The 144,179-nt window shown below is 38.4% G+C and overlaps 7 protein-coding genes across 12 annotated transcripts; 4 read left to right on the top strand and 3 right to left on the bottom strand.

Moving 5' to 3' along the window:
* Positions 1 to 33,233: 33,233 nt before the first annotated feature.
* LOC134792344 (uncharacterized) lies at positions 33,234 to 34,151 on the top strand. Its single transcript, XM_063763614.1, has one exon. It carries the CDS (start codon positions 33,234 to 33,236, stop codon positions 34,149 to 34,151), a length of 918 nt encoding a protein of 305 aa, XP_063619684.1.
* A 3-nt stretch (positions 34,152 to 34,154) lies between these two features.
* LOC134792343 (uncharacterized) lies at positions 34,155 to 35,070 on the top strand. Its single transcript, XM_063763613.1, has 3 exons — positions 34,155 to 34,194; positions 34,330 to 34,472; positions 34,552 to 35,070. The coding sequence occupies exons 1-3, from the start codon at positions 34,155 to 34,157 to the stop codon at positions 35,068 to 35,070; spliced, it is 702 nt and encodes a 233-aa protein (XP_063619683.1).
* A 5,230-nt stretch (positions 35,071 to 40,300) lies between these two features.
* Positions 40,301 to 49,407, top strand: LOC134792262 (2-oxoisovalerate dehydrogenase subunit beta, mitochondrial). 2 transcript variants are annotated; one of them, XM_063763527.1, is made up of 8 exons: positions 40,429 to 40,729; positions 41,056 to 41,192; positions 41,490 to 41,633; positions 42,165 to 42,320; positions 42,811 to 42,982; positions 44,824 to 44,969; positions 48,222 to 48,308; positions 49,004 to 49,407. In XM_063763527.1, exons 1-8 carry the CDS (start codon positions 40,606 to 40,608, stop codon positions 49,142 to 49,144), a joined length of 1,107 nt encoding a protein of 368 aa, XP_063619597.1. In that variant the 5' UTR covers positions 40,429 to 40,605; the 3' UTR covers positions 49,145 to 49,407. The 2 variants fall into 2 exon arrangements, with proteins under 2 accessions (XP_063619596.1, XP_063619597.1); XM_063763526.1 differs by lacking the exons at positions 48,222 to 48,308; positions 49,004 to 49,407 and adding an exon at positions 40,301 to 40,394 and having other exon boundaries at positions 40,604 to 40,729; positions 44,824 to 45,017.
* A 901-nt stretch (positions 49,408 to 50,308) lies between these two features.
* Positions 50,309 to 54,305, bottom strand: LOC134792261 (inner nuclear membrane protein Man1-like). The gene is made up of 2 exons (XM_063763525.1): positions 54,178 to 54,305; positions 50,309 to 54,100 (listed from the first exon to the last, which is right to left on the bottom strand). Exon 2 carries the CDS (start codon positions 54,090 to 54,092, stop codon positions 51,786 to 51,788), a length of 2,307 nt encoding a protein of 768 aa, XP_063619595.1. The 5' UTR covers positions 54,093 to 54,100; positions 54,178 to 54,305; the 3' UTR covers positions 50,309 to 51,785.
* Positions 54,306 to 60,154: 5,849 nt separating this feature from the next.
* On the bottom strand, positions 60,155 to 94,555 carry LOC134792374 (fatty-acid amide hydrolase 2-A-like). 3 transcript variants are annotated; one of them, XM_063763656.1, is made up of 12 exons: positions 94,322 to 94,555; positions 94,080 to 94,137; positions 72,257 to 72,428; positions 71,506 to 71,731; positions 70,971 to 71,188; positions 67,988 to 68,099; positions 67,162 to 67,340; positions 65,948 to 66,067; positions 62,832 to 62,933; positions 62,224 to 62,391; positions 61,169 to 61,348; positions 60,155 to 60,773 (listed from the first exon to the last, which is right to left on the bottom strand). In XM_063763656.1, exons 3-12 carry the CDS (start codon positions 72,425 to 72,427, stop codon positions 60,681 to 60,683), a joined length of 1,569 nt encoding a protein of 522 aa, XP_063619726.1. In that variant the 5' UTR covers position 72,428; positions 94,080 to 94,137; positions 94,322 to 94,555; the 3' UTR covers positions 60,155 to 60,680. The 3 variants fall into 3 exon arrangements, with proteins under 3 accessions (XP_063619726.1, XP_063619727.1, XP_063619725.1); XM_063763657.1 differs by lacking the exon at positions 94,080 to 94,137; XM_063763655.1 differs by lacking the exons at positions 94,080 to 94,137; positions 94,322 to 94,555 and adding an exon at positions 83,750 to 83,984 and having other exon boundaries at positions 60,397 to 60,773.
* Positions 94,556 to 95,101: 546 nt separating this feature from the next.
* LOC134792397 (glycerol-3-phosphate dehydrogenase [NAD(+)], cytoplasmic) lies at positions 95,102 to 129,359 on the top strand. 3 transcript variants are annotated; one of them, XM_063763691.1, is made up of 9 exons: positions 95,102 to 95,298; positions 95,602 to 95,779; positions 101,161 to 101,301; positions 101,852 to 101,959; positions 104,641 to 104,787; positions 108,248 to 108,431; positions 114,779 to 114,932; positions 117,398 to 117,490; positions 129,206 to 129,359. In XM_063763691.1, the coding sequence occupies exons 1-9, from the start codon at positions 95,246 to 95,248 to the stop codon at positions 129,219 to 129,221; spliced, it is 1,074 nt and encodes a 357-aa protein (XP_063619761.1). In that variant the 5' UTR covers positions 95,102 to 95,245; the 3' UTR covers positions 129,222 to 129,359. The 3 variants fall into 3 exon arrangements, with proteins under 3 accessions (XP_063619761.1, XP_063619759.1, XP_063619760.1); XM_063763689.1 differs by lacking the exon at positions 129,206 to 129,359 and adding an exon at positions 122,625 to 122,720; XM_063763690.1 differs by lacking the exon at positions 129,206 to 129,359 and adding an exon at positions 121,723 to 121,873.
* Positions 129,360 to 129,550: 191 nt separating this feature from the next.
* On the bottom strand, positions 129,551 to 134,786 carry LOC134792400 (methionyl-tRNA formyltransferase, mitochondrial). The gene is made up of 5 exons (XM_063763693.1): positions 134,615 to 134,786; positions 133,987 to 134,193; positions 131,185 to 131,318; positions 130,607 to 130,774; positions 129,551 to 129,931 (listed from the first exon to the last, which is right to left on the bottom strand). Exons 1-5 carry the CDS (start codon positions 134,773 to 134,775, stop codon positions 129,564 to 129,566), a joined length of 1,038 nt encoding a protein of 345 aa, XP_063619763.1. The 5' UTR covers positions 134,776 to 134,786; the 3' UTR covers positions 129,551 to 129,563.
* Positions 134,787 to 144,179: the final 9,393 nt, after the last annotated feature.

Here is a 144,179-nt window from a genome sequence, read left to right as displayed (position 1 = left end):
CTAACGGAAGCGGCACCTAAAGGTAGTGCGATAAGGACAAGGCGAAAAATCCTGCGTAAAAATCTCAAAAATCGAGGTTTCGTACTCCTCTGTTTCCTCCTCCAAAACTTAACCAATCGTAACCAAATTTGGAAATCTAAATGATTATGAAATTATCTGTGTCGGACCGTTTTGCTTTTTCGGCTAATTGATATCAGTTTTGAATGCCACGCGTCTCATTGCGGCATAGTCAATTAGGCCATTTTGGCCATTTTTGAAGGGCTCTAGCGCCTTAAAAAACAAAAATATCAAAAAAAGCAAAACGGTCCGACACAGATATTGACAATATTAATCTGTGTTGAAAAAATCATTGCTCTAGCTTCAAAAACCACGGAGGAAAACGAAGAGTACGTTTGTATGGAGATATGACCACTCCCGTTGGCTCTTAAGGGTGCATGTACTCGAGAAATTTCAACCTATACCGCTGTGACTCGGATGGCCGAGCGGTTGAGGGATCTGCCACGAATACAGAAGACGCTCGCTCGATTTCAGCCGTCTTTTATATGACATCTAATTTTAGTTTATTTAAAATAGTTTTTGAGAAGCATATTCAACGTAACACGATCTGAACCGTCTATTAGGGCAGGCAGGATGCACAAACCGGAAACTGACTGTTTAGTCGTATCAGATGAGCGATCAGAAGCAATACCCATAGACACTTAGACAGTTCGGCTGATAAGTTCGGTTTAACCGGACATTAAGCCAAGAGCGTAATTAAAAAAAACCTAAATGGCCTTACACACCAAAATATAGATGGTCAAGCAAATCTTGTCAGTAGAAAAAGGCGCGAAATTCAAAATTTCTATGAGACGATATCCCTTCGCGCCTACATTTTTCAAATTTGCCGCCTTTTTCTACTGACAAGATCTGCTTGACCAACTTTAGTACAAAAGCTAATCCCTTTCTAATAATAGGTACACACGTTAGCCAAACAACCGCTTGTTCATCAATTCTCTATTACGTCCGCTGTCTCTCGAGTTTGTAAAGGTTAGGTACCGAATTTCACAAAAGTTTTTTATCTGTGGTCACCCCAAAACTAACCATGATCCTCACATTGTCGCCACTGTCGCATGGAAGCTGTCACAGTGTATGAAGTAACTTTAGTTCCAAATTTCACCACGTGCCTTTGTAAGTTTGTTAAGCTATTGAAGCGTTCAATCGTAGTGGCATTGTGGAGAGTTAATGATTTTCACAATAAAGGGCGACCTGAAAATGTGATTGAATTTTGGTGATTTTAATGTTGGGTTATTATTTTCTTTAATTTACTTCTTTCGGGGTTTATTCTTGTCTTTATGAACGGAAAATACCTTTGTGGTGAAACTGGTAAATAATATTGAAATAAAAGAATCCTCTTTTATTTCAATATTATTTATTTAAAGCTATAATTCTTTCAACAATCGATTTAGTTGCAAAACGAGGAATATTTAGTATATACATATTTTTGTTACAAACAGACAAGACTTCTAAGAATAATTCGCTGATATCTTGTTATAATACTAGGCGTTAATTTTAACTTAAAATAATACCATCCAGGAAATGTTAGGATTTTTAGGGTCTGGACTTTCAAGATATTCCAATTTTTCATATGGCAACCTTAACTGCAAATGAGTTAAATTGGTAATGAACTAACCAAACCTTACTTTTTTTATTAGAAACCTAGATCAATCTTATTAAGAACATAAGAAGGTATACTTAAAGGTTTTCTCTATTTAAACTCAGTTGTAATGTAACTTATAACGCCGCTCCATAATCTCAACACATAATGGAAATTTCCATCTAACCTTTTAGCGAAGAGCAAAAAATCTCCACGACTTATTCTCGAATGAATATTTGATGTATCAAAATGATATCGAAAACCTTTATGGTATTGTGCGATCGTCAACTGTACTCTAATGCCTAGTTATTTATGAACATCTGTCAAACTAATTTTAATGATAATAGATACCGTTTTTGTTTTTGCTTAGGCCTATTACTTTAATGGTTGTATTTGTTAAAAGAAACAATAGCCTATCAGAAACATGAAGGTTGTTAGTTGTCAATAAAATTTATATCAATTTTACACGCGATAAAATGTATTTCCTTAATTTAATTAAACGTATATTTTTAATGAACTGTCTAGATTAATTAGGTACTTAACTAACCCAAATATTTAATCACAACTAATTATGTAACCCAATGGTTGACTGGTAGAGAATGCAATGGGATTTATAAAGTTTAAATAAATAAAATATTTCCATGTAAGTTGTTACTTATCTATGGTAAATATGGTCACCTATGGACATGGTAGATATTATATTTATATTACATTTTCGTTTCTAAATACGCGCCCAGTACTTTCGTCACATTATAGATATTCTGGATTTCTGAGAGGATTCTGGAGCCTCATTTTCAAGATTACGAATCTCTTAAGGTACTTACTGAAGATGATGTTAATACAAAGAAACATCCAGTTTGTGAAACGGCTGGAAGTCTGTAATTTTGCCATATATGTAAATTAAAAACGTTGACAATCTTTTCATAAATTTTAATTCTTAAACCTCTTCAATTGCTTTTTTATTGGAGGCAAACGAGCACACGAATCTCCGAATAATGGTAAACAATTACCGTCGCCCATGGATACCTGAAACTCCACAAGTGCGTTGCCGATTAAGATGGGAGTACGCTCTTTTCTTGAACGTTTAAATTAAAGCAGGGGTGCGAAACTCCTGACTTCGGCCAAACTCGGCTCCGCTCGGCTCAGCATTGCTCCGAGCAATTCTTAAGGTTGGCACCACTTGACTTCCTTTTGCGTGCACGACCACAGATAAGATAATCACTTGATTTTTGACAACCCTAAATAGCCGAAAGGGATAGTGCCATATATTAGAAAGGGACAGCATGATTCGACCCTAATTGACCCTGAACCGCTGTCAAACTTCGTTTTTGTAGGAAGTTTACTTTCTGTACGGTAGTACTATTATTTAACCTGTGATTAAAGGTCGTATCGGTCCGGAAATATGGTGGACGACAGTTCTTCACAGTTTACCTATACGAGACAGGAAGTTTGCATTGAACCATCTTGTTCAATGCAAACCAATAAAGAAAAAAAGTTCACTGTCTCGGGTGAAATCTGAATTTGTAACTCCGGGATACCAATTGTATGTAGGTATAACAATTTTAGCAACGAAAATTAATAACAGGCATAGATATACATTTGTTACGTAAATGTGCATGCCAAGTATCATGTAATTTATGCATATCTTTTTAAAATGAGAGCGTAACTTCAATTGTATGGGAGCGGGTTTTTGGCAGCAGGTTCGTGTGACTCTTAAATCTTAATCCTAAATGAACAAATTGATGCAAAGCAATTTGACCCATATTGATCTGTAATAACTAGTAACACATGACTGATACTGAGTCGCTACGACCTTAATTGAGTTAGTATCACCCGTGTGATACTAGGGCGCTCCACGGGTTAACTACAAACTCGGGTACCTAAATCCATTCGACCCTCTCGGCAATTATCTACTCTACTATTACCTTTTCTTAATACCAAAATCGCATTATCTGACAGATGGATTTACCCGAGTTTGAAGTTAAGCGACTCTATTGGCAATCCACTATTCTAAATTGACGACTGACATTGTAACCTGCACTAACGATTGGTCAGAAGTGTCACATAGGGTTAGTTATAGTTATTAATACAAAGTTACAAACCGAGCGGGTATCGTAATAGACCGGTTCCACAACTATCCTAGTTGCCAGGTTGCCACCCGTCGGGTCGGTTGCTATTTTACTCTCGTAGCTTCGGGAACCTTCGGGCACATTCGGGATCATAGGAGCAGGAGAGAATTGTTTGTGCGTTTAAACTTCATATTTTGAGCATACGAGAGTTTTATCAATTTATCACTGACTGCACTTATATTTGGAAATAAGTTTGCACCCTCCATTCCCGCTTTCCCCTTTAAGGTGACATTCGGATTTCAACTGCAGCTGTATTGCTGTTGCGACATTACTGCTGCGGCGTTGATGTTGCCACTGTATTTGTCAAAATCTTACTTCATAAAATGAGTGATGAAACCACGAGCAAGCTATACAAGTATACACAACAACTAAAAGAAAAAGCAGGTGTCGTGTCACTCGTGTCTTACAGGGACCTAAAGAACCTGGCCGAGGACCGCGTATGGCGCATACCTACTCCACCGACAAGAGCCATGCCCTTAAAATAATGGTGAAAATGAGTGACGGATTGAACGAAAATCGCGGCAGTAATGCGGTGGCGAACATCACTCATTTTATCAAGGAAATTGACAGTTACAGCGGTGATATCAACGCCGCTACAGTAATATCACAACAGAAATGGAACTGCAGTTGAAATCCGATTGTCAGCTTTACCCTTTACTGGAGGTGCTCGGAAATTCAATACGGCAATAAGTTCAAAAGCAATTGTCTACAAATTAAACAACTAAGCACAGAGTTAACTCAGTCGGCGCAAGCTGAATTTGATTGTGTTTAAACTGCCCAAGTTCTAACCGTGGTATTATCTCAACCGCTTACAGAATATGGGCAAGTCGATACCAGTAATAAGGTAACATATGGTGGATGGTAATTGGTAAATACCTATATTACTGTTTCACTTTAGCAGATAGCGACCTCCCGCTCTATATCCGAATTGCCGCGAAAAATAGACCAGCAAAAACAAAAGCCGGGTGATAAAAAGTATGACCACTTTTTATCACCGGCCAGTGCGTGAGGTGGTTGCACCATGCAGGTTTTCCATGTTACATCTCATCATCATCTCATTCATGGCTCGCTGTTATTTGTTAAGTTTTTTTGTTTGTATGTTTGCTCGCACTCATGGCTAGTTGTTGGCTACCCCCGTCGGCCCCGTCATGCAGTCTGTTTGTTTAAAGTTGGTCCATTACAAGTTAAAATTCTCATGGATCTCAAGTTATTACTACACCGGTTTGCAAAATACCTATCTCAATTTCCCGCGTTCGTTAAAGTTTAATAATACTTGGCCCCTTACTTATTACTTGATAATTTGCCGGCTACAAATTGAAATAGATAAGGTCCGAATAATTGGAAAACTTATCACTATGGCGTATGCGACTGTTGTTACAGTGAGATGATAACACCGTGTCTTTCTATGACACAAACCGATTGTCGAAGTCATAGGTTCCCAAAATATAGACGTTATTCATAATAATCATAATGTAGATTTAGACAGTACAATAATAATCACTGGAAGAGGTACCTAAACTTAAAAATCAAAAATAAATTTCGCAACAGAGGAAGCAATATTTATAATATTACCTACTGAACGCAGACATCGCAATCTAAAAAAACACTCATCTTAATATTGTTGTAGTGGCAAATGAAGGTTTACTCATTTGACATTTAGGATGTCTAACTAAATGTCAATGGCATTTGTTTAATTGCTACTGGCAGGTTCATAGCGCAAATCCCTGAATTTAAAAAGAAAACACATAAACGGTTGCCATTAATGGAATTTACATAATGTCCAACTTGAATGGATGGTGGGCGTTAGCTCTCTGAAAATCTCTAAAAAAACGGATAAGTGTAAGAGCGTTTTCACATTGTCCGTCCTATATCTGACGCCAGATGACCTTTAAGGGGCCCACAGATTACCAGTCCGCCGGACGATATCGGCCTGTCAGTTAAACGCAAACTTTGACAGCTCGGAACAACTGACAGGCTGATACTTATCGTCCGGCGAACTGGTAATCTGTGGGCCCCTTTACGAGTAGAGAAAAATAGCTGCTAGAAAAAAAACCTATGGCCTCATGACCTTTTATTTTTGCTTAACGCTTTCTTTCGAACAACAAATGATAATGAAATGAGTTAAAAAATATATAAAAATACACTTTTTACTCTTTGCTTCTTTGCATCTTCTATCCCGGTATCGGATCGGAAACTGTAAAAAACGCTCGTAAGTCGGATTTACGCACGGAGGGTTTCATACAATCACACAATTTGCGACTCTATTAAAAGTCGAAACCGACGCGTACTTGGCCGGTTTTTCACTAATCGATATTAAATTTTCGTGAGACATATTTTAAAATGTTTATACGACAAATAATTCACGAATTATTTTCACAGAGTGGCAAAGTAATTAAGCGCAAATTTTGTGTTGTTTTCTCCTGTTTACTGGTAGAATATATTGACTAATTAAGTCTGCCATTTATACATTGTTGTGTATATTGTGTGCAATAAGGAATAACAATAAAGTAAAAAAAACCGGACAAGTGCGAGTCGAACTCGCCCACCGAGGGTTCCGTACTTTTTAGTATTTGTTACAGCGGCAACAGAAATACATCATCTGTAAAAATTTCAATTGTCTAGCTCGGCACGGTTCATGAGATACAGCCTGGTGACAGACAGACAGACGGACGGACAGACAGACGGACAGTGGAGTCTTAGTAATAGGGTCCCGTTTTTACCCTTTGGGTACGGAACCCTAAAAATCTGCGAACAACCGTACCTACGCAATTCCTACCGACGTGAAAATGAAAATCATGGAATAAAAGCCCGCAGCGCTCAAATGACAAGAGCTATTGTGGGGCGGAGGACGTTGTTGTGATAAAACATTGAGGTAAAGTCCCGCGGCCTAATTGTATACCTACCTATTACAATAACTGACAGTCAGTCTCAAATTAGACACAGTACATCATTAAACCAACTTGACATTTGACACCTGATACTCACAATTTCCTGTGCATTTCTGGGCAAATGTATTATTAAGAAAACAAGTTGCAGGGACTGGTGTAAAATGGCTTATTACGCGAGTATCGTAATTAAAGTGTTATTGGATATGTAACATATTTAGGTAAATATAGAATTAGAGTTACCTGTTAAAAAAAACTGTTACATATCCAATAACACTTACACTTACATACTAGGTAGGTAGTTATGGGCAAAAATTAAAATATTTCAATATAGTAGCCGAAACCCCTAACTAAAATTTTCTAACTTTTTACATAATTCTTATTTAACATGCCTCCAATAACATATCAAAAAAGAAAAAGACTTTAATGTTATCAAAACAAAATTTTGTTCAACCGCTGGTCTATTAAGCGGGTTCCGCTATACCTACCAGTTCCGTAAATTGTTAGAGATATTTAGATTTAACACGTTTTTGATTCACAAGGACGACGCTTTTTGTTCCACGATCAATTAAGCACATCGTTAAGGTAATATTACACGTTCACGAGATCAGTGAGACATCACGTTTTTGCGTATTTGATCTAAAGCGAATATGACAGGCTAAGGTCGGGCGGCATTAACAAGTGTTTTCCTCGTGCGTTCGTGGAAAACTACGTGTTTCCATGTACCACTTCGTACGGGTTTGCGTATGCACTTACTTGTGTCAGGCGTGGCTCACTCCGCGATTTCGTCGCTTTGCTACAGGTAGCTAAGAGTACATCCGTTCCACACCAATTTTGGGGAAAGCCATAAGCCGCGCGTGGCGCTGTCGCCACCTAGCGGCCATATCTGTGCTGTGTCTGTGACGCGTTTTGTCAGAGAGTGAGTCTCCTGTACCCAGTACTATTATTTATTCTGTGCTTGTGTGTTTCCAAACTCTACCAGACTAGTTGGGGCATCTGTAATTCGTTTTTCTAGCCCAGTGACAATCGTTGGTAGAAAATGGCAAACGAAAGTGAAATAATGTATGGAAACGATCACGGGACTTTTCGTTTCATCTGTCATCCTACATAATAGCACAGAATAAATAATAGTACTAGGTACAGAAGACTCACTCTCTAACAAAACGCGTCTGTTACGACCAGGACAGATTGTATGTAATGTACATTTAACCTAAGATACTTATTGTACCCTTTCTCTGCAAATAAATTATTTTTATTTCTATGGCCGCTAGGTGGCGACAGCGCCACGCGCGGCGCGGCGGCGCGGCTTATGGCTAGCCACCAAAATTGGTGTGGAACGGATGTACTTTTAGCTACCTGTCGCAAAGCGACGAAATCGTGGAGTGAGCCATGCCTGATAATAGCTAGGTAGGGCATTGCAAGAAAACCTTACATACTTACCTACATTTATTTATTGGAACAATTTAGGACTACTGTCTGTAATGTTTTTCTTTTCGATCGGCGTTTGTAATGGAGGATTGTAGTCTTGGCTAAACTTGGGTGCGTGTAAGTTGTGTGCAATTTCCATTAATTTTCCTGTCCATAAGCCAACCCTCGATAACTACTCTTTATTGCTCCCGTTATCCAATATCCAATGGATACTTAGTGTTGTTGACACCTGTTAGGTATGTTGAATTTGTGTTTGCGCAAAGTTACATACTTAACTTGAACGCTAAGTTAACGCGGCTTTGGACAAACACAGATAAATAGATCCAGGTACGAAACATCTGCCTACTGTCTGCAATAAATTTCATTAAGTTCAACTTATGGTTACCATTTAAAATCTAAGATGTTATTATGTTCCTTGAGTTAGGTATCTCTAAAATATACATTGTTATTAGACCAGTCAACGGGTCAATCAATCAAGACTAAATCACATCCAAAACCCTACGGCTGTTGATTGAAACGCTCAGGCATTTATGGTTTTAATGCGATAGAATAAGATTGATAAGAAAATTATCAAATAGAAAGAATGTTAGTTTTTTAACTGCTGTTCGCAATGTTCTTCGGTAAGTATGCGAGCTCGATCAAGCCGAGATCGAATGAAAACATCGCGGAGCCGCGCATGATAATGAACTCACGAGAGCGTTCCATTCGAAAGCCCAACCACGAAACAGTTTACTTTTAATTATTTCGTGAAATCTATGTACGTTACGTGGATCCTCGAGAGGGTAGTTGCGCAAATTCGCTAAGGCTCCGCCGGATCGCCGGTCCCAATTACAGTTCGGGCCGCGCAACAAGTGCAACGGCGGTAAACAAAGCAAAGCAAAGCGGAATACTCAAGACGGAGGCAGCGATCGTGAAAACTGGGCCGAACATGTGTGCCGCGGCCGTGGCCGGCTTCCACTCACTTTTCAATTAATAAACAACCAAACTGCAGAACTGACACAGCACGGGGTCGTCGCTCTGGCAGCACTTAGCAGGTACACTTGTTTCGTTTCGAGCGACGAGCGGACCGCGCGGCTCTCGGCGCGAGACTGCCGCCTCTCCTCACCGCGGCGAACGGCAAATTCGCAACCACAGATACACAGATAGGCACGTAACGTAACTTAACTCCATATTTTATAGTTTCGTAACCGTGTTACTCGATTACTGTGCCCGTTCGAGTCTAATCGATGTGGTGGTGTCACGACTTAGGGAGCCTCGGAAAGCTTGACAGCAGCTGAGCCGGCCGTATCGCAGGTTATGAATATTCAGTTCTGGCGAAACGAAAAGTCGATACTTTGGCGCGGACCCTTGGTTTTGAAACGCGTTATCACTCCGCCTATCACATAGTTGTTAGGTAAGGTATTTAAGTGATTTGATGGACGGCTCGACTTGCCGTAATGGTGGAAACTGCATCGGTACAGTCGATGGCCTATAATATCGCAGCATTCACGGCTAATGTACGTGAAGCTATGGAATACGAAGCGATAACACGAGCTGAAAAAGTGGAATGCACACCTAGTTATCTATAGATATTTCCGAAAAAACAAGATCTATCGACCTACTTACATTCTAAGTCTCTGGCCCTCCCTCTCGTCAATTTAATACTTACTTGTCAATCGTTAAGGGGCCCACTGATTAACAGTCCGCCGGCCGGTATCGGCCTGTCGGTTAGAACAAAATTTTGTTCCGAACAACTGACAGGCCGATACCGTGCGGCGGACTGTTAATCAGTGGGCCCCATTAGTCTGTCAGTGCTAAAACAAAGAAGAGTAAGACTCACGCGATTCCCTGCCTATTAAAACACATTTTTAGGGTAAGTACCTACGCAATACGGTTCAATTTATTGCACACATCAAAACTAAAACAAAGAATTTAAATGACACATGTAGCAATATCTTCCAGACAATCTTCGGACAGGGGAAAATGATAAGTTAATTTATACATAATTACATTAATTACATATACCTACTTAACCACCTATCGGCTTCATCATCAGATATGATACAGTCAGCATCTTCCTCGCGTTATCCCGGCTTTTTGCCACGGCTCATGGGAGCCTGGGGTCCGCTTGGCAACTAATCCCGAGAATTGGCGTAGAAACTAGTTTTTACGAAAACGACTGCCATCTGACCTTCCAACCCAGAGGGGAAATTATATAGGCCTTGTTTGGGATTAGATATGATACAGTAATTTGCAAAATTTCAGCTCATTCAAACATTGTGCTTGTAACATCACCTCATCCAAATACAAACGACTAAAAACAACCAAGCAGAGACCAGAGACAACAGGATAGTCAATGAAACTGACTGTAGGTATTGCTATTACTAAGGTTAATCCGTACGAGGAAAACATGACATTCAGAAGGTCCTATTTGCCACTTGATTTTGTAACGTAGGTCATGAGATATGATTAAAACCAGTCGAATCGGCCCCTCAGCCTTACAATTACAAAACAACCATAAAATATGTAAGTTACAGTCTCCTGGTTATTACTTTGCTTTAACATGTATTACCTCATCTTTCTCGCGTTGTCCCGGCTTTTGCCACGGCTCATGGGAGCCTGGGGTCCGCAACTAATCCCAAGAATTGGCGTAGGTAAGCACTAGTTTTTACGAAAGCGACTGCCATCTGACCTTCCAACCCAGAGGGGGAAACTAGGCCTTATTGGGATTAGTCCGGTTTCCTCACGATGTTTTCCTTCACCGAAAAGCGATTGGTAAATATCAAATGATATTTCGTACATAAGTTCCGAAAAACTCATTGGTACGGGCCGGGGTTCGAACCCGCGACCTCCAGATTGAAAGTCACACGCTCTTACCGTTAGGCCACCAGCGCTTGCTTGTGGCCTAGCGGTAACATTGTATTACCTAACATGTATTAACATGTATTACCTAATCGTATTAAAACAATTTACATTGGGTAAAAACTTCCCACGTAAAGTTATTAGTACCTAATTTAGTATAAATTTTTTTTCTCATTGTATATGTATAAAACTTCAACGGGCTCAATGCGCTAAAACATTTAAAACACCTAATTCGTTTGAAAATCTTCACCGACTGAGATCTTTTTGTATAGAACCACATTATTTTTGGAAATCTTTTAAAATATAGTCCAGTCACCCGGGCTACAATAACGAATGGTTTTACACCTCATCAACGACTAAAATAAGTACCTATAGAAGCCTGACTAGGTATGTAGAGCTCAAAATAGACCCCACGTGTATTGTCTTACGAGCAACTCAACTGTATACCGGGTGTGGCCTGTAACATGAGCAAAAAATTTAACTGTAGGCTGTACTCCTCATACTGACCAACATTTGTTCAGCGACTTTTAAAAATAACTTGTGGTTTGATTTTTAATACACTTTAAAGTTTATTCTAAGACGCAATGTATTGCGAATTTTGTTATGTTTAAGGCGTGACAAGCAACGTCAATCACAATGATATGGCGTGGCGATGGCGTCCATTGAAGATAATATTTATTTTGTATGAAAAATAGGGAGTCTAAGTACTTCATAATTTTGAAAAGTTGTTGAACAAAAGGGTCACCGTTTGAGGAGTAGAATCTATGTTTTAATTCTTTGCTCGTGTTACAGGCCACACCCGGTATACTGCGTGCAGCTTGACAACATAAATATTGTAATGTCACGCAAGACGTTTGATCTATCTATTTATCTATCTAATACCTTTAAACCAGCAATTCTTGTTTATTTTAGTTTTGACGACCGGTCTGGCCTAGTGGGTATGAAGCCGAATGGTCCCGGGTTCGAATCCCGGTAAGGGCATTTATTTGTGTGATGACACAGATATTTGTTCCTGGGTCATGGTTGTTTTTCTATGTATTTAAGTATTTATATATTATATATATCGTTGTCCGAGTACCCACAACACAAGCCTTCTTGAGCTTACCGTCTGGCTTAGTCAATCTGTGTAAAAAATGTCCCATAATATATTTTATATATTTCGGGGATCTCGGAAACGGCTCTAACGATTTTGATGAAATTTGCTACGGGGGCTAGTGTGTTAGATAGGTGTCAGTCATGTACTAAGAGCATCGTCTATACCTAGCTATTCCGGCGTTGCACCTCATTCATCAAAATGGACTTTTAGTAATTAAGTTTTACCGCTATCGTAGTGGAACAAAATACACTAATATATATGTCCACCATATAGTATAGAGTAATAAAAAAACCGGGCAAGTGCGAGTCGGACTCGCGCACGAAGGGTTCCGTACCATAATGAAAAAAAAACGGAAAAAAAAACGCAAAAAAAAAAAAAACGGTCACCCATCCAAGTACTGACTACTGACCACGCCCGACGTTGCTTAACTTTGGTCAAAAATCACGTTTGTTGTATGGGAGCCCCATTTAAATCTTTATTTTATTCTGTTTTTAGTATTTGTTGTTATAGCGGCAACAAAAATACATCATCTGTGAAAATTTCAACTGTCTAGCTATCACGGTTCGTGAGATACAGCCTGGTGACAGACAGACGGACGGACGGACGGACGGACAGCGAAGTCTTAGTAATAGGGTCCCGTTTTACCTTTTGGGTACGGAAGCCTAAAAACTGGTCTCTATATAGAAAATTGCATACAAAGAAATCCGTTCGCATTGCTTTTTATATACCTACATATACAGGTATGTAATTCTAATTTAAAGGTAACTTTTAATAACATTACAATTTACTTGGAATTTTCGTACCTATTATACTTACTTAAGAAACTACCGCGAATATCGAAAATCGAAATGTCGTTATCTTCCTCTATCACTCAAATGTGCAAGAGTAAGAGAGTAATAGAGACAAAAAACGAAGTTTCGATGTACGATGTTCAAGTTGGCCCTTCTGTACTAAGTCAACTTTTCCGCACGAAGTGTTTCCAGGGAAAACTCTTTATTTTCCTCATTCAACGGAAGAAGGGGACACGTGTAGAACTGTATCACGCACAACCCTATGTTAGGTACCTACCTATATCAGGAAACACATTTAAATTTGTATCTTATACTCATGCCAGAAAGTACATTTTCGCACTAGTTTTCTAATTGAAGGAGAAAGATGTCAGTAATTAAATTACGCAATATTGGACTCCAGCTCCACCATTTTTTCTAACAAACCATTCATAATCGTCTGTCCCTATTCGTCATTTTGACATTTCTTTTTTGTTAGACAAAGACAAAATTTTATAGAGATATGTAAGAGGTTGCTAAGTTTTATGACTAATTTCTCTCTATCACTCATCCAATTAACTATATAGTGAAAATTGCGTTCGCTACGGAGCGTAAACAATAGGCACCCTGGCTAGGCCCTCTGTATAGAACCTGGAGGCATTTTTAGATTAAAAAATATGATTTTAATTATTTGTGATTTAATGTCGACTCTGATTGCATTTTGCGTGATTTTCAACGTCGTATCAAAACAAGTTTAATACATTAACTAAATTTTTTTCACAATCGGTCTCTTAAATATATGTTTTCAAATTTCAAATGTTTCATATATTTGCGTCAGTCCGTATCCGTATCATATATATCCAATCTGTATGTGCGTCCAGCACCACGTGTATGTTGCAATTGCTGCAAATTTGTCTAGCCACTCACATGCTTGGGGGCTATTCATAAATTACGTCATTTCAAATTAGGGGGGGGGGGGTCTGGACATCGGATGATGGTAGCATGACGTAGGAGGAAACGGGGTCATTCGAAGCATGATTTTTGGATGATGTTAGGGGGGGGGGGTCGAAAATCGTCAAAAATCGATGACGTAATTTATGGACAGCCCCTTGGTAACTGTAGCTACCAGCTGTCACCTTTATTTTATTATAATAATAGAGGTCACTGAAAAATATCAATCATGTGAGTGGCTAGAATAAGCGTGTGATTTCTCCATAGAAGGTAGGATCCTATATTAGAAGTGGCATACTATACGCGTGCCTCCTTGAGGGACAAAACATAGCAATGCGACACTATGATTGGTCGAATTAATTTGTTGCCCACTATAATCCATACTAAATTTACGGTGGGGAACAAATAAAATGTGAGACTGTGCTGACAAGGACAAACAATAATAGCTCTTTCGCTGCTACTCCTACTGAAAGATACATAAGACTATCCTGTTGGGTCACTTCCCCCCACCTTTCATGCCAGATCCAGTTATGAACTAGACTAGATTCATGGATTTTTCTATAAATAGGGCCGTTATTGGGGCTATTGGGAATGTGTGGGGTTATTTCAAACTGTGTCTCGGAAGCCATGAGCTTAGGGCTGGACATTTTGTACTATTTCAATAAATTTAAATAATTCATTTATAAACACATTCGACATCTGTAACATTAACAGTTCTTACCCTATCAAACGTCATGTAACTAAACAAAAAAAACCCCTAAGCACATCACTGTTAGTACTCGAGTTATATTAGTACCAGTTAGAGGGAAACTCACTAGATGGCATTTAAATCAATAAAGAAAAACTCAATGACATTGTAACAGTTTTTCGATCAGGTCACGTGTCCGTCTTACGTCTTACGAATCTTACCTGTCGCGAGTTTAACATTTTTTCCCCATCACAAAAAGTGCACAGCGCCGCTAAAGAAGCGACTGGGTAAACCTTGAAAAACCTATTTGTAAATGCTTATAATTCTTATCCTTATCACCACATTACCCACGTCCTTGGCCCTTGGCCTTTTATCGCTCAAGCCTCATTTCCCATTTCACAGCCTGTATTACAGACTATAACTGAAGGGCTTACGGCTCATCGCAACGTCTATAAAACGGCGCCATTTTAGCACACCAAGCCATGCTTGCAAAAGGGAATTTCCTCTAAACGTATTGCTGGAAAACTGGACTTTGGGTTTGAAAAAAGTACCTTATCACGTTGCATTAAGATTACTTTTTGCACGAGATATAATCGTTTTTGTACAAAGTTATTTGCTTTATCAAAAGGGCTTACAACTCGTAGTGACCTCTATAAAATAGCGCCATTTTAACTTAACAGACCAATCTTTCCTATCGTAACGGCCATTTGGAAAATTCATTCAATTGTGAACCATATTCTTACGTAATAAAATTTAAATTCAAATTCTAGTTATTAATTTCGTTTAGTCGTACCACTGTATATATATTGTATGTAAATAAATGATTTTTCCACAATTCAAACTGTTCTTTTTAGTGCGGCAGAGTCATGTTCGAAAAAGGTAATAAGTTCAGCATTTTTCCTCTAAACATAATACCATTTTCTGCAAAACCGGACTCTACAGCTAACGATAATATTCGAATAAATACCTTATCGCAATGCGTTACGGTTGCTTTTTGAACCGCATTGCTCGGTGCACTTAGACCGTTTTCGTACAAGTTACATACGTTGTTTTATCTGTGGAATATAGGAAATACGTTCAGGGGTCGTTAACCTTGCCAGCGTTAACGTTAAGTGAATGAAACACATTACAGGGCTTAAGGATTGTACTGAACTGGATAACTGCTGTTACACAGTATAACAAGCTAAACAGTATCTTAATCCTTACTTATAGTGAAGCTAGTATCAACACGCAAGACAACCCCCAACCCGTTATCTCATCGCGCGCCCAGCTCTACATCGAGTGTCAATTAGGACACCTATTCGGATTCAATATGTTTGATCGCGCGTACGCACCAGTAAAATTTGCGGGAACTTGCGATAATCGCGTAGTCGCGTCGTATTATGACGACCCCTTAAACCCAAGTCAGGATAATGTTAAAACGATTAGAATCATAAGCCCCCTCCAGACTATGCGCGTGAATCGCGGGCGAAGCCGCGAACGCGAGTGTGGAGTCGATTTCGCTATCTGAGAAAATCGACACCACACTCGCGTTCGCGGCTTCGCGCCGCGATTCGCGCACGAGTGTGGAGGGGGCTATAAACTCAGTGGCTCTTAGGATGATGTTCTAGTTACCATCTATGTGCGTCTGTTTTTTGACACGCTTTGGTATACTTAGCAATGTACAAATTGCAGAACATTCCCAAAAAGCGGAAACGTTCTCGAGAATGTTCTCAGAACATTCTGCAACATGGAAATTTATTGTTCCGCCATCATGGATTTTTTCCAAAAAAAATTTTTTGTCATAGGAATCTAGAGGCCTCTATCTCCCGCCATGCTAGATCTCAGCGCGCTCGGACCAACTTGAAAAAATTAAAAAAAGAAGTGGCCATTTTGTTTTTTTTTAATGCAGTTTGTTTTGTCTCGCGGCTCTCTATGATATTTGGTCGAGCACCCCCCACCTATCACGCAACGTTTAAAAGTTGCCATACAAAATAGAAGTGGCCAGTATTCCCGCAATTGTAGCATTTTTCCAAAAAAAATTTTTCATAGGTATCTAGGAGACCCCGAGATTCCGTGACCAAAATTTCAGCGCGCTAGGACAAACTTGAATAAATTAAAAAAAAAGTCGGCCATATTGAAAAAAACATGGCCGCGTCAAAAACTGCCACGGTCCCTCTATGACATTTGGTCGAGCACCCCCCACCTAGATCTGACCGTTTGGCCGGGCCGTCATACATTTTTCTGACCGGATGCGGTAGACCAAAAGTCGGAATTTTCTGGGGGTAAGGATACTACACCTAAACTATCGTGAATATTCATGGTATAAACTACGATAAATAAATAAATTATCGTTCTCGAGAACATTTTCAGAAGTTACCGAGAAATTCTCATGTGGAAAGTTTCGCAACTTTGGAAAGTTCTCATGCGTGCATTGCTAGATATACATATGTATTTTGAGATTTCTAGGCTTAATCGTCGGAGAAGCTTCAAATGTTCGATAATTCCAAATATTTAAGTCGTTTTATTTATCAGAATAAATAAATAGGGTACCATCAAGTTTGGTAACAGGGACAGAGAGGGAACTTAGATATTTTTTATTTTTTCCTATAAAATAATCTAGCTAGTTGAAAATTTTACCCTAAACACTGGTAAATCCTGATTCAAAAATTGTAAAAAGCATACTGAGTGATACTGCTGTCAGCCAGGTTCATATAATTGGGGAAAATTTACTTTGTCTAATCTCCAGTCCCCAGTTTAGCCCACTTGACTGTAGTTTTGCAATGTTATTGTACTGCACGAGTTAACTTATACTGTAACTTACACGTGTCGAGTAACTTCAGTAGTGAAATTCAGTTTTCAGTCACTACGTACCTACCTATAGCGAGATATACGACACTTATTCGACTTGTTTTAGCTGTATGTGATTGAAGTCTTTGAACCAACACGGCATCATTTTGAATTATTAACCAACACGTCCAAATAGGTCCAAAGCTGTTATAACTAGGCGCTGAAAAATTTAAGCGCTTAAATTGTAAAGTTGCTCTTTAGTCGCCCCTATTAGGCAAGCTATACCTAGCTAATTAGTAATTAGCTATGCACACCGAAAGAGAAATAAGAGACAAGCTTATGTTCAACAACGAGTGCAACAAAGATTAATGGTGTACGAAAATTAATCAACAATTTTTTGTACTCCTTAATGTACCTATGAGTATAACCCATCTACAGTTACCTAAGCCTATCTATAGATGCCAAGCGTGATAGAATAAAAGCCAGACCACCTGCGGCAATACCTTATAAGTATGTTAATGGTGTGCTCACAATGCTCACATGCCCGAAATGTTCGCGAACTTTTACCAACAAGATCGGCTACATCGGCCACTTGCGAGCACACAGCGACAGCAACGGAGTTGATAGCAGTCGCACGTGGCCGAAGTCGGCCGTGGAGTTATTTAGGGTTCCGTACCTCAAAAGGAAAAAACGGAACCCTTATAGGATCACTCGTGCGTCTGTCTGTCTGTCTGTCTGTCTGTCCGTCTGTCACAGCCCATTTTCTCCAAAAGTACTGGACCAATTAAGTTGAAATTTGGTACACACATGTAAATTCGTGACCCAAAGACGGACATCTTACGTAAACAAATGAATTTTAAACACGGAGGCCACTTTTGGGGGGTAAATGAGAAAATTAAAAAATAATGTTTTTTAAACTATATCGTGTTACATATCAAATGAAAGAGCTCATTTTGAGAAGCTCAAATATATATTTTTTGTAATTTTAAAATAAATAGTTTAGAAATTATTTAAGAAAATAACCAAAAAATGACCATTCCCCCCTCTTTATCTCCGAATCTACTGGGTCTACAATTTTGAAAAAAATATACAAAATACTTCTTTACCTATAGATGACAGGAAAACCTATTAGAAATATGCAGTCAAGCGTGAGTCAGACTAATTACTTAGTTTTTGATCCGACCCCTACGGGTTTATTAAAGGCAATTCAATCGCGTTTCACATACAAGGTGGTCCAAACCTTGACGTACAAAATTTTTTTTAGATTCGTCACGTCGTGGGCTATCAGAATATACCCCATGTATGTTAGCCGATATTTAGCAGTTTTCGAGTTATGAATTTTTTAACTTTTGTTAAGAAATTCCGGGGTGAAGCTTTGCTTTGCTTTTATGCCTACTAGGTAATTATTGTTGGTGGTATTTGCACTGATAACACGAAATAGCGATGGGGAAGTGACCCCATAAAATAACAGTAGGTATTGGAGCAGGTAAAAATTAACCCTTTGTAGATAACAACCCGTCGCGACGCGGGTCCAGTTAAGATAATGAAAAAGTTAAGCAAAATGATGCTTGGTCAATCACATGGCACAATATTAATTTCTCGTGGTAATTTCTGTTTGATTAACATTAGGAATAACAAGAGGATTTTATTTTATGAATTACTAATTTGCAAACTTTCCACCTCAGTTCCTTTGACCGGCGACTCTGTCAAATTAGACTATTAAGTATCACTATTTTACCTTTTTAAAAACTTAGGGTCGCAGTTTCTACAATTACCATAAGTCCTTGAAATTGCTTGTATTTTTTATTTATTTAGGTAAGCGCAAAGTCTAAGCTTGACATGCTTGAACGTAAAATTTTGTCGTTTCCTTTTTTTTCCAACTCACAACAGCCAAGTGAAGTTGCTGATTTTTTTAGCAACTGCGCCGTTTGTCAAGGATTATGTTACAAAAAGAAACATTCAAAAAACTTCAAGTTTTTTTTTAATAAATTAATTGCTTCATCCCGGAATTTCTTAACAAAAGTTAAAACTTTAAAAAATCATAACTCGAAAACTATGAAAAATCGGCTGACGTACATGGGGTATATTCTGATATCCCAACAAAAACATAGATGTGAAATGAGAGCCAAGTTCAATATTAAGAATATGTGTCGTTGTTGACTCGCCGACAAAATAATTGAGATCTATATGGGTGCCAAGTTCTGTGTTGTGTAGAAAATCCTGAAATTATAAAGGATTTGTCTTGGCTAATTTTTACGTATAGGCTACTTTTCTAAAATTTGGTTTGTTGGTAAAAACTAGCCAAGTCAAATCCTTTATAATTTCAGGATTTTCTACACAACACAGAAATTGGCACCCATATAGATCTCAATTATTTTGTCGGCGAGTCAACAACGACACATATTTGAACTTGGCTCTCATTTCACATCTATGTTTTTGTTGGGATATCATTACTTTTTGTACAGAAATTACTATAGTAGGTATTCATCATGAAAGCAGTTTGCCTAAGCTGAAAAGGAGACCCTCACTAACGCGCGGTCAATTGTGAAAAAAAATCAGTTTTCATATTTTTCTTTTGTATACGCCTAATAGTCTACCGTCATGCTAAATATCAAGTTTCTAAGTGATCTAGAAGTGTGTTAGGTTTTTGGTCTATAAGTATTAATTAATTTTTTCCCATCGAAATATCAATAATTTCCAGTTTTCAGATTTTTCTCTCTATATACACCTAATAGTCTACCTTGATGCCAAATATCAAGTTTTAAGTGATCTAGAAGTGGGTTAGGTTTTTGGTCTATAAGTATTAATTATTTTTTTTCCATCGAAATATCAATAATTTCCAGTTTTCAGATTTTATCCTCTATATACACCTAATAGTCTACCTTGATGCCAAATATCAAGTTTCTAAGTGATCTAGAAGTGGGTTAGGTTTTTGGTCTACAAGTATTCATTATTATTTTTTCCATCGAAATATCAATAATTTCCAGTTTTCAGATTTTTCCCTCTATAAACACCTAATAGTCTACCTTGATGCCAAATATCAAGTTTCTAAGTGATCTAGAAGTGGGTTAGGTTTTTGGTCTATAAGTATTAATAATTTTTTTTACATCGAAATATCAATAATTTCCAGTTTTCAGATTTTTCCCTCTATAAACACCTAATAGTCTATCTTGTTGCCAAATATCAAGTTTCTAAGTGATCTAGAAGTGGGTTAGGTTTTTGGTCTATAAATATTAATAATTTTTTTCCATCGAAATATCAATAATTTCCAGTTTTTCCCTCTATATACCTAACAGTCTACCTTGATGCCAAATATCAAGTTTCTACGTCATCTGGAAGTGGGTTAGGTTTGTGATCTATATGTCAGTCAGTCACAAAAATGCCGGTTTTTAAACGTTAATTTATCTTATTGATAAGATTATCTTATTGTTTGAGCTACGTTTATGAAATTTTGTATTTTGGACAAGCTAAGGGGCTTGAATACATGTGCCAAATTTCATGTGTGTAGGTTAAATAGGTTTCAAGTTGTGAAGGGGTCAAAAGTGGTTCGAAATGGTTCGTGTAATATAACACACGGTTGCTGCGTCGCCAGTTCCTTTTTCTTTGAACTTGGCTGGACACGCTACCGCGTGTCTAGATAGCCCACGACGTGAGGAATCTAAAAAAATTTGGACGTCAATAAAAAACAATGTTAAATGTTGGGTAATGTACGGAACCCTTGGAACGCGAGTCCGACTCGCACTTGGCCGGTTTTTATTATTAGTTACCTATATAATATCATTTGGCTTCCCCAAATATTGATGATTTTTTTATACTAATTATCAACATTTAAAAATATATTTGTAAACTTAAGACACAAAAATACTAACCACGGTCGTCACATTAATTTTCATTTGTCGCCATTTTGATGCGGAATCGCCATTCAATAGCAAATCCAGTGAATGAGACCTGAGCGGTAACTCCCGGTCTCCCATTCATTCAAAGGCTTGACTTGATAGTTTGAAATAGCCAATTTATATTTGAGCTTTAAGCTTTAACGAGCCTGATTTCAGGCAGGTGTACACATTTAGTTATGTAATTTTTAGCTAGTTTCAAGAGATTTTGTTTTATATTTTTCAATCATAATCAGAGGGCCTACCGCGAACCACGTTCAACCTGTTGCCTCTCTATCACACTTGTAAATTCGTACGTAAGTGTGACAGGGAGGCAGCACGTCGAACGTGGTTCGCGGTAGGCCCTCAGACAACCACCACACTAACTTAATACTTTGATTTTAAAGCCAGGCCATCATTTTGTTAGCAACGCTACATTCGCTACCCCATATAATAGTTAGGGAGTAGGAAGCATTAGGAGGCATAGGTAAGGATGACTCACGTTCCGAGAGACCGGGCCGAGTCCGCACCGGAGCTTCTGGCGCTTACTTTTTTATGACACCGGTGATCACATGATACTTTTCATAGAAAATGAAGCGCTGGAAACTCCGACCCGGACCCGGCGAGGTCTGACGTGAGTCATTCTTTACTTAACATTTAAACCTTTTTTGACGATATAAACAAAATTTTTCAACATTTTTTGAAGAGAGTACATAATATATATAGGAATAGGTAGGTAGGTATCTCATTTACTGTCTACTGTGATAAAAACGCAGTTAAGATTGGAAAGTCTACCTAAAATTAGAATGTAAGTATCTGCCCGATTCTAACTTTAAGATACGTCAATTAATAGATCTAGAAACGATAAGTATGGATTAGATGTGTCAGTGTCAAAAGTGACGTTTTGGTTTAAAGAAACGTCACATTTGACAATGACATAATTATCTAATCCATATCGTTTCTAGATCTATTAATTGACGTATCTTAAAGTTCGAATCGGGCCGTGGTGTATTAAAATAGATGCACCTACTCTTATGATTTCAAACCGCCTCTACACACATTCTTAAGTCTTTTCACCCAGCAAGCTAAATGTAGCCAGGTCTAAAACAGCCTAAGTCTAAGATGAGCTGTGATAATCGTTTTCCGCGCCATTAGCTCGAACGGTATTCAATAACCGTTAACAAATAATTTATACAACTATTTACCTTATTCTGAGAACGTAAAAAATATAATTGTGTACCTACTTGGTGGTAGGTATAGTTAGACCTTGCTAAGTTTTCATGCCAAGTGCTACGTCAAGTATGGAGGTTATATGGACATGTATACGGTTTTACTGCCAAGTTTCTGCAAAGTTGGCGTGGTCTAAGTTTACCCTTATTGGCAGAGAATATGCGCTTTACTTCGGCTATTTAGGGTAAAAACTGGACAAATGCGCGTCGGACTTGCAAAAAAAAATGGCGGCACTTAAATTGTATGAAATATGCAAAATATCCTCATGTTAGATATTATTAATTTTTAATTTTTTTACATAGCTTTGACTTCCCTGTCAAAAGATAAAGGGGGGTGACATTTTTTTCCGATTAAATTATTTGGGTTGTTCTCAAATTATATGATGATATACGGTCTATCTCAACTCCGTCAAATTTATCATACATTTAGTATGATTTGATGGAATTTAGACGCAGGCAAAAATCTGAACATTAGTGATAATATGCTACGCTGCCCCAATAATCTATTAATTATCGTTTTTTGTTTCGGTAGATATCAAAATATCTACTGACAGTAAAAAAAAATACCTACCTAAGTATTATTATATGGTGGTTAGCAGTTTTAGTATTTTTCATGAATTTATGATAATAATACCGAATAAGTATAATTTCGATGGAGAAATTATGTCGTGTAGCGCAACAGGCTTCGGCCATATGCAAAATGGCTACCCGTTGCGATAAATACATCCCCATGATACTGATACCTACTGGTAAAGAAGGGTAAGAAAATATTTGGAAAAAAATCTACGATATTAAAGAGGATATCCTAATATGTAATGTAACCTAATCTACATAGTAATAAATATTTAATTATTTATCTCAATTTCTTTATTATATATTTACCTATTTTTAACTTTATTGCACATTACGAAATTCTCGGGGGAGCCTCACCCCTAGAGAACGCGTCCCCAGGTGGCGGATAGGGGAACGCTCGGTAGATATGCCGGGCAGGAGGGAAATAAAATACCTCCCGCGGACCAACAGGCCGGAGAAGGACACTCCGTATCAAACCCCTGTCACGAGCTGCTTCGAAATATTTGAAGAGAAGGTCATGATAGTGCTGTGGGCTTGGCCTGGCTTACAGAAGGGATGGCGGCGGATGAACTCAAACTGAGCGAACGGCGGCTCCCACGCTTTGTGAAGGCGATGGTCTTGGCGTCAGGTGGTAACCGGCCGTAAAACTTATAACGAAAAATTTCTTCTTGTGCAATGATAAAGACAACAAAAGGGAAAACGATAGAGGCTAGGGCGTCCCCCGCAAGCGACGTGAATGCAACGAATGCGAACATAAAATGTAAACATACTAGGGCGTCCCCCCGAAGCGACGGATATGACAAGAACAAATGTTCGCCTGACACTACCAAGAAGTGCACTCGTTTAAGGCTAGGGACATGGAACCTATTAGGTTCTATGACCGGACGTAGTGCAGAACTAAGTCGAATACTTTATGACAGAGACATAAACATATGTTGCATTCAGGAAACAAAGTGGCAGGGTTCCAAGTCCCGCGACATTGGACATGGATATCAACTTATTTACCATGGAACTGAAACAAAACGCAACGGAGTGGCAATAGCGCTCGATAAAAACCTCAAGCAAAGAATAATCAGTGTAGAGCGAAAAAGCGATCGCCTTATTGCAGTAAAATTAGCGATGGATAATCAGCCGGCCCTAAATGTAGTCTCGGCATATGCTCCACAGACCGGATGCACATCTAAGGAAAAGGAGCCCATACAACCATTTCCAGTCGCCGTTACGACGCGGTGTTGACACATCTTGTGTCGACACCGTCTGTTTCGGTCACAATTCCAGTCGCAGAGTCGTCGCCGTGTCGACACAGTTACCAGAAATGGGGAAGGGTCGACACATGACACAAAGTGACATAAAGTGTGGTCGCCGTGTGCACACATTGTTTCGGGTTTGCGACTACTTTATGCCAAAATCATTCGTTCATTTTGTTCCTGTCAAATGGAAACTGTCAGATGGAAAAATACTTAAATAAAAATAAGTGACATTAATACGCCATCTCTAAAACGGATTAGAAGACGTAATTATATATTGTTTGCATTTATATTACAATATGACTTAAATTATTATGGGGAATTAAACTGCTCGAGTGATTTGATAAACTAAGTGTAATATAATCAACGCGCCACCACATTGTTTTAGTTTAGCCGGAAATGAAATTGTTTACTTCTCAGTGCCTGTGTTCATAACTATATTATTTGAAGCATTTTTAGTACTTCGATGCGTATACTATACGGGCATTTCTCAGGAGGGCCATTTTTACGTGTCCGGGGCAATAAATGATTGAATTTACTGTTCAATAAATCTGAATTAATTTAGGTATGACCTTCAGCCTATATTCTGTCTGGGACACTATAAAATTATTTATTTATTATTTATATAATACAAGAAAAAAAAATTCAAATGCCAAAAATGATGTTCGGTGGGAGTGTCCCGCACCCAGATTTCATGAAACAAAAAATTATTACTCAAGATGGGGCATTAGAGCGGAGTTATTATGGGTATTCACGCATAAGGTATTAGTTAACTTATCATATTCTTTATATCAAAATAATGTGTTTGCTCAGCTCATTGAATAAAACCAAATTTACGATGTGTCCCGGGCTAGTGCCTGATTTCGGTGTAATTTGCAAAACATGTCGGTACTCCTTCAAAGTTGTAAACCAGGAACTCAGTGTCTCAAACATAGTATGCTTTAGTTGTGCCTTAACCGTTGAATAGAGTAGAGGTACAGTCACAGTATAATAAAGTGATTTTTTAAAGGTTTCTCCGTCTTTCGGTGGGTTTGGTTCTATGTTTTTTTGAGATCGGTGGTGCAATTTACTCCGAAAGTTTTAGTGCATTTATCGTTATGCAAGTGATAAAGAAATCCTCGAAAGTACGTAAATCCAACATTATTACATCTCCTCTGTATCACTAATGTTATTTCTGTAATTGCTAAAAAGCGATTAATTTTGACATCGCTGGTGTTGATTTCCTTGGATTCGGTGGATTTTTTGACCACCGATATCAAAAAAGTGATCACTGAATTCAAATCCTGTTCTGTAAACTAGTTTGTTGTACTAATTTATCACACGTAAAAATTGCAATTACGTTGTATAAACGTAAAATTATGTTTGTAAGTAAATTAAGTCATAATAGGTACAAAAATCACTAGTTTACTATGTGTAGTTTTTTAAACCAGACGTGTGTTGAAACTTGTAGACCCAATGTTTCTTTCTCTGTCTTGATATTCTATTCAAACCAATGAAGTAAATTATGTTAATTGTCCTCTGTATCACCTCAGGCCCTACACCTCGATACCTTTAAACGTATCAGCCATGTTAAATGAATGCAGTCAATTAGATCCCACTTATTTTAAAATAACTTGTGTACTATGCAAGGTGCACCCAAGGGACAGGATGTTCAGAACAAGGGATTAAAAATAAAGTGGCCTTCTAATGTCGAGATCGCTTCAAAGGCACTACTACTACTACTGAGCGTACCTTACTGATCGATATTTCTAAAGGATAGCCATAGACACAAATTGAACATAGCAAATGTTTATACAATCCTCAATGTCTTATGTCTTTATGTCTAAATATAGGAGTTACAAATCAGCTCAAGTGTTTGAGGGTGCTGGAGGTCTCCAGCACCCTCAAATAATTAATAGGTAATTAGATCTTCAAGCATTAGTCGACCACTTCAAATAGTTTTAAATTCATGGAGTTCACGCTTTAAAGCTCTGTTATTCAAAAATACTTGTTTTCCGTATTGCATCCATTGCTTTATAAGTGCATTAAATATTTTTTGAGCATTGAACACCACTCAAAAGTTTCTTGTTTATCGGGTGTAGGTAACATAAGTTTATTTTTGATGCGTGTGCGGTCGGATTCTGTGAAACAAACATCTTCTCCTTTATGGCACTAATGTGCGAATTTGTGGTCGACATGTCTGAAACTCGTTCCAGGACCATACATCGCCCATCACCGCCTATTATATGACGACAGTCAAATAGTTTGGGATATCTTTTAGAGATGTTGTTTTATAAGCCGTAATTAGGTTATTTTAAAGTCTTGGGTCTTTATCTATTAAATTTATGTAAGCTTTCGAGATCATTAGCCTTGTTACATCGCTTATAATCAAATAAGAATGAAAAATATGATTAAAATGTAATATGATTGAGATATAAAATTGAAATGTGATTTTTGTGTATGCATTATTGAATTCGGTGACGCCAATTGATTTCAGTGCCTGCACATGATTTCGGTGTTTTTTAAAATCTCAAATATCTTAAAAACTATAAGGTTCTAATGGAGGCCTCCACTACCAATTTTTTTTATATTAAGGCTAGATTTTAGGAAATAAATTCGCATATCAAATAAGTTAAAAAAAAAATTTGGCACCGAAGTCAGGCACCGAAGGTCATCTCTGAGAAACGCCCATACTTAAATAACAGAAATAACGCTTTACATACTACGAAACTTGTTAATTATGATGTATAAATATGGTTCAAGGCTGAGAAATATTGCAGTCACAAAGTAGTTGCAATGTTTCGACTTTGTGTCGACTCTGTGTTGACACATGACACGCGCTGTCAAAAGTAATAACAAAGTTACTGGTATGTTACTGGATTTGCAAAATGGCTCCTTGTGTTGATTTGTTTTCAGATATTCTCAAAGTGTAAAAATGCCGTGGTCAGAGATGGGCATTAATCGATTAACTGTTTATTCGACTAATTAATGGAATAAAAAAAGTTAATTCTCAAATTTTAATCGCGATTAGTTTAGTCGACCTAACATAGATTGAAATTGAATTAATCTGAATATTAATCGAATAAATTATCGATTAAATCTCGATTGAAAGTTGACAGGGGGCCATTTTTGTACGTAAAAATAATAGAAATGTCTTGCATGCAGATGGTAGCAAAACACTTTGTCATAAAAGTCGAGATGGGTGTCGATATATAGGTTTTAGGGAGTGCCGATTTCGAAAATAATGACCATTTTGGAATCCGAAATGGCGGCCATGCACTGTGTCATAAAAGTCGTCATGGATGTCGTTTTATACGTTTTAGGGGGCCCCAATTTTGAAAATGATGACCATTTTGGAATCCAAAATGGCGGCCATGCACTAAGCCATAAAAGTCGTCATGGGTGTCGTTTTATAGGTTTAAGGGGGCGCAGATTTCGAAAATGATAACCATTTTGGATTCCAAAATGGCGGCCATGCACTATGTCATAAAAGTCGTCATGGGTGTCGTTTTATAGGTTTTGGGGGGCGCAGATTTAGAAAATGATAACCATTTTGGATTCCAAAATGGCGGCCATGCACTATGTCATAAAAGTCGTCATGGGTGTCGTTTTATAGGTTTTAGGGGGCGCAGATTTCGAAAATGATGACCATTTTGGATTCCAAGATGGCGGCCATGCACTATGTCATAAAAGTCGTCATGTATGTCGTTTTATAGGTTTTAGGGGGCCCCGCTTTCGAAAATGATGACCATTTTGGAATCCAAAATGGCGGCCATGCACTATGTCATAAAAGTCGTCATGGGTGTCGTTTTATAGGTTTTGGGGGGCGCAGATTTCGAAAATGATAACATTTTCAATTTAAAAATGGCGGCAATGCACTATGTCATAAAAGTCGTCATGGATATCGTTTTATAGGTTTTAGGGGGCGCAGATTTCGAAAATGATGACTATTTTGGATTCCAAGATGGCGGCCATGCACTATGTCATAAAAGTCGTCATGGATGTCGTTTTATAGGTTTTAGGGGGCGCAGATTTCGAAAATGATGACTATTTTGGATTCCACTTTTATGACAAAATACGTAGCCGCCATCTTGGATTATAAAATGATCATCGTTTTCGAATTCTGCACTCCCTAAAACCTATAAATCGACATCCGTGACGACGCAAGTTATCTTTATTTTCAGATCTAACAAATTGCTACAGAATACAAAGGACAAAAAAGAAGCGAGGAGGTAATGAAACAAGCAACAAAAATACAGATGATTCCTCGACGCAATTGGGTGATTCTTAAATTGTGCCCAGATTTTTTTTGTCATAAAAGTTTATATTTTTCACATATTACTAAATCTATGGCAAAAGTTATAATATTGCAATGGATTCCATCGCATGTAGGTATAAGTGGCAATGAGACAGCTGATGCATTAGCAAAACAGGCATGCAGCGATGGCATTGAATTTCACTTGAAACATTATATGGGGGCAATAATGACTGTTTACATTTAGTCAAATTAAAGTGTCGCGAATTGTGGAAGGAATATTTCGACGAGAGATCTAGGGACAAAGGTATTTGGTATAAGACAATACAGCCACAACCCTTTAATTCTCCTTGGATTGATAATAGTGTGTTGTGTAGGCAGGATCTAGTTTTATTATTGAGATTGCGCTCTGGACACATTCCATTGAATAAGTTCGCCTACCTCATGCGTAAAGTGAATTCGGAATTATGCACCTTATGTAATCGCGTCGAGGATGTGTATCATATTTTAATGGAGTGTGTCCGAAATGAGCGACTTAGAAGACAGATATTTCATGACAATGACAGTTCCATTGGGTTATGTAATACCTACCTTTCGAACCCCATGTCTGAGGTTGTTGAAAAGGTACTAAATATTGTTAAGTGCGGTCTGAGGGACAGAAATGTGGGATGTAATTAAACTAGATGTAGCTATTTACTTTCTTTTAACTTTGTTAATTAAGTCTGTTTTTTATGGTGTGACATATTCGTTCAATCGAAAAAGCCCCTTAATAAAGGAAAAAAAAAAAAGTTCCGTGACATTTCGACCTTGTAATTTTTTAAGTAAATGTTTTTGTTTATCTATGAGGATCTCACTAGAATAGTATAATCAAGGTATGTTTATATTTGATGAATGAAATAGTAACGCAAAAAAAAATATATTTGTGTCTTATATTCCTGCCGAAGACTTTTATTTTACCTTTTCCTTCTACACAAGTTTGGCCAAGTAATAAGAATTTAGGGCACTCAATTTTATTTTGACTTCTACAACAGTAAAGCTACGAGGCCATGTTTTGGTATCGTTTTCGTATAAATTCGCAGTACCAAATTTAGTTAAGGTATCACATTGACACCATTCCGAAGTAAAAACATATAAACTTATTAAAATACTTTCTTTTAAACTCCTCTTCACGCTTAAACTGCTGAACAGTTTTAATTTAAATTTGGTACACATATATTTTGAGTCCCGAGACAGGATATAATAAGTTATCTCAAAAATCACCCTTTAAAGGTGTGAAATGAGGTGTAGGGGGGAATTCAGAATTGACTTCTTGAAGTTAATACTGTTTAAGTTTAGGTTTGAAGTCATGTTTTTTCATCATTTTTAACTAAATCAAAGATGTAGACCATCCCAAATTTCATATAAATCGGTTCAGCGGTTATTGATTTCCCGTACAAATTTCCACGCCACTTTTCACACCTTCAAAAGATGATTTTGGTTATAAGATCTATCCTATGTCCTGTTCCGGGACGCAAACTATTTCTATACCAAATTTCAACGAAATCGGTTCAGCGGTTAAGCGTCAAGAAGAGTTTCAAAAAAACCGGCCAAGTGCGAGCCGGACTCGCGTATTAAGGGTTCCGTACATTAAGTCCGACTCGCGCTTGACTGCACATTTCTAATAGGTTTTCCTGTCATCTATAGGTAAAGAACTATTTTGTGTATTCAGACGGACATACATACAGACGCACGAGTGATCCTATAAGGGTTTCGTTTTTTCCTTTTGAGGTACGGAACCCTAAAAAGATTTATTTTTATTTTGTGGAATGGTGTCAATGTGATATCTTAAATGGATTCAGCACCCCAGATTTATACGAAAACGATACCAAACACGGCCTAGCACCTTCACTGATATAGATATATCAAGATAAAATTGAGAGCCCTAAATAAACTTTCAAGAGCGGATATCTCAAAAACTATTCAACATATCGAAAAAATTGACGGAATAAACTTGTAACAAATTAAATTAACTTTCATTTTGTATAAGTGGCCATGTCGCTGAGATGCATAGTTTCCGAGATATAATCGAAAAACGGGAAAATGGGACCTTCAAAGCCCCCTCTCTCCCCCCCCGCTCAAGGGCTACGGCCGGGGACTTTTGATATGTTCACCTCCTAACTTGTCAAACCGAGTTACGGAGTCAAAAATTGTGTTCCGAGCATTTCCCTCTACAACTTTTGGAGCATTCGTTGCCTGAGCTAAGTAGCTTATTGAATTTCTTTAAAAACTTTTCTGTTAAAGGTTGACGGGTGTTGGGTGTTTATATGGTTTCGGTCGATTATTATCATTTGCATTGCCCATGATGACTTACTAGAATTACGAGCACACGAGACACTAATAGTAGTTTGACAAACCTTGGTTTTCAAGAGGTATTTTATATTGACATTTGCTGTCACAAATTTGCTGTCAGATTTAGTCGCAAACCGCACGCAAAGTGCACACAAATGTGTCGACACCTTGTTACGGAAAAGTGTAGACACGGCGACGACACTTTGTTTCGAAACAATTCTAGACACATTGTGTGGACTCTGTTACGACACATCTGACATTTAGTTACCACTTTGTGATTCTGCGACTGGAATGGTTATATGGGAGGCCTTCTGGGAAGAGTTTGACGAGATTGTGCTCAATGTGCCAGTGGAAGAGCCTATTCATATAGGAGGAGATTTAAATGGGCATGTGGGAGCCAGAAGTGATGCACATCGGGACGCACATGGCGGCAGTGGCGTAGCTAGGGGGGGGCGGCGGGGGCGGCCCGCCCCGGGTGTCACCCATTTGGGGGGTGACACCCGACCGTGAACATCAGTAGTGCCATCTATAAAAATTCGTAAAACTGTGGCAGATTGCATAACCGCCATTAAGGAAATAATATACAACCATGAGGAACCCGAGAGATTTTGACAGAATATTCCTGATCATATTTAAAGACTAAAATGTCCTATAAACTGTTTTGGAATTCGCCTAGTTTCATAGTCCAGTACCACCAGCATAGCAATGTACAAATTGCAGAACATTCCCAAAAAGCGGAAACATTCTCGAGAATGTTCTCAGAACATTCCTGCAACATGGAAATTATTGTTCCGCCATCTTGGATTTTTTCCAAAAAATTTTTTTTGTCATAGGAATCTAGAGGCCTCTATCTCCCGCCATGCTAAATCTCAGCGCGCTCGGACCAACTTGAAAAAATTAAAAAAAAAAGTCGGCCATTTTGTTTTTTTTTAATGCAGTTTGTTTTGTCTCGGGGCTCTCTATGACATTTGGTCGAGCATAGGTGGGGACCTATCACGCACCGTTTAAAAGTTGCCATACAAAATAAAAGTGGCCAGTTTTCCCGCAATTGTAGCATTTATTAAAAAAAAATTTTTTTCATAGGTATTTAGGGGACCCCGAGATTCCGTGACCAAAATATCAGCGCGCCAGGACAAACTTGAAAAAATTAAAAAAAAGTCGGCCATATTGAAAAAAACATGGCGGCGTCAAAAACTGACAGGATCCCTCTATGACATTTGGTCGAGCACCCCCCACCTAGGTCTGACCGTTTGGCCGGGCCGTCATACATTTTTCTGACCGGAAGCGGTAGACCAAAAGTCGGAATTTTCTGGGAGTAAGGATACTACACCTAAACTATCGTGAATATTCATGGTATAAACTACGATAAATAAATAAATTCTCGTTCTCGAGAACATTCTCAGAAGTTACCAAGAAATACTCATGTGGAAAGTTTCGCAAGTTTGGAAAGTTTTTTTTTAATTATGTGATTATTTCTGTAATTGACAAAAAAAAAGTTAAAATTATTTTTGGGTGACAGTTTTACAAATTATAGCATTTACATTTTATGTACAAAAAATCGAAAAACGAGAAATTCTCATGTGGAAAGTTTCTCAACTTTGGAAAGTTTTTTTTTTAATTATGTGATTATTTCTGTAATTGACAAAAAAAAGTTAAAATTATTTTTGGGTGACAGTTTTACAAATTTACATACATTTACATTTTATGTACAAAAAATCTAAAAACAATTTTATTTTGGCGAAATTGACGTAAACTCTTTTAGTATATTTTCCTTATTTTGGCCTCAGAAATGCATGGTTAAAATCTCTCTGGGTTCCTGGTATGTAACAATAATATGTTGGCGCCTCGTAGGTTTTTTTATTCAGAAAGGTTTTTTTTTTATTATGTGATTATTTCTGTAATTGAGAAGCTACCTATGTCACTGTTTCTAATTGGGTGACTCTGGACTATTTGAAATTCATTGTGAAATGGGATTTTACAGAATCTCTTTCAAATCGCGCACTTGGCAAAAAAAGTTTTTTTTTTACGTAAATTATTTGTATATCTTTCACGGGACAATGATGACTCGGACCTTTGGGAGGCGTGCGCGGAGCCCAAGCCAACATGTAGATGCCCTTATGACACTTATGAAATGTGGGTTACACCGAGCGGATGCTGTCCTTGCCCGTGTTATAGAACGCGCGCAGAGGCAACACCCGCCAGGGTGTGGACTATTGAGAGTTCATGGAATCTAAAATGAAAGCGATGGAGTAAATTGTGAGCTATGGAATATTAAACGTAATTTTATAATTGTAAAATATTAAACATATTTTACAATTTTGATTGAATTTTGGGGTGACACCCACAATTTCCGCCCCGGGTGCCACCCATGCTAGCTACGCCACTGCATGGCGGGTACGGGTACGGAAAACAGAACCAAGAAGGAATAGATATTCTGAATTTTGCTACTAAATTTAACTATAAAATCATTAACACATGTTTTAAGAAAAAGGAGGAACATCTTATTACTTATAAGAGCGAAAGGGCAGCAACACAAATTGATTACATGATTTCCCCAAAATCGATGCTAAAATGGTACCGGGATTGCAAAGTCATTCCAGGGGAAGCTCTAACAGCGCAGCACAGACTATTAGTAGCAGTCATGCAACTTCCGAAACCGGTTAGGACCCACGTAGACAAAACCGAGCGAATAAAATGGAAGATCATACACAGTGCCAAGGGTAACCATTTCATCGACCGCATAAAAACCTATTTAAACCAAGATATTGATGACAAAGAAAAGCCGGCGCACGAAAAGTGGACAGATTTCGAAACGTATTGCCAGGAAAACGCAAGAAAGATACTGGGCGTATCTAAAGGCCGCCTTGCTATGGCAAAAGACACTACATGGTGGAATAGCAATATCAAAGAATTAATCAATGCTAAGCGCGACGCGTTTAAACTATGCCAAAAAGCTGGACTAGAGGAGGACCGAGAGGGTTACAAAACGTTGAAAACCATAACAAAAGCTGCAGTCGCGCAAACAAGAGCAATGTCTAACCAAAAGTTCTATGAGAAATTGGAAAGCGCCCCGGATGAAACTACCATATTCAAAATTGCTAAACAACGTCACAAATCACTGGATATCAAGTGCTATCTTTGTCACATATACAAAAATAAAGGCGACGTCGCTAATTGTAACAACTACAGGGGTATAAAGTTAACATCGCACACCCTAAAGCTGTGGGAACGAGTAATTGGAGCACGGATAACAGCGATTGCTAAAACCACAGAAAACCAGTTCGGCTTTACTGCAGGAAGATCTACCATAGAGGCTATACAGACTTTAAGAATACTTATGGACAAATATAAAATAAATAAGGAAAATCTGTATATGGTCTTCATAGACCTCGAAAAGGCATTCGATAGGGTACCGAGAAAGCTGGTATGGCAGTCGCTCCGATCGCAGAAAGTGCCTGAAGTTTACATTGACTTGATCTGAAACATGTATCAGGATGTCACCACCCAGATCCGTAGCACCGCTGGTATAACCCACCCGTTTAAAGTCTAAGTAGGAGTTCATCAGGGATCAGCTCTGAGCCCATTATTATTTAACCTGTGTATGGATTACATCACAAGAAACATCCAAAAAGAGATCCCATGGAGTTTATTATATGCAGACGACATAGTGCTGGTGGAGAACAACGCATCAGAGCTCCAAAAAGTTTTAGACGGATGGGTAGCTGAAATCGAAAAACACGGTCTACGAGTGAGCCGCACCAAAACGGAGCTTATGGAATGCGACTTCGGAGGAACTGAGGAGGTTGGCTGCAATCTTGTAGTGGACGGCAATAAAATCCCAAAGGTTTCGCGTTTTAAATACCTCGGCTCTATGCTAACAGATGACTCAAAAATCGATCGAGATGTGGACCATCGAGTTAATACGTCTTAAATGGAGAACGCTGTCCGGCGTTCTGTGTGATAGAAAAGTGCCAATAAAAACTAAGGGAAAAGTATATAAGGCGGCCGTCAGACCTACCATGACATACGGTTCCGAATGCTGGGCAACTTTGAAGAAGCACGAACAAAAGCTACACACAGCAGAGATGAAAATGCTCCGTTGGGCAGGAGGCGTGACGCGCTTGGATAAAGTACGAAACGAATATGTAAGAGGTTCCTTCAAAGTTGCACCAATAGCCGAGAAACTAAGATGGTACGGGCACGTCATGAGGCGAGACGATAGCTACTCCGTAAAAACAGTGCTGAACATTAGCACGCAGCGATCAAGAGGCAGAGGCAGACCGCCCGCCACTTCGTGGTACACTGTCGAAAGGGACCTAAAAACTCAGAATATCCCATTGTTGACAACCCAGGACAGACCGGCCTGGCGCAAACGCACAAGAAGGCCCGACCCCAAATGAAGTTGTGATTAAGGGCAGGAAGAAGAAGATTGCACATTACGAAAAGTATAAGGGGCGGCTTTTAAGCTTAGAGCTTTTTCTACTAGTCAACATTAGTGCCAATGAGAAATACGTTTAGGTGCTGCAATTTAACTAGGTACCTACGGTCACGTCTGAAAATATACATAGATATTAATATGTACATATTTTTGACACTTTATCCCTATATATCGATATCTTCAGACACGACTGTACACCTTACAACATTCCGTTACTGAACACGCATTGATTGAATGTGTTTAATAACTAACCACAGTAGGTCACAACATTGGTTATTAAATTATCCAACTCACGGACCACCTCGGTCTTTAAAATCTACTGATGGAGCATTATACATAGGTAGGCTTTTGTCTAAAATCTAAATAAATCATATCTTAAAGCCGTAACTGATTAGAGTCGGACCAAGAAAAGTCTGCAGCGGATTTGATAGCCCACGCAGTGCAAGTGTCATTTATGCGTCATAATTTCATAGAAGTTTGACGTTTAAAATATAGATGGTCAATGCTAGGTGCACTGCGTGGGCTATCAATTCCGCTGCAGACTTTTCATTGACTGACTCTACCGCCCTTATGGGTGCGACGCACCAAGGTCGCGGTGCGGTAGTCTGTTACGGCTTTTAGTTTTCAGAGAAAAAAAAGCTAACATACACGGTAGGTAGGATGTTGCGTTCATTGAAGAGGCGTTTTTTAGATTTACTTACGCCGCGAACCGCTAGCGACATCTAGTATGGAGTAGGGATATAAATAATATACTTGGTCAAGCAAATCTTTTCAGTAGAAGAAGGCGCGAAATTCAAATTTTCTATGGGACGATAACCCTTCGCGCCTACATTTTTTGAATTTGCCGCCTTTTTCTACTGACAAGATTTGCTTATATAACAATCATAACAATGATATCCGCGAATTCCGCGTTCACGCGCACCCACGGCCGTCCGCTCAGTGAGCTGAGGGCCTACCGCGAACCACGTTCGACGTGTTGCCTCTCTGTCGCACTTGTATATTCGTACGTAAGTGTGACAGGGAGACAACACGTCGAACGTGATTCGCGGTAGGCCCTCTGCGCTCGGCTGGTTCGGCGAAGGACTCTTACTTACAAGGAAGGAGGCTTACTTGTCTTAACTTTTTGGTACGCTATTAACATAAAATAAGTTTAAAATGAATTTTTATTACTACCAACCAACCTGCATTTTCTTGCAAATTATTTTCCCATAATAATATAATTTTATCGTTTCTTATAATTTGTAATTATGAAAGTTGCGCAAAACGCAAAAGGAGCCGTCTTTAACTTGTGTTCGATAAAGAGCTACAGGCCAATTCGTATGTACACTGACATCAGAATGATATCTGAATTTGTGTAGTTTTGTAAAGAATAACGTTGAATATTTTGTTAAGAAATCGGAAATTAAAAGTAACTTATTGCGTAACCAATATAAGCATGATTTAGTTCGTCCTAGAGTCAAAACCTCCATTTTTAAAAACGGTACATATATTAATGCAATAGATATATTTAATAATCTCCCCGATGAACTTAAATGTCTAGAGGGCAATCAGTTTAGATATAAATTAAAACATTGGCTAATATAGAGAGCATTTTACAACATTAAAGAATATTTTGAATATGATAGAGATATGTAATATACACCTAGCTTTTAAGTCACGAACTCTAACTATTAGTTCTAGGTAGTACCTAACTAATTAGTTTAAGACATAATTTGCATGTAAATATAGGTATTAAGTAGACGTAAGTAAACATTGCACGCCCATGTCGGGTAACTGTTGGGGCAATGTTCTTGTATAAGTGTCATCTTCTGTACACAGCTTGTCAATAAAGTGTTTCTATTCTATTCTATTATATTAAAGTTTAGTTATCGTGCGTGAGATCGCGCCACTAGATGTACGGGCAAGTAAGACAGAAATGCACGATATTCGAATGACATCATTTAAGGCCCCTGTACACAATGGGCCAGCGCCGGCCACTCCAAGGGACGCATTTATGCGTTAGAGGTAGCAAGTGATATTGCTGTCTCATTCTACCGCATGGCTGCGTCCCTTGGAGTGGCCGGCGCTGGCCCATTGTGTGCTGGGGCCTTTACATGTCATTCTGATATCAGTGTACGAATTGACCCGCTACTTGGGATCCATTAAATTCCATCACGATCACCAGCAATAAACAATGTAGCAAAAATGCCATAACGTATTTTATTGATGAGTTAACTCTGAGAAACGACCGATGTAACATACTTAAATTGGCAATGTTTTGTCATAACCTAAAAGGTAACGTTCAGATTTAGACTGCACCAGCAGTCCAGCAGTCCAACATTACTGCAGCAGTATTACAGAACGACATTATATCCGAGCAGCAGCATAGATTGGATCTTGGTTTCGCAACGCATTACGCATGCATTCGCGCATTTAACGGCAACGGATATTTCGCTAATAATTTTGATTATTTACGCCTTTCTGAAATTACAATCTCACTTTCCATCTTGGTTATAATGTCTGGATATTATGTTCAAATGTTATGCGGGCGTTTATAATGATTGAGATTTTAATATTTGTTTGCGTTAGGTACTAGCAGTACTAGTAATTAATAATTATAGATAGGTACCTAAATAAGTAGGTAACATTATTTACTGTACATATGGTCCTATTGTCCCGCACTAGTGCGTAAAATAGCACTTTTCGTGCGTATGCCAAAAGTTTAAAGGGCCATATGTACTGTAAAACGTTGTACGATACACGTGCGAAAAGGTAATTTGCAACTCGTGTCGGTTTAAAACACCCCCTTCGGTCGTGTTTTAAATTATCGCCACTCGTTTCGAATTTCCTCTTTTCCGCACTTGTATCGTAAATATAAATAACTATTATGTTATCTATAGTTAGTATAGGAAGTCCTACGTCGGAACTTACTGATCTAGGATAAGTTAGGTATAATAGACTGAATCGCCGAATCCTGCACCCGAATGTCAAGTTGCTCTTTGGAGTAGCCCAATCCGAGCAGACCTATATTAAATTCCACTACCGTACACAATGTACACATACATATAATTTGCAACACTATTTACCTATTATAGCAAGAACTTCCGAGGATGCATCGTTTTGTTTTGTCGAGCAGGGACATTGATTTAGCCTATGAAAACTCTGGCTCGCATATATCTTTTTAATACAGTTGCTCACAAAGTGCTACTTTACGTAGCTGTTTAGCGTGCGGAAAGTTGGTTATGTCGAACTAGTGCTTTTTACTTTTCCAATTTTTTAAAATTTATACTTGTTCCAATTCACGACTACTTATTGATGAGTGTTAATATTAGTTTCCTTTAAACGTCGTAATCAGCATAAAAACCTACTGTTAATGTAAGAATATGAAAAATATACATATTTCATATTTTAATACTTACCTCTTCATCATTATAACACGTTTATTTTTTAATATTTAATATTGAAAATTCCGTTCTTAATAAGGTGTCTGAATGGAACGGAATAGCTGCCAAACGCCCATAGATATAATATACTTAAAGACGACGTCTACGCGAGCTGTCACTGTTACCACTTTTGTTTAGTGTACGATTAACAATGTTTTACTTATTTTTTCGCAACTGTATTAAAAAACGTCGTTCGATACACGTGCGGAAATGTCATTCTCAAGTAATGACATACCTTCCGCACTAGCATCGAAATGTACTATTGTTTCTTCTTCTTTCAACTAAGGAGAAAACGGACCACGGCGTATAGGCACAGTATAGATTAACAAGGTTTGACCGAATTTTGTCATTATTTTTGCTATAGTCCGGTACATATCAATTTTATTAATCTCCCATACAATTTTTAAACTTCACGCCTTGACAAGTTGGTGGGCCAGACTATAACACCACGATCCAGACCTTCGAGCAACACGGAAGGGAGGCGGCATTCGCACAATTTCCCCTCTGCCGAGGTACAAGATTAGCGCGTCAATCTAATCTAGCGCGGGTAATAAAACTAGTTGCACTTGGATTTTTCACTAGACCGAGTCCAGACGCGCGCGTGAACACTGCTGCACAAAAATGCCCGTTTGCTCGGTTTTTTGTTATAAAAAGAGGTCGGGGACATCAAATTTACAAAAAGAAAGTGTTACATTTCACATGTAATATTTTTTTTTTACATATCATACGTTTAATTACATTCAAACACAATTATTATATTTTAGTCTCATGTAATTGTTGGATTTATCGATTTTGCTCGCTCAGTACAAATTGCTGATCGGTCGAGCGACAAATCCGACTTCTCATCTCTCAGAATACAATAACATACTTCAACGAAAAGGTGTTAGTGTGCGTGTTGTGACACTTGTCACTCGTCCTGACTCGTCCGTACACAAAAAGAGATCGAGGTTTGCAAGATTTGTCTTTGACGTGTGTCATTTTCTATGTATTTGTGTCGTCATTACAAATTGGATTTTGATGGGATTTTGTATGTAAGTGTGTGAGAAGTGCGACTGTGTGCACCTTTCCCCCCGCGAAAAATGGCAGAAAGATTTGTACGGTGAGATATCGCTTGGGCCCTTAGAGGATATAACCAACGGAGACGCCATGTCTAAAATTTTCGGTGCAAAATAGTCTGCCGTTTTTTGCGGGGGAGAGGCACATCAAATGTATAGGTACGTCATGTCAGATAAACGTCAGTCCATACATATGGTTGACAAGTTGTTGACCATTGGCCGCCTATTTTCGACAGAGGGGAACGCCTGTTAATGGCGGCTCCATTGTTAATTACTCCGAGCTTGGGCCCCTCCCTTCCGATGTGTCGGAAGCCGGTGTTGCTCGAAGATCCAGACAGACATGAAACTATACTCAGTCAAACCCACTCTTTGTAAGCAGTAAAAGGCGCATAATTCAAATTTTCTATGGGAGGTCAACAGAACTCTTCGCAACGACATTTTTTTTTAATTTGCCGCTTTTTTCTACTGACGGAAATGGAAATGGCTTGCTATAAACTAAAGAGGATGCTCAACTAATAGTGATAACAGACTATCGCACCGCACCAAGGTCATTGTGCGACGCACCCATAAATAAGAGCGAGAAAGAGATATCGCTTTCTAGCTCTTACTTATGGGTGCGTCGCACAATGACCTTGGTGCGGTGCGATAGTGTGTTACCACTATAAACGTCAAAACTAATGACAGTACAGTAATGACATTCATGACACGACACGTTTAATTTCGATATCCTAATTTTAAACGTTTTAAACTTATTTCTTTTTCATGATTTATCGAAAGTTAAGAAAATCACTATCGCCAATAAAATCACGGTAACATAAATAATTGCATAACTCAAGTGAAAGATAAGGCTCAAATGCCCCACGGAGCGTATTGATAAGAAGAAATAAACAATATCGTTCGTCACATCTTTATGTTTATCAGTAGCGTTTAACAATCAAAGCTTAATTAGAATTGCTGATAAGATGGGTTGCTTGAATAATTCCGCGTCAGTCGTAGTTAAGACGTCGACTTTTTACAGCCATGGCGAGTTTAGTCACGAAAAACTTCGTTTTACTAACAAAATTTGCCAAAACTGTGTCCAATGGATCAAAAAGGCTATCCTCACATTTCGTTTACTATCCTGACAATGAAAAACCGGTCGAAGGTAAGTTATTTGCTCTAATGAAGAATACATTTTTAGGTTATTCACTTGTTTACTTTAAAATTTAACTTGTGCATGTAGGAATATTAGTACTTAATTTTTTTTCTAAATATACAAGTTAGATACAAGATCATGCTTCAAAGGTGAGCTTTCACAGATCAACTAAATTGATGGTACTACCAATAATTTCAGTGCCTGCTTACTTTAATGGTACCTGCATACGAAATCGAGTTTTTAACTTTTAAAGAAATACTAACTAACTTTAGCTAAATGTTATACTATAATCAACATTTTGCCTTGAAAAATAAATATTTGTTGTTTCGCTGTAGGTGAGACGGCAAAAATGAATATGATGCAAGCCATCAACAACGCTATGGATATAACACTGAAGCAGGACTCCTCGGCAGTGCTGTTCGGTGAGGATGTGGGCTTTGGTGGGGTCTTCCGCTGTGCACTGGGCTTACAGGTAATTTATAGGAACATCATTTAATCTTAACCATAGTATTACTTTTTGAAGTGTACATGGAAAATGTAAGTCATTAAATTACACAAAAGAAACCTCAAACAAAGCTACCATTCTCTAATTGCTTAACAAAAAGAGATACATCTTTATATGTAGAACAAAACAATTATTTTACTGCCTCAATTAATTTCACTAGTCTCTAAAAAGGCAGAATATGTAGTTAATTGGGCAAACTTGAATTATGTTATAGTCTCTGAGATATAAAAACAGCCTAAAAATTAATTTTTTGTATATTTCAAGGAGAAATATGGCAAGGATAGGGTGTTCAACACACCACTATGTGAGCAGGGTATTGCCGGGTTTGCTATTGGGCTCGCCACAGCCGGGGCTACCGCCATAGCAGAGATACAGTTTGCTGACTACATCTTTCCTGCGTTTGATCAGGTATACAATCCAATATCATACTTATTCTGGTAATATCTAGGTAAATTTTAATAAAATTAAGAATTAAATTGATTTTAGAATCTTATTAAAATTATTCTTAAATATTTGTTTTTATTCAATAGGTTAATTTGCTAAAATTAATCCTTGTGCTCTTAACTTTTTAGGCTTACAGCATCTTTTTTATCACTGTTCCTAGAAATTATATGTCCTAGTTTCGGTAGTGCTGGTAAATTTGTACAGATACAGATATTCTTATATACATCACCAAAAATTACGGTGAATTCAAGTTCTTTCCGCGTACGGTTTAGATGAAAAATGGATTGATACCAAAGTTTTTTCGAGGGACTACAATATGGGGTTCTTTAAATCCCAGTTTTGGGTTCGTAAAGTGTCGGCAACGCGCACGAGACATCTTTCAGTTACAGGCTCACCATCAGACCGGTCTTGTTTGCCATCCTACTAGTTTTGGTTTCACCTCTTTTTATAACGGGATTCGTCGGCGTACTTTTAACCAGTTTGTTCGTGTTTCAGTTGGTGAACGAAGCAGCAAAGTATCGCTACCGCTCTGGCGGGCAGTTTGAGTGCGGCGGGCTGACGGTGCGTGCGCCTTGCGCCGCGGTGGGGCACGGCGGGCTGTACCACTCGCAGAGCCCGGAGGCGTTCTTCGCGCACGCTGCTGGACTTAGGGTCAGTAATAATAATGTCAAAAATTACATGTCGATCATCAGATCTGCTCAATGGTACCATGTCAACTGTAAAAATGGGTGGGTATGGGTGTAGCCAACTTATTCAAAAATATGTCCCATAGTTTTTAATTCGCTGACATAAGAGCTATGTTGAAATGATTTGTGCACGCATATTTTTACAGTTGACTGTACCATAATTGTGCAGTTAAGAGTTTTTGAAGTGAAAACTTCTTTAGCGGCGCTGTGCACTTTTTGTGATCGGGATGTGTTAAACTCGCGACAGCGTAAGACGTAAGATGTAAGACGCTTTGTAAGACGGACACATGACGTGATCGAAAAACTGTTACAATGTCATTGAGTTTTCACTTCTGCCGGCACTCCCGGAGTGCAACCCGTTGTTTTTATTTTTAGTATGTTACGACCTAGTACAACAGTATTTTCTGCCATTTAATATGAGTCGTGTATTTTAACGAAGTTAAACGTATTTCCAGGTGGTAGTCCCCCGCGGCCCCATCGCCGCCAAAGGCCTCCTGCTATCCTGTCTGCGTTCCCGAGACCCCTGCGTGTTCCTGGAGCCCAAGATCCTGTACCGCTCCGCTACCGAAGATGTGCCGGTGGAGGACTATACTTTACCGCTAGGACAGGCTCAACTGCTTAGGGAAGGTAGGCAAATAGACACATGGACAAATAAAGCGATTATCCCTATCAGGGATGTTGCGAATATTTCCGCATTATGTTCAAAATGCGCATCTGCATCCAAAAAAAATCGATGCGGAGCTTAACGCGGATGCGGTTGTTGAACAAGTCGGTACAGGAACGTAGCGGCGGTGTAAGTGCTAGGTAATTTCGTCCTATAACGAAATCGTCTTGATCCAGAAAAGTCGGCCAAGTTACTGTTTTTAAATATAACGCACCGATATTCTTGCTCAAATACAACACGTTTTGTTTTTTTTTTTTAAATAATAATTACTAAAATGTAATATTTGACGTTTTTTAAGTACCTAATCTTGACATCCGCATCCGCGGATGTGAGCCTTTAAATATCCGCATCCGCGGATGTCAAAAAATCTGCATCTGTAAGATCCCTGCTCCCTATCCTTACTAATATTATAAAATTTATAAATAAAAGCGAAAGTAACCGTCTTTACCTCATTACGCTTCAACCGATGAGCCTTACGTATTATAGGTAGATACTTACATATTATAGGTTTCATAAGGACTGTATCGTTTATTATGAATACAACTTTACTTAGCCGTTTTTTCTGGTATTATATTTTTATTAAAAAATTACACATATAGTTTAATTAGTGCTTTAATAATAAGTAACATTTCGTCCTGGGAGATCACGTACCTAAAGCATATGGTTTGGACAATATTTACCCAATCCTCCCGAGTAACTACAACGATTTTGGACAAATACTACAAGAAAATTTACGGTTTGCGAACAAGACGAGATATTACACAAAAAAAATCGTACTATGCAGACAGCAATTACATATGATTCGTAAAGCGAAACATCTGGGCATAGTCTAATCATTTCTTTTAGTTGGAAAAAAAAAGTTTTGGATCTGTGCTTGGTGGCCTTTTAGAGAATATGGCATGTTACTTACGACAACCCCGACTTTGGTATACAATATAACCATCATGGAGCGTTTCTATCGACCTGTTCTAGCCATGGTTCAACGCCATGAATGTACGTTAGGCTTTGGATTTCGGTAGATTCTTTTAGCTGTTTCCCTCATTTCGCTGGCGTCAGAAATTGACGGGAATCCAAAATGTTGCATAAAAAGTAGTTTTCATGTAAAGATAAAAATTCACCACATTTATTCTGTGGATGTTCAATTGAGCAATCATGAAAAGGACACTTAGATGGCATATTTTGGCAGCATATTCAGTTTAAAGAAATCTTTATTCTCAAAAGAATTACATTAAATTCGCTTACATGAGAAATATACATATTTAGTTAGTTTTAGCGTGCAGTATTTAACGATAAGGTTATTAGTAACTTAATCTAAACATTAACAATAATATAATATCGTCTAAATTTGTGGGTAATTTTTAGTTGCTAAGCAGGACAGTGTGCATTGAGTTGTTCTGGCCGGTCGTAGATAACACGTCTACGAGGGCATTGATGTGTGACATATTAACCTTTTGTTTCTTTAAATCGTACCAAGGAATCGGTGAAATAGTCTCAAATTAAGAATATTAAGAATATTAACATTTGCTAGACGGTATTAAAATCATCATAAAGTCCCTAAAATAAAATAAATGTAAAACCTTCTTATATCAGATATGGCTTAAAAATACCCCCAGATTATACCTTAAGAACATAGTAATACAAAATAATACACACGTCAACAGTTAGACCAGGTTTTATCTGTATTTATAATAAACGATACAGTCCTAATAGCATAGATAGGTACACCTAGTATTACTTATTAGTATACCTACCTTCTCATATATTACATTACACAATAGTTTAAATGTATGCTCGTATATTTCAGGGTCAGAAGTGACCCTGATAGGCTGGGGCACGCAGCTGCACGTGTTGCTGGAGGTGGCGGAGCTGGCTCGCGACCAGCTCGGCGTCGGCTGTGACGTCATCGACCTGCAGTCCATCCTGCCCTGGGACCAGGACACCGTCTGCAACGTTAGTGCCATAATACTACCACAGAATAAATAATAGTACTAGGTACAGAAGTGACCCTGATAGGCTGGGGCACGCAGCTGCACGTGTTGCTGGAGGTGGCGGACCTGGCTCGCGACCAGCTCGGCGTCGGCTGTGACGTCATCGACCTGCAGTCCATCCTGCCCTGGGACCAGGACACCGTCTGCAACGTTAGTGCCATAATACTACCACAGAATAAATAATAGTACTAGGTACAGAAGTGACCCTGATAGGCTGGGGCACGCAGCTGCACGTGTTGCTGGAGGTGGCGGACCTGGCTCGCGACCAGCTCGGCGTCGGCTGTGACGTCATCGACCTGCAGTCCATCCTGCCCTGGGACCAGGACACCGTCTGCAACGTTAGTGCCATAATACTACCACAGAATAAATAATAGTACTAGGTACAGAAGTGACCCTGATAGGCTGGGGCACGCAGCTGCACGTGTTGCTGGAGGTGGCGGACCTGGCTCGCGACCAGCTCGGCGTCGGCTGTGACGTCATCGACCTGCAGTCCATCCTGCCCTGGGACCAGGACACCGTCTGCAACGTTAGTGCCATAATACTACCACAGAATAAATAATAGTACTAGGTACAGAAGTGACCCTGATAGGCTGGGGCACGCAGCTGCACGTGTTGCTGGAGGTGGCGGACCTGGCTCGCGACCAGCTCGGCGTCGGCTGTGACGTCATCGACCTGCAGTCCATCCTGCCCTGGCCTGGGACCAGGACACCGTCTGCAACGTTAGTGCCATAATACTACCACAGAATAAATAATAGTACTAGGTACAGAAGTGACCCACATAGGCTGGGGCACGCAGCTGCACGTGTTGCTGGAGGTGGCGGACCTGGCTCGCGACCAGCTCGGCGTCGGCTGTGACGTCATCGACCTGCAGTCCATCCTGCCCTGGGACCAGGACACCGTCTGCAACGTTAGTGCCATAATACTACCACAGAATAAATAATAGTACTAGGTACAGAAGTGACCCTGATAGGCTGGGGCACGCAGCTGCACGTGTTGCTGGAGGTGGCGGACCTGGCTCGCGACCAGCTCGGCGTCGGCTGTGACGTCATCGACCTGCAGTCCATCCTGCCCTGGGACCAGGACACCGTCTGCAACGTTAGTGCCATAATACTACCACAGAATAAATAATAGTACTAGGTACAGAAGTGACCCTGATAGGCTGGGGCACGCAGCTGCACGTGTTGCTGGAGGTGGCGGACCTGGCTCGCGACCAGCTCGGCGTCGGCTGTGACGTCATCGACCTGCAGTCCATCCTGCCCTGGGACCAGGACACCGTCTGCAACGTTAGTGCCATAATACTACCACAGAATAAATAATAGTACTAGGTACAGAAGTGACCCTGATAGGCTGGGGCACGCAGCTGCACGTGTTGCTGGAGGTGGCGGACCTGGCTCGCGACCAGCTCGGCGTCGGCTGTGACGTCATCGACCTGCAGTCCATCCTGCCCTGGGACCAGGACACCGTCTGCAACGTTAGTGCCATAATACTACCACAGAATAAATAATAGTACTAGGTACAGATGTGACCCTGATAGGCTGGGGCACGCAGCTGCACGTGTTGCTGGAGGTGGCGGACCTGGCTCGCGACCAGCTCGGCGTCGGCTGTGACGTCATCGACCTGCAGTCCATCCTGCCCTGGCCTGGGACCAGGACACCGTCTGCAACGTTAGTGCCATAATACTACCACAGAATAAATAATAGTACTAGGTACAGAAGTGACCCTGATAGGCTGGGGCACGCAGCTGCACGTGTTGCTGGAGGTGGCGGACCTGGCTCGCGACCAGCTCGGCGTCGGCTGTGACGTCATCGACCTGCAGTCCATCCTGCCCTGGGACCAGGACACCGTCTGCAACGTTAGTGCCATAATACTACCACAGAATAAATAATAGTACTAGGTACAGAAGTGACCCTGATAGGCTGGGGCACGCAGCTGCACGTGTTGCTGGAGGTGGCGGACCTGGCTCGCGACCAGCTCGGCGTCGGCTGTGACGTCATCGACCTGCAGTCCATCCTGCCCTGGGACCAGGACACCGTCTGCAACGTTAGTGCCATAATACTACCACAGAATAAATAATAGTACTAGGTACAGAAGTGACCCTGATAGGCTGGGGCACGCAGCTGCACGTGTTGCTGGAGGTGGCGGACCTGGCTCGCGACCAGCTCGGCGTCGGCTGTGACGTCATCGACCTGCAGTCCATCCTGCCCTGGCCTGGGACCAGGACACCGTCTGCAACGTTAGTGCCATAATACTACCACAGAATAAATAATAGTACTAGGTACAGAAGTGACCCTGATAGGCTGGGGCACGCAGCTGCACGTGTTGCTGGAGGTGGCGGACCTGGCTCGCGACCAGCTCGGCGTCGGCTGTGACGTCATCGACCTGCAGTCCATCCTGCCCTGGGACCAGGACACCGTCTGCAACGTTAGTGCCATAATACTACCACAGAATAAATAATAGTACTAGGTACAGAAGTGACCCTGATAGGCTGGGGCACGCAGCTGCACGTGTTGCTGGAGGTGGCGGACCTGGCTCGCGACCAGCTCGGCGTCGGCTGTGACGTCATCGACCTGCAGTCCATCCTGCCCTGGCCTGGGACCAGGACACCGTCTGCAACGTTAGTGCTACAGTACTACTTTGATTTGAGTGATAGTTTGTGAAGTATAAAGGCCAGAGAACACCGGCTGCGTGTGTGTAGACGCGCATGTGGGCGTGCGCTAAAATGTTAGAGCCGCGTACGTCACGTCACTCTATCGAATGAAATTTACTAGATGCAACGGATAGTCGTTTGGCCGGATACCGGATGTTCGGCCTGACCATCGGCCGAATATTCGGTATCCGGCCGGCGGAACTATACCTACATTTCGGTTTTTCAGGTGCGCATTGTGCAGGTTATTATGACCTGTTTCGTAGTGAACGTTCGCGCGCAATCATTTCTAGGTTCGAAATGAGTGCAAGTGAATGGAACAGAATGGAATCTTTAAACTATGATCGTGACTGTTTCTTAAATCCAATTTGTTTACTCTAAAATGATTCAAAGTTACTATCCGGTATCCGGCCGGATAGTACGTCACTCTCCGGTATTCTGCCGGATAGTACTTCACTATCCGACCGGAAAGTAGAGGCCGGATACCGGATAGTAACTGAATATCCGGCGCATCTCTAAAATGTACACTAGGGGTACTGGTTGCTGATATTGTTGTGTTTTCGTTTGCAGTCCGTGAAGAAGACTGGACGTTGCCTAATATCTCACGAGGCGCCTCTTACTTCAGGTTTCGGCGCCGAACTAGCTGCTACCATACAGGTAAATTATAACCATAGTGATAGAAATAAGCTTAATGTTTCCATACAAACACCTGTCTTTCTGTATCTGTTCGAAATACCCATTTATCGCCACTCGTTGCGAATTACCTTTTCGCACGTGTATTATACGTTTTACAGTACATATGGCCCTTTAAATTTTTGACATAGGCACGTATTGTCCTTAATTCCGACCTAGGGCGGTAAAGTAGCAGCATATGTACTGTAAAATACATAGCAACATTTATTAATACAACAGCCAACCTGGGTTTTGTTTGTGCATTCAGTATACTGACAAATGTATCCGACAGACAAATCTGCACGTATACCTACTACGTATTGTTGGCTAGTGTACTTTCGCTTTTCTAAATAGGTACCTAGTTCACATGTGAAGTAAAATCTTTTTGACGTGACATATAAATCGTATGAGGGATGTTATGAAAGTGAAGGAAGCGAAAGAGGTATGTCAGGATCGTAGCAAGTGGAAATCCGTGGTCTCTGCCTACCCCTCCGGGAAATAGGCGTGATTATATGTATGTATATAAATCGATGAACACCGGTAGCATGCACGAAAAAGTGTCGCGTTGTGGACAGATCTCGATGGTAACGTTACGTAATGTAATGGTAATGTTTTCTTATGACGTTATCACGCAAAATTACCGTCCGTAAACCGACTTTACAACCATTTTTTTTTTCTAGAACGAATGCTTCCTGCACCTGGAGGCGCCGGTGTCCCGCGTGGCGGGCTGGGACGCGCCCTTCCCGCACGTGTTCGAGGCGCTGTACCTGCCCGACAAGTGGAGGTGCTTCAGTGCCCTCAAACAATTGCTACATTACTGATCGCGGCTGCGAAAATTCGGTGGTTTCCCATTTGTCCCCGCCGGACACAGATGGGAATAGGTCATTTGAATCATTCCCGTTGTCCCGGACGGCGGTCACAAATGGAAATCACAAAAAAAAATGTGTTTGAATTCCGGAAGTTCCTTACATTCCAGTGTCTTGCCTTGGGAGAGGGTTGTTGAATATAAAATAAGTAGTTTTATTTTTATAAGGATCATAGAGTTAGGCCAAGATAAGTCTACAGCGATTTTGATAGCTCAAGACTGTGCAAGGGTTATTTCAAACGTCAAACTTCTACGAAATTATGACGTGTAAATAACACTTGTACAGTCAAGAAACACACACAGCACACACAGACTTGTGTGTGCTGTCAAAATCGTTGCCGATTTATCTTGGTCTGACAGTCTAACTCGATCCTATGTACTTCAAATGCTAATGATATTAAATGTTTTATAAAATATATGTATATTTGAACGTTTACGTGATTTTTTTTTAATATCTGCATGGTAGGTACCTACCTAAACATAACTACTTGTAAGTAGTAGTCTTACAAAATACTAATTTATGGTACAAGCTTTTATTACAAAGCTGCTTATCTATTAATTTCAACATCTTACTACTTACAAGGTAGGTCACCCAACTGGCCGGCTCGTTAACTAGCAATTTGCTGGAACAAAACTCTCTACAGAAGTTAAGAGCGTTTTGTCAATTCAGTACTTTGGAGGCCAATTTCTCCCAGGAAGTTGAGTATGAGCTGCTAATTAAAATACGTGTCCGTTATTTTAGACTACTCTATAACATATATAAAAATTAATCAAATCGGAGCCGGCTAGTTGGGTTCCCTTCCTTGTTAGTCTAAATCCAATGAGTTACTTTAGTGTTATTCGACCTTTGACTTCCATCATCAGAACAGTTGATCGTACCATTATCATTGCATTTTTACCGAAAAGCCCAGTCGAAATTGTCTCAATTTACATGGCAAGATTATATAACACAAAGTTAAATAAAAGCTTGTAGACAGTCAAATTATATAATATTATGATGGACCCATAACGCAAATTAGAGTTAGAGTTTAGGTCATCAAAGCTTTTAGTAACATCTGTAAAAAAATACAAATATCTTCCCAATCCCTACTTATTATCTAGTATTAAAAGAAAACAAGACTTCATACTTAAATTATTTATTAAAAAATAAAAATCAATCCATAAAATAACGCTAGAAATTAAAACAGCAGTTAGTATCCAAATAAAAATGTCAAACTTATTATTAAATGTAACACATATTACGTTGTGCTGTGAGTGACTGAACTGAAAATAATGAAAATTTAATCTGAATACTTAACTTATCCTACTTACAATTACTTTTGTAACAATTTTATTCCAAAACAGTAAATTCAGTAACAAAACAAGTCAACGACTTGCGCCCATCGTGTCGAAAGAGACTTGTGATGCCGTTTATTTACAGACAATAAGCTAGAGTGAGCGACATATAATTATATTACTTACCTACTCATTGGCGTACTTATATAGAAAATCTGTTCTAATATACGGTCCAGTAAATAGGGAGGCATTGTGCGCGCACCTCACGTAAAATTTAGCTACCTTTCTATTTAGTATATATAGCTAAATGGATGGTAATACCCTAATTAAGTCTGTAATAATATTAGGTGAAGTTTCGTGTGTAATATTAGGGACCGAATGTACTCAATACATAAAAAAAAACCCTAACCAACATAACTACGCCAATGCTTAAACTTACATCATATATGAAAAGAAACATGAAGCGAAAGGAAAGCTACATAAGGCATAGTGTTCCGACCAGCACCTAGTAAATATTCAGATCAGGACCAAATTTTTAGCCAGCTCGGCTCAGCAAACTTATGAAATGACTGATATGTTATCTATTTTAATTGACAGCTTTCGAAATACATAACATCGCGTAATTTAATCGAAAGTAATTCTATTAAAATATATTATTATAAGGATCAATATTGTAATGAAGATTTTGATTCTTTTATCGATCTAATGTCAGGTAATTAAAATTTTAAATTATCAATAAAAGAACCAAAATGAATTAGCATTCAAATTAACCAATAGGTCCACACAGAACGAGCATTTCGGTCGGTGGAGACGTGCCTCGCCTGGGCAATGAGGCCGAGGCAAGTCTTCGCCGACCGAGCTGCTTCACGCGGCAATTTCCTCGCGAGGCGATTCGTCCTATGTGGACCCGACTAATAACAATGTCGAGTGAACTACATAGAGCTTATATTAAGCGATAGCTTATAAATAATTAAAATGAAAGAGAAAGAATCGATTCCCGCGTCCATTAGACTTCATCAGCAAATAAATTACAAAGGCAGTGCATCAGAGAATCAATTCTTGCAACAAATAGCTTAAGATACAATTTGTAAGTTTATTTACTAAACATGGGTACAACTAACACAAACTTTAATAGATTAGTTTGAGGCCGATTCTTCCATCTTCAGAGTTTTAATATTGGCTTAGGTGAAGTGGGAAAAATCAGCCGTGGTACAATCAAGTTGTTATAATTATAAATAATCAGGCCGAATGAGAATACGCTAAGCGGCAACTAAAGTACTCTATGTCGAAGCCGCAAAGTTTGTCCGTTATGATGCTTGTAGTTACTCATCCCAGGTGCGGCGTGGACGGGACATTTTAAGGTAGGGCCCAACAGAGGGAGAGTTAGGGAAGCGTTGCATGTAGCGCTCCAGGCGGAGGTACTTCACGGTGATGAGACGGCCCTCGTACCACCAGCCGTGCAGCGAGCGGTACACCACTCCGGCGTCGCTTGTGCTCGCACACTTCACATAGACGCAGCATGAAGCCCGGTCGACATCAATATGCAAAACATTGCAGCGCTCGCCACACTTCTCTAGAATCGCATCCTGCACCACCATCCTCAAGTTATCATTTGTATCATTTTTGTCAAACATGTGGCGGATCTTTAGGCAAGGTGTAGGTGATACGGTCAAGTTGTTTACAGAGCCTTCCTGGGTCTCGAATGCCTGTCCCTGCCAGGCCGCGCTGCGTTTCGGGCTGCTGTGAGCGGAACACCAGCGCCACACCCTGCAGTCTTCCCCATCGACGGATTGAACCTCCATTCGCACACGGCTCTCATTCCTCTGAATAAATTTCACAGCAGCATCCCAGACTGACGCCATTTTTTCTCTATTTTGAGGTGGAATGAGAGTATCTCTCACATGGTCCACGGATATGTACGGTTCTCCACTATCTTCAGTCTCCTGAGATATCACATCTATGATTTGCTCCACCATTGAGTAGATCTCGTCACTCTTCCTTTTGCGATATGCAACATAGTATTTGTAGCCCCTTTGGGAACCCAGAGCCAGTAATGTGAGTAGTCCAATTACCACAAGAGACGATCCAGTGGAGTATAGGGTGTTGATGAAGAGACAAGAGAGGGGTGTGGATGGGTCAGCTAAGGTTAGAGCTACACTACCCTTGCTGCGCTGTTGCACCACTGTATCAGTGGATGTTATCGGAGTGAACTCTGCATCTTTTGAATACAAATTTTTAAGCTGAACTACACTGAGACCCCAGCGAGGGTTGTTCACAAGCAATACCTCTAGATTATTTAGATCCATGCGGCACTGACTGATGTCAGAGGTGTCGGCTCTTGTAGCAGCTATATCTAGGACTTCTCTTTCTGTTAAGTAAGGGAGAACACCAGGCTTCCCACATTGAAAATCAGCGACTCTCTTAGTTAATTCTGGATGTATGACTTTCAACAAGTCTTTAGCATAACTGATTTGTTCCCGAGGTACACAGTTTATGCCGGGTCGGTTTCCTGGGATATTCAATTGACAAATGGGCAGGACACTGCTCTGATCGTCGACCACTGAAGTGATATCATTTCTCTTAACTATATACATGAAAAATAAGCAAAAAAAAAAAACAACTACTAGAACCACCAGAGCGAGGGACACAAGGTTGTTTTTCAAGAATTTTTTGTCATTGGCAGACTTGTAGTCTACCACATCAGGTCTTGCCACTCCCGATATGTAGGATCTGCGAGGCAAAAGTGTGCTGCTTCCATTGTTGATATCTCGGTCAGCATAAGTGGGTTTCGAAGGTTCCGCTTTTAAGGAAGACAGGCGTTTTGTGAAATTACTTAAATATGGAGATTCTACCTCATCTATTGTAGAAGTTGAGGGCTGGTAAGTACTTGTAGTGTAATTGGAAGTGTAGTTGCTTACGGAGGGGCGGTCGCCTAATGTGGATGTCAGGCCTAGTCGAGACCGGATTGAATTTAAGTGGTCTGATGAGAGTGAGGATGAGTAGCTTGGTAGACTTGTCCGAGAAAACAGTGATGATTTGGGCGGGCTGGTAGAGGTGTCGTTAGTAGGCAGGGTACTAGAGATATGATCACTAGAGCGCGAGTGGCTTCGGAAGGGCGAGGTGGTCTTGCGGTCCGCGTCCACGTCGCTGTCCGAGCCAGTCTCGTAATCGTCGTCCTTGGCCGCGTACGTGCGCGTCACACGCCGCGTCGTCACCGTCTCAACCTCTTCATGAGTACGTACAGGCGATTTCTCTTCATCAGACTCGGAACCTTTGTCGGAATCTTGCTTGACCGGCGAATCCTTCTTAGGCGTCGCGCGCCGAGTCTTGCTGCTGGCGGGCGGCAGCATGGCGCCGCCGGTAGTAGCGCGGCGGCCGGCACGTTTCTCGCGAGCATTGTTGGTGTCCAAATCAGACTCTTCTCCGCTCGAATACCGCGCGAGTGAGCGTCTGCTCTCGGCTTTGTTGTCACCGCCTCCGCGAGGCTTGGACTTGTTATCGAGCACTAGTTTCAACTTCTTGACCAGCAACTTCCTTGTTGACGCCGTTATTGGCATAACAGGGAACCCATGCTCCGCGAGTTTTGTCCGGAGCTCCGCATCTGACATTGAATCCACTTGATCGGCCATTGTGAAATCTGCAAGTAAAATGCAGGTTATGTACACATTCACTGATAAACGCACTTGTAAATATCGTCTGACAAATGTTTTTCACCTTATTTGTGGTAAATGTGAATAAAAATTACGTCAATTTATGTAAAAATTCACCGGCGCGTCATGTCGCACGCACTCGAAAGAACGTCGTTAGATCCAATGTTGCCAGTTTTGACAAGATATTTATGTTTTTGATTGGCATGACACAGATTATAAAACGAAGATAAGAAATCATACAGAGAATTTTCGTTTCGTTTTCGTTTACACACAATAATAGTACATTATTGTCGAGGCTCGGAAGTAGCTACTTGCAGGCTGAGGATTCGTTTTAAACGGACGACCTTGGGAGTCCGTTTAATTGAATCCGAAGCCAGCAAGTAGCCTTCCAGCCGAGTCATATATAGTGCTTTTCTCAAAAATGGTGCAAGAAATATAAATATCATAGAAATATTTTACAAAAGCAACTTTCTTACGTATATATTTTCACAGAAAAAAGTAGAAACAATTGAAAAAATTAGCTTTGACGCCTTTTTATTTTTTTAATAAAAAAATAGAAGTGTATTTTTCTGCCGAAAATACGCCAACCTATTTGAGACAGCTAAATAGTCGCGGTACTAATCATCTGTTTGGCTGTTTAATGGGCCTGTGCCTTCATTTGATATGGCCATTTCAAATTTTAAAAAGTTTGGAACTCGACAAATAATGGAATTTGTATGCAACATTGCAGTCCCAAAATCGAGACTGCAATGTTTTTAACTTTTTAATTTTTGACTAACCATAAACTACGCGCTTCGCAACCTATTTTTTAAACGGCAAAGTCGACTTTGCCGTCCATTTTTGAGAAATAGTACATTATTGTCGAGGCTCGGAAGTAGCTACTTGCAGGCTGAGGATTCGTATTAAACGGACGACCTTGGGAGTCCGTTTAATTGAATCCGAAGCCAGCAAGTAGCCTTCCAGCCGAGTCATATATAGTGCTTTTCTCAAAAATGGTGCGAGAAATATACATATTTTAGAAATATTTTACAGAAGCAACGTTCTTACGTATATATTTTCACAGAAAAAAGTAGAAACAATTGAAAAAATTAGCTTTGCCGCCTTTTTATTTTTTTAATAAAAAAATAGAAGTGCCGAAAATACGCCAACCTATTTGAGACAGCTAAATAGTCGCGGTACTAATCATCTGTTTGGCTGTTTAATGGGCCTGTGCCTTCATTTGATATGGCCATTTCAACTTTTAAAAAGTTTGGAACTCGACAAATAATGGAATTTGTATGCAACATTGCAGTCCCAAAATCGAGACTGCAATGTTTTTAACTTTTTAATTTTTGACTGACCATAAACTACGCGCTTCGCGACCTATTTTTTAGACGTCAAAGTCGACTTTGCCGTCCATTTTTGAGAAAATTAATTTATATAGTTGGTCAAACCAAATTTGTCAGTAATTAGTAATTAAGAACAAAAAAACTATACTCATCCTTTTCTTTTGACAAACTATATAAAGAAATGAATTACTGGGATTACTCATAAATATTTAATAATAAGAGGAAATTGCTAAAATATACTTCTTTCATTTTAGTGTTTTATATTTTTACTGCTGAGTTATTATAAATCACAATATTATGTTAAGTTAGCCACCTTGATTTCTTACAGCATTTTATTTGATAAGTTTATGGTACGATTTCAAAGCATATTTCAGTCTGCCGAGCCATTTCCATCAGTAGAAAAAAACCATAAATAAAAAAAAAATTGGCGCTACGGGTTATCGAATTTTCTATGGGCGTTGAACTCTTCGCGCCTACATTTTTTAAATTTGCCGCATTTTCTATTGACAGTCGCTGTGCAAGAGTATAGTTTTCTTGTTACCACTGCGGTCCTACCCACATTGCAAAAAACGTAGAACTCTGAACGCAGAACTCCAGAGTCCGCTCTCTGTGTGCGCGGGTCTAAGAGCCTAGGAATGGATTGCAATTTGCAACAGTAAAGTAAAAGCACTAATAATTCATATATATTTATTCAATATAGCAAAATTACATTTTAAAGAGAGTGTATACAAAAAATAAGGTCTACACAATGTCATCGTGTAGATGAAATATTTTCCAAAACCTTCACACATCAGTATATTTTCGTCACAGCACATTTAGTCAAAAAGTAAACCGTACAGTATGTATAAGAAAATAAATATACACAAGAGATATTTCAATAAATTAAAATCACCATTTACAATATACCTTACATCTTAAATTGGATTTGATATCTTAAATTGCGTATAAAAGACAAGATACACTGGCGGGATATGGTTATACTATTAGTTCTTTGCACCGAAGTCTTACAGTAATCATATATCATTTGAATATATTATTTTTTGGAGCTCGATCGAATCATCAACAAATTACCTGTGCCAAGCACACTGTGTCATTGTTTATATTTATATAATATCAATTTGTAGGTAATATTATTGAATTAAGTAGTAGTTCACTAATCTAGTTTGACTTGTAACAAATAAAATACTTGGAGTAAATTGGTCCGCCAGTGTGTAGCGTCCTTTATCAACAGTTGGAATATACTTGAACGCTAACACAATTGATAATTATTACTTATATAATAGATAAATTCACATAAAATTGTACTGATATTTCTTACAAGTATAAATCCATGAAAGAGAAACATAAGGAAATTATTTTTTGCATATAACATTCTGTAAACATTCAACTCATTCAAGTAGGCATAAACGTAATAAAAAATTGCGTCATTAGTTTCTTAATTCATATTCCTACATTTGCGTAAGAAAAGTTTTATTACCATAGTTACAAGGTCCATTTTCCCTCGCTCTATTTACGCTTAACTAACTATACATAACACCAATTTTATTGGTCTAACTAACAATTACACATAGCTAAAGTAGTAGGTATTCAAAATTAGAAAGAATAGAAAAAATATTTGACGACTCAGGACTTTTTCATGAAACTAACTCATTACAGGAATTAGATGTACATTGGCGCAAACATAAAATTACTCTTTCTAATTTTGAATATCAGTAGGTATAGCTAACTTTGTAGCATTGAGGTAATATTTATAATTTAGAATCAAAGTGATAAAGTCACCGATTTTATAATAAGATAAATTATAGTTGGTCAAGCAGATCTTGTCAGTAGAAAAAGGCGGCAAGTTTGAAAAATGTAGGCGCGAAGGGATATCATCTCATAAAAATTTTCAATTTCCCGCCCTTTTTCTACTGACAAGATTTGCTTGACCATCTATATATGGCAACACTCACGTAGAAACGATGGTTTCAAGGCCATGTTAAGGCCAGACCACACCGGCTGCGGGTGCGCTAAAATGTTGGAGCCGCACAAGCACATGTCACGCAAGCGGTGTGCCGTCTCTCATAAAGATCTGTATACTACAACGCGCACGTGCCCGTCTACGCACACGCATCCGGTGTGCACAGGCCTTTAAGCGCTTCACACACACATACATATTACTTAATTCAGAATCCTAAAGATGAAACCATGTTTAGGAAGTTATTAAGGTGTGTGTGCATGGTACACCTTGCTAAATATAGCATCCTAAATATTTTAGTTAGGTACAGTCAAGTGTAAAAATATGGGTGCATATAACTTACTCAAAAATATGTGCCATTGTTTTTTATTTCGCTGACATAAGAGCTATGGGACATATTTTTGAGTATGATGTGTCCACCCATATGTTTACATTTGACTGTGCTTAATTAAAAATGTAGATGCTTATGCGGTTACACTGCTTATGTGACTTAGGAATTAGGATATACAATGTAAGAGGTTGTGTCGCTGCCCATAACACATAAATGCCACGTCAATGTCACAAGACTAGCTATGTGTACGCTCAATAACACAAGTAGCTGTTCAAAACGATCTGCACACGCTCATTTATTTTGTGCAGATTGTTTCGGTGCTTTCATTCGCTGGCCTACTTTTCGCTGGCCCAATATTACAGGGTTCTATGTTACATTTTCAAGATAGTCGAAATTCGACTTAATGTCACTATGACAATGTTCAAATTTCAGTTCGATAAAAGTGAAACATAGAACCCTGTAATATTGGGCCAGCGTTCTGTTGCTGACTGTAGGTACCTATAATAAAAATCGTAGTATAAAATAGAAATGATTAAAACCTACCCTAGGAGTCGACTGCAGAAGTCACTGTATGAGCCAAATTGTTGATCTGTCACTGCATTCTTATCATACAATACATCATCGGTATATTCTACATTCGGGTTATTCCCACTAGTTACCACCAAGTTGTTACCAGTGGTAAAAGGTGGAGATAAAAAGCCCAGTAACTACCACTGGTAACAACTTGGTGATAACTAGTGGGAATAACCCCTACATTCTTAACCTTTTAACCGCCTTAGACTGATATATAAGACAAACAAAATCGGGCTCATTTCGCCGCGGTCTGATAAATAAGACAAAACTTTGTACCCCCCGGCGACACAAGCACGCTCGATGACAAATTCTATGGCAGTTAAAAGGTTAATAAACAGGTATGTAATAAACATTATTGCATCAAAAAAAAAAGTATTTCGTGAAATCGCCAGTGACTTTTGTGGCCGACAGCAATATGTCAGTTACAAAACCACGCCATACCAGTGGCCCTCGCCTATGCTACTTCACTGCATAAAGTATCAAGCATTTTATAAAGTTTGACGTTTGCACTTTGGGTACCTTTGGCACAGAATAAATAATAGTACTAGGTACAGAAGGTTCACTCTCTAACAAAACGCGTCTATACGAGAGATATAAGCGCAAGCGTGAGGCGTTCGTTCCATAGCGGTGCGCGGCAACTACTACTGCTAGACACCAAAACTGGTGCGGGCCGCACGTACTTGTAGCGACGCGACGAAATCGCGGAGTGAGCCACGCCTGCCTCTAGGAACCTTTTTAGGTCTAGCAAACATGAAAGTGATTGACGTAAACTTTATAAAAATCCTTGTACAGTGTTAAAAAATGGCCGTTCTTTTTGTCACTTTCCTTTATACATAAATGAAGTTGAACTCTCAATTAATAGTTGTTTATGTGATTGCTCTATAATGAAACTGCTTGCTGATAAACAGAAAATATGTTACAAATGCCTAAGTTCTAGAAAAACAGCCACTATCAATACTGACTACATTACAAACAAAAATGAAACAAATAGCAACATAAAATTTACAACCACCTACTGAATAATAATACACACAAGAACATAAAAACGGGACACTATGGCAACTCCCAAGTCAAGTGACCCGTTTTTCATTGCTCTTGAAACTCATAACTCATAACAACTATCTGACAATATTGACATAAGTTACATAAACAATATTTTTTAACAGTCAACATTTTACGCCGCCTAATATATTTTGTCAAAAGGCGTGTATATAAAAAACTGAACTAAAGCCCTTCTTCTACAAGTAAATAAATAAAATAAATTCCAATCTCATTATTTTCTAAGGTAACAAGAGTAATTAATCTTGTCCAATTATAATAAGTAATAATAAGTAATCATTTTACGGTATAGACTCGCTTGTTTTAAGACGAAACAGGAGCTGAGTTTTAAATATTTTAGGTAAATATACCCGTCTCGCTAACGGAAGCGGCACCTAAAAGTAGTGCGATAAGGACAAGGCGAAAAATCCTGCGTAAAAATCTCAAAAATCGAGGTTTCGTACTCCTCTGTTTCCTCCTCCAAAACTTAACCAATCGTAACCAAATTTGGAAATCTAAATGATTATGAAATTATCTGTGTCAGACCGTTTTGCTTTTTTGGCTAATTGATATCAGTTTTGAATGCCACGCCTCTCATTGCGGCATAGTCAATTAGGCCATTTTGGCCATTTTTGAAGGGCTCTAGCGCCTTAAAAAACAAAAATATCAAAAAAAGCAAAACGGTCCGACACAGATATGACAATATTAATGTGTTGAAAAAATCATTGCTCTAGCTTCAAAAACCACGGAGGAAAACGAGGAGTACGTTTGTATGGAGAAATGACCACTCCCGTTGGCTCTTAAGTCACTCGCGTGACATGTTTCGGAGAGTCTAGGTCTCATTTCTCAAGCACTAACAGTGCGAGCAGCGTTCACGACGGCCGTGTATCGCGTATTGTGTGTGTGTGTGTGTACTGTGTTGTGGTTAAAACAAGTGAGTCTAAACCGTTAAATTATTCAATGTTAGTATGTCTCACAACAGTTTAAATTCGAAAGTATTATCATAAAATTTTAAAACTAAATAGTTGTCAATGCTAATTTATATGCAAAGCTAATTTTTGTAAAACTCCACATGTAAGAGGGGCTTTAGCTACGTTTTTTTCTTAATAATAAATTTAGGTTTATCACGTGCTAAATGCTAGATTTGATAACAAACCATTTTTGTCAGTAGAATGGCGCCAAAGAAAATATAGCCGGGATCTATCTCTCATGCAACATTTGAAATTTCGCGCCTTTTTCTCCACACAAATTGGTTAGTCAGGCTATAATAATGATGTATCTTGTAGTTATTCCTTTATGTCGTCGTAGTTGTATTCTAGTCGCTTTGCGTGAATCTTGGCCTAGTGTCTGGGATGCCTCCATCCCCCGAAGCCGATCTCCAGTTGTTTAGCGACCGCTATGCACAAGCGGTCTTGATTCGGGCCCGCGATCACCTGAAACATTTAATAAGTTTAATGTACTGGCAAACCCATATTGTCAATAAATATGAAGAAATTCCCTTTTTTGGAAGCTAGTTAAAATACGAGAGCGTAAGGCAAAGATTTAAAATTGTCTCTGTTTGAAATGGGGCAGTCCCTGGTCAAACTATGTGTAGGTACTATAATAATCAACTTATTTAATTTGGGCGGGTGAAATGGAGGATGGCCGATGGATGGCTAGACGGATGGATGGATTGATCTATTGATGGCTGGATGGATCGGTTATGGCTGGGTTAAAAAAATGGGAGGATAGATGGAAGGCTGGCTGGATGGAAGGATGGAATGTTTAATGGTTGGACGGTTGGAATGGATGAGCGGATGTACGAACAGCTGGATGAATGATGGTTAACCTGTATGGCGAGTGGCAGGTCCCCGCACAGCCCCACAGGCACGGCGGTGGCGGGCAGCCCGAGCACGTTGAACAGCATGGTGTAGAGCACCCCCGATGCTCTGGAGAATACTTCATGGTGGCGATGAGCAGGGCCAGTGAACACTGGGTACAGGAATACTCCGTCCGTGCCTAGGGTCCGCTGAAATTTCAAGAAAAGCTCAATAGCGAGTATAAAGGCAGGGACACACTTATCCCACGTACGCAACGCTATGCAATGCATTATGACATCTGAACCCTGAAAGTTGTATGCTTAGAAACATACTTGTCATGCGTTGCGTTGCGTATGACAAGTATGTTTCTAAGCGTACAAATTTCAGGGTTCAGATGTCATAATGCATTGCATACGTTGCGTACGTGGGATAAGTGTGTCCCGAGCTTAAGGGCTTGGGGCTTACGCTGAAATATGAAGTAAACTTCATTAACAAGTACATATTCATTAGATTTGAGTCTTTTTCTTGTCGTAATAACGGCAAACAGCTTGGAGCGTTTAGGCTCGAACTTTAAACACTAAACTAATTAAGCTCTATTTTGTATTTAAAATTAATGAATAAAATTTTTGTAATAATTACGTGTCTATCTATAAAATGCAGTTAATACAGCAAAATACACTTCTAAAAAATTGTCAACATCCCTATTATGCGCTACGCGATGTTCAGATATAAATAAGTTGGTTTTGTCTGTGAGAGTGAAACCGACTGTGTTACAGTAACTACAGGATAGAAAGAGACAGACATACCGTTATGTGTTCTTTAAGCTTGTCCGCCCTCTCGCAGTAATGGCTCCTCCGATGTTCAGGTATAAATAAGTTGGTTTTGTCTATGAGAGTGGAACAGACTATTTTACAGTAACTACATGATAGAAAGAGACATACATACCGTTATGTGTTCTCTAAGTTTGTCTGCCCTCTCGCAGTAATGGCTCCTCCGATGTTCAGGTATAAATAAGTTGGTTTTGTCTGTGAGAGTGAAACCGACTATGTTACAGTAACTGCAGGATAGAAAGAGACAGACATACCGTTATGTGTTCTCTAAGTTTGTCTGCCCTCTCGCAGTAATGGCTCCGCCGATGTTCAGGTATAAATAAGTTGGTTTTGTCTATGAGAGTGAATCCCAATGCTTGGAGCGAGCGTGTCGCACCACCGACTATGTGTTTTAGTAGTTCTACTAGGAGGCTGCGTTGACGCTGAAATAAAAAAAGGGTTATTTTATTTGTCAATAGGTACACATGGAAATCCCTTTCTAATATATATTTTTTCAGTAACAAAAGTGTCACGCAATTTTTTATTCGATCAAAATAAACTAGATTAAACATTTCTATCATGGTTCCCATTACTGGGTCATTTTATGTTCATGTGTAAAATTTAATACAATAAACAAAATGTGATGGGGACCTTTGGACCCGGCATGGCTCAGACCGGGTTTTAGTTTCTTAAGTTTTGTACATTTTGTAAAATGTATCCTTTGTGAGATAATTAAAAGGTTAGCCTCTAAATAAACAAAATTGTTGTGTGGATAACTAGACGAACTAATTTGCATCGGGGCTCGTATATTCTTCTAGGTAAGAGTCTTGTTTATGTTATGATTACAATTGTCTTTATAATAATTAATATAAATTATACGAACCTTCGGATTAGTCGGGTCTTGCAGCATGTTCGGTATATCTTTCATAGAAAAGAATACTGATATTGATAATTCCACCGAGTTTTCCAGCTCTTCAAACTTTTCCTGTAAAAAATTGGGGTATTTTAAATGGATGCCACAATGCAACAGGACAGTTAGGTAACTCACACGCATTTCATAGGAGGAAGGAGCCTATATTATATTAGTCTTTATTGGTTAATCCTACCTCCTATTACATAAAAAACCGGCCAAGTGCGAGTCGGACTCGCACACCTAGGGTTCCGTACCATTATCTATAAAAACGGTCACCCATCCAAGTACTGACCCCGCCCGACGTTGCTTAACTTCTGTCAAAAATCACGTTTGTTGTATGGGAGCCCCACTTAAATCTTTATTTTATTCTGTTTTTAGTATTTGTTGTTATAGCGGCAACAGAAATACATCATCTGTAAAAATTTCAGCTGTCTAGCTATCACAGATCACGAGATACAGCCTGGTGACAGACGGACGGACGGACGGACGGACGGACGGACGGATGGACAGCGGAGTCTTAGTAATAGGGTCCCGTTTTACCCTATGGGTACGGAACCCTAAAAAATAGCTGGTTTGCTGATTTCTTACTTAAACACATCGTAAAAAAAGAAAGGATAAAAAGAAATGAGGGCCGACGACGGTCAGCAGGAGACGGAGACGGTGTATGAAATGAAAATCTTTATTTCAGGCAACTAATGACCCATACATAATAGTACATTATTGTCGAGGCTCGGAAGTAGCAACTTGCAGGCTGAGGATTCGTTTTAAACGGACGACCTTGGGAGTCCGTTTAATTGAATCCGAAGCCAGCAAGTAGCCTTCCAGCCGAGTCATATATAGTGCTTTTCTCAAAAATGGAGCAAGAAATATAAATATCATAGAAATATTTTACAAAAGCAACTTTCTTACGTATATATTTTCACAGAAAAAAGTAGAAACAATTGAAAAAATTAGCTTTGCCGCCTTTTTATTTTTTTAATAAAAAAATTGAAGTGTATTTTTCTGCCGAAAATACGTCAACCTATTTGAGACAGCTAAATAGTCGCGGTACTAATCATCTGTTTGGCTGTTTAATGGGCCTGTGCCTTCATTTGATATGGCCATTTCAACTTTTAAAAAGTTTGGAACTCGACAAATAATGGAATTTGTATGCAACATTGCAGTCCCAAAATCGAGACTGCAATGTTTTTAACTTTTTAATTTTTGACTGACCATAAACTACGCGCTTCGCGACCTATTTCTTAAACGGCAAAGTCGTCTTTGCCGTCCATTTTTGAGAAAATACCTTAAAACTAGCATACATATTATATAAAAATATATTTTAAAACTAAACTTTAAAATATTATGTTCGAAAAATCTGGAATATATGTACAGTGGTAACGCTGTTTTCTTTTGCCGCTAATTTAATTTAGAATCTTGAGCGTAGTAAGGGATTCAAAAGCGCACGAGATGTAAATAACTTTGATCTCGTGTAGTACACACAATTTTTCACCCTAAGCAGTGAGAACATACCTAGAGGGACAGAGATAATAGAACCCAAGTATATCGAACTTGTATTAGACCCCGCATGTTGAAATGACATTTGACTATAAAGATCACTTGAATGACATTTTATCTCACTCAGTGAGCATAATGCGATTTTGCGCACTCATTTTGTCTCACTCAGTGAGCAAAATCGCATTTTGCTCACTGTTTTTAAGAAGCAAAGTACCGTTGTTCGAGCTGCTGAGGTGAAAAATATATTTAGGGTTCCGTACCTCAAAAGGAAATAAATGGAACCCTTATAGGATCAATCGTGCGTCTGTCTGTCTGTCCGACCATTCCCCCCCCCCACCCTTTGTCTCCGACACTACTACATCTAAAATTTTGAAAAAGTAGATGACAGGAAAACCTATTAGAAATGTGCAGTCAAGCGTGAGTCAGGCTTAAGTACTTAGTTTTATAGCCAACTTTGCCCGCTTTTATCGAAAAAACACGAATTTCTCAAAAAAAATATATGACATCGTATGACGTTTTTTTGCTCAGCTCGTCCATTGTAATCAACCGCGTCAGTTTACTTGAAGATTTTTTTTTAAAATCCTGTTTTTACCCACTTTTTTGGCGTTTTAGAGGGCGGGCAAAGATATCCGGGGTTGAGGCCAACATTGCCCACGTCAATTTGGTGCTGAAATACAGCTCTTATGATGATGATGTCTAAGAATCACAAAAAGTTTTTGGGAAATCCTATCATTCCCTGTTAATAACTTATCGATAAGTATGTAAACTTTTGAATAAATCGGGTGGGCAATGTTGCCTACCCGTTTTTGCCCTTTTCCATACAAGACTCACCTAAGCATTTTACAAAGGCTAGGGTTGTCACTTTAGAGAAAACTTGTTACAATAGTTTAATCGCCTAAAATATCAGTTTTGCTGTATTTTCATGCATAAAAGGGATAAAACATCTAAATAAAGGATAATAAGACAAATTAAATACCGTATATATTTATAAACTTACTTTAGTGTACAAACATAACCTTCTTTTACTTGCGAAGTGGGGTAAATTTGTCAAAAGTGACAACCCTAAGCCGTTTTTGGTGGTGGGCAATGTTGGCATCCATAGGTCTGTAAATTACCGGATTACATTGCCCACCGCCAAAACTTTTGTGTGTTTAGGCCTTTTTAGATTAAACCTCAATGGACATAATCTATGCTTCATGTTTTATAACTGAAACCCGGAAATATTTGTCAAAGGGTTCTCAATTTTTTTCTAATTGCATTCATTTTTTTTAAATTTTTTGCCCGCCGAAATATACCCTATATTTGACAACTCGCTGAAAATTCCCAAGTCAAGTTGTGCACATGTTTGGTGTATAGTTTTGTCACAAATTTAACCTATTTTCTGCTAAAAATAGCAGGGTGGCCATAAGTATTGGGCAAAGTTTCCCCTGGTGGCAAAGTGGGCTATATTCACGGTTGTTAAAAATTGGGTAATGTACGAAACCCTTGGAACGCGAGTCCGACTCGCACTTGGCCTGTTTTTTTTTGTAATCCTTAGTGCTATGTTTACTCATTATTCTTTGGCGGAAAGTGCATAAAGCCATCCTCACCTGGCTGACGGCGGCGCCGCACTCGCCCAGGTACCGCGCGGCGGCGCGCACGGCCTGCTTGATGCCGCCGTGCACCGGCATCAGCGGTATTGCGTCTGTTGCTTCCGTCATGTATAACACCTGGAACCAATAACACGTGTTATAGGTGAAATAAGTCAATTTGCACTTTTAGTAGGTATTTTTCCCTTATAGCAGGGGTTCCTAATCTTTTTCAGTCCGCGGCGCACTTGCATGTTCTCGGCGCCCTAACCTAGCTAGGCTATTTGAAATAGATAGGTAACAGTGGCATGCCTAAAGTTTTGGAGTAAGGCAAGCCGAAAGATATGTTTTCGTAATAACTGTTTTGGCGTGGAAATGATACCCCGTGTTTCCACGATGTTGAACGACTTTACCTTGCCTTCGTTGAGTAATACGTGGACGCATCTCATACCGTCACAAGGAACAACTTCATCTATTGTTAACGAATTAAACACTTATAAACGCCACAACAAACGAACAAATCCGCATTCACTAATTCGCTTAAACAAATTGAACTTTCAACTAAATAATACGGATTCTTTTGGCGCGCGGTTTAAAAATAATCTATTTTGATTTTATCACTACGTAAGTTCGGTAAAGCAACTAAGGCAAGCCCGGCTTTTGGGCTTGTATGGACTGCTACTGATAGGTAACATGGTGAGGAGAATTGCCTCACGGCGCCCCTCTTTACTGTCCAGGGCGCACAGTTTGGGAACCTTATCTACGGCTTATCTATTGTTAAAAATTCACATGTTAACAGTTTTTTGTCAAAATAACTAATAAATTAATGCTAGACTTTTTACTTAACCGCCTGCCATGTGAACTTCCGATCCAGAGACGAAAGACTATGCCAAGATTGCATATACTCGAGAAATAGAGACGGATAGCACCGTGACCGGGTGAGCTAAAGGTTATGAGCTCGTCAATGTGCACACTAGCGCCACTGCTAATAATCGTGATTTTTAGTGTTCCGTACAAAACTTTGTTCACGGAACACTTATGGGATCACTTCGGTCTTGCAAATCAGTTAAATTCGAAATTTATCGACAGGTATTTAGAAAAGGGGGCCGCTACGTACTATATTTTGTATTTAAGTACCTTTTGAATACATCAAACTAGTTTTTATGTTGCTGGATTCGTCGATGGGCTCTTAAGGCGTAAACCGAGAGAATTGAAGATGGTAATGGGTACCGCACCTTAAGCTTGTTAATATCCACTGGCTCGTCCAATCTGAACTTGCTTCTGTTTTCTCCAGCCATTATGTTGAGGAGGAGGGGTAAATCTTCTGCTTTTCTGGTCATGGGCCCGACTGTCAGGAATTTGGGGTAGTTCTCGTCATTCAGGGTGGGGATGTGGCCTTCTATTGGGATGATACCTGTAACAATGAAGATTGATAGATAGGTAAGTGCCGTATTTGAAAAATATTAGGGTAACTGCTATAGTTATAGGCCACTACATAGTAATTGGCCTTTCCAAACAAATCAGAAAGAAACAAGCGAAAAGAAGTCTCATTGGTAGGAGTGGCCAATTACCATGTAGGCCATGGTGGCCAATAACTATAGCAGTCACCCTACCATATTACCGTACTGTTCGAAATCCTTGAACTGCCCCCATTTTAACTTCTATCGCACGGGGTAACCTAATAAAAATAACAAATTATCAACTGAGACCCAAACGTGTTAGTACTCTCGAATTCAATTGCAACTCCCGTTTCACCCCCTTAGGCCCACTTGCACCATTGCACTAACCCGGGGTTAACCGGTTAAACCTGGAGTTGCTATGGTTACCAGTACAATTTGACACTAGGTTATCGGTTTAACTGCTTAACCCCGGATTAGTGCGATGGTGCAAGTGGGCCTTATAGTATTATCTGAGGGACATATGTACTTTTTTTTTAATCCTTTCAGCTGTTTTGTTTTGTTTTGCTTGATGGGTTGATGAAGGAACATAAATCAAAACGTACAAACTTTGCTATAGCATTAGTAAGTATATATTATATTAGTAGGATTGCAAAAATATTACCTGGTGTAGGCTTATGTCCAAAAACGCCACAGAAAGCTGCCGGCAGCCGAATGGAGCCAGCGATGTCTGAAGCCACGCTGAATACTGATGCACCGCACGCCAGCAGAGCGCCCTGAAATGAGGTTAAAACTCACAGATTATAGAAGGTTCCCACTGTCAGAAAGCCCAAGTCTCTAATGTGGTTTTTTTCTCTGGATTTGGCAGATCTAATGACTTGTTTTTTTAACGATTGCAGCGCGATATCTGCGTTAAGCTTTGCGCGTTTGTTCTCATCATAATAGGATAAAAAATTAATAATCTATAACAAAAACATTCCTAGTACTAGTATACAAGTATATGGATATATTTATTTATTTAATTTTATTTAAAATTTTAAGTCAGGCAACAAGGCCTATATTACAAATAACTTACAGACTAACATACATATATATTTTATAAACTTAAAAACTAAACACTATTTATGCGACAAAACGGCGTGGCTCCGTTGAATCGGCTGTTCTTGTGCCGGATTCGGCAGTTTGCCCCGGAACCTCCGAAACACGACACCTTTCGGCCAGAAGTCGGCGCACTCGATGGTCTCCTGCAGCGGTCGCGGCACGCGCACCACAAAAGAGTTGAAGTGCACGTAGTGGCGCGATCGAAGCTGGAACACCCTCAACGAGTAACCGGTCTTCTGGTGTACGTACTCCACCACTTCAGCAGCCGTGGCGGTGTAATGCAGGCGCGACACATATAGCGCCTTACTCGGTGTAGCAATCCGCAACCCAGAGTTAGCCGGTTCGGCGGTACCACACTGAGTCTTACGAGGCGCCGTGCGCGCCTTCTTCTTTCTTGATACCAGTGTGAAATCCTCCTCATCCACACCGGCAACAGGGAGCTTCTCCTTGGGAGCCGCTCGCTCTTCAGTACCCTTTACGGGTACACTAAACCGGTTCGATGCGACTTTCGGACTTTCCATATGGATATATGTATTCCTGTTATTAAAATGACATTTCGATTGGTTAATTTACTCGTACTAACAGAAATATCAGATCGGTCGGACAAATTTGGGCAATCAGACTGTTTTTTTCGAAATACATCAATAACAAAACAAAGATTTTAGACTTAGAATCAGCCTCAATAATAGCGTGCTGCTATGTGCACTAGCGTTTTCGTTCATATTACGCTAAACATGTAGGTGCATATATTGAAGTCTATGACGTTGTTATGCGACACTGATGTCTAACTATATAGGTACATATGTATATTGAAGTTACACTTAGGTAATGTTTGCGCCCATGTTTAACCTTTGCTTTGGACAGGTGTTTGCACTAACCGTGTCTACTCAGGAACAGAGTGAGCGCAGTAAAAGATGTTTGTTGTATAAAGTATCTGTCTATTAAATTAGCACGTAGCGTGTAAAAATACCTACTGTAGGTACTAACGTGTTTATTTGTTAGATAATTTTATTGGTATATCTATTGGTATACCTACAAAATAGAGTTGTGTACTAAACAGTCAAATCAGTGACTTAATTAATTTTGTATCATACAGAAACGTCTGCGAACGATGATGATGAGCTTAGAAACAAATCAAAAATGAAAAAAATCACTGTCTTGGGTGGGACTGAACCTACGTCCACCGGATCGCTAGCTCGGTGCTCTACCATCTGAGCTACCAAGACCTTACCCAGACAATACAGCAAATATTCCCAACATATATGAGCCTTTTTGTTTCTAAGCATAAATCAGTAAGTAACTGTTTATAAAATGTCGGAACTTCGATGAATTCGATTTAATGACATCTGTGCTGCGAAACATTATAGGAGTACGACAGTACGAGTACAGTCTCGACTCATAAATATGTATACATTTTTTACCTTATTATAATGGCTTAAAGTGAAGAAATGTAAACATATTTATGAACGCGACTGTACCTACGAGTACGAGTATACGAGAGCAGGCGGCTTAGCACGGTCGCGTTTTTATCCCTTGTCACCATGCCTGTCACGTTCTAACAAGTATGTAAGTGCGAAAGGGACGCGCATAGTGATAGTCGATAAAAATGGAACCGTGCTGAGCCCGCAGGACAATATAAAAACAAACAAAAGAAGAAACACAATGACAGAAAAAACACCCCCAACAGAAAGCTTCAAGAAAAATAAACAGCCATGTAACCAAGCGAGGTCGTTTTTCGTAGGTAAGTTACGAGTATAACTGAACAAACAGGCCATTTAGAGACCGGGGCGCACAATGGGCATTCAAACAGGCATTTAGGCGGCCTCCTGGCAGCTTTGCGGACGTGACATTTCCTTATGCATTGATGGCTTCATGTTATATAATGGACATTGGTTGTCTACGGGCAGATTGCAAGCCCTCGACCTTGTTCGTAACAGTTGGTCTTGATAGAAATTTTAGACGTTAGTATCTAGTTAGTTAAGGCATTTGTGTGACACTTTGAGACCTCTGTCTATTTGCAATCAACTTTTGTCGATTTCCAAATATTATTTCGCCTCTAAAATCAGTACAAGACATCATTTTCTTCCCATTTCATCATTAAACATTGAACATTTGAAATCACCAGATGATCTCGTTACTGTCAAACCTGGCAACTCTATCGCGCTTTTAAATTACTTTAGGGACCATGCTCGTTGGAAAGTGCATCTTGTGGCTTAAATCGAAAATCTTTACACTAAAAACTCACGCGCATGAGAAGGTGCTGCCCCCTACAGTTTACGTGCGCTCCTTACTACGTTGAAGGATCTGCCATTTTGTGCCCTAAAATAATGTGTGTACTCACCTCTGCACCAGAAGATCCGCCCGGTGTATGACTAACACAATAAGGATTATTCGTCGTCCCGTTGAGCAGATTAGTCATCTCCCACCCAAGGCAGAGCTTTGGTGTATTGGATACTAGTAGTTTATGGCTTCTTTCGCTGTTCCAACTACCTATCCGCCTGCTATGTCCCGCTCTAACTAATATCTTCTATAATGTGTGTACTCACCTCTCCACCCGATGATCCGCCCGGTGTATGACTAACACAATAAGGATTATTCGTCGTCCCGTTGAGCAGGTTAGTCGTCTCCCACCCAAGGCAGAGCTCTGGAGTATTGGATACTAGCAGGGGTATAGCACCAGCTTCTTTGACCAGTCTGACAGCTGCTCCGTCGGTCGTGGCGCGGCTCCCGGCGTTCTCCAGGCAGCCGACGGAGTTTGACATACCTGGTAAAGTATAATGATTTATTAGCTTTTTTATTACTACGGACCCTAGGCTTCAAAGGCGAACTGGGACAGTCGAGATGAGGTTAGGGAGATTCAAAGTCAGAATAAAGATATTATCTTGTTTTGCTATCCCAATGCTAAGAGCATGCAAGTAACAAAAATCATGAATTTATTTTGTTACTTCATGCTGTTTTGCTTTGGGTTGTAGTTGAGAAAATTTTGGATTCCTTTCTAAAATTCTGTCCCGTCTTCCACCTGGCGATATCACTTGTCGACTACAACGATAATGATTATTTTCGCTTTATCATTCAACTAACCAGCAAGAGAACAGCTCTCTTTGACCGTAAAAGGAACACCCAGCAGCGGTTTCTTCTGGAAGATCTCTTGAGACTTCCCATTTCTTCTCGCCACTTCTATCTGTCGGTCCACCTCCTTTGCTTCCGCGAGAGCTAATGCATATCTCTCGCCGACTACGGCGTTGAGGATCGGGTTAACCTCTTTGACACGCTCGATGAAAGCTGACACTAGTTCTTCACTTGTCATCTGAAAATTAAGTTGGTATGAATCTTAGACCATTAATAACTGGAGTCGCCTTTAAGAGCTTATTACCCCTCTGCCGAAAAACTTGCACAATTGTGCAAACTTTTGTATGGAATGACATGGTTATTTGTACGTTACGTATAAATCATGTAGAAATAGACATCATTTGACGTCCCCTCCCCTGCAAAAATCGGCAGACTGTTTCGTACAGAAAATGACAGCCATGACGTCTCCAGCCTTATACTAAATGCTCTAAGGCAGGGGTCTCCAAACTTTTTTAAGCGCAACGGTACTAGACAATTTCGTAGAATGCTCCAATTGCTTATTTATTAATCTACATAGCTAGGTTAGGTTGGCGGCGCTGCGAAGTTGTTTGTGCTTCAGGACACAGCGAAAGAAGCAAGTTAATCACATAAAAGCGGTTTCTGTTGAAGATTAGACGTTCGTCGTTCAACAGCTGTAAATTACAGAGAGCACTTGAAACCTACTCGCAGAAATCGTTATTGTATCTTGAATTTTTGCCTTTACCTCTCCATCTTTGACGGCTCGGGCTAGATCGGTGGCGCTTCGGAGGTGCAAGGGCTTCGGTGGAGGTACCCGCAGCTTCGGGCCTCGGGCGGACGCCAGCCAGAACAGCGGGTGCAGAAGGAAGTTTATCAGACGGAGGATCACGCCCACTATCCGCACGCCTACTTCCATCCTGCGGAATACATTAACATTGTGAAAACTGAGTGGACGCTCAGACAGAGCGACAAGCGGGCCGTGTGCGCTGTATCCAGTTTAAGCACGAAGCTCAAATTCCTTGAAAGCTCGACGCTGCACACGCCGCCAGATGGGCCCCTGAAGCCGCATACTTAAAGGATCTTAGAGCCCCACACTATCACCTTTTGAACGTCTACTCAGCGCTATTGAAAATGGTGTCGCAAGGCAGTTGCACCAACGTTGCGACGAGTAGCATCATGACTTCGATTTCGGTAAAGGTCCCTCCTGACGACTGGGACAAAAAGTCAAAACTTGATTGGGAGTTGGGGCCTATGTACTACGTGATAGCTGTGCCGTTCTCGAGAATGTTCTCCGTTTTGTATGGGGAATGTTTTCGCTCAAGAACGTTCCCCATAGTAAGCGGAGAACTTTCTCGAGAACGGCACAACTATCTAAGTGTTGGACGACGGTCGTCAGGAGGAATTCGCATACCTACATCTATCGTGAGGAGATTGCATACATCTGCAAAAACCTTCAAAACATTGACAAGCATGAGGGCGTTGCCATTAGTAGAGTTATTTCAGCTGATATGTTGATAATAAAGGTATGGTATGGAACTGAACTATAATGAGCCCAGAACTTATAGGTAAGTACCAACCGTCAGCCAAAATTAGGTTAATACAAAATATTTTCGCTGTCATATATTGAAATGCTGGTTCAAATGCTGCAATTACCAAGTTAAGTTAGTGAGCCAAACCAAATATTATGTCAGAATGATTTAACCACATTAGCCGCTGGCTGCGGCGGGTAAACTAATTATTTGGCTCTTAACCGAATTGGGTTGTGCCGCGGGATTGAAAGGTAAACTGCAAAACAGGGGGATCTATCACTGAGTTAATAATAAATAAGGTCTGGAAATTTTGGATTAAATTTCAAACATTTCCCGGCATCTTGCCACACTACACTAGGGACAAAAAAACATACACGAAAAAGGCTCAGATTAAATTCTAGGTAAAGTTATAGGTACTTAAAATGATTACCTTCCTTTGGGATTTACCTCAGGGATAAAAAAATCAGTACAGACCAGACCTTACCAGGTCAACGGTCACTTGATTAAACGTTATCCTTGTAAAAACCGTGAAGCGTGAAAAACCCTAGTGTTATCCAATTCCAAATCTGTCATCATCATTAGAACTACCGAGTTTAAGATATTTAATCGAATATATGCAGCCTAATTTAGGTTGCTAAATGCGGTTACACTAGCCTGAATTTTGTTACTTAATTTATAAAGGTGTTACTAGCAGCAGACTTAAACTAGCAGGAAAACTTCGATGAAAAGTTAAGTATTATTTAAGTATGAATTCATTACTAAATACCTTTGAATGATATATTGTACTGACCACTTGAACCTTGGTAATTCATAATTCAATGGTCTTACTTTATTGCGCAAATATAGCAGAGTAAACATCATGACACGATCGTAATTTGTGTTTACTTAATATTTGTATTAAGTAAACTCAGAAAAGCTTAGCCACGTTAATCTTCATACCATGGAATTAAGGTTTAGTTTAGCTTGGCCTTGTCATTCTTTACCGCTCTTCGACATTCGCGAAAATGTATGATCTTTGATTAGCTAGTGACATATACAGAATATATATCCGTCAGCTAAGTCTGGTGGACAAATTAATGTATGGCAGGAAGAATGGGAGAGCCGAGCCATGGCCGCAACATGGCCGTCGTCTTTAGGTCAAAAAGTTTGGAGACATTTGCTCTTAACCAATTAAATCGGAGAGATCTCCTCTACCATAGAGAAATATAAGTAAGACAAGAGTGCTCACTCCATATATCAGTTTTGGTACCAGAAATATTAGTATTTTCATAGCAACTTTCATAGTCGACATCTAGCATCGAGTAGCGGAATTATCAGTACGTTACGTAGCAGTAGTAATACTGTCAAAGTGTCAAGTGACAATAGATGTAGCACCGACCGGAAACTCTAATCTCAACAACATAAGACTTTCCGGTCGGTGCTACATCTATTGTCACTTGACAGTACTACTACTACTACTACTTAAAGTACTGATAATTCCGCTACTCGATGCTAGATGTCGACTATGAAAATACTAATATTTTTGGTACCAAAACTGATGTATGGAGTGAGCACTCTTGTCTTAAGAAGCTAAAGCACCAAGAGATTTTAGAAGTCAATTGTACTTCTGTTACCAGTCAATGCGTGTGCTGCGCCGAATAGTACAAATATAGCGTTCACCCAATATAGTATTCCAAGGCTAACTATTAAAAAGTCGTATGTCAACCAATTATTCCCTGGCAAACTTAACTCTATTCCAATATGCTAAAGATTCAGTTTTCATTGAAGAGAACGTCGCGATATAGGCTCGTGAAAGTTATCCTTAGGGGATTTGCCAAGTTACTAATGTTGCATTGTGATGCTCTTTGGGATGGTTAGGTTAGGTACAGTCGACGTCAAAGATATGTTTCATTTTTCGCCTTATTACAAAGGGGTAAGGTGCAAAAATGTAAACATATCTTTTACGTCGACTGTACTAATAGTTTATAATTCCGAAGGTGCATAAAGTTGTTACGTAAGATGGTCAAGTGAATAGGAGTTTTAAAATAAGTGCAGTATTTGAGCTAGAACGCAGTCACAAAATAAGTACCTACATGGTATGTAGTAATAATTTTTTAGTATTTAAGACGAAAGTGGGCGACCGCACGAATACGCCTTTCCATACAAAATATTTTGACACAATTTGATAGCAATGGGATCTAATGAAGGCGTCGTTTGATATTATTCAATTTTTAATAATTTTAACTATTTTAAGAGAGGAAAATGGGGACTATGTTTAATTGTACGGAGAAGCGGTCGTCGCTTTTCCTCTTTTTTTTTTTTTTTTTTTTTTTTTATTGAACAATAAGCTAATTAAAGTACATTATTATTACAAGACCCATCGTGGGCAAAACCTTGAGGAGGTTTGTATGCCGATGGGGAGTTCGAGAAAATAACATGACAATATACATATCTATCTTATACTAATTAAGATTCTTAATATATGTAACTAAAGTCGTTAGATTGTAACAAGTGCGTCTTAATTACTTTTTTATATTTTTCCCGTTTACATATTTTACTCTAGTATCTTCTGGCAAATCATTTAATATTTTAGGCAATATATATGTATACAATCTAGTGCCATAAATGTTCTTATATTTGGGTAAACAATATTTGTTTTGGCTCTGTAAACTTCTTAGTTTTGTACATCTTATATATTCTTTTAGTTTAGTAACATGGTGATATTCTTCAGTTAGTATGGCTAGTTTACATTTATTTTGAACTGGGAGTATATTACAGTATTTGAAAAGTTGTGCGTAGTCGGTTTCGTGTTTCTTTTTTATATGCTTAGGTACAATTGTCTTCAGTAGTCTTATCTGTAGGTTATATATTTTTTCTATATATGTTTTAAAGGTTCTACCATATGTACTTAGAGCGTAACCGATCACAGAGTCAGCCAGGGCTAAGTACAGCATACGCAAGGTTTTGTACGGTAATTTGTACCTTAGGGTTGACATTTTACTTAAAATTGCTCTTAATTTATCGCACACATAATTAATATGAGGTCCCCAGTTGAATCTATGGTCGATTATGAGCCCAAGATACATGTGTTCTGTGACTACTTCGATTTTATCACAGTTACACTTTGTGATATTATATTGGTGCAAGCAGCTATGTTGGTGTGCAAACACAGTAATGTCATGAGTGGTTTTATTGTGAGCCGAACGAATATGCATTATTTTCGTCTTTTGCGCGTTAATTACTAAACCGACGTCGTGCGCCCATTTGCAAAGGGTGTTGAAGTTAGATTGCATTGTGCGCTCGGCGGCCGCTATGTCGCGGTCGGCTGTGATAATGCATGTGTCGTCCGCGAACTGATAGACAGAGCCCTCGGTTATTATGTTGCACATATCATTAACATACAGCAAGTACTCAGTTGGGCCGATTATGGATCCTTGTGCCGTGCCTTTTTCGGTTTTTATTTCGTCACTGTATGTGTTGTTTATCTTTACTCGTGTGTGTCTATTTTTGTGATAGTTTTTCAGCAAGTTAACTAAAGGGCCCTGTATACCGCTCTGCTCTAGTTTGCAATACAACGTTTCATAATCTAACATTTCAAAAGCTTTGCTAAAATCAATGAAAACAACGAGCACATGCCTTTTTTCATGCATGTGCTCGTTGATTTCATTGTTAAAGTCACAAGTCTTAAATCATCTTTGTGTAGCAAAGTTCCAACGGAGGTCAATCCAATGCGTGCTTGTGCTCAATAATGGCAGAATTACCCTAATAGAGAAGAATGAGTTAGATAAGATTCATCAGATGTTTTTTAAGGTTCCGTTATTCCGTACCCAAAGGGTAAAAATGGGACCCTATTACTAAGACTCCACTGTCTGTCTGTCTGTCACCAGGATGTATCTCATGAACCGTGATAGCTAGTGACAGTTGAAATTTACACAGATGATGTATTTCTGTTGCCGCTATAACAACAAATACCTACTAAAAAACCGGACAAGTGCGAGTCGGACTCGCCCACCGAAGGTTCCGTACTTTTTAGTATTTGTTGATATAGCGGCAACAGAAATACATCATCTGTGAAAATTTCAATTGTCTAGCTATCACGGTTCATGAGATACTGCCTGGTGACAGACAGCCAGACGGACAGCGGAGTCTTAGTAATAGGGTCCCGTTTATACCCTTTGGGTACGGAACCCTAAAACGTACGGAACTCTCGGTGGGCGAGTCGGACTCGTACTTGTTCGGTTTTAAGTGGGTTTTAATTCCGCTCTCCTACTTACCTATACATATGTAAAGCATACGAGTATAATATAAGCAGGTATGTTTTGTGTCCCAAGATGTAACGAGCGAAGGCAATGCGTGCTTGCGTTTAATAATGGTGGAATTACCCTAGATACGTTGGATATACCTGACCCGTATATTCCGTAATATATCAGCGCCGATATCGGTACTAATGGCATGTGTACATCGGGTCGGATAAAAACGGTACCTATCGAGTAAGTATAGTATGAAATAAATAGGGGTGTGCTAATGCTAAACCCCTTTCTTATAGCCACAGAATAGTTAAGTAATAGTACTATTAGTATAGGTATGATGATCTTTTAGTAACTAGCCACCCCATACCAAAAATGAATTCTATTCACCTATAAATATAATTAATTTTAAACTGTTTAGACGACAACGGTTTCAGTCACTTGAATTTTTAGTCGCTATGGGCGACATGTATGTATGAAGCCTGAGGAAGGACCCCCGAAGGGCCCGAAACAAGTCGCCAATATTAGCGACTAAAAAATTAAAAATTCAAGTGAGTGAAACCGTTGTCGTCTAAACAGTTTAAAATATGTCTCACGAAAGTTTAATATCGAGAATAAATTTTAGTACTTATAAGGTGGCCAGTTACTGGCGAAATATATCCTATAAGAAAATGTAGATAAGTATATGTAAATAGATAGAACATGAGTTATTACAATAAATAATATAAGTAACGATTATTCCAGAGAATTTATGATCTTTTAAGCATAAAATTGATATAGGTATTGTTACCTGTGTTATATCTAACTAGACAGAGTAGGTACCTACTAAGACAGATATTTCCATTTGCAGAACAATGGCACATTTGATAGGTTCAACGTATAAATATGGCCGACACGAGCAAATTGCGACTCTTTGTTGCGGTCTATTTCTCGTTTGCCGCGCAGAAGGATTCCAATCATTTGCAGAGCACAGTGGGCCTGGGTCAAACTCAAAACTGTGTTCAGGTATTCCCTGTAGACATACCCAAAACTTAAGGGCTATGAAATAAAGATTAATTTTCTTAGTTAACCCTTATCCCATTGAAAAGGTACTCCTTTTATTTGGATAAGTATGATAAAATGTGACGTTTTTAAGCAAAAGATACCACTTCGTCGCATTTGCTTGGCCAAGCCAAAATGACAATCGTTGATAGAAAACGGCAATCAAAACTTGAATCATGTACCTATGGAAAGTCATGAGACTTCTCGTCGCATCTTTCATCCGGACCCCGATTCATTTTTAGGGTTCCGTACCCAAAGGGTAAAAACTAACTAAGACTCTGTCCTGTCTGTCCGTCCGTCCGTCCGTCCGTCCGTCTGTCTGTCACCAGGCAGTCACTCTTCACTCTTCGGCTGTCACTCATGAACCGTGACAGTTGAAATTTTCACAGATGATGTATTTCTGTTGCCGCTATAACAACAAATACTAAAACAACATAAAATGAATATTTAATTGGGGCTCCTATACTACAAACGTGATTTATTTGTCGTTTTTTGCGTAATGGTATATGGTACGGAACCCTTCGTGCGCGAGTCCGACTCGCACTTGCCCGGTTTTTTATTTATATATATTCGTTTGCCGTTAGTCAGATGTATGTACGATCGCCATCTTAGCTAGGCCCCCAGGGTATCCGATCACTTTCTCCATCTCTATCACTATTGTAATATCGGAATGGAATGACATTGAACATTGACATGAATTTAGTTTGTCAAGGTGGTGATTGAATCAAGATATTCGCGTCTATGAAGGAAAGTTCACCTAATTGACTGGTAGATGTCGCTGCACTGCATAGTGCATATGGCGATTTCTCCATCGCGCTAACGTTGTTTGAGAGGCCGGCGGGCTTTTTCGTAAAGGGGCCCACTATTACCAGTTCGCCGGACGATATCATCAGCCTGTCAGTTAAACGCAAGATTTGACAGCTCCGAACAAACTGACAGGCTGATATCGTCCGGCGAACTGGTAATGTGTGGGCCCCTTAAACGATCTTTAGAACTCGATACGCCCAAGCTCTTAACCATTGGGAATACAGACTAGGCCGCTCACACCGAAGTACAGGAAAACCGATTCAGGAGTCAAATGAGTTTTTGACAATGATTGTGTGTAACAATTCGTCATAAAACATTGTTTATCTGCTAAAATGCTCGTTCTCGAGAATCGCAATCAAGTGCAATAAGTCATGTAGTAAAATTAAAATGTACCTAAGCGCAGGGTTGGGCAGTATTTCAATTACATGTATTTGAAATACATTTTAGTATTTTGTATTTGTATTTCAAATACTACCTGGAAAAGTATTTTGTATTTGGTATTTCAAATACTGCACTCACATGTATTTTGTATTTTGTATTTCAAATACTTCAAGGTTCAAAATACATTTCTACAAAATACATTTTATTAAATTCTATGATCCTAAAATGGAACATTTTTTTTAAATATAATGTACGACTTGTACGAGCGCAAATGTACATTGCGAGAACTATTCTGCGCAGAACTTTTCGTCAACAGCCAGGGGATAGAGTCATTGTAGTAGTTTCCGTCTATGCTCTAGTTTTCGACCACTTGGCAGATTAGCATATAATATATTTCATTTTTAATTTACTATTTGCGAAATATATTTTTTATATGTAGACAGATATATTGTTTAGCTAAGGATTGAAATCAGTCCAAATTTGTGCAGCAATGTAGGTTTATATTCAAATTTCGTCAAGTGGACGAAAACTAGAGAAGGACGAAAACAAGCGCAATGACCCTATAAGTTTATAGGAAAGGATATTCGTTAAAAAAAACTAAATGATTAAACAAAATAAAAGATAAGTATTTTGTATTTGTATTTCAAATACTACCTGGAAAAGTATTTTGTATTTGGTATTTCAAATACTGCACTCACATGTATTTTGTATTTTGTATTTCAAATACTTCAAGGTTCAAAATACATTTTATTAAATTCTATGATCCTAAAATGGAACATTTTTTTTAAATATAATGTACGACTTGTACGAGCGCAAATGTACATTGCGAGAACTATTCTGCGCAGAACTTTTCGTCAACAGCCAGGGGATAGAGTCATTGTAGTAGTTTCCGTCTATGCTCTAGTTTTCGACCACTTGGCAGATTAGCATATAATATATTTCATTTTTAATTTACTATTTGCGAAATATATTTTTTATATGTAGACAGATATATTGTTTAGCTAAGGATTGAAATCAGTCCAAATTTGTGCAGCAATGTAGGTTTATATTCAAATTTCGTCAAGTGGACGAAAACTAGAGAAGGACGAAAACAAGCGCAATGACCCTATAAGTTTTTAGGAAAGGATATTCGTTAAAAAAAACTAAATGATTAAACAAAATAAAAGATAAGTATTTTGTATTTGAAATACATTATTTTAAACACTGTAATTTGTATTTTGTATTTCAAATACCAGTCACCAAAGTAGTTTGTATTTGGTATTTCAAATACTTTTAAAAATGTATTTTGTAATTTGTATTTGAAATACGTGGAAGCCAGTATTTTGCCCAACCCTGCCTAAGCGTAAGAAAAGCGTAGAAAAAGAAGTGATTGTAAGTATTGAAACCCATTACCTCAACACTTCGATCATGATCATCCTCGCGTTGTCCCAGCATTTTGCCACGGCTCATGGGAGCCTGATGGGGTCCGCTTGGCAATTAATCCCAAGAATTGGCGTAGGCACTAGTTTTTACGAAAGCAACTGCCATCTGAGTCATCTGACCTTCCAACCCAGAGGGTAAACTAGGCCTATTGGGATTAGTCCGGTTTCCTTACGATGTTTTTCTGCACCGAAAAGTGGCTGGTAAGTTTTAAATGATATTTCTTAGGGACATAAGTTCCGAAAAATTCATTAGTACGAGCCGGGGGTTTAAACCCGCGACCTCTGGATTGCAAGTCGCACGCTCTTACCACTAGGCCACCAGCGGTTTTTACTCACCACTTCGATAAGATCGCTATTTTAATGCTAATTTTCATGATATTTCAGCATTTCATTAATATATATGAGTGCGTAACTTCGATTGTATGGTGGCGGCTTTGTTCTTGTGACTCCAAAGGGTCTCGCTTGATAGAGTCAGATTACAGGACTTCGCATAAAAAGCGGTTTACCTATACTTAGACCTGAGGGTCTACTGCGAAATACGAAATCTCTTATACTTCAATGAAGGCGTATTCAGAGTGACAGATGCCCGCAATTTGCGAATTTCAATTTTCGCGGTTATAGCCCTGAAAGTGACAAGGGTTTCAAAGTACTGACTACCAACTAAACAATTTCACCCGCTAAGCTACGAGTAGGTATTACCACCGCTGACGTGAGACTTGCGTCGGTCTCGGAACCATGGTTTTAACGGCGACGGAATGTGGACGGAATCACGAACTAATATGGCTGGAATCACTTTGTGTATTCTATTTATCAGGCAAAATCGGCAAAACATATTTTGTGATTAAAATTGCAAGGAAGGCTGTATTTTTATTTATCCGATATTCGAATAGTGAACAGAAACAGCACGTTTTGCACGTCTTGTCGCGACTAACTGGCAGGACTATATTATGTCAAGTCGCGTGACTTGTGACATGATATGTAAGACGTGCAGGGGTGACTCGAAGTCCAGAGCTCTGGAAGCATATCTTTAAAAAAATCTCAACTTGATTTGACGTCCTAACACCCTAGAACCAAAATGGTAGTGCGCTGTACTGTACGGTTTCAAATGTCTCCTTCTTCGAACGCTCCGGCTGAGAACGAAGATATTCCCAGCTCAGGCTTTTCAAGAGTCTATCAGTATGGGGACATGGAGTTCTTCAAAAAAGTAGTGGATAATATCTAATGGATGGAAATAATGGACAAAGCGCATTAGTACAGTCAGCAGTAAAAGTTGGTAAGCGGGCGAGGTTTTCAAAATGATCTTGACGCGACTTTATTGTTAAGAGAATAAGAGCGTGTCAAGGTAATTTTGAACACCTCGCCCGCTTAGCAACTTTTGCTGCTGCCTGTATAATAAAAAATATCGTAACAGACCTACCTACCTACCTAATTGAGATGATGTACGAGTGAAATCTAATACCTAAATATTAAATCAGGATTAAATATAAAGTTTGAATGTTTGATGGCCAAAGACGCGCACGGTTACCGTTCAATTAACCTTGTTACATTCCAATAAGGTTTACTATTGGTTGTTACATGTATAAAATAGCCGTAGCGTTCAAAGGGTAAACGAACGGGAATAACTGCCCTAGGCAAGGGGTCAGCAAACCACCGCTCGCGAGCCGCATACGGGTCTCTGAAGTTACAATTGCGGCTCTTTAAGCCCCACTTGCGAGTTCTTAGATCACTGAAAACAACACTACTAGGGCACTATGATTTTTGCTGTATTTGGCTCTTCTTAAAAGTTTGCCGACCCCTGCCCTGGGCCAATGATACCAGTAGGTTGAAGGGCCTCGGTACAGACGCGATCGATTGAGGTCTGCGGGTCGTCATCCTTGCACTACAGTCCAAAGTATAGTAGCCGCAATACCAACTGGCGACTGAGGTCATAATGCCATCACTTTCACTCTTGGTTGGTCTTAAAAAGGGTAAAGGAGATAGCATCATGAGCTCAGTCGCCAATTGGTATTGCGGTGAGTATAAAACAAACGCCTTCGCGGATGAAACTTTGTGTGGAAAACCTGCTAGTTTTTGATCCTGTCATCTTTACCTTGTCTGGCCTGGCGGCCTGGCCTTTCATGATACTTTGCTTTCTCTCTCTATCTATCTCTCTGAAAATATATGTCCCAAACCATGAGTAGGGGGGACAAAATAGGGAAATTATCATGGTATAATAATATACTCCGCCTGGTACTCTATTCCCGTCTTTTCTAGGTCACCTAACTGACACAAGCCTACGTCATCATGCGACAGCGCTATATGATAATATGCGATAGCGCTATATATAGCGGCCATGTTATTGTGACGTAGGCCTGTGTCACTCTGGGAATAGAAGACCATGTTTTATTAGACCATGGGAAATTATAATGTACTTGTGACAGTCAGCGGCAAATGTAGCTACTGGTGAGGTGATCAAAATGAGCTCTACGCATGATTGTTGCTAAGAAAATGCTTATTGCGGATGGACATCTGACCTGCTAAGCCACTTCTGATGCTGATCGTAATCGCTGATCTAAATCTGACTGACTTCTGACGTATGATGTGTAGGTAGAGGTAGGTAATGCAAATAACGAAGTAAGTATTAAAATTAAAAACAAACTAAGGTGTTTTTTGTTTGATAATAATGCTTACTTCCTCAAATAGGTAACCTGTCTCTTGCGACAATATTATTAGTTAAGGCATTTCAATTAATAACCGTCATTAACTACAACACAAGTGCAATATTAATTATAGTTTCAATTACCTAAACAAAAGACACGAAGTTAATGCAAACAAAAAATACCAGTTTACTTACTTGTTCCAATATTCGAAATTTAAACTTGCAAAGCGACAAAAATACTGGCCGCAACGACCAAAGACAAACACAAAAGCGCGCGAAACCGAAAGAGGCGGGAAACGAAACGCGGGACCGAAGCTGACGGTTCGGTGTCGAGGCAAAGACTAACGCGCCATACAGCCACTCGCAATATTTACTGATCTCGTGAATACTAAATCTACAAACTTCATTACCTACCTCTACCTATTACCGAAACGGATTACGGAACCAAAACCGATAATACGATAAACAAATAAAAATATCGTCATTGTAGCAAGTCACGCTTTTCGATCAATTGAAGATTTTATTTGCCAATTGCTGGACAGAGATAGGATCAAAGACTCCCTTCAGGAGCGGAATAATTAAAGTATTGTTCTCATATACATATATTTATTTATGTAACACACAATTCAAAGCCCAAATTTAAGATATAAGTATATATTTTACAGGTCTACTATTTTAGTCTAATTTACAGGTCCTTTGTCCATGGAATATTCTTTACGTACCGTGTTCAAAAGGGTCCTTGTGACTTTCTGTTTTTCAAGGATTTTAACCTGTAAAATGTTTGTTTTCATAGATTTAATCACTTACATAAAATTGACCGGACTTCGCGACTAATTGCCGAAAAAAAAAAACAGCGGGACAACAACACCATTTTCACAGCATTGTCTATGATCTGTATTATCATATTTTCATAATTTATATACGAATATTTAAGCGAGTTAGCGCTTGTTTTATTCAAATTGGAAACATTTATTCAGCGAGTGAGACACAAAGGACTTGGCAATAAGATCGCGAGCTGATTGGTTAGAGCAAGTTTGCCGAGCGGCAATGTTTTGGCTTTGTCATAGAGAAATATAGTAAGACAAGAGTGCTCACTCCATACATCAGTTTTGGTACCAAAAATATTAGTTTTTTCATAGTCGACATCTAGCATCGAGTAGCGGAATTATCAGTACTTTAAGTAGCAGTAGTAGTACTGTCAAGTGACAATAGATGTAGCACCGACCGGAAACTCTAATCTCAACAACATAAGACTTTCCGGTCGGTGCTACATCTATTGTCACTTGACAGTAATACTACTACTACTACTTCAAGTACTGATAATTCCGCTACTCGATGCTAGATGTCGACTATGAAAATACTAATATTTTTGGTACCAAAACTGATGTATGGAATGAGCACTCTTGTCTTACTATATTTCTCTATGGTTCAACTAATAAAATACGTACACGTATAATAGGCTGTACCTATTCCTTTTCCTTTTTAGTTTCGTTCGGTTCGTATATTATAGTAGGGGAGCCCACGATGCTAAATCGGGATTTCCTCGAGCGTCATACAGACCTATTGGAATCGAAATATTAGATGATAAGAAGAAAAAAAAGTTATATAATGTTTTTTTTCCAGCGAGCCGGAAAGCTTCTACAATTTTTTTTAAATTTCGGGAGGTTGGTGGAGGGTTAAAAAAATCGCTTAAGCAGTTTGTGGGTTTGGTCGTTTTTGTCCACGTTAATGCTATGTTTTTTTCTATAACTTAATATAACACTTATTTGTAGGCATTTTCTTAATCTGACGAACACAAGTTTGACGCCTAATTTTTACACTGTAACCGTCAGATTAAGGAAATGCGTGCAAATAATTATCAGATTTAGTAATAGCACAATTATAGCGTTAATTTGGACTAATATGACCAAATCCACAATCTGCTTAACAATTTGTTGAACCCCCCACCAACCAAGGGCTCAACATAGATGGCTAAAAGGGGTAAAGGTAGACTACACGGGGTAGCAAGATTTCACTCATATCTTAATCTGACGCGCTCGAGTAAACTCAAAAATCCCCTCTTGGGCTCCCCTACCATTACTCTCTTTGACAGCGGAGTTTAGACCGTGACCAGCGAGTCGTCTCCCCACAAAAAAGTCGGTATTTTTAGGGTTCCGTACCTCAAAAGGAAAAAACGGAACCCTTATTTATAGGATCACTTTGTTGTCCGTTCGTCTGTCAGGCAAGACCCTTTATCTCGGGAACGTGTGGAGGTATAGGTCTACGGTTCATTGAAGTCTGAAGTTGAAAAAATCGAACCTCTAAGTTAACGTAAGAAAAAACCGGACTTTTTAGTATTTGTTGTTATAGCGGCAACGGAAATACATCATCTGTGAAATCACGGTCCATGAGATACAGCCTGGTGACAGACAGACGGACAGTGGAGTCTTAGTAATAGGGTCCTATTTTTACCCTTTGGGTACGGAACCCCAAAAAGATACTTACGGCCGTTTATACCGCAAAAAACGTATATTTCGGCACACTCAAGGGAGTCAAAATTTACTTCCCGTTGACCTAGAGCTATGAAATTTGACAAGTAAATCGTCTAAAGGGGCCCACAGATTACCAGTTCGCCGGACCAATATCAGCCAGTCAGTTGTCTTTGCTTTTAACTGACAGGCCGATATCGTCCGGCGGATTGTTAATCAGTATGTAGGATGAAAACTGTAAATTTGAAGATAGTACAATAAAAATTACTTAAATTTGTACGGCACCCTCTGTGGGCGAGTCCGACTCGCACCTGGCCGGTTTTTTACTTTTACGCATTCACTAAAAATATTGCAACTGTCCTTTGACATGTTCGTTACCAAAGCATTCTGCAATAAACCTATTGAATTTATAGAGCGCTATATCAGGAGCCTGATTCAAAGGAGCACGGGCAAAGGGCTTTCCCTTTCATGCTATTGCTGACGGCCAGACCGACACATCTTTTATACTATACTCTTTAGGTATTTAAATAAAAGTAAACAAACAATTTGTACATTTTCGGGTAGTTATAACATTTATTGCCCATATAACCATTCCAATGCAGTCGCAGAATCACAAAGTGGTAACTAAATGTCAGATGTGTCGTAACAGAGTCCACACAATGTGTCTAGAATTGTTTCGAAACAAAGTGTCGTCGCCGTGTCTACACTTTTCCGTAACAAGGTGTCGACACATTTGTGTGCACTTTGCGTGCGGTTTGCGACTAAATCTGACAGCAAATTTGTGACAGCAAATGTCAATTTAAAATACCTCTTGAAAACCAAGGTTTGTCAAACTACTATTAGTGTCTCGTGTGCTCGTAATTCTAGTAAGTCATCATGGGCAATGCAAATGATAATAATCGACCGAAACCATATAAACACCCAACACCCGTCAACCTTTTACAGAAAAGTTTTTAAAGAAATGCAATAAGCTACTTAGGTCAGGCAACGAATGCTCCAAAAGTTGTAGAGGGAAATGCTCGGAACACAATTTTTGACTCCGTAACTCGGTTTGACAAGTTAGGTGGTGAACATATCAAAAGTCCCCGGCCGTAGCCCTTGAGCGGGGGGGAGAGAGGGGGCTTTGAAGGTCCCATTTTCCGGTTTTTCGATTATATCTCGGAAACTATGCATCTCACCGACATGGCCACTTATACAAAATGAAAGTTAATTTAATTTGTTACAAGTTTATTCCGTCAATTTTTTCGATATGTTGAATAGTTTTTGAGATATCCGCTCTTGAAAGTTTATTTAGGGCTCTCAATTTTATCTTGATATATCTATATCAGTGAAGGTGCTAGGCCGTGTTTGGTATCGTTTTCGTATAAATCTGGGGTGCTGAATCCATTTAAGGTATCACATTGACACCATTCCACAAAATAAAAAAAAATCTTTTTAGGGTTCCGTACCTCAAAAGGAAAAAACGGAACCCTTATAGGATCACTCGTGCGTCTGTATGTATGTCCGTCTGAATACACAAAATAGTTCTTTACCTATAGATGACAGGAAAACCTATTAGAAATGTGCAGTCAAGCGCGAGTCGGACTTAATGTACGGAACCCTTAATACGCGAGTCGGACTCGCACTTGGCCGGTTTTTTTGAAACTCTTCTTGACGCTTAACCGCTGAACCGATTTCGTTGAAATTTGGTATAGAAATAGTTTGCGTCCCGGAACAGGACATAGGATAGATCTTATAACCAAAATCATCTTTTGAAGGTGTGAAAAGTGGCGTGGAAATTTGTACGGGAAATCAATAACCGCTGCACCGATTTATATGAAATTTGGGATGGTCTACATCTTTGATTTAGTTAAAAATGATAAAAAAACATGACTTCAAACCTAAACTTAAACAGTATTAACTTCAAGAAGTCAATTCTGAATTCCCACCTACACCTCATTTCACACCTTTAAAGGATGATTTTTGAGATAACTTATTATGTCCTGTCTCGGGACTCAAAATATATGTGTACCAAATTTAAATTAAAACTGTTCAGCAGTTTAAGCGTGAAGAGGAGTTTAAAAGAAAGTATTTTAATAAGTTTATATGTTTTTACTTCGGAATGGTGTCAATGTGATACCTTAACTAAATTTGGTACTGCGAATTTATACGAAATCGATACCAAACATGGCCTCGTAGCTTTACTGTTGTAGAAGTCAAAATAAAATTGAGAGCCCTAAATTCTTATTACTTGGCCAAACTTGTGTAGAAGGAATAGGTAAAATAAAAGTCTTCGGCAGGAATATAAGACACAAATATTTTTTTTTTGCGTTAGGTACTATTTCAATCATCAAATATAAACATACCTTGATTATATTATTCTAGTGAGATCCTCATAGATAAATAAAAACATTTACTTAAAAAATTACAAGGTCGAAATGTCACGGAACTTGTGAGAGTAATATGTGAAAAATAAAAACTTTTATGACAAAAAAATCTGGACACAATTTAAGAATCACCCAATTGCGTCGAGGAATCATCTGTATTTTTGCTTGTTTCATTACCTCCTCGCTTCTTTTTTGTCCTTTGTATTCTGTAGCAATTTGTTAGATCTGAAAATAAAGATAACTTGCGTCGTCACGGATGTCGATTTATAGGTTTTAGGGAGTGCAGAATTCGAAAACGATGATCATTTTATAATCCAAGATGGCGGCTACGTATTTTGTCATACAAGTGGAATCCAAAATAGTCATCATTTTCGAAATCTGCGGCCCCTAAAACCTATAAAACGACATCCATGACGACTTTTATGACATAGTGCATGGCCGCCATCTTTGAATCCAAAATAGTCATCATTTTCGAAATCTGCGCCCCCTAAAACCTATAAAACGATATCCATGACGACTTTTATGACATAGTGCATTGCCGCCATTTTTAAATTGAAAATGTTATCATTTTCGAAATCTGCGGCCCCCAAAACCTATAGAACGACACCCATGACGACTTTTATGACATAGTGCATGGCCGCCATTTTGGATTCCAAAATGGTCATCATTTTCGAAAGCGGGGCCCCCTAAAACCTATAAAACGACATCCATGACGACTTTTATGACATAGTGCATGGCCGCCATCTTGGAATCCAAAATGGTTATCATTTTCGAAATCTGCGCCCCCTAAAACCTATAAAACGACACCCATGACGACTTTTATGGCATAGTGCATGGCCGCCATTTTGGATTCCAAAATGGTCATCATTTTCAAAATTGGGGCCCCCTAAAACGTATAAAACGACATCCATGACGACTTTTATGACACAGTGCATGGCCGCCATTTCGGATTCCAAAATGGTCATTATTTTCGAAATCGGCACTCCCTAAAACCTATATATCGACACCCATCTCGACTTTTATGACAAAGTGTTTTGCTACCATCTGCATGCAAGACATTTCTATTATTTTTACGTACAAAAATGACCCCCTGTCAACTTTCAATCGAGATTTAATCGATAATTTATTCGATTAATATTCAGATTAATTCAATTTCAATCTATGTTAGGTCGACTAAACTAATCGCGATTAAAATTTGAGAATTAACTTTTTTTATTCCATTAATTAGTCGAATAAACAGTTAATCGATTAATGCCCATCTCTGACCACGGCATTTTTACACTTTGAGAATATCTGAAAACAAATCAACACAAGGAGCCATTTTGCAAATCCAGTAACATACCAGTAACTTTGTTATTACTTTTGACAGCGCGTGTCATGTGTCAACACAGAGTCGACACAAAGTCGAAACATTGCAACTACTTTGTGACTGCAATATTTCTCAGCCTTAAACCATATTTATACATCATAATTAACAAGTTTCGTAGTATGTAAAGCGTTATTTCTGTTATTTAAGTATAGTATACGCATCGAAGTACTAAAAATGCTTCAAATAATATAGTTATGAACACAGGCACTGAGAAGTAAACAATTTCATTTCCGGCTAAACTAAAACAATGTGGTGGCGCGTTGATTATATTACACTTAGTTTATCAAATCACTCGAGCAGTTTAATTCCCCATAATAATTTAAGTCATATTGTAATATAAATGCAAACAATATATAATTACGTCTTGTAATCCGTTTTAGAGATGGCGTATTAATGTCACTTATTTTTATTTAAGTATTTTTCCATCTGACAGTTTCCATTTGACAGGAACAAAATGAACGAATGAACGAATGATTTTGGCATAAAGTAGTCGCAAACCCGAAACAATGTGTGCACACGGCGACCACACTTTATGTCACTTTGTGTCATGTGTCGACCCTTCCCCATTTCTGGTAACTGTGTCGACACGGCGACGACTCTGCGACTGGAATTGTGACCGAAACAGACGGTGTCGACACAAGATGTGTCAACACCGCGTCGTAACGGCGACTGGAAATGGTTGTATGGGTGGTTAACCAACCAAATACAAAACCGCGGATACGAAACCCGTGGATCAGTCACTGAACGACCTGACTTCAACCTACATTATTTGATCATGTAATGTTTTCATCTACCCTCAACTAGCTTAAGGAGCCATTTGAGGGTAGATTTTGTTTACTTTTATTTAAATACCTAAATACCTAAAAGATACAGAGTATAGCTATTCCCCACCCGCTACTCGTCTCTCGTCTGCGGGGAATTAGTAATTTGGGTAGGTTATTATTTATCCAATCTACTTTTTATTGATTCTCCATACAAACTTCTTTATTTGAGAAACAACTATAACGCCTAGATAAAGTGTAATAGCAGTTATGCAATTCGAGAATAACTTACATTAACTATCAGGCGATGAATCATCTCACTTTCACCTCGCTTTACACCCTCTTACGTATGATTTCTGGGATAAAAACTATCCTATCTCCTTCCTCGGGACTCAAATCTCGATACCAAATTTCAACTAAATCGGTTCAGCGGTCTAAGCGTAAATAGGTAACAGACAGACATACAGACACTATCGCATTTATAATATTAAGGAAATATGGAAATCGCGTTAAAGGAGATTCATGACCAGGGGGCTGTCCATAAATGACGTCATCGATTTTTGACGATTTTTGACCCCCCCCCCCTAAAATCATCCAAAAATCATGCTTCGAATGACCCCGTTTCCTCGTACGTCATGCTACCATCATCCGACGTCCAGACCCTCCCCCCCCTAATTTGAAATTACGTAATTTATGAATAGCCTCCATGGGTAGACACTGTAAAGACAGCCTTCCGCTATCCGCTATTAAGTATATTTATTAGCTCACAATAATGACACAATAACGTATGTATAAATAATTTGTACCTACTGACAAATTCACTCTTTACCTATGCCGTGGGCTCAGCGGTCGCCAATAAATATGAATACTTAGCAATTTTGGGCCCTTTCTCAGTAACTTCATCGATTCAAAACCTGGTTAAATAACTTTAACCTGGTAAAAAAAACACAACATGTGTCTAAAACACACCATTTTTTTTAACAATGTTTGCACAAAAGCTAAAAATATGAAAATGCTTCTAAAAAAATGCGCAATTTTATTTTTGTTCGAACTAATCGATTACTTTTGTTTGTTAAAAAAATACTATTTATTTTAATAACAATGATAACCGCGATTTCGGGCACGCTCGGCTGTCCGCTCAGTGCTTAGCAAGCTCGGCGCCTTAACCTGGTTTCACTCTGGCTGGAAACAAGTGAAATAACAGCCCAGTTATTGCGATGTTTAATACGATTACGATTGCACATGCTCCATGTGCTTCAATATAACCCCTAAAACAATGTAATGCATTCGGTGCAGAACCTATTCAATAGAACTTTATGAATCTGATACAGTCGCGTGTGACTGTGACTTAGTCTTAATTTTTAAAACGGTTTTAGACTATGTAATTCTCAGGCCCTCTTTATTGTGTAGATTCTACTTAGCCCTCCCTGTAGGAAGTACAGGGCCCCAGGGCCGTCTTAAACTATGCTGGGGCCCTTGGGCACATAAGAATTTGGGGCCCTTTTGGAAAGTAAAGAAAGCTTAATGAAATTATCATTTTTAGGGTTCCGTACCCAAAAGGTAAAACGGGACCCTATTACTAAGACTTCGCTGTCCGTCCGTCCGTCTGTCTGTCACCAGGCTGTATCTCACGAACCGTGATAACTAGACAGTTGAAATTTTCACAGATGATGTATATCTGTTGCCGCTATAACAACAAATACTAAAAACAGAATAAAATAAAGATTTAAATGGGGCTCTCATACAACAAACGTGATTTTTGACCAAAGTTAAGCAACGTCGGGCGTGGTCAGTACTTGGATGGGTGACCGTTTTTTTTTTTGCATTTTTTTCCGTTTTTTTTTTCATTATGGTACGGAACCGTTCGTGCGCGAGTCCGACTCGCACTTGCCCGGTTTTTTCTACAACGATCTTCTATTTAGTATGGGTAATCAAATATACTGTTAATGTCTCTCCTTCAGGGCCCCCTGAGAATGGGGGCCCTGGGCACGGGCCCGGTGTGCCCTTATGGTAAAGACAGTACTGCAGGGCCCTACCAACTTTTACACCTCCAGGTCCAGAAAATACGGCAGTCTAAAAGAGGTTTTAACAGAGGAGAAGAAAATTGAGGGATGTCATAAGTTTAATGCATGTAACTAAGTATTAGCTATGTATGCAAAAGTGGCGCTTGCCTGGCGTCTACGGGACATGGTATTAGAACTATTAGACTACACACCTTTTGTGCCTGATGAGGCTTTCAATGCATTATTAATGCCATTAATAATGACTCTATTCAAATGGATGAGAGGCTAAAAGTAGAAATTGATAACGAAATTGATAAGAGACATTTAATTAAGAGGGAAGAATAATATACTGACTATTGTCAGGTAGTTACCTACTTTTTTGATGAAATTTCGACGAAAATTCCATTTCGAGAGCAAACGGTTTCCAGTAACTAAATCTTAACAAATCACATTGATTTTGATGTCAATCGTTCAATATAATTAGGTTAGGTTCTAGGTTTAATAGGTTTCAGATTATTATTATTTTTTATATTGCAAATTTTGACAAAAGGAAAACCTATAAACCTAGTCTTTCATTGTGTCAATAACATACTAAAAAATCAGGAATGGAAAATATTAAGAAGTGCAAAAATATTTTCTCTTTTTGTATGAATGAGTAGATACTTTAGTATTCTTCCGTCTTAAAGGTCAATCAGTTGTTGTGCTAGAAAATATCCCGGGGCATATTTTGCTCTATGGCCGAAAGGGGCCCTTACCTAGGGAGGTCAGCAAGCCTAATCTTGAGGTCAGTTTTGGAACCTTTACACATGCCTTAATATGTTTATTTACCACCCTAAACCACCCTAAACTATTCTAGTAAGAATTATCATGTTGTGAAAATGATGGCCTTTACAAAACTTCAATGTCATGGGAATTATTAGTCAGTACTGTTTCACAATTTTTTTATAACATTGGGCTACCAATACTTCCGTTTATAATGATACCCAAATGTATCTTAATTTGTACTAGCAGAATATATTAGTTCTGTTGTACAAGGGAAATACCTGACCTACTGACCTCTTGTTACTTTGAATGTGAATTAAAAATGTATAATTGTGTGAACCATTTTATTAAATCCAGGATTTCTCTTAGGTAATAATAGTTGTTAAATATTAATCAACTACCCTAAGGCAGGGGTCAGCAAGCTTTTGAGAAAGGCCTATTGCAGCAGAAATCGGCACTTTGTCCGTAGATTCAGGAATCCCAAAGAGACACAAGTCTTGATTTGTTTGATGATCAGTCTAAATAGTAATAAGTTTAATAATACATAATTTATTTTATGGGGAGAATGAAATAATTGAAATTGTACCTATATCCAAATATCCGCATGGCCAACCCCTGGCTTGAGATTATGTGCACTTTTTTTTTAAAGGTATATCACAATGAGTACCATATTTTTATAACTAAAATCAAATTTACTAAACAGTAAATAAACACCACATATTATGCCCCTCTCTGTCATAATAAATACCTATGAAAATTAATTTGTATGTGGTAACAAAAAATAAAATAAACTTACAAAGAAATGCCCCATTCTTTCTAAAGTAGTAAAATCCATGGCCACCAAATAAAATTCACTGTAAACAAAAACAAAACGAAAAATCACTAACAAATAAATATAAAATTAAATTAAATGAAACTTTAAAGAAACATGAATTTAATTGGAAAGATACAAAGGGTAAGGGTCTAAGTAAATAAAAAAACAAGCTGTTATTTAAAAACTCGCACCTAATACTTATTAATATTTATGTCGATACTTACGTATGAATTAAATCCAGCAGGCACCTTGTAGTTCCAGAAACAAAGCACTTTCCTTTCTGTCTCTAGAAACTGTTAGCAAAATACATGGTGAAGCTGAAGCGTGAGCTCAAGCTTAATCGGTTCAATATTTTCACTCATTTTGATCATATAAACCGCAATATTTTTGAACCATGTAAACCAAATTCATTCACAAACAGAGAAACAACAAATCAATCAAGATATGCGTTCCGGTTTACGTTTTAAACCGTCATTTATCATGTTATATCCTAAATATCCCTTGAAATATGTTTATAGATCAAGTGTGTATCTTAAAATATTGTTTTTGCAAAAATGCTACTTTAAAATATGTTACAAGTTAATCATCAATTTTGAATTTAATATTTTTGAACAATCTTGGGCTCCTTAGTATCGTGGATTTGCGTATAATGAATGAATCGTAACGATGATGACAGTTTGCGAACGTTTAGAAATCGGAGAAATATATTTTACCTTTTTAATTTTCTGACAACCAAGATTTACTCTACTTTTTTCTTCTTTTCTCTCTTCTATCACTCTTCAGTCTTCATCGCATCAATAGCAGGAAAAGTAACACATAAATCACATAGGTAATAAAGGAATTTACTAATTTCGATGTTCTTTGATAATCGATTAGCAGTTTTGCCCTAGTCGATATCTGACATATCGAATTGATAACAAATCATGAAGCCCTCCTCCCTACCCTCCCTAGTGATAACATTTTCTGGTGAGGCGAGTGTGTAGACTGTAGGTGTTGTGCGAATAGCCTAGGCTCTGTAGCGGCTATCGCAAGTATCGCATAATCAGTCAGTTGCTACGTTTATACACTAGCAGGTTGACGTCCAGTGTTTTCTTATTATTTACACCCTTGTATTAAATTAAATCAAGTTTCTGTGCGATAACTTTATAATGGCAGAGAAGCAACTGAAAAACAGAGTTTGCATAATCGGTTCAGGCAACTGGTGAGTTTCAGTGTCTCTGATGAATAATATTATCTTTGTTTGTTTTTACGGTGAAACTAATTGGCCGTGTAAGATGATTTTATAACCTTACGCTACAGTTTTGTGCGATGACATAACAAGGATCGTTTATGGTTCTATCTATTTGAGTATTTAGCCATGCGGATATGCAGTTTATTTTTGACCTTCAATATCATTCCGCGCTCTTGCACCTTCACATAACTTCTGCATGGTTAACCTTGTTTACAAGTCAATTTAAATATTATTGCCAACTAAGTACCTAAAGTAATTTTTTTCATTGAACAGGGGATCAGCGATTGCTAAAATTGTTGGCAAAAATGCAGCCCGGCTACCTAACTTTGAAGACACAGTCACAATGTGGGTGTATGAAGAAATGATAGAAGGGAAGAAACTAACAGAAATCATTAATGAAACACATGAGAATGTTAAATATTTGCCCGGACACAAGTTACCTGAAAATGTTGTAAGTATTCTTTATCTATAAACCTTATTTGACACATATATTATTTTAAAGTAGGTACACATGGGGCTGCTTTACCTCACTAGTGCAACAATTAGCACATTATGTAACTATGTCGAAAATCTAAAGGGCCATATGTACTATAAAACGTATGATACATGTGCGAATGTGAATAAGGTAATTCACAACTTGTGTCGATTTAAAACTCTCCCTTCAGTTGTGTTTTAATTTAGCGCCACTCATTAGGAGTTTTAAATTTTTCGCACTTGTATCGTAATGTACTATTACAAAACTACCATTATTGAATTAATATGTTAATGAAGGGAAACCTGCTGGAACACACTCTGTTCACAAGAACTTTTGTATATTGTTTTAAAGTTTTTGATTATTGTATCTTGTCAATTTAACATTAAAACAATTTCAACAACAAATTTCATAATCATAACAAATTACTATTTATTTTATTGTATAGTATAGAAAAAGTGACAATTATGGATAATTTTGCATTGCCATGGTTTTTATTATAATCTTCTTAGATATTTTTTGTAAGAATGCTAGGTATATGTCATTACACTTTTTACTGTACTGATTCGAAAGTTTATTTTCAAAATAAATGTGCCGCTCATATTCATGTTAACTATAGTGTTAGGTTAACACAGAAAATTTTTGCAACTCACAATAATTATTACGATCTTTTGCTTATTAAAGTAAGCAAAAGATCAGCACTAAATAACAATCAATGTGTATTATGTTGTTAAAAGTGAATGGGTAAAGTCCAAGTTTAATGACCTCTAATGAGATTCTAATTAGAATCATAACTAACTTGATTATTTGTTATCTGGGGCCCATTACTTGAGGTATTAGAATAATATTATTACTATTATTAGTCCACAAACTGTCAAGTTGTATGGGTTACCATGGCAACAGACTAATATGGTTTGAGAAATGGGCCCCTATTGATGCATATTTATAAAGAAGATACTTATATTATTCAGCTGGCACATTTTTTACGGTTGTTAGAATTATAATTTGCTGTCAATGATAAATTTCAAATAGACATGCTATAACAATAAATACTAATAACAGAATAAAATAAATATTTATGTGAGGCTCCCGTACAATAAATGTGATATTTTGCCGTTTTTGCGTAATGGTACGGAACCCTTCGTGCGCGAGTCCGACTCGCACTTGGCTGGTTTAATTTTTACTTGGTACAAATATTTTTTTTCCAAATTATATCATTGCAATTGCACCTGGAAATTTACAAACTTGTTCACACAAAATGAACATTTGCGTTATTAGCACCAATAGCGTTAACCCATCAAGTTCCATGGACGCGATATGGCGTCCGATTGTCAATAAAAAATCAGTTCTAAATTATAAACTTCAAGGTCGTTTTCTGGCTGGCAAATTTAGATCCCTGGGACTTGGCTTAGTAGCGCCTTATTGACTACCAATAAAAAAGTTACCATTCATCAGAAACAACACTAAAGTCCCAGGTTAACGTTCTAATTTGAAACGTCGTCCGTTGGCACTGCATGCGTTCCGCGTGTGACATCTATTTCGGGCCTACTACCTTACGCGTTCACTGCCAATGTCGCTCAATACTCAATGTCTCGTTATGTAACTGCTGCCGGCTACGCAACATATCTATTTTGTATACATAAGAGCGATTAAGATGAAGACCGCTAAAAGGTAAAATGGAGCTGGGACATTTCAACTTTATTTGACAAATACAAAATAAATATTTTGGTTTAATTATTTTTAACACTTTCTCTACATGTATCGAAATATCGAAATAGGTACGATTTAATTTGCCTCACTAAAAAAATCGCGAAGTTAGCTGTTTTTAGGGTTCCGTACCCAAAGGGTAAAACGGGACCCTATTACTAAGACTTCGCTGTCCGTCCGTCCGTCCGTCCGTCCGTCCGTCCGTCCGTCCGTCCGTCCGTCCGTCTGTCACCAGGCTGTATCTCACGAACCGTGATAGCTAGACAGTTGAAATTTTCACAGATGATGTATTTCTGTTGCCGCTATAACAACAAATACTAAAAACAGAATAAAATAAAGATTTAAATGGGGCTCCCATACAACAAACGTGATTTTTGACCAAAGTTAAGCAACGTCGGGAGTGGTCAGTATTTGGATGGGTGACCGTTTTTTTTTTGCTTTTTTTTTTGTTTTTTTTTTGCATTATGGTACGGAACCCTTCGTGCGCGAGTCCGACTCGCACTTGCCCGGTTTTTTATATTTTTCACCTCAGAAGCTCGAACAATGGTACTTTGCTTCTTAAAAATAGTGAGCAGAATGCGATTTTGCTCACTGAGTGAGACAAAATGACATTCAAGTGACCTTTATTAAAAATTGTGATTAATTTAGTAGCTCGTAAGTTAAATTTCACTTGTGATATTTCCGACATGATTGTAAAATTGTTATGGAATAAACTATCTATCTATCTATCTATCTATCTTTATAGTCAAATGCCATTTCAACATGCGGGGTCTAATACAAGTTCGAAATACTTGGGTTCTATTATCTCTGTCCCTTTCACACTGTTAGCAAAAAGACACAGACAAAAAAAAGTTAAAACGACATTTAACGGTATATTGAGGGTTTATAATAGACCCCCGAAAACTTCAGACCGCATCGTTCCAAACCACGTACGAGTATGAATTCTTAATAATTAATTACTAAAAATAAAGTTTAAGATTTGATAAAGACTGATACATTACTATATTTTATGTATTTTATTGTACAATTAAAATAATGAACTCAAAAAATACACAGATTATCACGCAAAATTAATTATTTTACTTTTAAGTTTTTCTACCATAGTTGACAAATAGTTCGTATCCGCAATTCGGACCGTATCTTACAAAGTTTTTCTTTTACAAAAAAAAGTTGTCGCTTGAAGTTTCAGTTGATGTTCGTTATTTCCATATTATTTTACTGAAATTTATTATTACGTTTTGTTTTTGTGTTCGATTGCGGTAATTAAACTTAATTGTTTGTATATCTTAAGAAAACATGAGTGCAGGTGATGAAGAAGGATTACATTTTTCAAGTTGTCTAATAGGTATGTTCTCACTGGTCAGGTGAAAAATATTGTGTACACGAGATCAAAGTTATATACATCTCATGCGCTTTTGAGTCCCTTACTACGCTCAAGATTCTAAATTAGATTATAGAACTCGGGACTCAAAATAAGCACTCGAAGAAATATCAAACTTCGATCTCTTGTTGTACAAATAACTATTCAATGATACTTTACCTAATGATTTAAAAGTGATATTCTAGTCTAGTGTGATATTCTTAGAACTACATAACGTCATCTTTTATTAAAATAAATCTCACACTTGATATGGTTATTAACTTATTAATATAAATTTTAATTTCATAAAATATTATATTGCTTCGGAGCGCCTATCCGAAGTCAAAATCTTGACGTGTTTATCTAATTAGTAATTACATATATTACCTATTATATTACTTATATGTATTAATTATATCTGCAGTGATTACTGATTACCTTATGATAATATTAATAACACGTCAATCGTAATTTCATCAACGACATCATCGTCATGATTATAATATATTTTGGACAATATTATGGCTCGGAACCGGTATTTTCTTCATACAAAATATACCATTATTACGTTCTTTTTCATTCTTTGGTTTATTATGAAATTTTTAATGGGGCAATCTTATAATACGAAGTTGATACCTAAATACATGATTCAGTCCTACGTAAAGAACATAAAATAATTAAAAATATTGTGGGCTATTTCGGGGTTTAAAAAAAACGGGTTCCGAGCAGTGTTGGCCGAAAGTTAATTTGAATTGAAAATGTTGGCCATTAACCATTATAAATTGAACCTTAAACCGTAACGGACGATTACAGTTTACGATTCAATTTATAATGGTTAATGGCCAGTATTTTCAATTTGCATTAACTTTCGGCCAACACTGGTTCCGAGGCCTGGATGTTGGACATAGGTAGGCCTCATTTCAGTATTCGAGAGGGCTTTGGTTTTAGTGATTGGACCCCGCAAGTCCCAGAATTACAAAATGCAAAATAACGTCAAACTCCTGTTTAGACATCTTTGACTATGCATAGATGCATTTCCTATGAAATCGTGTGTGCGGTACTTTCGGTGAGAGGCAGAGGCAACTTTTCGATTGAGACAATATTGTGACGGTGGGAGTTGAGGGGTTAATCGTACCATCGCCCACACTGTTAACTGAACATCGGTGGACCTTATGCCTTTTGTAGTAAGGTCCACCGATGTACAGTTAGGAGTGTTGCTGTTTGTACTTTCACATTGAAACTAGATGTCAAATATATAAGCACCTATCTAATGGAAAGAGTTGAGTACTTTTTGACTAAGATAAATTATCTGCGATGCGAACCTTAATATGTATATCCGTTTGTAAATCCATATAATCCCAGTATTGACAAATTTTGCGTAGGTGTATTGGATAACAAACTCGATTGTTATGAATAAAAACCATACATATTAGGTCTTGGTTGTTTTCTGAGAGCCTACCGCGAACACCGAAGTTCGCAAATTACAGGTGCCTTTCTTTTTACTCCAATTAAGGTGTCATTAGATTGACAGAGAAAGATGCCCGCTAAGAAAGAGACGGCTAGTCTTTCTCATGCTGGTTGAATTTGATTATCTCCTGATATTTATTTATTTATTTATCTATATTGTCATTAAACTTAAACGGTATTGTGCTAAACCGGATTTTATTATTAAACAATGTCTATTTCAATTCAAACCCCATATGTGAGTATTTAAATAAGTTTTTGGCAAAAATATCATTTTTGGTACAAGCTTTTACCGCTGACTGTACTTTTCTTATGACAGACAACTAATACTCATCGAGACAATTCTAAAAACCCCTAACACTATTAGGTTGCGTTGTTTCATCACAGAGTTCCTATTGCCACCTCCTGTCTCCATCATCAGATCAGGATGACAGTACCATATTATTGTATTGTCATCAGAACTACATACAGCTGCCAATTTTCATGACGCTACGATCCTTGTAAGATGGTTAAATAAGTTACCTTAGATTCCATTACATAGTTCCTATGGCCACCTCCTGTCTCCATCATCAGATCAGTTCGACAGTACCATATTATTGTATTGTCATCAGAACTACATACAGCTGCCAATTTTCATGACGCTACGATTCTTGGAAGATGGTTAAATTAGTTACCTTAGATTCCATTACATAGTTACATACAGGTCGACCTAATAAAAGCTTGTTAAAAACAGGCCATGTGCTCAACCAGTTATTAGATTTTTTTTTTATATTTTAGATACTACAGTGACATCGTACAATTTAATTATCCACACTCTCGTTTCCGTCAGGTTGCCATTCCAAACGTAGAGGATGCGGCGAAAGACGCGGACATCCTCATCTTCGTGGTGCCCCACCAGTTCGTGAGGACGATTTGCTCCACCCTCCTCGGCAAGATCAAGCCTACGGCAGCGGCGCTGTCTCTCATAAAGGTAAGGTAGGAGATACGCGGACATCCTCTCCGTGGCGCCCCAGTTCGTGAGGACGATTTGCTCCACCCTCCTCGGCAAGATCAAGCCTACGGCAGCGGCGCTGTCTCTCATAAAGGTAAGGTAGGAGAGACGCGGACATCCTCTCCGTGGTGCCCCAGTTCGTGAGGACGATTTGCTCCACCCTCCTCAACAAGATCAAGCCTACGGCAGCGGCGCTGTCTCTCATAAAGGTAAGCTAGGAGAGACGCGGACATCCTCTCCATGGTGCCCCAGTTCGTGAGGACGATTTGCTCCACCCTCCTCGGCAAGATCAAGCCTACGATCAAACGAAGGTTGCCAAAAAATTAGCTATTTATTTTACTGTAATCACTCCTTACAATTTTAGAATATAAAATCTCGTTTCGAAACTAATATACATTATTACATCAATTATGAAGTTGCCATGAAATTTTGCGACTGGGTGTAAATGTATATTCTGTTATAGCCTTTACATTGTACTTACAACTGAATTGCTATCATTGAAACCTTAGGAAGTAATGTGATTTGGCAGGGCTTCGACATAGCGGAAGGTGGTGGCATTGACCTGATCTCGCACATCATCACGAGATGCCTGAAGATCCCTTGCGCGGTGCTGATGGGTGCCAACATCGCTTCCGAGGTGAGTCTTAGTTATATAAAGCAAGAGCTTATACTATGTGTATTTTTCATATATCCGCAAAGTTGCGAGACGTATATTTTAATGCTACGAAACGATTCTGAAATATTTTTTTAGTTTACTTTTAGTTTTAACCACAACTTTGTACATTGTGATCACTTGTGATAATTGTGACGTCGCGTCAGTAAATGCGATGTTTTGAGTAAAGTCAAACAAAGTAGTGATATATATGTAAATTGCTTGCTGAATTATTTTATAAGGGCAAATATTGTTTTTACATTATCTATGAAAGTGTGTTCATTTGGGCCTAAACTAACTACCCTAAGTCCTAATGGAGCTCCCACATTAGCTGTATAAAATGTTATATGTATAACAACAGGACAACATAATAAACACTAACGTCACACATTAGACATTACATTTCAAAATAAACAATTAGAATTAGTTAATGAAATAAAATTTTTAGGCGTCTATCTGGATAAAAATTGTAACTGGAAATATAACATGGAAATCCTTTGCTCCAAAATTAATGCATTCATTTATCCCCTTAGACAACTTGTAAGACTTGTAAACAGAGAGACTGCAATTACTGCTTAGGGGCTATTCATAAATTACGTCATTTCAAATTAGGGGGGGGGGGTCTGGACATCGGATGACGATAGCATGAAGTAGGAGGAAATGGGGTAATTTGAAGCATGATTTTGGGATGATTATAGGGGGGGGGGGGGGTCAAAAATTGTCAAAAATCGATGACGTAATTTATGGACAGCCCCTTACTACGGTCATGTCCAATCAATAATCACGTACAGCATTGTATTTTGGGGCAACTCAACAAATTGGCACCAAGTATTTCTTATGCAAAAGAGGTGCATACGTGCCATTGTCGGAATACGGACCTGGGAAAGCTGCGAACCCTTTTTTAAAGACCTTGGCATATTGACTGTTCCCTCTTTATACATATTGGAATGCCTAATGTTTGTTAAAAAATATGACAGTCGTTTTCCAAAAAAACCGCATAACCCAGCACGTAACTTCCGACAAAGAGACACACTTTTACATCCACGTGCACACTGCGCACTTTTTAGAAAAAGCATTTTTAGTATGGCTGTAAAGTTTTTTAATAAACTACCAGAATCGGTACAAACTTTACCGATTAACAGATTCCGCAATACGTTGAAAACTTTATTGAAAACCAAGTGCTACTATGACATAAACGAATATTTAAATGACAGCGAACTTTTTTGATGCATGTAAGTAATTTATTATGTATAGAATATAGGCCTTAATTTGACATTTAACAATTAGTATTTTGACAATATTTGATGAGCACGCAGTATGTAAATAGTTGACTTTTATTATTATTTAAGGATGATGACAATTAATTTGTAACTCACGAGCTACACCGCCACTCACGTTAAATATTTGTATGCCTCATACGGCCAAAAGTGGAGCACTTAATTATATGTATGTAACACCTGTTTGTAACATTACCTGCTTTTCGACAAATAAATGAATTGATTGATTGATTATCGCGTTGGACTTACCTTTCCTTGCTTTAAATTTTGTTTTAAGTTCAACTTCCAGAGTCTTTAATAGTAATAGCTTATTGATTGATAAGCATTTCTAAACAGCTTATCGAATCGTCATTACATAATATTATGTCACTATGTAGAATTGTTTTTGTTTTTATAAAATATTACACAAGAGTAATTTTTAGTATCCGAGATAACTTTGTGTCTTTAGTTTGTTTGTTAATTTCGTTATTGAATCATGGAATGTACTTTGGACTTGATAAATAATGTGGGTGAATCAACTTTATCTTATCACTAGTTGCCATGGTTACGGTCTCCTAGGTTACTCTTAAAATACTAGTTATTTCGTATTTAAATGAACCAAACTTGAATTTTTTTTGGTATTTATAAGGCCTTTCCATAATGGGACATCTACTAAGCACGTTTGTAGAACATGGTACAGCAGCTCTTCTAAGAAACTATGCTACTATTGTCTCCTAGCTGATGGGACAGAATAACAACAAGAAATAGTTGATCAACCCAAGTACAAGGGTTATTAATTAACACAAAACCCATATTGTTCTTTTTTTCATTGACTCATGCGGACTTAATGGTCTTGATTCAGTTATTATCTTTAGTAAGAAATATCCTATTTTTGTAGTAGACCTTTTGCTTTCCTCAAACGTAATTTTCCTATGTGTTAGTAAATAATGTTAGGTATCTTTTATAGTGTCTTAGTTTGTGTTTAGTTTATATAGGTAAATAAAAAAAACACTAAAGAGATACAAATAATACATAGAATGAAAAAAAGAAATCCCCCGAGTTCCGCAGACGCGATTTCGAGTCAGCCCAGATTCAATTCTAAATTTAAGTCGTTAGTATAGTTTTTTGGCTGGCAAATTTAGATCCTTGAGACTCACGGTTAAATAATACGACTCGCACACGAAACAAGCTCCAAGCGGGCACGCTGGACGCTCATGCTGACTGCAATATTTAGGTGAAAACAAATGCGTGCGTTCCGTAGTCCGTAGAGGGCCTACCGCAAACCACGTTCGACGTATTGCCTCTACGTTCGTTTTTGTGATTCGTACGTAAGTGTGACAGGGAGGCAACGCATCGAACGTGATGGTGTGGGTTACAGGATCGAAAATTAATATTGATGTATATCAACAGGTAGCCGATGAGAAATTCTGCGAGACGACGATAGGCTGCCGGGACGTGATGCTCGCGCCGACCATGCGTGACATCATCCAGACCGACTACTTCCGCGTCGTTGTCGTCGACGACGAGGATGCCGTCGAAATTTGCGGCGCGCTCAAGGTAGGACACTGCGACTTACATTACTGCTTACTTTACATCACAGTATTCTCAGTAGACAACTGCGACACTTTACATCACTCTCGTTCATCAATGGAAAGCGCACACAGGGATGCGTAGAATGTCAGGGTGACCCAGTCGGAGATTAAGGAGCCCACAGATTACCAGTTCGCCGGACGATATCAGCCTGTAAGTTGTCCGGAACTGTCACAGGCCGATATCGTCCGGCGAACTGGTAATCAGTGGGCTTCTTTACATGTGCCACCCCGACGCTCTATAGCGACAAAGCGCAATCTTCAGCACGGCTATCCAGACATTCTACGCGTCCCAGTGTGCACTTTCTTTTGACCGATGCTGTCGAGTTGAAGCTAGGGTAAACATCTACGAAACAACGATAGGCTGCCGCGTGATGCTCGCGCTGACAATGCTAGACATCATCTAGATTTACTACTTCCGCGTTGTGGTCGTGACTAGGACGCTGTTGAGACTGCGGCGCACTCAAGGCAGAAATTTCGCCAGAAGATGGCATTGGTAAATCCATAGACTCCGGCTAGGACATCCTACGCGGGCCTCTTCGTGCATATTCTTTTGGAAATTTTCAAAGTGGTTACCTTATAATCATGTGCGGGTAATAAGCTCCTAGAAACTCTTTGGTACATTGCAAGTTAACTAATTTATTTTTATACGCATACAAACTGCTTCACTGGTTTATGTAAATAAGTAAACATGCTCTGATAAATAGTGATAAATTCTGTTAGGTGCACAACGGAATTTAATATAGCTGCCAGTAGAGTAGTACGGTAGAGAAACAAACAGCAAAGTTTGCACTGCATATATTTTCGTACTCATGTTTACTTTGGAATGAAATTTCGCTTACTACTTAGTTGTGCAAATTGCTACGTTGCAATTTCAATCCTTCCCCGTTGACTTAGAGTTCAAAATTGCAAAGTCAGCTTCGAGATAATTCTAAAAGGAGGAATAGTTCTGAAAATATATGTAGACATTGATTGTCATCGTATATTCTTATTTATCTGACCTACAGTTAACCTTATTTTCTTGGAGTAAGGTTTACGAATTATTAAATATGTTTTAGTCATGTTGAAGGCAAAGATCGAATGACGTCATTATGCAGTTTGTACCTATAGTTGGCTGCATCTCATTGCGAATTATGCAACACCTATAATATCATAAATAACGTCAAACATAGCTTTTTGTATTCTTTATTATTAAATGAACTCGAAACTGAAATAAACTGACAAATCATGAATTTTACAAGAAGTAGGGGTCTAGGAATTTTGGATCCTTTTTTAATTCGCCGATTTTGGTTCAAAGAATGTTTTTACATATGAATTTACCTTGTGAAATTGTGACCTTATACATGTTTTAGATATTTATATTTATTCGAGCTCGAGCTATTTATTTTTGAAGACTCAACAAGAATTGCAAAAATTAAATCTACAAATTTAAGGAGGGTATTTTAAACACTTCTGACACTGACACATCTCAATTGTTGTGGTTGCAAAATTTTGCGCTTTAGATGTCGCTACCTAACATATTCGTCAAACTACGCAATGCAAATTTTGCGCAAAGTGGTTGTAACTAGTAGAAACAATTTATTCCAATTAATAAATTGCGCACGATGTACTGTTTCCTTTCAGACATGTCTGACAATCTGTCTGTTGTATTCTTCCGCAGTCTAGAGGTCATTTAAGGCTTAACTCGTTTTAATAGCTTCTATAACAGTCTTTAATAGCTTAAGGCGACTAGTATTTACAATGACCTTGGCAATACATAGAGATCATGTAACGTCGGATTTATTTAACTAGATAGAAAAACCGTACTTCCGACTCTTCCGAGTTAGTCAGAACTTGTCGGCGCTATGTGGCGCCAACTAGCACATTCAGTGCCATCGCGAGCTACGCGCTACGAGCGTAGCCGATTACAAGGGGAAAAACCGTATGTATCGAAAAGCGCCTACGGACAGAGAATTCGTCTAGCGGGTCGCCTGCGTGAATGTGCTAGAGTTACCACATTTTTGCTCTTACTAAATCTTCTTTACAATTCTTCTACTTAGGTACTCTTATACTAACTCTTCTTTTTAATTTATGCAGAAATAGGTCAAGTCAAGATGGTGGGCTACCTAAATGAGGCTAGAAATTTTCTTCTGTTAATACCTACTACATAGTATGTATAGGAATTTCAAGCATTTGACCGTGAGATTCTATCATCCCAGATGCTTTGAACACTTGAAATAGCATTAATTAATATTTTATTGTAATACCAATTAACAAGTTAGTCAGTATTTATAATCTATAGTACATGTGACCTCTTTCGACCGTTGACAACGCGTTAGAATGGAAAGTTCAGAAATAGAGCATTCCGTGTACTTCAAACAATAGATAATACAGAGTCTAAAAAACATCATTTGTGATGCAAAGTACAATAGTCGATAACGCGACGGTGTCTATTCAATTATTATGACTAAGCGGTTGATAACTATGTTGAAGCCAATGATTTATTATAACTTAATATATGTTATAGGATAGGCGTTCCAAAATTGAAGCGCTTACCTTGTGACAAATTGTACAAGTTGTCTTTAGTCGCACCTGGGCAAGCGAGAAATGTGCACGTGCTAACGAGCTCCCGCTCATCGAAAGAGAAAGAGACAAGCTCATGTTTAACAACGAGGATGACAAAGATGAATGGATCCGAAATTTCATAAAAAATAACAGTTTTTTTCGTAGGTATAGAAATACATATGGAAGTATTTACGAGTATAACATATCTATAGTTATATAATATCATTGGTCAAAATAATCCCAGGATGGCAAATATTTTTTCACCACACCAGCTCGGAAAGGCTTACTTTGCACTTCAAAAACTGATAGCAAAGTTGCATTTTATTCGCATGTGAGGCAAAGTAATCAAAAATTTTGAGTTGTTTTATTATGTTTGCTGGTGGAATTGACTTTTAAATGATGATTTTGGATGATAAATATTTAATAACATTCATTTGGATTTTATATGGTTTGATTTTGTTTGTTATTTTACATTTAATATTTGCTTCGGGTTGGTGTGGTGAAAAATTTTGTGTTTCACTCGGGGGCAAGTTTTGTTTAATCCTCGTGCTTTGAAACCCTCGCAACGCGCAAGATTCCATTTTTCGAACCACTCGCTACGCTCGTGGTTCAATTTTGGAATCTTTCGCTTGCTCGGGTATCAATATTAGCACGAGAGGTTAAACAACAACTTGGCCCCCTCGTAAAACAAATAACTATTGGAGCATTCGCTACTTTTGATGCTGACCGTACATAAGACATTGAAAACATAATAAAAATTAAATACATACAATTTACAAACGCGATCTTATTCCTATAAGGGACCTCGTTTAGTCAACCTAGTGGTAGTAGTTGTTACAACTGTCGAAATAAATAAATATTAAAACATGTTTCAACTTGTCCAGAACATCGTAGCTGTGGGCGCGGGCTTCGTGGACGGCCTGGGCTTCGGCGACAACACGAAGGCTGCCGTCATCCGACTCGGTCTCATGGAGATGATCAAATTCGTGGACGTGTTCTACCCCGGATCCAAGCTCAGCACATTCTTCGAGTCCTGCGGGGTTGCTGACCTTATCACCACTTGTTATGGTAAGTTATTATACCATTCTATTTATTTGGACGACCGGTCTAGCCTAGCGGGTAGTGACCCTGCCTGCGAAGCCTCCTGGGTTCGAATCCCGGTAAGGGCATTTATTTATGTGATGAGCACAAATATTTGTTACTGAGTCATGGATGTTTTCTATGTATTTAAGTATTTGTATATTATATATATCGTTGTCTGAGTACCCACAACACAAGCCTTCTTGAGCTTACCGTGGGACTTAGTCAATATGTGTAAGAATGTCCCTATAATGTTTATTTATTTATTTATATCAGTTCAGGAGGAGGTGAGGAGAAGCGCTCTGTTGGCCTAGCGGTAAGAGCGTGCGATTTCCAATCCGGAGGTCGCGGGTTCAAACCCGGCTCGTACCAATGACTTTTTCGGAACTTATGTACGAAATATCATTTATATTTACCAGTCGCTTTTCGGCGAAGGAAAACATCGTGAGGAAACCCGACTAATTCCAATAAGGCCTAGTTTACCCTCTGGGTTGGAAGGTCAGATGGCAGTCGCTTTCGTAAAAACTCGTTCCTACGCCAATTCTTGGGATTAATTGCCAAGCGGACCCCAGGCTCCCATGAGCCGTGGCAAAATGTCGGGACAACGCAAGGAAGATGAGGAGTTCCCAATCTTTTTCAGTCCCGCAGCGCACTTGCAAGTTTAAAATTTAATCTCGGCCCCCTTACCAACCTAGCTTGGTTCGATATAGATAGGTATATGGCGAGGAGGATTGCCTAACGGCGCCTCTTTACTGTATCCGGCGCACCAGGGCGCCTCGGTGCACAGTTTGGGAACCCCTGATCTATATATTTCTCTCTTATCGTTTAGCTTGCGTTCTCAAGTTTTTCTTTGGAGTACTCTGCTTTCCAACTTTTCAGTTTATTTTCACTGTTGAGTACAGCTACATGCCTCTTCGTCACTCCTCGGTTCTTTACTTTCCATTCACTGGTCTAATTGATGGTGTCTACACAAAAAGTAAAAAAAAAAAACGTAAGTAACAACATGACGTAGCCGTCATTTGACTGGGGCTGATGGAAATGATTAAATTCGTGGATATCTTCTATCCTTGCTCTACCCATGTTCTTAACTTTGGGAACAGAGGGCCTCCTGCTATCACCGAAGTTCGCATATTGCGGGCATCTTTCTCTGTCACTCTAATTAAGCCTTAACTGGAGTAAAAGAGAAAGGTGTCCGCAATTTGCGAACTCCGTCCAGAACTGTCTTAGCGAAGGTAAGATTTGCACAGGTTGAAACGGAACCATCGACCGAAACAACACGTTAACGACACCCTTCGACTAGAAATGAGGGCTCGAAAAACTTAGGCGTCCGCTACTCTGCCCTCCTAAGCTAAAAAACCGTATTTGCAGTCAATTTGTATGAAAACTGAATGCAAATACGGCTTTTTAGCTTAAGAGGGCAGTACTATCCTCCTATAGTACTTTTGATGAAATTTACCATATTAAAATAGAAATAGAGTTGCAATTGTTTTGTTTTGTTCAATTTTCAAACAAAACAAACTCAACTCTATTCCCTACACTATAGGTTCAAATTTCAGTGGCAAATTTTGGATTTTTCATTTTTATGGCTGGGCTTTAGGAGGCTATTGGAATCAGGTAGCGCGATTGCGTGCGTCTTGGGCATTTGTCAAATTTTATTCATTTTTGCGCACGATTATGATAATAGCTCACGCAATTAAATTACAGAAGACTACGTAATTTGCAAAAAGTCAAAGTGAAAGTCAAATATTTTATTGCATTTGATGTGTACATTTCATGCTTATTTTATAGCTTAAATCTAAGTACAGTTTAAACATGAACCCTGAGAGGGTATAGCAACATTAAATTTTAATAAACAATAACAACTATTACAATCTTTTCGAAGTGCTTTTCTGTTCGCATCCAAATGTATTTAGCATGTCTAAGTCATTGCAAATCAATAAACGAACAACAGGCAACTATACTAATGAGTCTAATGATATATGAGTACCACTTGACCATGTTCGTAATTGGTTGCAGTTATCTCTTCTACACAAGAACAATTAAAACAGGTTATCTTGTCTGATAATATCTCTACAAAGACTCGTTATCATTGATATTGAGTATAGTTCTTTATCGCTACTGAGGCATAGGTTACCGTGCGGTATCTCGTTACCTTAGATGGGCATTTTATAAGAATATTACTAGAGCTCACTCTACACCGACTTAAATAGCAAGTCACAGTCACAGACAGGGGCGTATTTTGAAATTTGGCGCCCCGGGCCAATACATTTCGCCGCCCCAGAAGTCAAGGAAGAAAAACAAAATGCAATTCGCTAGGGGCGCCATATGGCCCATACGCCGCCCCTAGCGGATTGGCGCCCCGGGCCATGGCCCGGATGGCCCTATGGTAAATACGCCCCTGGTCACAGAGTGAGGCTGTTGCGGCTATTAACATTTTAATTTAATTTAGCAAACAAGTAAATTTCAATAAATAAATAAATTCGACAGCTTTAGCTGAACATCAAGTCGTTATAGATCCTAAAATTGTCGCCACACTTATTGTTTATTTTTTAGGTACTGTCATGTACTCAGACAATTAAGACAAATCGATTGACGTCAGAATCAACAAAATCATCCCGCGCGTTTGGTGTCTAGAGTGCCACAAAGAAAACAACATAACCCTCCTTTGCGTTGCGCTTTCGGGTATAAAATCAACCCATCCACTTCTTTTCTACCTCGATTTAATGACACGGAATATTTTCGTCGGAAACCCGGGAAGTCGTTTCTTTAACCACCCAGTCTACAAACATGACGTTTAACTAGTTTTTCCATTCATCTTTATCGTATAGCCATGTATGCAGTATATGAGTAATGCTCGTATCTCGAAGGCGAAGTAAAAATAGCCATCTAGGTCATTAGTGGTGCGCTTTTGTCATTTCCGAGCGAATGTCTTGTTGATACTGTATTTAATGATGAAACGTCATAAGTAATTTATATGTTATAATTTTGATTATAGTTTTAGTATTTTTTTTAATTGATAGGTATTTAAATGCATGTTGGCTATTTGATGGTATCCGTGTAATGTAGTTATACGGTCAACTAGTATTATGCTTAAAGTACCTAAGTGAGCTATCTCTATAACGACATTATCAGAAAGTGATCGCACTCGAAAGTCACGTCTTCGAAAAGTAACTTTCCAGGAATAATTAAGGATTTCAACAATTATTAGCAATTAGTATAAGGGTGTCAGAAATTACGCTAAATTGCACCCTGTCACTTTGAAATAAAGTTCGAAATCATCGTGGGAATTATATTTCCCCTGCCTTAAGGCAGGGCAGCTTAAGCCTGAGGATCGTCTACCGCGAAAATCGAAATTATATATCGAAAATATCTTTCTATCACATATATTTGAGCGATAGAGAGGCGGGCAGATAACGAAATTTCGATTTTCAGTTATTGCGAAGGCGGTCTGATAACTAAAACAGGATAATAAATATGTATTACCCATAAAATTAGGCATTATAAATAACTTAAACAATGAAATGTTTCATGTAATTGTTTTTGTCATTTGCGTCGTTTTCTTTCACAAGGTAATGTACCATCACGCTCCGCGATCGTTGCGCCATTTAGGGTCCTGGCTAAATTGGTTGATCAATACTTACTCTATAGAATTTCCAATTTAGCAAGATCCTTAAATGGCATAACAGTCCCGTGTGGTGACTGTACATACTAGTAGTACAAGTAGTAGTTACGTTTATGGACTATCACATAAACCAATTTAAAAACTTTCCCACAAATGTCACGGTTATCTAATCACAGATAAGTTTGCAAATAAAATGCGATGTTTTCTGCAACGTTCCGAAGATAGACAACTGTATCAATCCATTATGAGTAGCTTATCCCATATTACTGGTGTCGGACGTGATTGTTATATCTCGGCGCTATTCCCACAGCATATCAAGCACTTGGTACAAATTTATAAATTGCGTTGATGTCGTTGCCCCATTTCTATCGCAATTAAACCGTTTAATCCAGTGGTGGACAAACTTTCTTCATGGGGGGCCAGAAAGTTTAGGAAATTTAAGTGGAGGGCCAGAATTGTAGCCAAAATTTATTTTGAATTGCGATAATCGTGGGCCAATGCCATATACTAAATATACTAATTATTTCATAGGACCGGCGGCGGGCCGGATAAAATCCATTCGCGGGCCGGAGGTGGCCCGCGGGCCGTACTTTGCCCACCACTGGTTTAATCCGTCGCTAATTTTATGGATGTTATTGTGTCTGTATGTCGTGGTCTAGGACAACCCAATCTTTTGAGTTTATGGGACTAGATTTATGTGTATTAGATTGGTTCATATCATTTTATTCGAGCTCATATCTCTCGCCTTTTCTGCGGCGAGAGCGCGCTATGTGATAAGGATAGCTTTATTGATAGACATCAATCGGTGCCGAACAATATCTAAATCTGGCTGTCAATACGCCTTATTGTTTTATTCTTGTTTACTACTCGGCAGATATGTAATTGACCGAAGCGAAGCGAAGGTCTACGTTTTGACTCGGGCATTTTGCTTTCGTATGTCCGGATGTTCTCCTCTACAGGTCGCGATTCTTAACCGATTCTCGTGAAATTTTGTGACCGAATTTTATGACTAAATAAAATTTTTTTGTCAATCCAGTTTTTGGAAATTTTTAAAAATGGCGGAGTCGTGATACCTGGCGCCTAAACAAATAGTCGTATCGATATCATAAGACTTTTTTCTTTTTGAAACATGTTTACAGAGTTAATAGCAAAAAATGCAGAAAAAAATTATCGCTGGTTTAGGCGGTATTTAGATATTTAATTTTAACTAATTTTAATTTGAGAAGGAGTAGCTAAATTTCGTCAACCCATCTAAGAACTATTTGGCTCAGTTTGTAAACGTTCGCTTTTTCTGTTTGCACAGAGGGTCTGGGTTCGATCCCCAGTAATTGTATGCTGGGATATTATAACTTTTTGTATTTTTTTACACATAAATTTCGTATTGTTTTTCTTTAATTTACTATACACCGTGTTTTTATTGAATTCCGTTAACTTCGGGGTATAGTTAAGTACGTTTATAAGAACTAAATGGCATAGTTAATTTTCAAAAAAAAAATTTTTTTTTGCTTTCTTTTTTGTTTTCTTTTTATTTAAAAAGTAATTAAATGTAGCATATAGCGTTGTTGTAACACGGGCATTACATTTAACTCAACCAAACAATTGAAATCTGTGACATATCAATGTCATTTCGTACATCAATCGACCGAGATTGTACTTAAGTTTAGTAGCAAATGTATGAACTCATTCTAAACACTAATCAATATGTAAGCCGGCCCTAAGGCAAGTGTACACGCTTGTAGAGGCCTTATAGTAAAAAAATAAATTATGGATTATCTCCGAAATGGACTTAATTAGAACATCGGTGTCTTTGAGAAAGTTACTTGATTTAAGCTCAGGAATGCACCCTTGAAATTAACGGAAATCAAAAAAAACACGGTGTATTTAAAGCTCTTAGCACCATGTTATTTCAAGCTCTGCTCGCGAGGTCTACAGCTCACAGAGCCACTAGTAATATTATAGTTGTAAATGTATATGGTTACGAGTTTAGATTTTTTTTATTAGACAATTCAACACAAAATAATATATGTAGTTCCATGGTACCATAATCAAAATTGGAAAACAGTTTGGTCCAAGCGAATATAGAACCTGCAACATTATTTAGATGGTGCGAGACCTCGTATACAGGTTTCGATCTATTGCGTTATTTGATCGATCGATTGAATTGGCTGTATGTAGTACCTTAGTACTCGACATTGTAAATAACTCGCATCGAACTCGTTCCCTCGTTTTCGGCGGAAAATGTACCTATGTGCAGTCAGAGAGAGATACGAGGTCTTTAGCCGATAAGTCTCGAAGGAATGGGTAAGGATCGTGCTGTAAAAAGGGCATATTTGGGTCGACCGACTGGACGCCGTCCGGTCATCCTAAGTATCGACGGGCGGATAGAGTGGAGATTGATCTCCGGGAGCTCGGCGTCAGTGAAAACTGGCGTGAATCCGCGCAGGACCGGGTAAAATGGCGTGCTCTTGTTTTGGAGGCAGACTCATTTTGGGTCATCGCGCCAAACTAGTAAGTAGTACCTATGTAAGTAAGCCGATAGCGTATCAACGTTAACGTTAGGGAGGGACAACATAATTTGTAAACTTCCGTTGTCAAACATCGGCTAGATAGGTAGTGATTCTGTATGCAGAACCATTATTGAATGCCATCGCGTTCGGATTTAACAATTCTTAACAATATGTGTCCATTTTTAATCATCTTTATTCACAAACAGGCGGCAGGAACAGGCGAGTGGCAGAAGCGTTCGTGAAGACCGGACGCTCCATCAAGGAGTTGGAAGATGAGATGCTCAACGGGCAGAAGCTGCAGGGACCCATCACCGCTGAAGAGGTCAACCACATGCTCGCCAATAAGAACATGGAAGCCAAGTTAGTATATTTCTCCTTTTTATGTTTAGGTATATCAGTATCTTCTTCTTTCTATCCTGTTACGCCCTGCTGGGGTGTAGGGCTCGAATCGTTTTCTTCCACTGCCTCCGGTCCTGGGCAGCTTGGGTAGTCTCCTCCCACCCCATCCCCAGTACCCAGCTCATGCTCCACAGAACGGCGCCAAGTAGATTTAGGGCGACCATGTCTCCGTTTGCCGGGCATCTTCCAGGTCAGGGCCACTTTGGATAGGTGGGTGTCAGGTTTCCTGAGGATATGCCCAATCCAATGCCATTTCCGTGTCTGGATCTCCTTGTGTATAGGTGCTTTTCCGGTTATTCTCCACATTATATCAGTATCACAGAAACTAAAATCAATATATGACGTAATCTGCAATCTGCCCTATCTACTACCCAATCTGCCTAATCCAATTGCAATTTTAGAACAAAACCTTGTATTGTGTTAGTATTTTGGACACCTATAAAAACAGTGCGTTTGCCTCAGCTAGGGTACGTCTTTAAAGACCGTTCTACTACGCGCGGCATGAGTTAAAATACCCATAGATTATAAATAGTTCCTCTAAGTCTGTAATCTGTGGTTTGTTTCATTGATTTTTTTAAAACGTTTGTAGCGCCATCTGCTTTAAGCTTTCGCGCTGAGAGTGAGGGGCTACCGCGAACTTCGAACTTCGCAAATTTCTGGAGTAAAAGAGAAAGATGCCCGCAATTTGCGAACTTCGGTGTTCACGGTAGGCCCTGTGTATGGATTCCCTAGACCAGTGGGTTGGAAGAAAGTTTGGCGTCCTCACATTCAGATTAACGCAGGTAATGACCGGGCATGGCTGTTTCGGTCATTACCTGCATAGAATTGAGAGGGAGCCCACGCCGGTGTGTCATGAGTGCGGTGACCCAGACGATACGGCCCAACATACCCTTGAGGTATGCCGAAGATGGGACATGGAGAGACAGCAGCTCATAATTGATGCTGAAATAGGAGGTGACCTTTCGCTGCACAATGTGGTATCTGCTATGTTGCGCGGCGAGAGGCAATGGGAAACGGTTGCCTCCTTTTGCGAAACTATAATGAAGCAGAAGGAGGAAGCCGAGCGAGTGCGTGAAGATGACGTGAACGCACACCCGCTACGGCGCAGGCGAAGGGGAAGAAGGAGGTTACAATACATTAACCGCCTTCTTCCCCAGTAAAACCGCGGATTGGGGACCCGCAGATGAGGCTCTATATAATACGTCTGGGGAGGGGTTGTAGCGTTACACAATCCCTCCTCCTTCGGCCGAGGGTACCCCCGGTAAATTTGCTGGGGCAGCCGGGGGAGCATCCTGGTAGAATACTCGTGATCTCATGATGCTCCCCGAAAACGGCAGAGAGGGTAACGCCGCAGGGGAAGTTAGTGGGTATTCTCCTCCCCTCCCTCTGAGTAATCAGAGAGAATACGGGAGGAGCGAGTCCCACATACCACCCCATCCCCAACGGGCCTTCGCAGCCCGGGGGTGAGATACGTAAACGTATTTACCCCTGCGAGAAAAAAAAAATAAAAATAAATAAAGGCCCTGTGTATGGATGGAGCCGCCTATACCGAACAACCCCAATCATTTTTACAAACAAACCATGGTATAATAATATACTCCGCCTGGTACTCTCTTCCCGTCTTTTCGTGGTCACGTGACTGACACAAGCCTACGTCATGCGACAGCGCTATATGATAATATGCGATAGCGCTATATAAAGTGGCAATGTTATTGTGACGTAGGCTTGTGTCACTCTGGGAAGAGAAGACCATGTTTTATTAGACTATGAAACAAACAATACACAAACGTACAAAACTTTCGTATCTATACTATTAGTTGCATTGCATTGCCTCCAATATTACAGTACCGAAATAGTTGATCTTGGCGTGTATCCATATGATGTAAGCGGAGGTCATTCGCCGACACCAGGAGATTTAATTTGACTGCATGTGTAATACACTTGATAACAATTAGCTTGTTTATCAGATTCCTTGCTCGAAGTATGGGACGTCCAGGAGAATTTGAGAAATATGAAAATACATTAATTATTTCCCATTTATGTGAATGCCAGCTTCTGCCCGCGACGTTGTCTACGTAGGCATTGGAAAAAAAAAAATCTCCATTGTCCTCCCAAGGTGTTGAATTTAAAAAAAACCTTGCTTAAGGGAGCTATATAGTATATATTATATACCTTGTATATAGTATATACAAGGTCCTCGCATCAACGTTTTAGCCTTTTGGTTGTCTGTCAGTGACTGTTATATTTATAGCTACCTATACTTATTGAGGAAAAGGCTCTCGCAGCAAATACTAACTTTGCTAATAACCAATGCAAAGTCTTTACCTGTTAACAATGAATATTCCTGAAACTATAGGTTGCGATGATCACTTACAATTTACTTGTATACTTTCCTGCCTTTTTTTTTTAATTGTCCCTAATTGCAGATTCCCCCTGTTCACCTCCGTGTTCCGCATCTGCCGCGGCGAGCTGAAACCCAGCGATTTCATCGACTGCATCAAGAGTCACCCTGAGCACATGTAAGCTAAGCTTATAAGCTACTTGTACAATGCATACTGCTCTTACTAGGGGGCTGTCCATAAATTACGTCATCGATTTTTGACGATTTTTGGCCCCCCCCCCCCCCCCCCCCTATAATCATCCAAAAATCATGCTTCAAATGACCCCATTTCCTCCTACTTCATGCTACCGTCATCCGATGTCCAGACCCCCCCCCCCCCCCTAATTTGAAATGACGTAATTTATGAATAGCCCCTAGAGCCAAAGGGATTTGAACTTTATATACAGTAGTTAAGCTTCAAATTAAAATGGCAGCACCACGGCGTGCGCTCTAGACCTCGCAATCATTCAAATATGGAATGCATTGATTTGATACTATGCGTTTTACTATAAAGTGAAAATTATTTTATACTTAAATAGGCACAGTAGATAAGTTGCCGTTTAAATATGGACGGTAACAGCTTTGTAATAAGGGCCAGACTGCTTACATTAATATTTAAATAATAGCGACGAGCTATTCTATTCGCACTAAGAGTGAAAGAGACCGTAATATGATCCCATCAAACGATCATCAGTTTGGTTTGTGGTCAGTTGTTTTTTACAGCTCTCGACCATTTGCGCTGCTAGTTAAATATGAGATGTAACTGCTATGTATACGGTTCAAATTCCTTTGACTTTAATAAGATGCTACATGTGTGAAGTATACATAAGCCATAGTCTACAGTAGAATAGCTTAACCGGCATGCACACTACATTACATGTATTTAGGTGTTGGAGAGTAGAAAAGGTAAGTTATTAATTGTAAAAAACGTATAAAGTCTAAGAAAAATCTTACCCCGAAATTGGACAGCCGAAATACACTCAACTGCATCATATGTTTGGTGGTAACCGAAATGTCAAACGTCAACTTTTGATAACCAAAGTTACCGTGTAATGTACGGGGCCGTACAGCGCTATCTACATCAGCTGCCAAAGTCAAAGCACGATTTTTTCTAAAACTTCATCTCTTCTACTATTAATAACTATTTGACTGTATCTACTCTCCAACGTAGGTATCATTTACAGGGTGATAGTACTTAGATTTGTTGGTTATACGTACTTTAGAGGCCTGTGCACACCGGGTGCGTGTGCGTAGACGTGCACGTGCGCTTTGTAATATACAGATTCTTATGAGGGACGACACACTGCTTGCGTGACGTGTGCCGCAGCCGCACGCAGCCGGTGTGGCTTGGCCTTACGTCGGGATGACTGGGCTAGGTGCCGTGGTTATTGATTTGTGCTGAAGCCTCTGATATGATAGTGGTGGTGGTGTATAAGTATACGTTACGCGTCGAATGATGATCCTATGACAGTTCCTTTAAGTCCTTTTGGGCAGGCTTTTAATTTTTTTAATGTATGTTTTAACTATATTTGTATTACTTAAATGTTACATTTCAAAATTTTACAAACCTAAATAGGACAACATTTTTCAGAAGAGCTCTCGTCATTCGTCTAGCGCAGCGGTCGGCAACAGGCGGCCCTGGCTATTTTATATGTAATATTGACAAACGACAATCTCTGATAAAGTCATAAATATTAACAAAGTGCGGCCCGCGTCAACTTCGTTAACTACTATGTGGCCCTTGGCTGCTAAAAGGTTGTCGACCGCTGCTTTAAGATATTGAGATTGCAGCTGATCTGATCATCTGCTGAAGCTACTTTTTAGCGCTATACATTTCTGGTTGATATCGCACGTCTATTTTCTTGTCTGACTATACTTACTAATATTCGCTTTGCGCTTTGAAATACGCAAACTTTCAGAATGTATGAATGAGTTTTTATGAGACGGTGATAACCATAGCTCCAGTCATACGATGTTTGTTGTTATATAAAGCATGTTGTATTATTTAATGAAAGTTACTGACATCTGTTGTTTTATAATATATGTATATGTCGTTCGCTAATGTCGAGTAGGTAATATACGCCGTGAGCCTACATAAACCGACAAAATCTAACCACGTGGTCCTGGCTGTGTGAGGTAATAATGTTTTATTAACATAGCGCCAGTCTTGCCATTTTAAACTAATTCTTTATAATTACAAAATTGTGATAATGAATGTGCGTTTTAAGCTTTTTAGGATGGATGTGACATATTGTTCGTTCTCAAGTTCGAGGCAATAACAACTAATTGACAAGCTTTTGCTTGAAAACGGCACATAACATTAACTATAATAAAATTAAACTATATGTACTAGTTGTTGTGCAAAAAAAAATGCCTTAGGTCAAGTTATAACAACTGACGAGTAGCATAGTTACTCGTATAGTTGTAGGTGTGTCAATCAATGGGGTTGGCAACTGTCAAAGGTTTGCCTAGATGGCGCCATCATAGCTTGCCCCTTTTTCTATGAGATTTGGCTTAAAGAGCTGGCATCCAGGGTATTAAAAAAACAAAAATTTGACACAATTCTAGGGATTGACGGGGCAAGCTATGATGGCGCCATCTGCTAAAAACTTCCACCGGCCAACCCCATTAGGATAGACATGTCAATTTTGGAAATGAGGAATATATTTTAAACGTTTTACTTTTTAGTCTATATAATGGCTCTACTGTAAATCGTGTAGGTGATATACTGATATAAAACATGCCAGTTCGAATTTTTTTACCTTTGCTTGACACGCTGTCACCAAGTAATGTGTCTAGATAATATTTCGATTACATATCGTGCCGTTTAAGTTATATTCCAATTACGCTTGGGGGCCTATGGTTAAATATAGTCGGTTTATCAGGGCCCACGGTGTAGTAGTATAATCAGTTACGATATATTATCTGTCGTATATGCTAACACCAACCGTTATCTAGTTTCGGCGAGTAGTTGCAATAAATCAACAAGCTCTCGAGTGCTTGTTCGTTCAGATAACATTTTATTGATGTTGTGAGTTCAAAGTAGGCGATAAGTACAATATTAGTAAATATTATTATATATTATGTACAGAGAATCGATTATTATATCTTTACTACCCACTTTAACTATACTATGCACGTCTCGCTTTATAAAAGACAAATGTTTTATCCATTCTTAATGGTAGCTGCCACGTACTATGTGGAATAAAATATATTTTCGAGTAAACTATTTTTCATTATCCTATTATTCCATTCTAGTCCTTATATGTTCCATGCTGTATATTTTGTAGATCTAACAGATTTCCATCCCTTAAAACTAAAAAAGCTTTTGCCCTAAAGTAATCATTTCTTTCTTCTTATGTTTCATTAGAAGTTGATCGGTTCAGTTTTTAATTAAACCTATCCAAAGGTGTTCTATTGGCTATGTGGGAGATAGTTGCGCCACCATGAGTCACATTCATTTAGTTAACATTAGACGTTAAAATGTTTCCCTGAAACGTTTGCCACAAGCACAGTGATAAGTTTGATCACATATCCTCTAGCCGCCCTGAGACCTATAAAAAGGCCATCGTTCAATTGAATTTTGAATCTTTCTTATGACAAAACAAAATTGCTTTTGTCTTGGCAAGTTGTGATTCGTGGGCGGCTATAGGTTAAGTAAAAAATGTTGAGTCTAATGAAACAATTATGGAGAAATAAATGCTTACAGTCTGTTCTCTGTGTGCGTGTGTGTTTATAGTTCATTCAGATAAAAAACCATAAGCCTTTAAGGCAAAGTTTTCCCACATGATTTGAACTTTGTTTCAAAGTGATAGGGTTCAATTTTGCATAATTCCTGACACCCTTATGCCTTATAAAGGGTTAAACGAAAAGTCATGTGACTCGGGACTCGGTCACTCCCAATTCGGCCAGTGACTCATTCTGTATTAATAAAATTATATAATTGCTCGAACCACCAAGTCATGTGTTATTTATTTATCGAATGAAATAGGCAAAAAGGGCAAAAGTTTTTAGGGTTCCGTACCCACAGGGTAAAACGGGACCCTATTACTAAGACTTCGCTGTCCGTCCGTTCGTCTGTCTGTGTATATATGTATTTCTGTTGCCGCTATAACAACAAATACTAAAAACAGAATAAAATAAATATTTAAATGGGGCTCCCATACAACAAACGTGATTTTTGACCAAAGTTAAGCAACGTCGGGCGTGGTCAGTACTTGGATGGGTGACCGTTTTTTATTGCATTTTTTTTCCGTTTTTTTTTTCATTATGGTACGGAACCCTTCGTGCGCGAGTCCGACTCGCACTTGCCCGGTTTTTCTATCTGTTGAGGATTTCCCCCTAACCCCTCCTCTTCCTTGCATTTTACAGATTTGCTCCTAAGAATATTAGTATTTACTAACCGAAGTGGAATCAAGAAATTTACATTAACGTTTTTACATGTTGTACTTTTGATATGTTTTTATTTTGAGAATTTTACTTATGTACATAAAATGTTTTTAATAAATCTTTATTCACTGCCTCTCTTCCGTTTTGTGTTAAATATTAATTTTCATACTTTTCTGACTAATATTTTTATCGTTAACATTTCAAAGCACCTTTTTTATAGCAGGTGTATCTTTAAAGTGAAAATCGAGTTTTGTATGTTGCCTCAAATGCAACTATACCTAGAAGTTGATGTTATATTTGTTTTCAATTATTTGTAATGTTTGTGTAAGTCTTTAGTAGAAATAGCCAAAGATGTAAATATAGTAAAGTGCGTAAAGGTAATTTCGAACATATGAAATACTAAACTAGATGCAGATACATTGGCACACACATGCACATTTGAAACGCGTACCAACGTGGTGTAGGCCTAGTTTAGTAAATATCTAGTTTTCAAAATTACTTTTTACATAAAATTCACATAGAGCGATGAAAACGGGGTATTTTGTATGGAAAATCCATACAATACGATGTGTTTTAAGTTGCCCTATGTATTTTTTATTAGGCACAGACGAAAAATGATTAACCCTTTACCAGGCTGACAGTTCAAAAACGACTGATCGAAAATATAACACATGTTTGAAGTGCCGTATGTAGGAAATATATATATCCCTTAGCCTGGTAAAGGGTTTTTTTTTTAATTAAATATGAACTAATAAAGAATATCTATGCTGCTTAAATGCTCAAGCTCCAGAGGTATCTAAGTAATTACGATGTAAAAAATATTGGTTTACATGTTTGGCGCCCTATATTAGAAGTCATTTAATGTTATTTTTACTAACTTCTAGGAAGCATCAAGCGCCCAAATGCTCTCTGTGACCTGAATGAAGCTTCAAGTGGCACCCATCTGATATTCATCAGTTATTCATCTGATATTCATCTGATATCCATCCATCATCTTAATGGTCTTCATTGGATTATTCCCAGTAGTTGCTACCAACTCGAGTTAGAGGTTTTGTAGTGTCCGTCTAAGCTAATCCTACACTGATTTTGCAGTGACACTTTCATAAACAATGGTAAGTACATTTTTGCGTGTATAATAAGGCACGTATTTAACCGGTCAACTAATTAATCGAATTTGGGTAGTTTAAAATAATAGAAATGGGTACTAAAATTAATAGTTTGGCAACTAAAACGGAGCCTTAAACTATATTAATATGAGTTGTATTTTAATGCCGTTACAGCTTTTGTTTATTTTTAGCCAGGTACCAAATATTTATTTGGCAACTGAATTATTATATTAGAGACTATTTATGAACATTTTAAAAAGAAAACGGCTATCTATTAATTTAAAGATGAAGTTCTTTTAAAATATTTTGTTTGGTCACTACACGGTCAACCTAACACGCTCCTCCTCGCTCCGCTTGTCGTCGCACCTATCTTTTGACTCTGGCAGAACACAGTGGTAACTATTGAAATTAGTAATTAAAAATTTAAAGTCCTAGTGGTCTAATGGCCATTAGGTGTTTCATGATTAGGAATTTTGACTATAAGTATAGTAGGACATTATACGTAAATAAATTTGTGGTGTTTTGTGGATTAGGAAATTTGTCAATATAAAGTACTAGGTATGCATATGTTTAAATTTAAATTATTTAAAAATGGAGTATTTAAAGCTTATGTATATAGGTATCTTAGGTATTCTGTATATGTACAAAATAACCAAATTTTATGATCGCTTTACAATATTAGTTGCCAACTTATTATTTTAGACGCCAATCTATCAATTCAAGTTCCCTATAATTTTTTTGGGTGGCTTGATTTTGCTGCCAGTTTTTTAATAATATGATGCTTAAATTTGAGGCTAATATAAATTTATTGGTGCTAAAATATTAATGCACAGCCAAATTATATTATTATATGCCCAGTGAAAGTTCCTGTTTAATATTTTAGTTGCCCGGTTATTAATAATAAGCCGTATAATAATATGTGTTGACTCATAAAAAGGCACTTTGCCTATATGGGCTCGTGTAAATGTTTATTTCGTGTTGCATTGTAAAACAAAATTTCGTAAATGCGCGTCGATGAAATATAAACGTGTACATTTTACTGTGCCTATTGTCACAATAATAATAATAATAAATAAGTCATTAAAAGTAGAATTTCGGAAACTACTGGAGGTAACTACTGGGAATAGCCCTAACTATTCAGCACGTGCTTATAAGAGTACTCTGTGAACATTAAGATAAATACAATATATGAGTGCACTCGAATGCAAGCACAATTGATAATATAATCTATTTCGCGTGCAATAAGATTGGGTTTCGTTTATCGGCCAACAATGAAAATTTGGATATCTCGAAGTGAACAGAGTACTTAAAGAGTGGGGTTCAAAGCATTGGTAATGAAAAAGATAATTTATAAAAAAACTTTAAAAAATGTGCAATAAAGATTAGGTATATGAATTTGAACTGACCCATGCTTTGAACACAGTTTTTTTTTTTAACTTTAGGTGTTTGGTGGCGTAAGAAGAACATTATGACAATTAACTAATAAAAATGTAGGTACACCTTGCCCCTGTGTTCCTCTTATCCCGCCAGACTCTTATACAGTTATTCTTAAATAAATGAGGCAATTGAGGCAAAGGCACTTAGAAAATAGTGGAATGCAGTTTCTAAATGCCTTTAACTCAATCGCATATTGTTTATTGCACAGACACATGTGACGTTTAATTTAGCACTTTCTGTCTCGTCATTACTATTAAACAGAGACAACCAAATAATAAAAACTGCTATGGGTCTACCACTATATCTCAGTTTTCTAATAAAAAGTAGGTGAGTTTTGGAACTAAAATTAGTTTATAAGTAGAAGTAGGCAATACTTAAAGTTTATTTGGGTCGATCAACTATTTCTTGTTGTTATTCTGTCCCATCAGCCAGGAGACAATAGTAGCATAGTTTCATAAGAGCTGTTGTACCATGTTCTACAAACGTGCTTAGTAGATGTCCCATTATGGAAAGTCCTTATAACTACCAAAAAAATCAAGTTTGGTTCATTTAAATACGAAATAACTAGTATTTTAAGAGTGACCCAAGAGACCGTAACCATGGCAACTAGAGATTTCGCATTGAAAAAAAATTGTTTTTTGAAAATATAACCAACTGTTTGTCTATTTTTGAGGTACAAACAGCAACGCTCCTAACTGTACATCGGTGGACCTTATTACAAAAGGCATAAGGTCCACCGATGTATAGTTAACAGTGTGGGCGATGGTACAATTTATTCGGTTGTATTTTAAACCGAGAAATCTTTTGTCGACTACAAATTTATACCAGGCTACGACCATTTTTTGAAATATTTTAAAGAAACTGTTTGCCGACTTCTTATCAACCGCCTCAGTTATACGGTAGATTCCCCATACATTTTTGCCCCTCCGATATTAAGATTTTACTACTTCTGTGGCCTCGTTAGCGCCATACAAATTATATAGAACAAGACAAATACAAATGAATGTGTTTGCATTTTGTATGGACATTAGCTGTTTTTATTATTAGCTGTCTCTGCTATCCAGTGCACGCCTGTTGTGAGTGTCTCTCACATTTCTTTGTATGTATATTGTATATTATGTTTGTCTGGTTTGTTTTCATTGCGATAATAGAGTTTGTCGCTATAAGATATGGTTTAAATTCGATTTAGGGCCACTTGCACCAACACACTAACCTGGGGTTAACCGGTTAAACCTGGAGTTACCATGGTTACCAGTACAATTTGACACTGGGTTAATGGCTTAACCGGTTAACCCCGGGATAGTGGGATGGTGCAAGTGGCGCTTAGCCATTAAACAGCTATGAACTATTAACGATTATCGTCATTATCGTGCAATACACAATTTAAATACTTAAAATTAATTCTAAGTCGATTAGGGTAAGGTTAATTTCACTTTTACGCATTGTAAGGTAGACGGTCAAGGAAATTATTTTCAGTACCATTTCGTACATTGTCACAGTGACAATAGTATGAGGTCCCTAGCGACTTTTATATTGATTGTCACTGTGACAAGGGGGCTATTCATAAATTACGTCATTTCAAATTAGGGGGGGGGGGGTCTGGACATCGGATGATGGTAGCATGACGTAGGAGGAAACGGGGTCATTCGAAGCATGATTTTTGGATGATGTTAGGGGGGGGGGGGGGGTCGAAAATCGTCAAAAATCGATGACGTAATTTATGGACAGCCCCAAGGTGCCAAACTGAAATTAAATTCTTTGGCTGAACATGAAGTACAGTCAGCGTCATATAGTAGGTAGCATCCAAAGTATTCAAATAGTTCGGTACACCATATTATTTGTATAGCGTACCGAACTATTTGAATACTTTGCTACCTACTGTCCGACGCCAACTGTACCTAAAATATTTGAAATTATGAACTTTATTTCAGATATCATAGAGTTAGTATATGAAAGGAAGATATTGCATTCTGAATGATGTCAGGAAGTGTCTTGTAGTTTGCCATCATATCCTAGTCCTTGTGGATTTAGTCATTCTTAGGTGTAGGTATTGGGGCCTTAGGTCTAGGAGATTATATATTAGTCTAATCGAGAACCTTAAGTCTTCTCTCGCTTTAAAGTTATTTTGCAGTATAATATTTGTTGCTTAATAATTAATAAGAGAAAAATAATTAAAGGTAGGCAGTAACCTTTGTCTTGTCTTCGTCCCCCAGATAAGAGGAGATCCATTATTTATGGAATATCTTATCCATAATTATGTTTCCATATTGAAATCACGGGTGTAAGGTTATAGATAGAGATAGCTCCGCGTGCGGCAAAAGTCCGTCGTGAGTCACTTTTCATATAATTGGCTAGGTAATAATCACATAGAACAAAACTTCCGTGAGACACAGACATATTAAATATATTAAAAACGGGTCACTCACGTATTTTAAGTCGAAGAACGCTCGACATGTTTCACTCCGTACCGAGGAGTGTCGTTAGTGAGTGGGATGTGTGGGAGTGTTCTTCGACTTAAAATACGTGAGTGACCCGTTTTTAATATATTAAATCACATAGAACTAGACAAATTGATAAGGAAAGTGAGCTTGTCAGGGAAAATGCTTTTAACCATTGACTTGCAAACGCAGATAAGGTAGGTAGGTAATTCTACCTGGCCTATTTTATTCATAATGTAATTAAATACCAATATATAGAAATTAAAAGTTCATTTAGGTGCATGATTCACTGAAAAAGTTTATTGTCAATAAGAGTGATCACGGGCTTTACTATAAACATTCTAATCATATATTTCATAATTTGTATAAAACCATCATCGCCAGTGAAGTCATTTTGTTGAATTGGAATCGTGAAAAACAGAAGCCTTGATAATTCTTAAAAGTAAATTTACTTTTGATAATTGCGGTAAAGGTAAAATCGTTTATTTTCCAGGAGAAGAATAGTTAGAAAATCGCATTGCTGTATAAGCTAATAGTCAAAATTGAAGAAGGTAAGATGTATCGGCAGGCTTCTGTTTTCTGTACCTAGTCTTATCAGGTTCACGTAAAAATATTCCTAAATACCTAAGTACCTAATTCATTTATCAATAAAGCGGTATTCGCATTGGACGGATCCGTACTCTGGTATGCGACCGGACATCGCTTAGAATATACGGTCAAGAAATTTAATGGGGTTGGCCGGTGGAAGTTTTTAGCAGATGGCGCCATCATAGCTTGCCCCGTCAATCCCTAGAATTGTGTCAAATTTTTGTTTTTTTAATACCCTGGATGCCAGCTCTTTAAGCCAAATCTCATAGAAAAAGGGGCAAGCTATGATGGCGCCATCTAGGCAAACCTTTGACAGTTGCCAACCCCATTTCAGTACCATGTCCTAACTTGTCACAGTGACAATAGTATGCGGTCCCTAGCGACTTTATTGATTGTCACTGTGAAAATGTACGAAATGGTACTGAAATTAAATTCTTTGGCTGTATGTGCATGACGACTTTGGACCTTATCCTATAAGGTTTACAGTCGATTAACTGTGTTGGCGATGGTTCATATAAAAAAGCAAAGAAAGCCTGAACTACTGAATTAGTATTTATATAGTAAACAAAGAATTTGAGATTTTTACGTGATCCTATTTTGTTATACTACACGCAAATGTATTGTCATATTTTACATTATTACACGTATCATTAACGATTTTTTTCACCAAATTGTTTTATTTTTATTAATAAAAAATTAAGAGAAATATCGTTGGTAGGTAATGATTCAAATAAAATGATTCATACAGACGTGCGTTCTTTTAATATTACTTTAGTAGGTACATTAAGATACAAGGGCGATAAGTCGGGAATTCGCAACGAGTGGCGATAAATTAAAACATGACCGAAGCGAGTGTTTTAAATCGACACGAGTTGCCAATTACTTATACGCACGTGTATCTTACGTGTTACAGTACATAATATATGACCCTTTAAATTTTCGACTAGTTACGTAATGTGCTAATTATATCACTAGTGCTGTAAAGTAAGCACCATATGTGCTGTAAATCATATTAAATCTACCAAAAAGCAGCTAATGTGAAATGCGTTATCAAAAGGTACTAGCAGTGTCAGTTACATATATGTTTTCACCACACCAGCTCGGAAAGGTTTACTTTGCACTTCAAAAACGGATAGCAAAGTTGCACTTTGCTATCAGTAATTCACATGTGAGGCAAAGTTGCAATGCAAATTTTGAGCTGTTTTCTTATGTTTGCTGGTAGAATTGACTTTTAAATGATGATTTTGGATGATAAATATTTAATAACATTCATTTGAATTTGATTTGGTTTGATTTTATTTGATACTTTACATTTAATATTTGCTTCGGGTTGGTGTGGTGAAAAATTTTGTGTTTCACTCGAGGGCAAATTTTGTTTAACCCTCGTGCTTTGAAACCCTCGCAACGCTCAAGATTCCATTTTTCGAACCACTCGCTACGCTCGTGGTTCAATTTTGGAATCTTTCGCTTGCTCGGGTATCAATATTAGCACGAGCAGTTAAACAACAACCTTGCCCCCTTGTAAAACAAATAACTATTAATATGTTACGTACCATACCCGCATCTCTCCGCTTCATAGAATAGATTGTGATTAACCAACTCAGTAAGTATCATACTTTCATACATATTTACTTTCAGAATTTTTCGATCTCACTCTTTCATGACCTTGTTCGATTCTTATAAAATATAGTTTTAACCCACACTGGGTAATCTTATGCTTTTCTATTATTTATAATTATCTTGTATTTGTATCTGTTATTTATAAAAAAAACGTAAATTGTTTTTCTCTCGACCTTCCTTCTGCTGTTCCTATAATTATTATTTCTATAGAATTTCTTCCTTCTATTTATGTGTGATTTTTCATGTTTATTAATATATTGGTTTTTGCTTTTTCAGGGTAAAGCCGCAGTGAAGTTAGCAATATATTAGTGTACCTATATATTAATTGACCAAAGATTTTAGTCATATATTAATTTCAATATAATTTAAACATTGTTAGTTATTAGAATAAACAGTACAAAGTAGTAATTTAAGTAGAAAATAAGGCCATTATGGGCTTTTGTAATAAAGACATATCTTATATGATTGGCAAAATTATATAGTTTTTTTGTAGTCCGCAGTTTAATCATATGTCTATGTGATAAATCATTATTCAATATATTTCAAGTCGTTTTATGATAACATGGTCATCCTCATTATTATTATTATTTTTTATAAAAAATAAACCAGTATATATTTTTCATATTTATTTATTCTATTGAACCACCATACATTTTCTTTTCTCTATCGGCATATTTTTTATGTATCCATTATAAAAATCTAGCCCAGTTATTTCTTTTTTCCCTACTATTCTAAGTGATCTAAAATATATATATCTACTATCTTTGCATAGGACTTTTATTGCATTTTTCTTTTCGCAATATTCCAGGGACCCCACTGGTTTATTTACAGTACAAATACCTACAGTTTCATCTAAAAGTGCATCAAACAGTTTCAACTGTTTGTTTCTAAAAGTTGTGGTGAGTGGGTACAATCCATATATGGCTCGGTATAAGTTGTAGACCTCGGTCGCAGTCATATCTGACCATCTGACGTCACTGATGCTTTTGTTTATCTTCTTAGCTGAAATAAATAACACACAAGTTAATAAAGAACTGCAGTGTCAGGATAAAAATACCTATGATTAACCCTTTACCAAGCTGACAGTTCAAAAATGAATGTCAGTCTTACTGATCGAAAATAAAACACATATTTGAAGTGCCGTATGTGGGAAATATATATCCCTTAGCCTGGTAAAGGGTTAAGGTCTGTGTGATAATATAAGAACGCTTGGGTTACTTCAAACATCAAAACTTGTCATATTTTCCATCTAAAGACTTATGTTACGACAAAGTCACTAAGGCAAGTTTTAAGCAGACTAAATCAGCGCCATAATGAGTGCAATTTGGTTTACATAGACCTTCTAAGCCTTGAGATACATTAAATATTCTACACAGATGTTCTGTATAATCTGCGGCAAAGCTCCTCCGAGCATTTTCAAGCTCCTACGCTCCTAGAGATAACTGTGTTCAACTATCAAACGCAAAACAGACTTTTAGGTTTTGCTTGCACCGAAAAACCCACCACTGTGCTCTGAGGTGCTTTTTCAAATAGGTGGTAAAACTGGTCAAAAGTGTAAAGAAGCTTGGACAGGCTTGTTTTTCCTGCATCCACATATTCTGGTTCCATATTCGCCACGCGATGCGTCGCATATATAAATACGGCATTAGTCTACAGAAAAAAGCTAGAAATACATACCATAAGTGACACCTTCCTCACTCTGCGGTTTAGCATTAGCCAAGCTCTCAGGTAAGGTTCTCATACAGTCTACCAGCATGTCAGCACCAATCTCGGATAACTGCTCTGTCAGCTCCGGCAGCAAAATGTCTTTAGGCACAGGTACAGTTCTTTGGCTGATGATCTCACCTGGAATTTATTTGTCTCAAATAAATATAAATTGGATGTGGTCCCCTGATCTCATACGATTCACTGCAATAATGTTTGCGAAGTATCAGATAAATAAAGACACCATTATAAAAAAAAAATTATGAAACAATCCATTTTTTAAGTAATTTAATATTTTTTTCAATATTTTCAAATTCTAAAGATCTGGTACAATATAAGAACCGAAAATATGGATTCGTTAAAACAAATACTATGAGTCAGCATGATGATAACAGATTATTGTATTATCATCTGTATTAGAGTGGTATTATTTATACTTACTTGAGAGTTTCAAATTGATATTGCTAAGGATCAGAATTAGGTTAAAATCAACTTGCAGATAATAATTTATAACTTGCAAGATTTTTACAAGCTATCGCAGTTATACATACCCACATCGAAAATGTTAGGTTTTATTCTCATGAGACTGACTCCAGTGAGCTGGTCTCCGTGCAGCAAAGTGTGGATGATGGGTGCCGCACCGCGCCAGCGAGGCAGCAGGCTGGGGTGCACATTCACCATGCCTCTGGAAACATTGGAGCAAGGAATTGATTACCAGACTATACATATACATGCCACTAAGATAAGATATAAAATAGTTTATTCAAGTAGGCATATTACAATGCGCTTATGAACGTCAAATAAAGCTATACCGGCTCCAACCCTACACCTCTGCCTCGAGAAGATTCACTGATGGGCACACACTTTTTAGGGTTCCGTACCTCAAAAGGAAAAAAAGGAACCCTTATAGGATCACTCGTGCGTCTGTCTGTCCGTCTGTCACAGCCTATTTTCTCCAAAACTACTGGTCCAATTAAGTTGAAATTTGGGTACACATATGCAAGTCTGTGACCCAAAGACGGACATGTAATGAAAACATATGAATTTTAAATGTAGGGGGCACTTTTGGGGGCAAAATAATAAAATTAAAAAACAAAGTTTTGCAAACCATATCGTGTTACATATTAAATGAAAGGGCTTATTTTAAGGGTCTCAAATATATTTTTTTTATAATTTTATAATAAATAATTTAGAAGTTATTTAAGGATATAGGCAAAAAATGACCATCCCCCCCTTAACTTCATTACCACTGGGTCAAAAATTTTGAAAAAAATACTCATAATAGTTCTTCACCTCTAGATGACAGGAAAACCTATTAGAAATCTACAGTCAAGCGTGAGTCGGACTTAAGAAAAAAAACGCGGTTGGGCTGTTTTAGGGACACAGCCGTTATGGTTTACGTGAAACGTGGTGTGGACAGCTATTGCGAAGGCCGAAGGCCCGAAGCGTCCCGCAGAGGCTCATTGAAACGCGCGGCCGAAGGCTGAGTTGCGGGAGGTTAGTGCTCAAACAGAGAACAGTTATAGTGTACAAGTTATAGTGTAAAACCTATAAGAAGTCTGCAGTCAAGCGTGAGTCGGACTTAAGAACAGAAATTGCGGGTAGGCTGGTATCAGGGCCACAAGTCACAACCGCAATTGTTTACGTGAAACGTGGTGTGGACAGCTAGTGCAAAGGTCGAGGGCCAAGCTTTGCGTGGGGCCGAAGGCCTGAAGCATCCGAGAGAGGTGCACCTCCACGCAAGGTCGAATGATGAGCTGCAGGAGGAGTGCTCAAACATATAACAAATAATTGGTTTAAGTAGCTAAATGAGAAGGCCGAACTGCTGTGTCAGACTTGGTCAGATGGATATCTGTTATCTTGAAATAACAGAGATACCTACGCCTAACCAACGCAAAAAGAATGTAGGCACTATGTTTAACTTAATATCAATGTCAGTGTCACAAAATCAGTCGCCGCGCGTCTCGATCGCGCGGAATCTGGATGCGGGGCGATCTGAACGGCGGGCGGAGCCCGACGTCACTACTCTGGGTGCCGCAGGCACCCAGCGCGGGTGCGCATGCGGGGCGATCTGAACAGAGGGCGCAGCCCGACGTCACTACTCTGGGTGCCGCAGGCACCCAGCGCGGGCGCGCATGCGGGGCGATCTGAACGGCGGGCGCAGCCCGACGTCACTAATCTGAGTGCCGCAGAGATTATTATAGCGGGAGATTTCAATATTAATTTTCGGGATAAGACAAAAAATGAAATATCACAATACCCTTTATCGCTCGGTTTTAGCCCACAAATTAAAGAATACACTACAAGGCAGAATACCACAATAGATAACATATTTAGTAATCTCCCACTACAATCCGGCACTATACATACTTTTTTCAGTTACCATAATCAAATATGGGTTAGGTTTAAAAAACCTTTGTAGAGTCTGTGCGAAAAGAGAAGAGTCGTGGTATGTATGGGGCTCAATACATTCCACTATTCTTCTCTTTCCAAACAGACTCTAACTTAGTTAATTTTTTTTTTTTGTATACATTATTAAAAATTCAAAATTCTAATGTACATAAATTATTCTGCAAGAAGACCTGAAGGGCCCTTTGACAAGTTCAGAACTAACCATATATTTAAAACAACAAAATTTCATTATAAAAATCATAAAATAAATTAATAATTATTACAATACAGGTATAGTAACTATTAGTCTTAATGGTTAATAAATACATTATTTTTTTTTGACTTAGATTCCTTATCGCGACGTACGGAACCCTCTCCAAGCGAGTTTAACTCGCGCTTGTCCGGTTTTTTTATTTGTAATAGTGAGTTTGGGATATAATCAACATGCCAAATGAGAAGTGTCTTTTCAAAAAAGCTTATTTTTGGACGGTTTTCATAGAGAAATAAGCCCTTTTGAAAAGACTTTGGATTTTTCATTTTGTAAAGTTGTGTCATAAGCAGAGGTCGGCGGGGGCGAGCTATTTACCTTATAATTTGACATGTCTTATGTCATATACCTTTGGTCATAAGATTTACAAACTCAAGGGATTTCTAACACCCCTCCTGTATATAAATTTATATAGGGATGAATCTGCAGGTGCAGTTGCAACACAAAAGTGTAAGACACTTTTTGTGAAAAGCTAAGTCTTAGGTTACATTTTTATATGTATACCTACCGTAAACAATGCAAATAAGAAATCTGTAATTGATTATGTATGTGTGTCTTGTAGAACAAGAAAGTCCTGTACTGTGCATTTACAATTGTACATTTATATGACGTTCCGAAGTTTTTGCTTCTGTACATATGCAGTAGGTAAGCAGAGTCACTCAAACTGACTAACATAGAAAAGAAAACCACTTACAAAGGGAATTTTTCTAAGACATGATCTCGTATTAGGTGTCCGAATGCTACAATCAGCCCAATATCGTAGTCCAGTTGCTGATGATTCTGTAATGGCCATGGTATTGTCTTCAAATTCTCTTTCTGAGCGTACTCCTCGGTGACTGACCGGTGCTTTGAGTTATTAGTGGTAACTAAATCGAGGCGGTTGATACATTTTCCGGATTTTCTGAAACAAATTAATAATATCTGGGAGACAGAGCTTTGCTCGGAAACCATAAAAACTCAAAAATGCGCGTTTTCCCAGAGATAAGACCTAGCTAGATCGATTTTTCGCTCCCGAAAACCTCCATATAGTAAATTTCATCGAAATCGTTATAGCCGTTTCCGAGATCCCCGAAATATAGATATAAATAAATATACAAGAATTGCTCGTTTAATGGTATAAGATTTAGACATGTTAACGATTGGTAAATCGGCTGAGCATATTGATACCTACATGGTACAAATGCGTATATATATATATATAACTCAAAGAACACTAATTGTAGGCAACAATATGTAAATATTTTGACACAAAATAATAACAAATAACGCTGAAATTGTATAAAAAGCGAACACACTTTAGCTCAGCGCTTTACGTTTATTACCGGAATTCGTTTATTTTCTTCAAACTTTTTAATGCTATACCGTCCGATCCGAAGAACAGAACATTATAACGAGAATTACTGCTGTAGTTATGGTAAAATAAGTATTTTTCATTTAATAATCTTTTAAATAATCGAATTTTAAGGCTATAAGTTAATGTCATTTTGTATGACATTGACAGAAAGCAGCATGCGAAACGTCAGGACGACGCACAGTTCCGAAACCGTGCAATTATAGTAGAATAAAGTATTCTATAAGGATGGGATAAAACAAGGATAGAATGAGTTTACTCAAGATAGTTTCCCCTCTCTCATCGTAGTGTGCAGCCAAACTCCAAAATGAGTTGACAAAACAGCAATACAAGGAGAAAAAATATCAAAATAGGTATCAATAACCTAACTTTATGTTTCAGAACGTAGGTATCAAAGATGTTTAAGGCCATAGATATAATATATATAGATCCCAAGGCCCCAACGTTTTCTGTTCTCTTTGACGGCGCAGTAACTAGTATCATTTCTCTCTCCTCGCTCTTTTAAAAATGCCATTTGTCAAAAAAGGACAACCATACTGTTGACAAGATGAACTTCAAATCAAAGTGTTGCCTTTTTTGGTGCATCCAGGCTGTGTATGTGTGCGTAAAAACATGTATGTGTGCTCTTTTAGGGATGTGAAAAGTCGATTTTAATCATGTTATATATCGATAAACGCTACACAGCGGAACGAAATAGCTATTCATTGAAGCTTCAATATCTTCGTTAAATATAAACATAATTGAAATGCTAATGAATAATAAATATATTAGAATATAATAAAATAATTCAATTATTGCGGAACACATATTTTAGTAGGTATTTAAGTATTTTAATTAAATATCTGAACATGGCTACAGCAAGGTGGTGTTAAATTAACAATTTAACACCACCTTGCTGTAGCCATGTCGATAAAGTCATATCGATAAACTATCGACATTTCTTGCAATTTTAATTTTACTGTAAAGGTTTAACGATACCTAAAATGAACAAAAACGCTTTTATTCTTTATTGTGGTATCAGATCACAATTTTATCGTCACGCCCCAGCAGGGAACCAAGGGAAAGTGCAGATATTTAATTAAAATACATAAATACCTACTATAATATGTGTTCCGCAATCATTTAATTATTTTATTATATTCTAATATATTTATTATTCATTAGCATTTCAATTATGTTTATGTTTAACGAAGATATTGAAGCTTCAATGAATAGCTATTTCGTTCCGCTGTGTAGCGTTTATCGATATATAACATGATTAAAATCGACTTTTCACATCCCTAAAAGAGCACACATACACGTTTTTACGCACACATACACAGCCTGGATGCACCAAAAAAGGCAACACTTTGATTTGAAGTACATCTTGTCAACAGTATAGTTGTCCTTTTTTGACAAACGGCATTTTTAAAAGAGCGAGGAGAGAGAAATAATACTAATTGCTGCGCCGTGAAAGAGAACAGAAAACGTTGGGGCCTTGCTTGCACAAATCGTTTTTCGTGGTTGGGTTGCCATATGAAAAAACCGGACAAGTGCGAGTCGGACTTGCCCACCAAGGGTTCCGTACAGTTTTTTTATTTTATTGAGTTTTTTTTTACAAATTTATAGATTTTACATTATTTCCTGTATTTGTAGTGTAGGACGGATATTACTTGATGATTTCATAGTTCTTGGTCAACGGGAAGTCCTCCTCCTCCTCCGTCGTTCCCTTCATTTCCTACGTGCCGACTCCTTCGAAGAAGTTTCGAAATGGCTTCTCTCCTTCAGCTACTGTCCTCTGCCTCGCGGAGAGCCATGCCTGACCTGAGCGATATCTCCAGGCTTAACGCCACCTGTACGTCTACCATCAGTTTTGACATTGACATATACGCTCACGTCTACGTAACATACTTTCTATGCATCTGGCTCGTACTCGCATATTAGTGCAAGCGAGATGTACAGAAAGTAAATTACGTAGACGTGAGCGTTATGTCAATGTCATAACTGGTGGTAGACGTACTGGCACAGAATAAATAATAGTACTGCCGTACAGAAAGGAAACTTCCTACAAAACCGAAGTTTGACAGCGGTTCAGGGTCGAATCATGCTATCCCTTTCTAATATATGGCACTATCCCTTTCGGCTATTTAGGGTTGTCAAAATTCAAGTGATTATCTTATCTGTGGTCGTACACGCAGAAGGAAGTCAAGTGGTGCCAACCCTAATAATTGCTCGGAGCAATGCTGAGCCGAGTGGAGCCGAGTTTGGCCGAAGTCAGGAGTTTCGCACCCTTGGTACTGGTCTGTCCAACGTTTAGGGCTCTGGCCACGAGGCCTTTTTCCTTCCACTTTCCGGGTTTCTACGGCGCTCTAGATTGTTAGAGCTTCTGCGAGCAATGTGACCGAAATGGGTACTGAAGAATACGGTGCAGACATGTCACAGAAAGCCTGTACCCAAAATCCAAATCACTTTACCCAACAAACTAGCTTCTAGTGGTGGTTAGGTTAGCTTTCTAAAAAACCCTGACATTCGCCAAGTCACCTCGCATGCGCCTGGAGAGAGTACTCTCTATTGCCCTTTATCAAGGCATCTTTCCACAATCTAGAGCATGGCCCCCTGTATTTGGGTATCAACATCAAGACAAGGAAGATGGATACACCTATTAATGATATCACCGATATGTAAATAAAAAAAAAACATAATATATATTGATGTGCAGAGCACCTAGCTCGAATGAGCGGTGACAAAATAAAGCTTATAAATTCATATCAGCTTCCAGTTCAATTCAATATAGCTCTCATCTCGTTTATTGTAAAAATAAAAATCCCTTTGTCATTCAGTCTGCAAAAATTACCTTGAAAAAACGGAGAAGTCAATAAATCCGATAATAATATGGAAATCTATTTGCTGCGTGTGAATCTTGTGATGTCGATAGATGTCGAATCACTCGACTGCCACATTGCCGATGGCTTTTTATCTTATACGAAAAGGCAGGATTGTGACTGAATTCTATACATTATTGTACATTAACAAAATTGAACCCTATCACCTTGATATTAAGTGTTAAATATTTGTGGGACATACCTTTGCCTTATAAAAAAATATTATAAAGGATTTATTATAATTAACTAAGTATTAGGTACGTGCTTATACGTACGTGACGTGAGTTGAGTAATCCAGAACAAATGTACCGACCTACCTTACTTAACAAATCTGTTTATGTTCCGTACCCAAAGGGTAAAAACGGTCCGTCTGTCTGTCTGTCACCAGACTGTATCTCATGAACCGTGATAGTTGAAATCTTTACAGGTGACGTATTTCTGTTGCCGCTGTAACAACAAGTAGGTACTACTTAAAAACAGAATATAATAAATATTTAAGTGGGGCTCCCATACAACAAACGTGATTTTTTGGCGTTTTTTGCGTAATGGCACGGGACCTTTCGTGCGCGAGTCCGACTCGCACTTGGCCGTTTTTTTATAAATAAAATGCTTCTAACCCTTGACCCAAATCAATCAGTCTCTCGCTTTCGGCTTTTATAAAAAATGTATTTATTTAGAGGTGGAAAGCTGACATTATTTAATTACTTAAGACCTTTTTGATTTTATGTAGGTATAGGTACAGGATATTACAACGAATATATGAAATAAAATAAGTATAGGACGTTATTAGTTAAATTACACAAATTGACTAAGCCTTATTATTGAATAAGCTCAATAAGGATTGTGTTGTACTTAGACAGGATAGGATAGGGATAGGTATATATACTATATGCGGAGTGTCTGTGAATAAGCCCTTTATTTCTCTATGAAACCATACAAAAAAAAACCCTTTTGAAAAGACGCTCATATATACTAAGGCCGGGACTGATCGCAAGCGGACCTTTGGTCGAGCGCAATCTATGAATGGCCTTGATTATCGGCTCCGATTTGCTAGTCCGCGGCCTAAATGTTTCTATATCACATATAAAATCATTTCAAAAATATTAATTATCATACACCAACTAGAATTTAGGCCATAGTTGTAAGAAAAGCACTTAAAGTTATTTGAAGTTTGGGTTCCTAATTTATTTTCTTTAAAAAGGGGCTATTTCACGGTCCTTTGCCTCGAATAAGATAATTTCTTGCATAATCATAATTTTAAAATTTTAAATTTAATGTTATTTAGTTATATGATTGTAGTAATACGTAAAATACGTTAGGTATATGGATCTTATTGTCCGAAACAGGTCCGAATTGTTGGTCAAGCAGATCTTGTCAGTAAAAAAAGGCGGCAAATTTGATAAATGTAGGCGCGAAGGGATATCGTCTCATAGAAAATTTGAATTTCGCGCCTTTTTCTACTGACAGGATTTGCTTGGCCATCTATAAATGTTTCTTTTTTTATCGGGAGTTGTGGAATCGAGGTGACCGCTATGTCACCTATTTCACAAGTTCCATTCTCGAAATCTCTACCAGCAATTTGTCGCAAAGGACTGTGAAATATTTGTGATTTAATTGTTTGACGCCTGTTAGGGAATTCTGATTGTAATCGGCTTTTATGACCGTCTCGTCCCTAGAAGCTTGTGGTTATTGATTGGGACGGGTTTTGATTTGTAGAGCCTGATTATTCAAATCATATTTAACCTTTTGACCGCCAAATATGCGAACGGTTACAGTTAATTATTAATCTTCGTACATTCCAAAAAGGTTTACAATAGCGCGTTATAACGGGCGTGTTGTTCAAAGGGTGGGTGGTAGACTTGATCCTAGGGAGACTACATCTCCTAAATATTGAATAAAGTTAGATTAAATTTAAAATAGATCTAAAGTAGCAATTGTAACTCTACTACCTACGTTGTCAAAATCAGAACATTATAGTGATTGGTTCCTTTTAGGACAGTTAATAAATTTTCTTTTATTGGCAAATAATTATTGTCGTATAATTTAGAATAGAATAGAATAGAAAATAATCATTTATTGCATATCACAAACCAGTTACAAAGGTGGTACCTACATATTATTGGATTAGTTTAAGTGACGCCCTGTAAGGACACAGCAACATATACCTAGAATACAGTGAACTTAAAACTATCGTAAAACGGGGTGAGTAGGTTTCGCGGGGAGACGTGGCTTATGAATGGGGAGAGAAGGTTTGAGAGGGGGGTGAGAAGGGATTTTAAGGCTACTGCTACAAAAATAATGCATTCCAATTTAAAATGGAGCTATAGTAATACCTACGCATAATAAAAAAAATCACCTTTGTATGAAAACCCCTCTCACCCCAAATACGAGGTACTACGGGGTGAGGTGGGTTTTCCTCTTTATCGTCAAAGTTATGAAATAGAACTACCCAAAATAAAATAAAAACTAAAATACAAACATCCGGAACACTTATTATATACACCATTCAGTTTTCATATGTAAAAATAAAATGTTATCGAGGTTTGAATTTCAGTTTTGACCCTACTCACCCCATTTTACGGTACTAGCTTAACAATTAATTTTGATCTTACTTTGATATGACCTTGAAGATAGCTCACGCTGAGGGCCTACCGCGAACCTCGTTCGACGTGTTGCCTCTCAGTCGCGCTTGTACATTCGTATGTAAGTGTAACAGGGAGGCAACACGTTGAACGTGGTTCGCGGTAGGCCCTCTGAAGTGTAAGTCGTGTGTGAGATGTAATGCGCGCCAGTCACTAAGACGATCGTTACGATCGTATCAAAACCATAACCAGTTGTGAAATCGAAATCGGGCTCTTGGGATTTCGTTGAATAAAAACTAAGATTAACATTCAAACAATTTTTATTAATTTCTATAGGCAGTTTTTACTACTAAGACATTTAATAGCTATATGTTTGACATCGAGAATTCCACTTAAAGGTTATTTTCACACAAGTATTTTATGCTCATTTTGAGCGTAAAGATTAGGGTATCGTCTTGGGTCGTCCCATTCGTTATACGTCACGTTCTTAAATTAATCCTATTCTGCTTTCGTCACTCATTCTACATTGAAAGCCACCGACGATTGTGACGAATGTAGAATGAGTGACGAAAGCAGAATAGGACTAATTTAAGAACGTGACGAAAAACGAATGGGACGAACCAAGACGATACCAAGATTAGGTACCCTGGGTTCCTAAGACGGTGAAAATAAAATATATTTACCTATCATTTGAATACATATAGTACAAGTGAAGTGAATACATATAGTGTTATATAAAAATACCGTATTATAGGTACTCATGTAAGCTAAGCAATTTTATTTACAAATTCATTGAATAAATTAGGTATATTATCAACATACCTACAGAGAAACCTAGATCTAAGATATTCTTATTCCAAACACACATATTGCGTAGGTACTTAATTGGCTCAAAATATTCGTGTTACATTTCTTTCCACTACAAAATGAAATGAAAGTGACGCAAAAATACAAAACGATATTTCATAAATTTTAGAAACAAGAATTGTTCCGGAATCCGCGAAAATCGAAATATCACTATCTGCCTCTCTATCTCTTGAATACGCAAGAGTAGAGAGGCATATAACGAATTTCCATTTTCGATTCGATGTTTGTTGTAGGGTTTCATCAAGGAAAATTGAAGTGAATCCCGTGTGAGTTACAAGCGAATCATTCAAGGACCGTCCGTTATTAATCTTCTGGTATTTATCTTTGATTATTACTGTTATTAGCAACACCACTGATTGCTTAACCTTGAGGGTTTGTATTGATTTTCAGGAAATAAGTATCTGTAAGTGGTTAACTTAATGACAACTATATTTAGCTGGCTCAGTACCCGAAAGAGATTTTCAGAACTCGGTCATACCTTTCCCTGTACGTGCCTGAGTGACGGGCGAGCGATTCCCAGAAAAACTCCGTAAAAATCACGTTACAGTCACCTGCAATAATATGTTACACAGCGAAGGCCGCAAAAATATCTGAGACGAACTTATTTGTAGAGCTTTAAGAGCGTATCACATATTTTTGCGGCCTTGGGGCTGTCCATAAATTACGTCATCGATTTTTGACGATTTTGGACCCCCCCCCCCTATAATCATCCAAAAATCATGCTTCAAATGACCCCATTTCCTCCTACTTCATGCTACCATCATCCGATGTCCAGACCCCCCCCCCCCCTAATTTGAAATGACGTAATTTATGAATAGCCCCCTTCGAAGAGTAACATGTCATTGCATGTGACTGTACATGAAAACAAAATTATACCTACTTATATGCGATTGCTATTAACACTTTTGACACTTATCTTCTGTATGATGGGACACAACAATATTCTTGGCTATTAAGAGCCAACGGGAGTGGTCATTTCTCCATACAAACGTACTCCTCGTTTTCCTCCGTGGTTTTTGAAGCTAGAGCAATGATTTTTTCAACACAGATTAATATTGTCAATATCTGTGTCGGACCGTTTTGCTTTTTTTGATATTTTTGTTTTTTAAGGCGCTAGAGCCCTTCAAAAATGGCCAAAATTGCCTAATTGACTATGCCGCAATGAGAGGCGTGGCATTCAAAACTGATATCAATTAGCCAAAAAAGCAAAACGGTCCGACACAGATAATTTCATAATCATTTAGATTTCTAAATTTGGTTACGATTGGTTAAGTTTTGGAGGAGGAAACAGAGGAGTACGAAACCTCGATTTTTGAGATTTTTACGCAGGATTTTTCGCCTTGTCCTTATCGCACTACTTTTAGGTGCCGCTTCCGTTAGCGAGACGGGTATATTTACCTAAAATATTTAAAACCCAGCTCCTGTTTCGTCTTAATAATAAATAATTAAAGGATACAAACATTAAATAACAAGGCCGGCAGCTTCTAGTCCGTTTCTCAATTAAATGAGTTAGTTTGAACAGCGATGTGTAGATATTTTTACTTTTTTACCTTGACTAGATTATAAATAATTCTACCAAAAAGGTACTTTGCGACTTTCGATAATCATAACCACGCGGTATTTTATTATTCATCTACTCGCACTATTCAGTAAAGTCGTATAGCTTTTTTTCACAATCCATAATTCAATATAGGCCTTTGTCCTTCAGTAGACCTGCATGAAATAAGATCCTTTTCGAGCAAGTGTGATGAAAATAACTATATAAAGTTCGAATACCTACTGCTAATAATATTATCGTAAAATATACGCGCGTAATGGTACTTACGAGGGTATACATATATAGTTGTCGACAATACAAATTGCTTCACAATTATTTCACATCGAAAAATCGGGATGCCATGGCCTTTTTCATGCCACTTGAGCACTATCGAAGCACAGTGCTGCCATTCACGGTCATCTTTAAATTGGCTCATTTTCTTTACGTGCCAGCGGTTCGGTTAGGAGCTCTTAGGTCCGTTAAATTTAACGTGGATAAATATGTTGAAAGTGATTTACCTAACTGTCTATACGTATTATGGAGATCGTTTTGTGTTCTACCTATTTTTCGGCTGCAGGTATCCAGGGTGTTTTTCTTACCCTTACCCAAATTTTTCAAGATGAATATAAAGGCCACAATGAGCAACTTTTACTGTGGTACCAACCCTAAAGACGCAAAAAATTTGTTATCTTATAGAAAACATCGACGTGTGTTCAGTCAAAAGGTTTGAAACCGTCAATTTATTTTCGTCATTTTTGATGTCGCTTAGTATGATATATTATATTCATCTCGCAAAATATGACTAAGGATTGAGAAAAAAAACGCCGTTTAGGTATTGTCAATAAAGAAAGGATTTTTTTATATTGTAATCCAGCACTGCCTATAGGTACCTACTTATAGTTTTTAATATGAATAAATACGATTTGAGGGTGAGCTCACTATTTCTACTTATTGATGTGACATTTGAATTGTGAGAGTGACAAAGGGTACCTAAAACCCTTTTGGATTTATCCAATACAAATAATACAATTTCTACGATCCACATCAGACTGTCAATATTAACTTATGTCACTTTATTTCAGGCAAAATCGCACCCATATTCTGCCACCGCATATTGCGTTTTACTTCATAGGAATTGTGTTTTCAAGGGACACAATATTTTATGATTACTTAAGATATAAAATATTATACAGTTCAAAGGTGCATTTCTCATTCAAAGTCTACCTATGAACATCCTATGAACATCTTAACAGTCATACAGTATTTATATCACATTGTTCAATTTTAACATACTACTTTCTAAAATTGTTAAAAATATCCGATATAATTTAAGGTAGCTTAAATAATAGTGATAATCATCATCTTTCGCTTGCCCGTATCCCATTCATTTGGGGTCGGCTCAGCATATCTTTTTCTTCCATGCCGCTCTTTCGCCCGTCATCGCATCATTCACTTGCGTTCGTTTCATATCATCTCTCACATAGTCCATCCACCTTTCCCTCGGTTTTCCTCTTCCGTTAATTCCCTCCACATTCATTCGTAATACCTTTCTCGTCACATGACTTTCATCCCTCCGCATCACATGCCCGTACTACGCTAGGCGATTCGCTCTTACTTAATAGTGATAATAGTGAATTTTATTATTAGGTACTACTATTTATCTGACATGGTCCAAGAAATATCAATAAA

The sequence above is a fragment of the Cydia splendana genome, chromosome 7 (genome assembly GCF_910591565.1).
Source record: "Cydia splendana chromosome 7, ilCydSple1.2, whole genome shotgun sequence".
NCBI lineage: Eukaryota > Metazoa > Arthropoda > Insecta > Lepidoptera > Tortricidae > Cydia > Cydia splendana.
The sequence above is the reverse complement of the archived record's forward strand: the minus strand, read 5'-3'. Positions and strand labels throughout refer to the sequence as shown.

Coding starts and splice junctions, on each gene's coding strand:
- LOC134792397 (XM_063763689.1), top strand. CDS start 95,246: ATGGCAGAGAAGCAACTGAAAAACAGAGTTTGCATAATCGGTTCAGGC. Junction 95,780..101,160: donor ACAAGTTACCTGAAAATGTT/GTAAGTATTCTT, acceptor CGTTTCCGTCAG/GTTGCCATTCCAAACGTAGA. Junction 101,960..104,640: donor GTGCCAACATCGCTTCCGAG/GTGAGTCTTAGT, acceptor GTATATCAACAG/GTAGCCGATGAGAAATTCTG.
- LOC134792262 (XM_063763527.1), top strand. CDS start 40,606: ATGGCGAGTTTAGTCACGAAAAACTTCGTTTTACTAACAAAATTTGCC. Junction 41,193..41,489: donor GCTGTGCACTGGGCTTACAG/GTAATTTATAGG, acceptor GTATATTTCAAG/GAGAAATATGGCAAGGATAG. Junction 41,634..42,164: donor TCTTTCCTGCGTTTGATCAG/GTATACAATCCA, acceptor TTCGTGTTTCAG/TTGGTGAACGAAGCAGCAAA.
- LOC134792400 (XM_063763693.1), bottom strand. CDS start 134,775: ATGACATTAACTTATAGCCTTAAAATTCGATTATTTAAAAGATTATTA. Junction 131,319..133,986: donor GTCTTAGAAAAATTCCCTTT/GTAAGTGGTTTT, acceptor CAATGTTTCCAG/AGGCATGGTGAATGTGCACC. Junction 129,932..130,606: donor TGAGGAAGGTGTCACTTATG/GTATGTATTTCT, acceptor TATTTATTTCAG/CTAAGAAGATAAACAAAAGC.
- LOC134792374 (XM_063763656.1), bottom strand. CDS start 72,427: ATGGAAGTAGGCGTGCGGATAGTGGGCGTGATCCTCCGTCTGATAAAC. Junction 62,934..65,947: donor GCGGCGCCGCCGTCAGCCAG/GTGAGGATGGCT, acceptor AATTTTTTACAG/GAAAAGTTTGAAGAGCTGGA. Junction 62,392..62,831: donor AAGACCCGACTAATCCGAAG/GTTCGTATAATT, acceptor TTTTTATTTCAG/CGTCAACGCAGCCTCCTAGT.
- LOC134792343 (XM_063763613.1), top strand. CDS start 34,155: ATGTATCAGGATGTCACCACCCAGATCCGTAGCACCGCTG. Junction 34,195..34,329: donor CCAGATCCGTAGCACCGCTG/GTATAACCCACC, acceptor TATTATATGCAG/ACGACATAGTGCTGGTGGAG. Junction 34,473..34,551: donor ACTTCGGAGGAACTGAGGAG/GTTGGCTGCAAT, acceptor CTATGCTAACAG/ATGACTCAAAAATCGATCGA.
- LOC134792261 (XM_063763525.1), bottom strand. CDS start 54,092: ATGGCCGATCAAGTGGATTCAATGTCAGATGCGGAGCTCCGGACAAAA.
- LOC134792344 (XM_063763614.1), top strand. CDS start 33,234: ATGCTAAAATGGTACCGGGATTGCAAAGTCATTCCAGGGGAAGCTCTA.